The sequence below is a fragment of the Mesoplodon densirostris genome, chromosome 4 (genome assembly GCF_025265405.1).
Source record: "Mesoplodon densirostris isolate mMesDen1 chromosome 4, mMesDen1 primary haplotype, whole genome shotgun sequence".
Classification (NCBI taxonomy): domain Eukaryota; kingdom Metazoa; phylum Chordata; class Mammalia; order Artiodactyla; family Ziphiidae; genus Mesoplodon; species Mesoplodon densirostris.
In genome coordinates, this window is record NC_082664.1 from 85,962,800 (window position 1) to 86,087,143 (window position 124,344).

At 39.9% G+C, this 124,344-nt stretch overlaps 3 protein-coding genes, 3 non-coding genes and 1 pseudogene across 7 annotated transcripts; 3 read left to right on the top strand and 4 right to left on the bottom strand.

The window, feature by feature from the left end:
- Window positions 1-25,820: 25,820 nt before the first annotated feature.
- Window positions 25,821-34,591, bottom strand: CCDC32 (coiled-coil domain containing 32). Of its 2 annotated transcripts, none has more exons than XM_060096614.1 (4): window positions 34,485-34,591; window positions 32,398-32,656; window positions 29,543-29,699; window positions 25,821-26,475 (listed from the first exon to the last, which is right to left on the bottom strand). In XM_060096614.1, the coding sequence occupies exons 2-4, from the start codon at window positions 32,642-32,644 to the stop codon at window positions 26,337-26,339; spliced, it is 543 nt and encodes a 180-aa protein (XP_059952597.1). In that variant the 5' UTR covers window positions 32,645-32,656; window positions 34,485-34,591; the 3' UTR covers window positions 25,821-26,336. The 2 variants fall into 2 exon arrangements, with proteins under 2 accessions (XP_059952597.1, XP_059952598.1); XM_060096615.1 differs by having other exon boundaries at window positions 32,398-32,651; window positions 34,485-34,579.
- Window positions 34,592-38,393: 3,802 nt separating this feature from the next.
- Window positions 38,394-42,231, top strand: RPUSD2 (RNA pseudouridine synthase domain containing 2). Its single transcript, XM_060098300.1, has 3 exons — window positions 38,394-39,026; window positions 40,301-40,597; window positions 41,289-42,231. Exons 1-3 carry the CDS (start codon window positions 38,400-38,402, stop codon window positions 42,021-42,023), a joined length of 1,659 nt encoding a protein of 552 aa, XP_059954283.1. The 5' UTR covers window positions 38,394-38,399; the 3' UTR covers window positions 42,024-42,231.
- Window positions 42,232-46,937: 4,706 nt separating this feature from the next.
- LOC132489676 (small nucleolar RNA SNORA26) lies at window positions 46,938-47,057 on the bottom strand. The gene has a single exon (XR_009532067.1). It is a non-coding gene; the product is annotated as a small nucleolar RNA SNORA26 (small nucleolar RNA).
- Window positions 47,058-49,314: 2,257 nt separating this feature from the next.
- On the bottom strand, window positions 49,315-49,396 carry TRNAS-GCU (transfer RNA serine (anticodon GCU)). Its single transcript has one exon. It is a non-coding gene; the product is annotated as a tRNA-Ser (tRNA).
- A 358-nt stretch (window positions 49,397-49,754) lies between these two features.
- KNL1 (kinetochore scaffold 1) lies at window positions 49,755-114,002 on the top strand. The gene is given in 27 exon segments (XM_060096617.1): window positions 49,755-49,989; window positions 56,716-56,769; window positions 57,883-57,922; window positions 59,904-59,969; window positions 63,871-63,932; window positions 71,711-71,763; window positions 72,008-72,041; window positions 74,051-74,088; window positions 80,149-80,201; window positions 81,036-86,123; window positions 89,419-89,557; window positions 89,952-90,019; window positions 90,421-90,519; window positions 96,923-97,038; window positions 99,417-99,507; window positions 100,097-100,213; window positions 101,063-101,150; window positions 104,773-104,850; window positions 105,016-105,055; window positions 106,030-106,131; window positions 106,590-106,690; window positions 109,419-109,487; window positions 110,395-110,504; window positions 110,706-110,824; window positions 111,513-111,635; window positions 112,345-112,438; window positions 112,440-114,002. Coding segments are annotated over 26 exon segments (7,047 nt in total). The 5' UTR covers window positions 49,755-49,989; window positions 56,716-56,734; the 3' UTR covers window positions 112,464-114,002.
- Window positions 74,424-74,496, bottom strand: TRNAG-ACC (transfer RNA glycine (anticodon ACC)). The gene has a single exon. It is a non-coding gene; the product is annotated as a tRNA-Gly (tRNA).
- Window positions 114,003-116,475: 2,473 nt separating the features above from the next.
- Window positions 116,476-116,795, top strand: LOC132489382 (DNA-directed RNA polymerase II subunit RPB9-like; annotated as a pseudogene).
- The last annotated feature ends 7,549 nt before the right edge of the window (window positions 116,796-124,344 follow it).

Consider the following 124,344-nt stretch of genomic DNA (forward strand, 5'->3'; position numbering starts at 1 on the left):
TACCCACCAGAATGGCTAAAATTTAAAAGACTGACAAAGCCTTTTACTGGTGAGAATACAGAACAATTGGGACTCTCATTTACTGCTGGTGGGAGTGTTAAATGGTACAACCACTTTGGAAAAGATTGGCTGTTTTTTGTAAAGTTAACATACATAACAGTATGTGGTATTTACCCAAGAGATATGAAAATATACATCTATAGAAAGATTTGTACATGAATATTAAGAGCAGTTTTATTCACAATAACCAAAAATCAGAAACAACCCAAGATCCATTGACAGGAGAATGGATAAATAAATTGTGGTATATCCAATACAATTAATGACAAGTCAGTAATTTAAGAGAACAAATTACTGATACACACAACACGCATGAATCTTAAAAATATTATGCTGAATGTAAGAAGCCAAACACGATGATTTCATTTGTATGAAATTCTAGAGCAGACTAAACTAAGCTATAGTAACAGCAGATGAGTTGTTTCCTGGTGACAATGCGTGTTGGAGGAATGACTGCAAAGAGGCTTAAGGAAACTTTCTAAGGTGATGGAAGTGCTCTGTCTTCATTGGAAGCGTGGTTATATGAGTTTATAGCTTTGGAAAAACTCGATTGAGCTGCTTTTAGTGTACTTGATGTACGTTAGAATTAGTATACTTAAAAGGATACATTTGTGATAAAATAAAATTAATATACTTAAAATGGGTATACTTTATTATATGTTGAGTTGAAAATAAGTCCACACTCCAGAGTTGGCTATTACAAGTGCTCCAGCTCTTTCTATCTTATCTGTATCAGGCGCTTCGCTAATTATCAGAATGAATGTTAGAAACGGTGAAAATACTTATTGATCAATAAATTAATAAATGCCTCCCTCAGTATTGTTGCAAGGATCAAATGTGATAACATGTGCAAGTACCGCTTTGATGGACTTTACAAGCAAGTCTTGGCTTACGAGTCAGAAATCCCCCAAGTTTCCAGCGTCCTCACAACCCTGAACTAAATGCCTGAGAGGTCCCTCTGGCTGTCCCCTCCCAGGGTCTTGGCTTGCTTACAGTCACCTCCAGGTCCGCCGCCCACAATGTCTGGCCCCAACCAGTGCCCAGGCCCCTGGGGGTTCATACTCTGGTGTCCCTCCTTAGGTATAAATAAAACAGTGTCCTGAATAATTGCACATCTCGTCCTTGGCTATTTTCTCCCTGACCCTGCAAGTTACTTTGAGTAGTGGTTGGAAGTGGTTGGGCTTTACTGTTCTTTCCCACTGAGAGAGCAGGAGTAAAGACCCTTCCAACAACGACTCCTCTGAGCAGCCTGGTGTATGCGTGGGCTGCCCACTGCAGCCTCACCTCCCACGATGTGGGCTCTGTAGACCAGATCCTGGGAAAGTTGAAGCTGCTCACACCCCAGGGGTAAACACAGTTGACAGTGCTCACTGTCCTTCCAGAACTTTTTTTAGGCATGTGAAAATATATGGGCTTGTTTATAAGTGTGTGTTCATTAAAAAAAAAAAAAAAAAACAGACTGGTATCATATTCTTTCAATTCAACAAGTATTTGTTGATTACCTTCTATATGCTAGGCACTTTTGAATCATTACAAATAATTCTGCAGCTTGCAGTTTTTGCTTAAAAAATCTTTCCATGTCAATACATAATGATCTGTCATTATTTTTTCATTATTGTAAAACATTAGTGCACTTATCACTTTGATGTATTTTATGCTGTGGTAAATGTGGAGTTGATAGAGGTATGCATAGCTATTTCTATCACCAGCATTGGGTGGGATACAATGAGCAGATTACCTAAGATTAAGAAATTGGGGCTTCCCTGGTGGCACAGTGGTTGAGAGTCCGCCTGCCGATGCAGGGGACACGGGTTCGTGCCCCGATCCCGGAGGATCCCACATGCCGCGGAGCGGCTGGGCCCGCGAGCCATGGCCGCGGAGACTGTGTGTCCGGAGCCTGTGCTCCGCAACGGGAGAGGCCACAGCAGTGAGAGGCCCGCGTACAGCAAAAAAAAAAAAAAAAAAAAAAAGAAATTGGGCAGTAGTATGGGTTATGGACTTAAGTTATAGGATCTTTCTCCCTAATGAGCTAAAGCATGTTTTTCAGTTTTGCTTTCTACTGTGGGTCTGTTAGATCAGTACAACCACTTATGATCTGCATCATTGTGATAGCTGATACTGAGGGAGTTTGTTGGGATTGGAGGATGGCAAGTGGAGGCCAAGGTAGGACTAGAGAAGTAAGATGGGCCCTGAGCACTTGGGATATTGGAGGTCATGTAAAGAGCCATGAGACAATATTAGAATTTTATATTATTTTTTTCTGGTTTTAATGAGATTGACATATAACATGGTATTAGTTTAAGTGTACAACATAATGACTTGACATTATATATATATGTGTATATATATATATATATAAATGATCACCACAATAAGTTTAGTTAACATCCATCACCTCAAAGAGTTATAATTTTTTTCTTGTGATGAGAATTATTAAGATCTACTCTCTCAGCAACTTCCAAATATGCAATTCATATTTATGTTAATATAGTCACCATGTTGTATATAACATCCCCAGAACTTATTTATCTTATAACTGGAGATTTGTACCTTTTGACAACCTTCACCCATTTTCCCCAACCCCATCCTCTACCCCCTAGCCCTGGCAGCCACCAATCTGTTCTCTGTTTCCAATAGTTGGGGTTTTTTTAGATTCATCATGTAAGTGAAAGGATACAGTATCTGTCTTTGTCTGACTTATTCCACTTGGCATAATGCCCTCAAGGCCCATCCATGTTGTTGCAAATGGCAGGATTTCCTTCTTTTTTGTGGCTGAATAATATTCCAGTATATATGTGTGTGTGTGTATACATGCCATATTTTCTTTATATATACCATATTTTCTTTGTCCATTCATCCATCGATGGACACTAAGGTTGTTTCCATGTCTTGGCTGCTGTAAATAATGCTGCAATGAACATGGGAGTATAGATATCTTTTTGAGATAGTGATTTCATTTCCTTCGGATGCATACCCAGAAGTAGAATTACTGGATCATATGGTAGCTCTATTTTTAATTTTTTTTTTTTGGAAGCCCTATTTTCAATTTTTTGAGGGACTGTTTTCCATAGTGGCTGCATCCATTTATATTCCAACCAACAGTGTACAAGTGTTCCCTTTTCTCCACATCCTCTCCAACACTTATTTCTTGTCTTTTTCTTTTTTTTCTTTTCTTTTTTTTTTTTTTTTTTTTTTGCGGTACGCGGGCCTCTCACTGTTGTGGCCTCTCCCATTGCAGGCTCAGTGGCCATGGCTCACGGGCCCAGCCGCTCTGCGGCATGTGGGATCCTCCCGGACCGGGGCATGAACCCATGTCCCCTACCTCGGCAGGCGGACTCTCAACCACTGCGCCACCAGGGAAGCCCTTTTTTTTCTTTTAAGAGTGTATTTTGGGACTTCCCTGGTAGTCCAGCGGGTAAAACTCCGTGCTCCCAATGCCTGGGTTCGATCTCTGGTCAGGGAACTAGATTCTGCATGCTGCAGCTAAAGATCCTGCACTTAGCAAAGAAGATCTGCATGCAGCAAATAAGACCCAGCGCAGCCAAATCTAAAAAAAAAAAAAAAAAAAAGAATGTATTTTGTTGTTGTTGTTTTATTTTTTTGGCCGCACTGCAGCTTGCGGGATCTTAGTTCCCAGACCAGGGATTGAACCCGTGCCCCCTTCAGTGGAAGTGCGGAGTCTTAACCTGTAGACCACCAGGGAAGTGCCTCTTGACTTTTTAATAATACCCACTCTGACAAGTGTGAGGAGATATCTCACCATGGTTTTTTAATTATTATTATTATTTTTTTAATCTCATTGTAGTTTTGATTTGCATTTCCCTGATGATTAGTGATATCAAACATTTTTTCATGTGCCTGTTGGCCCTCTGTATGTCTTCTTTGGAAAAATGTCTATTCAGACCCTCTACCCATTTTTAAAATCAGATTTTTCTTTTTTTGCTATTGAATTGTATGAGTTCTTTATATATTTTGGATATTAACTCCTTATTAGACATATGATTTGCAAATATTTTCTCCCATTCTATAGGTTGCCATTTCATTTTGTGGATGATTTTCTTTGGCTTTACAGAAGTTTTCTTTGTTTTTGTTTTTGTTTTTAACATCTTTATTGGAATATAATTGCTTTTACAATGATGTGTTAGTTCCTGCTTTATAACAAAGTGAATCAGCTATACATATACATATATCCCCATATCTCTTCCCTCTTGCGTCTCCCTCTCACCCTCCCTATCCCACCCCTCTAGGTGGTCACAAAGAACCGAGATGATCTCCCTGTGCTATGTGGCTGCTTCCCACTAGCTATCTATTTTACATTTGGTAGTGTATATATGTCCATGCCACTCTCTCACTTCGCCCCAGCTTACCCTTCCCCCTCCCCGTGTCCTCAAGTCCATTCTCTACGTCTGTGTCTTTATTCCTGTCCTGCCCCTAGGTTCTTCACAACCAGTTTTTTTTTTAGATTCCATATATATGTGTTAGCATACAGTATTTGTTTTTCTCTTTGTGCAGAAGTTTTTGATGTAGTCCCACTTGTTTATTTCTGCTTTTGTTGCCTTTGCTTTTGGTGTCGAATCCAAAAAAGTCATCCCCACGTTCAGTGTCAGGAGCTTACCACCTGTTTTCTTCTATGAGTTTTATGGTTCCAGGTCTTATGTTCAAGTTTTAGTCCACTTTGAGTTGATTTTGTGTATGGTATAACTTAGTGGTCCAGTTTCATTCATTTGCCTGTGGCTGTTCAGTTTTCCCAACACCATCTATTGAAGAGGTTATCTTTTCCCCATTTTATATTCTTGGCTCTTTTGTCATAAATTAAGTGACTGTATATGCATGGGTTTATCTCTGGGCTCTCTATTCTGTTCCATTGATGTATATGTCTGTTTTATGCCAATACCATACTATTTTGATTATTATAGCTTTCTAATAAAGTATGAAGTCAAGGGCTTCCCTGGTGGCGCAGTGGTTGAGAGTCCACCTGCCAATGTAGGGGACACAGGTTCGTGCCCCGGTCCGGGAAGATCCCGCATGCCGCAGAGCGGCTGGGCTCATGAGCCATGGCCGCTGAGCCTGCGCGTCCAGAGCCTGTGCTCTGCAACGGGAGAGACCACAACAGTGAGAGGCCTGCGTACCGCAAAAAAAAAAAAAAAAAAAAAAAAAAAAAAAAGTATGAAGTCAAGAAGTGTGATGCCTCCAGCTTCGTTCTTTTTTTTTTTTTTTTCCTATTTTTTGGCTGTGCCTCACAGCATGCAGGATCTTTGTTCCCTGACCAGGGATCGAACTCATGACGCCTGCAGTGGAAGAACAGTGTCTTAACCACTGGACTATCAGGGAAGTACCCAGCTTTGTTCTTTCTCAAGATTGCTTTGGCTATTTGGGTCTTTTGTGGTGCCACACAAATTTTAGGAATGTTTTTTCTATTTTTGTGAAAAACGCCATTTGAATTTTGATAGGGATTGCTTTGAATCTGTAGATGGCCTTAGGATCTGTCACTTTTTTAGATAGCTGCATAGTACCCCACAGCATGGCAGCATCATGACACCACAATGTCTTTAACTGTTTCTCTAATTTTAGACATTCAGATTGCCTCTGTATACTTTCTATTTCAAACAATGCTGCAGTGATTGCCTATATATGATCTTGAGCACATTTGTGAATATTTCTGATAGACTCCTATGAGGGGAATTGCTTAAGTAAAGAGAGTATGCAGAATATTCCTAATTGTTGTTCCCAGGTATCGAGATTGTACCCATTTCTCTTACCACTAGTGTATGAGAGGACCCTGCTCCCTGTGGTCTGTAAGTAATTCTGTCAATCTGCAAGGCGAAAATGGGCAAAACCTTTTCAGTAGGAATCAACCTCAGCCATGGATTTTTTTTTTTTTTTTTTTTTTTTTGCGGTACGCAGGCCTCTCACTGTTGTGGCCTCTCCCATTGCGGAGCACAGGCTCCGGACGCACAGGCTCAGCGGCCATGGCTCATGGACCCAGCCGCTCCACGGCATGTGGGATCTTCGCAGACCGGGGCACGAACCCGCGTCCCCTGCATCGGCAGGCGGACTCTCAACCACTGCGCCACCAGGGAAGCCCATGGATGTTAACAGAGTAGTTTATGACCTTCAGCACAGGGCACTTCTAGACTATAAATTAAGAGAGGTCAAGCTCTGGCCACTCCTATGGGTGAGCTTCAGATTTGACTAACACTGGATCAGGTTAGTTGTGCACTTTCACAAGTGGGGATTCTTTTCTCCCTTCCCATCACCCTCTAAGGTAAATGTCATTATCTCATTTATAGATGAAGAAACAGGTCCAGAGAGGCTGATGCCTCCAAATCACAAAGTTAATAAGTAACAGAGTCAGGGAGGAAGGGTAAAGGGAAGAATAGCAAGGGCAAGGCCAATAATAACCCTGGGGCTTGTGTGGGACTAAGCCTAGGTCTCAAGGCCAGACCAGAGGAGTGGGGTTGGGGGCCGGGAATGATGCTAAATTCCTTCCCAGACTAGAGCAGGTGGGATCTGTTCTGCCTGCGTTTGTCCTGGTTGGGCAGGAGGCAGAGGCTGCAAATATGGAGAGAGGAATGCCTTGGGTCTCGTAACTCACAAGGACCGAGGGAGGAGTGGAGAGGACTGTTACCCTAGTGATGGCGGAGGTGTCTACAAGTTGATTATATGTGTACAGGCCTCGTCTACAAGCTACTGGGAAACCTCATCCTTCCTCCCAGCTGGCTGCTGCTCAGTCACTGCCTAGTGCCCTCTGTATAGACCTCATTCCTCCAAATAAAAGCAGCCCCTTAAGCGATCCTTGTAGAGCGGGGGCTCTAAGCCCGGGATTTCAAGGACAGACTCTTGTTTAACCACTTTGTTCCAGCACTTGTAGATCGGTCTTCAGAGCTCAGTGCTCTGAAGAAACATTTTCAGCAGATTCTGGGTGGGGCGCTAGCAGACAGCCCAGTGCCTTTCCCTTGAGAATCCATTCATTCCCCAGGGAAGCTCAGCTCCAGTGGACAAGCTTCCAGAATCACAGAAACTTCTGTGGCCCTACACATGCAGAGTTTCAGTCCTCAAATAGGCACCACCCCAGGGGTGGTGCCAACGCAGGCTCTGCCCCCCACAACCTAAGGGAAGGCACAATATACCTCTCCCTCTGCCAGGTGTGTTAAGGGGGCCCTGCCCACTGGCAGCGTGACTGACCTGGTAGTTTGCTGGTGCTTTCAGATCTGGGAGGCCTGTGGACCACAGAGAGGAGCCTTGCATCCTGAGCCTAGCAAGACTGTGGTCGAGGATCTCAGGAAGGTATAGTCTCTCAACTTTCTTATTTGTAAAAATAGTAGTAAATCATCCATCCTGTGCTGATGTAAGAGAATGTTTTTTATTCTTAGGAAATTCTATATATGCATGGGGAGGGAGTGGCACGGAGATAGCAAAGATGCAAATCATTGGTGAATCTGAGTAAAACGTATTTGGAAATTCCTTATATTGCGCAACTTTTCTGTAAGTTTGAAATTGTATCGAAATTAAGTGGTGACACGGGGCTTCCCTGGTGGCGAAGTGGTTAGGAATCCGCCTGCCAATGCAGGGGACAAGGGTTCGAGCCCTGGTCCAGGAGGATCCCACATGCCACGGAGCAAATAAGCCCGTGCACCACAACTACTGAGCCTGCACTCTAGAGCCCGCGAGACACAACCACTGAGCCCACGTGCCACAACTACTGAAGCCCACGTGCCTAGAGCCTGTGCTCTGCAACAAGAGAAGCCACTGCAATGAGAAGCCTGTGCACCGCAATAAAGAGTAGCCCTCGTTCTGCAACTAGACAAAGCCCACACGCAGCAACGAAGACCCAACACAGCCATAAATAAATAAACAAAAATTAAATAGTGACAAAGAAGTAGTAGAATTACAAAAATCAAAGGAGTATATTTAGGTAAATTAATTCTCATTCCCACCCGACTAGCCCAAGAATAGATTTAATTTTTGTGTAAATTTTGAATTATTTTTACCCAGTTGTAATCATGGCAAATTTTATAGTCTTTTTTTTTTTTTTTTTTTTTTGCGGTACATGCGCCTCTCACTGTTGTGGCCTCTCCCGTTGCGGAGCACAGGCTCCGGACGCACAGGCTCAGCGGCCATGGCTCACGGGCTCAGCCGCTCCACAGCACGTGGGATCCTCCCAGACCGGGGCATGAACCCGTGTACCCTGCATCGGCAGGCGGACTCTCAACCACTGCGCCACCAGGGAAACCCTATAGTCTTTTTTTACTGAACGTTGGTCATAAACTGTTTTACATGGTACACATTCCTTGTAACTACCACTTATGATATTCCATTATATATGTCATAATTTCTACTCTCCTGTTGATGGACACTCACGAGGAAGAAGTGGATTGATATTAGTTCATTGTGAACTTGGTACCAGGTGCTATCCACCACAGGCTATGCATTATCTTTTTTTTAAAAATTTTATTGAAGTATAGTTGATTTACAATGTTGTGTTAATTTGCTGTACAGCAAAGTGACATGTATATGTTATACATATATTCTTTTTAATATTTTTTTCCATTATGGTTTATCACAGGATATTGAATATAGTTCCCTGTGCTATACAGTAGGACCTTGTTGTTTATCCATCCTGTGTATATGCATTATCTTATTTGACCCTCACGATCCTACTAAGATAAATAGTTTTTACCCGCAATGTGTGGATGAGGAGCTTATAACAAGCCAACCTCATTCCACTATGACAGATTCAGGATTCTGCTGCAGTCTCCCTGACTCCTCAACCCATCCTGTGCCTCTGCTCATGCGGTCCTTCTGTTTTTTCATGACTGAAAGCTTTCTTTTCCTCCTCCTCTAACTTCACAGATCTTTTTCTGTTCTGCAGTTTATACCTTGTATTGTTATTAATTCCATGTCTCACCTCTAAGGCTAGACTATGGGCTCTTTGAGGGTAGACTCACAGCAGAGTCATCTTTGGAGCAGACTCACCTCAACAGGCTTAGCCCAGCACCTTACACACAACAGGAGCTCACATCACTTATTCTCTCAACAAATCCTGTATTTCTGGAGGGCTTACTATGCCCCCAGGCAGTGTTCTAGATTCTTGGGACACATCAGCAATTCAATACACAATGGAGCTTACATTCTGGGAGAGGCAAATGTACAATAAAGAATATACATAACAAATAAGAAAAGTATATATTATGTTAGAAGGTGCCAAGTAATATAGAAAAATAGAACAGGGTAAGGAGAATAAAGAAGGAAGGGATGGACTTCCCTGGTGGTGCAGTGGTTGAGAGTCTGCCTGCCGATGCAGGGGACACGGGTTCGTGCCCCGGTCCAGGAAGATCCCACATGCCGTGGAGCGGCTGGGCCCATGAGCCACGGCCGCTGAGCCTGCGAGTCCGGAGCTTGTGCTCCGCAACGGGAGAGGCCACAACAGTGAGAGGCCTGCGTACCACAAAAAAAAAAAAAAAAAAAGAAGGAAGGAATGTTTCAATTTTAAATAGAATAATCGGGACTTCTCTGGTGGTCCAGTGGGTAAAGAATCTGCCGTCCAATGCAGGGGACTCAGGTTCGATCCCTGGTCAGGGAACTAAGATCCCACATGCTGCGGGGCAACAAGGCCCACCTGCCACTACTGAGCTTGAGTGCCTCAACTACAGAGTCTGCGTGCGGCAAACTACAGAGCCCACGCATTCTAGAGCCCACGGGCCATAACTAGAGAAGAAAAAACCCTCACACCACAACTAGAGAGAAGAGACCCGTGTGCCACAACTAGAGAGAAGCCCAAGTGCCTCATCGAAGAGTCCACGTGCCACAACAAAAAGATCCCGCATGCCTCAGTGAAGATCCTGTGTGCCTGCAACTAAGACCTGACACAACCAAAATAAATTAATTAATTTAAAAATATTTTTAATAAATAAATAGAATAATCAGGGTAGGCCACATTGAGGAGGTAACATTTGAGCAAAGACTTGAGGAGATAAGAGTGACTCATGTATACCACGTGAATGAACAAATGAACAAATAAAATGGCTTTTATGATACATTCTAACTATGCAATTAGAAAGCAGACATTAGAAGGGCTAAGACCCTGAGTTGGGAAAGATAAATTCCAAGGATAGATAAGATCAAAGTTTAAAGATCATACCCAACACAGTAGGGTGACAATGACTCATTCCACAAATAGTGCCAATTTGCTGCTTCAAAATAATTTTGGAGCAGAGAAAGCTGCTTTCTGTAGCAGGCAGTAAACACATGAGACTTACCCCCTAAAGATGGTACAGGCTGAAAGCATAGGACAGTTTTCAGTAAACCCATATTGCCCTGGGGTCAGTGATTGAAAGAAGCTGGGGATATTTGCAGGGTATGCCCTAACCCTTTGCTGGGATCCCAGGTAAGAGTCTAGTCTTGTGCCATGTTAGAACATAGGATCTTGGTAGATTGAGCCCTGAACTGCATATCCTACGTCAACGAACATTGAAAGTCCTTTCTTTTACACTTCACACCATTGATGTGTGTTAAACAAATTGCAAACTAGACAGACAGAATTATTACATTTGTGGCTTTTTAAAAAATACAGGAATTACATTGGATCAACTTTTTCAAACATAAGATCACACTTTCTGACCAGATCAGGATATGTCATTTTGACCGAAGTATAATTCTTAACAATTGATTTGCTTAATAAATAATTTCCAAATTAAATGGACTTTGCTCTTCACAGAACGTTTCTATATAAATATATAAACATAATTTTGATGAATCATAACTGAAATGTATGAAGTTGGCTTAATATTTAGAAAATTTCTATACAAATAGAGGCTCAGCTTGTGAAGTACTTCCTGTAAATTTGCTTTATGTATGTAGATTTTTGTTTATTGAGTTTTCTTAGAGTAGAGTACACGCATTTGACATTACAGTTTTTTTTAAAGTATTTAAACTTTTTATATACTGATATGAAATGTTCCCAAAACTGTAAAGTACAGACTGGCACATATTTTATGCTATCATTTCTATTAAAAATATACACATATAGGCTCATGTATGTATAGAATATCCCTAGAAGGATACACAAGGAATTGGGAATAGCACCTGTCTCCAGGGAGGGAAACGGGGTGATTAGAAGACAGGGGAAAGTGGCAGAGGTCTTTTTTACTTTATATCCTTTTATATCTTTTGACCTTTGTACCATGTGTATGCATTATTTAGTCAAAAAATAAAATAGATTTAAACACAACATAAAAAAATAAATCATTGCTGTTTTAGGATAATTATATAGTCTCCAAAATGACTCAGAAATTAAATAACGAATGTTAGTGTTAATGACACATTGACAAGGTCAGGGAAAGTATTGTCTGAGTCCAGGAAATACCTTCCCCTATCTCTCCCTTTAAAGGTAGACTAGTACTGATACTTTAAGTTAATGGAACTCAACTTTGTTTTAAAGATTTACTCGAAATACAGCTTATTTACATGCCTTCATCAGATAGGGACCTCTGCTCTGACTTCACAGAGTCCACCATATCTGCTCTTCAAGATTGCCTTTTCTTTTTTTTTTTAACTGCAGCTTCTGAAACATGAAGATTTTAGTAATTATATGAGCAACAGATATGAACACATATTTTACACAAGATAAAATACAAATAGTAAACCTAAGCATGGAAAATATTCCATCTCAACAGTCAAAGGAATTCAAACTAAAACAAAGAAATATCGTATTCAATAAGCAATTTATTCAAAGGTTACCCCCAGTGGAAAGGTGGGTCTGGTGAAATCTGTATACATTGATATCACTGGCTAAAATATAAATCAGCTGAGCCCTTTTACAAAATGTGTGTCAATTCCTGCAGCCATAGAAATATTAATATCTTTTGACCTGGTAATCCCGCTCCTTGGAATTTGTCCTGAGGAAATTTTTCCAAGGAAGACAAAAATCTCAGTGTAGAAAGATCTTCATTTCAACTCTATTCATCAAAGTGAAAAAGTGATGGGCTAGAAAGAGCATTGGCTTGGACATCAGGTGTCTGGGGTTTGAGGGCTGATTTGGGGATGGGCCACTTGGTATCTGTGTGGTCTTGGATAAATGACCTGAGTCTGCATCTACCAGGGTGGAAGGAGGGAAATCAGGCTGGGAAAGTTGGGTGGAACCAGATTATGGAGGATCTTGACTGCTAAGCCAAGGTCTCCAGGCTCTATGCAGTCAGCAAGAGAAAACATTGCAAGTATTTGATCAGAGCTCTGAATCAGAAAAATTACCCCAACAATGGCATATAAGGTGAACGGAAAGAGCAAGAAGGTGGAGGCGGGGAAGCCACTTAGAAGTCTTCTGCAGTAGTCTCTTTGAGAGGTAACAACTAATTAAATGAAACAGCCTAAATTGTGTGATTACCTTGTGAGTGATGAGCCATTATCATAAATCTCCAGCCTCCCCGTAGAACCTGGTTAACAGTCTGCACTGAGCAGAAATATTTCATAATAACACCATATACTTCTAAAAACCTTTACAGTTAAAAAAAAGTGCTTCCATGTGTATTATCTCATTTGATCTTCTAGGGTGTTTACAAGTTAATATTTGTAAAGTTTTCCCATGTATTGGACCCAGGTCTATGGGTTTATAACTTCCAGGGTCCACCCCTCCTCTCCACCTTCCCTCAGCTTCCTTTTTTTTTTTTTTTTTTTTTTTTTTTTTTTTGTGGTACGCGGGCCTCTCACTGTTGTGGCCTCTCCCGTTGTGGAGCACAGGCTCCGGATGCACAGCATCAGTGGCCATGGCTCATGGGCCCAGCCGCTCCACGGCATGTGGGATCCTCCTGGATCGGGGCACGAACCCGTGTCCCCCGCATCAGCAGGTGGACCCTCAACCACTGCGCCACCAGAGATAGCCCAGCTTCCTTTTTTTTTTGGTTCAGTATTCAGGCACTCCATAGTTCTTTATTTCATTTTACTGCAAAAAAAAAAAAAGTGCTGAACAATGCAGCAGCCTCCTCACTTAAGTTCCTCCGAAGGCAGGTAAGTCATCAGTGTGCTGGATTTGAGTGCATTTGGTTTATTTAATCATTTGTTGTCTTTCTCTGATTGCATTGGCATATCACATGTTCCACCATATGCTGTCCCCCGATGCTCTGCACACACAAGTGACAGCCCATGAGGGGGCCTAACCTTCCCTCCTCTCCTTCCAGTTCCAACCCTTCCCCCATCCCAGGGAGGGGTATCTCCCACTGGAGGCCCCAAAAGGGAGCCTAAGTCAGACAGACCCAGTCCACGAGAAGTGGGTCTAGCAATCACCCAGGAAATCTGGGGCCCGGGCCTGCACTGTGACGGAGACTTCCTAACTCCGCGCTTCTCTGGCTTGCAGAGGCGCTAATGAGCAGGGCTGAGCGGTAATTAAGTCTGTGCTCAGCTCCACATCACGCAGCACAGCTGCAGCCAGCCAGGAGGAGGGAGAGGGAGGAAGATGGGAAGGAGGCCCCCAACCCTCTCTTCCCACTCCGAGCCCGAGCCCGCTCTCCAGGGCTCTATTTAGAGTGCAGCAAGAGGAATCCATAAAGCCACAGGATGAGGGAACACCTATAGGAGACAGCTGCTCAGGGCTGGGGGAAAGCACCCAGATGCCAGCCAGGTGTTGCTGCTCCAGCCCATGGGCCGCCAATGGGCCAAGCTGTAGTTTTGTCAGAGGTGAAGATTACCCTGTCTTGCAACCAGCCTGGCACTACAGGACCTGCAGCAGGATGGGGCTGAGGTCTGGCAGGAAAGGAGAGGCATGACACCTACTACCCACTACTCATTGCCATGCAGGTATGCCATTGTCTCTGGGGAGTCTGGGACGTTCTTCAGCTCACACCCCAGACCAAGGGTCCGCTCTGGGTGAGGACCAACATCAATATGAATTACCCAGTGAGCAATCCTCTGGAAATCCACAAATCTATAGGACCCAGTCCATGCCCTTCAGTGGGAAGGCAGACGTGAAAACAGAGACATGCCTTTTATTTTGAGTGTCTTTGGACTTTTGCATTTTCTATTTCTATTTTTGAAAGGATCATTTGGCATTTTTTAATGTTAGCATATTTTCCTTGGAGCAATAAAGGCGTTTGCAGTATGGAAAAAGTGACATTTGATCTGAAGGAGTCTGGAGGGGATCTTTGAGTGTGGGGAACTGACCTTTTGTAACCACCCACCCAGCACACAGGCTGCAAAGTGTGAACTGAGCCTCCAGAAATGATGTCTGGTGCCCTCCACAGGTCAAGTCACAATAGGAGCCTTGGTGACAGCCGTGGGAGCGTGTGTGTGCCTGTGCTCCCGTGCCTCTCTCCTGCGGTTTCTCTAGATGGCTGTGGCTACCCTTCTGTCCTTCCTCTCACTTTGTCGTCAGCTGTCCCAGTTCTCCGTGTCTCTCTCTCTCTCCTTTCAGCCCAGCCCAGAAGCCCAAGAGCTGGGCCAGAGGGAAGCAGTTGTTGCTGTTTTTCCCCAGCTCCCGCTCAAACCTGACACCCACAGAAAGGTCAGGCCCACGTGGTTCAGCACATCTCGGCCTGGCCCGCCCTGGCTGTTACCATGACGACTGCTGGTCTGGAAATGTCCTTAGCCACCTCTACTCAGCATGTTGGGTGGCTGTCCCAGGCTCCATTCTCAGAAAAGCCATTCCTGCCTGGCATTCCAGAGTTATAGGGCTTCTGAGAACATGGACGGACAGACAGAGACACAGAAAAACAGACCAAGTCAGAGGCACACACACAGACTGAGACAAAGAGAAACAAGCAGACTTAGGGACCCAGAGACTATGAAGATGCTAGAGAGATGGTGACAGAGCCTTGGCAACGCAGGACAGAGGGATAAATAAAGCAAAACAGAGTCGGAGATGGAAATAAGAAAAAGAGACAAAGAGAGGCACAGAGGACCATGATGACCTAAGGAGAGAGAACCCCAGACTAAAAGGATAAAGGAGAGGGCCCGAGGGAGGGAGGGAAGAGGAAGAGGGCAGAGGTGTGAGAGAAATCGGCTTTCACACCCCCTCACTCCCATCCCAGTAAATTACCTTGTTATGGACAGGGCTTGGATCCAATATTTCTCTTTGTCTCGTCCTCTCTGAGGTCTCAGGTGGGGTCTGAGATGATTTGCTGGCCAGGCTTTTCCTCTGGCTGGATAACATTCGCTGTCTTAGAAGAGGGATCTTGTCCTAAGCTAATAATGGTAAACTTGAACTCCACTCCACTCCACCCCAGCACACACACACACACACACACACACAAACACACACACCCCTCTCCTTACCCTAGGGAGGCCCTTGGTTCCATCTCACCCCAAATTCATCATAAATACCTATTCTCAGCCTTAACTTATCCCAAGTAGTAAAATGGGTATCAGAACAACTGAATAGGGATGATAAGAAATGAGGCAAAATTAGGGAGTAATGAATGTGAACATCAGAGATGATGAAGCCCCAGGAGGTAACTAACATGAAAGAGGAGAGAAGAGATGGGCTGGAAAGAGTTAGTACCAGACAGGAGTAGGGGGGTAAGAGGGTGAGAGGAACCAGGGGAGGAGGAGAGAGACAGGTTCAGAGCTCTGATCAAGGCAGCCCAGAGAAGTTACAGGAGTGGTGGGCCAGCTTGGATCGGTCCTCCAGGTCTGGCCGGGAACCCTGCCTCCACCATTAGTGCTATGATCTCCCATCTTCGAAGTGTCTCCGAGGCTTTGAGCGAGGTCTCTTGGGGTCTTTGGGTTCTTGGTCGTTCTTAGCCTTTTCCTTTTAAGAAATAGTGAGGAGGTTTCCCTGGTGGCGCAGTGGTTTAGAACCTGCCTGCCAGGGTTTCCCTGGTGGTGCGGTGGTTGAGAGTCTGTCTGCCGATGCAGGGGACACGGGTTCGTGCCCCGGTCCGGGAAGATCCCACATGCTGCGGAGCGGCTAGGCCCGTGAGCCATGGCCGCTGAGCTTGCACGTCTGGAGCCTGTGCTCCACAACGGGAAAGGCCACAACAGTGAGAGGCCCGTGTACGGCAAAAAAAAAAAAAAAAAAAAAAGAATCTGCCTGCCAGTACAGGGCACACAGGTTCGATACCTGGTGTGGGAAGATCCCAAATGCCGCGGGGCAACTAAGCCTGTGAGCCACAGCTACTGAGCTTGCGCTCTAGAGCCCACGAGCCACAACTACGGAGCTTGCGTGCTGCAAGTACTGAAGCCCGTGTGCCTAGAGCCCATGCTCCACAACAAAGAGTAGCCCCCGCTCGCCACAACTAGAGAAAGTCCTCACACAGCAACGATGACCCAACACAGCCAAAAATAAACAAATAAAATAAATAGTGAGACCATTAGCACCATTATCAGAGAGGAAACCTGGAGCCTATCCAGCCTTCGACCTGTCCTGACCTGGAGCACAGTGTAGAAGGGACAATGGAGCCAGTGTCCCTAATGTCACCAAGTTCCCAGCTCATGTGTGGATGGAGAACAGGTGCCAGCTTAGAGGTCCCAGCCCGGTGCCCTCAGCCCAGAGAGCCCAGTGAGGGAGCGGGGCCCAGAAGGGAGGCCTGAGTCCAAGAGAGGTGTGTGTGGACGTTCAGATAAGGCTGTGCTGAATTAGCCAACCTGGAGGGCACGCTGCACCACAGTGGCTGGAATGTGCAAATCAAAGGTACCACACTGCACCACACTGCCCTGGAAGGTGGGTCCGGGACTGGGCGGGAAAGGGGCTGTGGCCGATGTTGTTGGTGCCCCACATCCCTTCAGCCCCCTTTTGTGTCCAGCTGCAGCTGTGGTGGATGGTCCTGACACATCCTCTTCTCTGCCAGAGGCTCTTGTCAGTCCCTGCCGGGCAGCCTGGAAGTCACAGGAGCTTAGCTCTCCCAAAGGGCAAACCTTAACCAATGAGGGATAGCACTGGTGGAATTACTTCATCACTCAATGGGGAATTCTGATCTGCGATCGTTATGGCTCCTCAGAATGATCCCAGGAAGACTGAGCTATAAGTACCCACAGTGGACCCCTCAATGCAACTTCCCTGTCTCATTGCTCCCTTGTTCCTGTTCAGCCCCTAAAATGCCTGCATCCAAGTCCTTGTCTCATGATATGTATTCAGAGAGCATAAATAGCACAAGGGCTGTCTTTCTGTGACCTTCAGAGCCAGAGTGTGTCCCACAGAGCTGAGCTAAGATAAGCAGTGTTGGAGGGCTCTGCCCCTGACTGCTTTTTGGTAGGTGATCGGGTGTTTGTTGGAAGGGGTCATTATCATCTAGGGAAGGAAAAGAGCTCACCAGCTCTACCTCCCAGATGTTGGGGAGGCCAGGGCTGACCTATTAGCAGCAAGCCTACATAGGTCTCCAGCAGACAGCCATGGAGTGTCATAACTGGAGTGGACCTCAGGGGTTACCTGATCCAACTTTCTATGCAATTTGGGAATCCCCTTTACAACCTCTCTGACACCTGCTTAAACACCTCTAGTGACAGGGAACTCACTACCCTTTACAAGACAGTCCTGTCCATTCTTGGACAGCTAGTAGAAAGTTCTCCTTATACCAAATGGTAATTGGTCTCCTTGAGACTTCCCTGCCCTAGACCTAGTTTGTCCTTTGTACTTCAATGTCTCATCTGTCTATCCAAGACTGCTCCAAATATTCTAAAGTCAACCGTGTCTACTACATCTTCTCTTCTCTAGGCCAAAAAATCTTATTGCCTTGACGATTCTTCAAATGACTGAATCTTCTGAACCTCCTCACCCTGGACCCCTCCTCCAGGGAGCACTATGGTTTATCAACATTACCCTTTCAATGTGGTGCCCAGATGATGCCTCAGAGTAGTATGACCAGTGCAGAATGTATTTTTCACTACTATGGCCCTAAGTACATTTCCACTATTAATTTCTAGAATTGTAACTTTTTTGGCAGGTTCACAACACTGAACTGTACTCAGCTGAACTGTGAAGACAATCAATGTCTGTGCTTTTGGCTTCTCAGCATCCCTTTTGCTTTTTTTCAGGTAACAGTAACTCTCCCCCATTTCCCATTCTCAAATGGGTCTGGTGGGATTGCCAACCCCAAAGCCCTGTACCCCTTGGCCTAGGTTTGGACCCATGACCTAGGCTCAGCCACTAACAGAGTATCCTTAACCCCGGTCACAGTAATTGTCTCAATGAGGAGCATGTGACCCAAGCCAGGCCAGTCAGATTCCTTCCCTGGGGTTTATTATATGGAGCTGGAAGGGAGACCTCTACCTTTGGATGTGCTCAACTGGGATGATGTGCAGAACTCTCTGTGCTATACCAACACACAAATCAGAGTTAATAGTGAAAGAGGGCTTCCCTGGTGGCGCAGTGGTTGAGAGTCCACCTGCCGATGCAGAGGACACGGGTTTGTGCCCCGGTCCGGGAGGATCCCACATGCCGCGGAGTGGCTGGGCCCATGAGCCACGGCCGCTGAGCCTGCACGTCCGGAGCCTGTGTGCTCCGCAATGGGAGAGGGCACAACAGTGAGAGGCCCACGTACCACAAAAAAAAAAAAAAAAAAAATAGTGAAAGAAAGATGAGACTGAAGATACTGTTTGAGTCCTTGGATCTAGCCGGTCTTGAGGCCAGCTCCACTTCTGTCCTTCCCAGTCAGTGTCCCTTTATGGCTTGATCTAGGTTGAGTCTACTTTCTGTCACTAGAACAAAGTAGCTAATTCGCAGTTCTTTGTCTTCTAATGTGTAGTTAATTTTTTTGATCCTAGATAAAGATCATCACATTTATTCCTAGTAGGTTTCATATTTTGTCTCATCATTCCAGTCTATAGAAAAATTTTAGAGTTCTGATTCTGTGATTCAATTACCTATCCCTCTCACTTTTGATAAGGATGCCTCCTATGCACTCATGCAAATCATTGATAAAAATGTTGAGCTAGGCAGAGTAAAAAGAAAAAACCAACATCATGTCCATTTATCAAACAACTGAGTGTAATTTTCAGATGGTTGTTCAAACAACCATGAATCTACTCAACTGTACTCTTATCCAGCCCTGACCGTCCATCCTGTCTCCGAGATCTCGTTACTTGATCAGGCACCACGCCAAAGACCATGCTGCACCTCGGCATTCTGCCGAGCTACCACTTGATGATGTCATCCAAAAAGGACATAAGATTAAAAAAACAAAACTGGTCCTAGGCTTTAAAATGCTCAGAAACTCTCAGTAACCCATCTCCCTTATGTGCACACATGCACACACATAGACACAATCCCTCCCCCACCTCTGCCTCTGCCTCCTCCTGCCTTGTCTGCAAAAGAACCAATTTCTTTTTTTTAAGTGGATTAGGTCAGCATGAAGCGAAAAGAGAGTCAGTCCGTTTGGGAAGAGGCAACCTTTACTTCAGAACGATCTGTGACAGGTAGCATGTGGGAAATGGAGGTGGGGGGAAGGGAAGCAGATGAGTATCTCTTAGCCACTCTTAGACTCCTGGGGGCAGCACAGGGACAACTTTAGTAAAGCCTGGCTCTGGAGGGTGGGGAAATCAAGGAGCAGAGGCCTACTGTTGCTCCAAGTCTGGCCTGTTCGAGGCAGTACAATGCAGCGACAGAGAGCACAGGCTCTGAAGAGAGCTAGGCCCCGGTTCTCAGTCCTGGGACTATCACTTGCTAACCACCCACCACTACCTTGTGCCATACCCGGGTGCCATGCTTCACTCTTCCCACTCTCTCACGCTTCGTTCCACTCGGTTACCAAGTTCCCCTGGTTCTTCCCCCTAAATGCTTCTCACATCCACTTCTCTCTCGCCTCATTGCCGCATCCTGGTTCATGAAACCGTCATCTCTTCAAATATTTCTTCTGCCACTTTCTCTCTCTCTTCTTCTTCTGGGACTCAACTTATATGTATATTAGACTGTTTGATGTTGTCTCACAGCTCTTGGAAGCTTGGCTTTGTTCTTTCTTCCCCCACCCCACTCTTTTCTCTCCTTGTGTTTCAGTTTGGATAATTCCTATTAACCTTTCTTAGGTTCACGGATTCTTTCCTCAGCTGTGCCTACCTCTTGAAAAGCCCATTGAAGGAATTCATCTTTGATATCATGTGTTTTTTATTTCTAGCGTTTCCATTTGGCTTTCAGTTTCCATGTTTCTGCCAAAATCCCCCATTCGTTCATGCAAGTTGCCCACCTCTTTCCAGTAGACCCTTTAACATACTAAGTCATTTTTATTTTAAAGTCCCTGTCCGATGGTTCCAACATCTGTGTCATCTGTGAGTCTGGTTCTGTTGACTTCTTTACCTTTTGACAATGGATTGGGTTTTTTTCTTTGTGGGCTTTTTGTATGTTTTGTAAATTTTTATTGAGTGCCTATCATGTGTAGAACAGCAGAGACTGAGGTAAATGGTATTTATGCCTGGAAATGAGCATGCACCTTCTGTCAGCCTGTTGGCGTAGGGGGAGGGGGAGGGCGGGAGTCCATCTATTGATAATTAGGAGTCAGGCAGGGTTTGAATTTTGTTGTTGCTGTCATTATCTCAGTGCATCACAGATTTAAATTCATCTAGTTGTGGGCTGCTGAGCGTGGAGGCTGGGTGTCAGAGGGTTTTTCTGTGTTCCTGCTCCACGCTCCCCTTTTCAGCCATCCCAGCACGCCTGCCCCTCCACCCAGAGGAGACTGCCTTCCCTTGCTATTTGGTGCTAGTTTGGGGGCGGGGTCTCTGACATCCTGGTTCGGCTTCAGTCTTAGGCAGGTCCTCTGTGAGTTTCAGGAATGGGGCTTTCTCGTATTTCTGCTTCTGCTCCCAATAACAGCCAAACTCTGTCTCCTACCTGCGGTTGGTTTTGGGTGGCCAAATTTTCTTGTCCTCTCCCCCAGCAGAGCAGACCTTTGCTTGAATTTTCAGCCCAAGACAGTTTCCCGCTTCTCCCCTTGGGGTAGAGGGCTTTTGCTTGTTCTCCCCCTCAGAAGCAATGGGTTTTCAAGTGTTCAAGAATGACAAGAAAGCTTTTACCCCTCACCCAGAAGCAGATGAGTTTTTTTTTTTTTCCTTGTGGTACGCAGGCCTCTCCCATCGTGGAGCGCAGGCTCCCGACGCGCAGGCTCAGCGGCTATGGCTCACGGGCCCAGCCGCTCCGCAGCATGTGGGATCTTCCCGGACCGGGGCACGAACCCGTGTCCCCTGCAACGGCAGGCGGACTCCCAACCACCGCGCCACCAGGGAAACCTGCAGCTGAGTTTTGCTTTTATTCCTCCCCCTGAAGTAAGACTCTGTTGCCCCTCCCTCGGTGGCTTAAGGCTGTTGCTTATTGGAGAAAAGGATTGTGGAAGCAGCCGAGGCGTTTTGCCTTCCCCCAGCAGCTGCCTTAATCAACTACTTGCTTGTACCACCAAGGAGGGACGCTCTCTCCCATTTCCTGCCCTGCTCCCACTTTTTCTCATGAACTTCAGGGGATACCTGTGGAAGAAAGTTTGCCTGTGAGTAGAAACCCCCTGTGTCTGGAATGGTCTCTAGCTACTCTAACCTGACACGCTAGCCCATGTGTAGCCTTTAAACGTTTGTTAAAATTTTTGTCGGTTTTGTCTTACCTGCTTGTATGACAGCTCCCCCGTTTCCCGTGCTCTGCTAAACTTGAAACTGTTCATGTGTATCTCTCTCACCTTGAAGAGGCTTTACTTGGTTGCCTTGTGACCTCAGCTTTCTGAGGGCTCAGGAAACGCTATGATTTTGTAGATTATCTGGCTATTTCTCATGGTTAAGTTGGGAGTGATGTTTTCTTGCAGCGTTTTTCATCCTCAGTAGAAATACAAGTCCTCGAGTCACTGTCACCTCTTTCTTAGGCAACTGCAAAGACCTCACAGCTGGTGCCTGCGCCCAACTTTGCTCCTCTCCATACTGCAACCAGCATAAGTATTAAAAATTCTGTGACCATCAGAAACTATAAGGGCCCGCAAATAAAATACTTCAAACTAGCTACATAAAAACTGAAACCTAGGTTATGGTGTACCAGTTATCTATTGCTGAGTGACAAACCAACCCAAAACGTAGTGGCTTAAACCATGACATTTTTTCTGTTTATGAATCTACAGAGCTTGCAGGGACAGCTTGTCTCTGTTCCACTTGGTGTCAGCTGGGGTGGTTTGAAGGCTGGGGCCTGAAATCATTTGAATCACTTATATGTCTGATGCCTGGGGTGGGAAAGACTCAAACAGCTGGGGACTAAACTGCGGGAGCCCCTCTAGCTCTCGGTGGGGTCTCTCTAGTATGGAGGCTTCAAGGTAGCCAGACTTCCTACATGTTGGCTCAGAACTACTAAAGAACATATTGAGAAAGAGAGAGATCCCAGGTGGAATGTTTTTATGACCTAGCCTCTGAAGTCATATTATTCATGCTGTACTCTATTAGCAAGGCAGTTACGTAGGTCTACCCAGGTTCCAGGGGAGGGAATATTGACCCAACATCTCAGTGGAAGAGTGTCCACACCACACTGTAAGTTGAAAGTGTGGGATGTGATATATTGATATGGCCATCTTTGGAAAATACAATCTGCCATACATGATTCTATTTGTTCTGTAATAGTGAAAAAATAACTTCAAAGAAATCAAGCCAGAAAATAAAAACAAAGGAAAACCACGAGCCATCTGATTGCATTATTTCATGTAGACAGATCATTGCCAAGTGTGAATTTGTGCTCCCCTCATCAATTTAAACATGTCAAACCCATGGCAGCCATAACCATCTTTCTAGATGCAGTTCTGGTCCTGTCACTGCCCCTCTTAAAATGACCCTTTAGCTCCCTGTTGCTCCCCAAATAAATTCCAAGCTCCTTAACATGGCTTATAAAGCCCTTCACACCTGGCCTTGTTTATTGATTTCTAACCTCACCTTCTGATGCTTCCTCCTTTGTCCTTTATGCTCCAGCTACACTGAACTATTTTCCAGTATCCAAACTTTATTTTGCCTTCAGGCTGTTGTACTTGCTCTTTTCCTCTTCTGGGACTTTTCTCTGCCCCCATGCTCTTATCCCTCTCTTCTCTCCAACTGCTACTCATTTTTCTGGACTTAGCTTCCCTAACTCGGTCTCTCTCCTACCTCCCACCCAGCTAGCCTAGGGCTCTCATATCTCCTTCCCATATGCTCTCAAAGCACTGTGTGCCTGTGCTAGGGCTCTACAGAATCAGAGACTACAGCACCAGTTTACTAGGCCATATCTGCCCCTCCATCAACCCACGTGGGAAGATACGGTTTTATTTTATTCACCACCATGCACAGTGCCTGAAGCATGGCAGGGGCTCAACAAACATTGGTTAGATGAATGAACCTGTGCCTTAAATAGACCACTGGGTTCAAGTAGACAGCCCTCCCACAAGCCTAAGATTGAGATGACAGTGCCCTGTCTTGAATCTTATAACTGAAGTAGGGCCAAAGCTGATTGGGATAGTTTGGAATTTTCAGTAAAATATCAGCTGTCTTATGTGGCTGGAGCTGTTCCCAGCATTGGGGGACTCATTCCAAGGCAGGGCCAGGGAGTGGCTCCAGGGCATCTTCCCTCTTCCAGCAATAGTCCTGGTGGGCAGGCCTGCCTGAGAGGGACACACCTCGGCAACGGCTGGTAGGACGCTTGTTTACTTGCTATGCCTACATCCAGAGCCTATTTCTGGAGCAGGTACTGGATGCAAGCCTGTGCCATTGCAGCACTGATCTTGCCAAGCCCTGTGCCAGGAGAGAACAGCGGCAGTCACTTACCTTATCTCCCTCGCTCCAACCAGCCTTCTCTGGATATACCTAGTTATTACTGTTTTGCCCTGTTGGGAATTGCCCTTCTCTGGCTCTAAGGTTTAGCAGTAAATATTGCTCCATGTGCTCTTTCTGTCTGTTTCATTAAGGACATGAGGAAGGAAGAAAGTTAGGGGTGATAAGAAAGGCTCTCTCGGTGGGAGGGAGGGAGACGCAAGAGGGAAGAGATATGGGAACATATGTATATGTATAACTGATTCACTTTGTTATAAAGCAGAAACTAACACACTATTGTAAAGCAATTATACTCCAATAAAGATGTAAAAAAAAAAAAAAAGAAAGGCTCTCTCAACTCATAAATTTTACTGATTTGAGGAAGTCTTAACTGGAGCTCCTTGGGAGTTTCCAGGATCAAAGGAAACAGATCAGCATTTTTGGCCAATACAATTTTTCCTATGGTTAGTCCAATTTCTGAAAGGGAACTGGAATACAAAGAGGTCATTTGACTTATTTATGATCCCACAGTAAGCCACAGTACGGATAAAGATAGCACCCAAGACTCTTGGTTTCAAATTTAGTACTACATCAATCGCCTAAGTTAAATTTATATTAAAAAGTTAGTTTTGGGAACTAATATCAAATTTGTTTTTGGTAAATAGAGTTTCACCATTTTTTAGAGTCATCATTTAAGCTGTCACCTGTAAACCAATTAAGAAACCATAGTTACATCCCATTAGACTCCCTTCTGTGGAAGCCTGTCTCTGTAGAGGAGTGAAGTGAGAAGGCAGCGGAGATCTGGGGCCTTCCCCCCTGCCCCGCCCCACCCCACCCCGGGTTTTCACTCTGGGCTAAACATCTTTCAGTCCTACAATTCCTTTTCAGTTCCTCTGAATCAACTCCCCACCTTTTCATATTAAGATTTCTGTTTCTTAGGTCGAAAATGGGAGGTAGGGAAAAGGCAAAGTTGGAATCCTGCCTGAATGACAGAAACGCTGTTTTCTGGTACAGAAACATTCTCTAACCATCAATGATCAGCGGCTCTTTTGGAGAGTATTTTCAGACCTTACTGCTTTTTTTCTTAAATTGTTGTTACTGAGGAAGAATAATTTTGTTTATCATGCAGGGAGAAGGAAATTCTTAGGTGTTTTGTTTTGTTTTTGTTCTTTGTTTTTTTTTTCCTTTGTAAACCTATCCATCCATCTGAAAGCCATCAGATGGCTCTGTAGGAAGAGTGAGGTTTGGCACCTGAACCCCAGGCAGAATCCCTTGCAAGCTTAGTCCAGGGCTGGATGACTGTCAGTGTCTGGGGAACAGAGGGTCACTCTCTCTGTCAAAGGCATCCTACTAATAAAAAGCAGTAAGAACAAAGCTAACACCAGTAGTCAATGGCAAAACAGAAAGGAAAACCCATCTGGAAATTAGGACAAAAATATTTATATAATTAAGCAAGTATATAGAATCACCTGGTTGGTTCCCATCCTTTTGGACAAGGCAAAATTTCTCAATATCTACTTGATTTAGAAATGAGCAAATGTTCTCTGAAGGTTTTTATGGCCACCTGCTCACCATTAGGGATTTGGAACCCATTACCCAGAAAGACGCTCCACTGGAACCATGACCTCAGAATCCTACCCTCAGGGCACCGAGGTTTGGCTTGTCAGAGGGCACATGTTAAAAACAGGAATCTGGCAAAGGTTACCAGCTCTCCTGCGTTGACGTGCATTTGTCTTTACCTCCTCACTGCCTGGGAGTGCCTCTCTGGGAGGAATCAGGTTAATAGCACCACACACAGCTAGTCGGATGAGAAAAGTTTTATGTGGACAACACCAACTGAACAGGAACACCATAAACAAGGTAGGAAGCATAGGCTTAGCCAGGAAAGCTGCCACAAGGAGCAGGTGTGGAATTATTCAGGAGTGGTTTCAAATACCAAGACCATAAACACAAATCTAATTTGGAACCTGGCTCTTTTTAAGTGCCAGAGGAAGTCAGGGGAGAAACCATGCATGAAATTAAAAAGATACATGTATACACAGAAACACCTATATTTTCACACTTCCTTCGTTCATTTTCCCCACAAGAAACAAATCAGACGAAGGAAAAGCCCAGCATCTTTTTCCTAAAGTCCCTATATTTATTATGGACTTGTTAGAGAAGCCTCAGATGGGTCTTGGATTCAAGGAAGCAGACTTCACTCTCTTCCCTGACAATTTACCAAGGGAACGCTTGGAACACAGGCGGGAACATCCAGAAGAGGCGAGAAAAAATATGGCTCACTTAACTTATACATTATACACAAGGGTATCAGTTTCTCCAAATACTTTCACACTTGGTCCTTCACTAGGTTCTTAGCAGACTCCTCACCTGCAGCAACAGAGCTCGGACAAGCTGTCAGACAGAGAGGAAGGCGGTATTTTGATGCAGCACACACTGGGTCAGTCACTTTACCCAAGACAGTCACACGTGCCAGCCCCCAGCAAGTCCTCAGGGGCCCGCAGCTGCTTGCTTGGCGGAGTGGAAGGCTGGGCTTTTTCCCCTCCCTAGATTTCTCCTTGCTGCTGCCGCTGCCGAGCTCTCTGCTGCTCCCTCCGGACCCAAGACAGCTGCTGGGCCTGTGTGTGTGTAATTTATTGTTCCACTCCTGCTGGCTCGTCCCCGGGTGCTGGCTTCTCAACCTGCGACTCTGGAGGAATCAGATACTGGACCTCCTCCGAACTGATGGCTACTTTATCTGGCTGGAGCCACCTCTTGAAATGTTCCAAGGTGCTAGGAAAGAGCAGGAGAAAAGGGTGGCTGCATCAGACCTCACTGATTAATGACTTAATGATGATCTCAGTTACTCAAAGACTGCCTTCCCGCCCACCACCAATTTCTTCCTATAATTGTTTTTCACTGCTAACATGGGGAGCACAGATACTCCTCTGACAGCTGTGCATCCTGGCAGCCCGTGGCATAATTTACCCCCTAGTGGGCACTTGCGCGACAAGCAGCACCAGGCCGTCTTCAAATGCAGAGTCTCTGAAGGCTTGATGAGAGCAGCTAAAGAGCCTATGCCTAAGTCCCGTCTTTTTTTCCTCAAAACTGGAGAGAAGAGAAATTGTCAAGGGGAGGAAACATTCAAATAAATACCAAATTATTAGTGAGGCAGAAATCTGAGCATCTTGAAATCTCTTATACCTGAGGTAGTCTGAGGCTCAATTATACTTATAGCACTTAGTTGTACTAAGCACGATTTTTCGTGTGTTTTTGTTTGTTCTTTCTACAGCAAGATGCCAAGATGGAAACATCTGAGTAGCAATGTCCCCCACAAAGGAATGGCCACTATGCCAGGGGGCTCTTTTTTGTTTGGATCTGTGGGGAGGGGGAATGTCCCCCTCCCACCTTCCTTGAGTACCCAGGATCCTCCACTCTAAAGCTATTAGACATTCACGGTAAACTGCAAATGACTAGGAATAATATAAACCTCATTCTGTGCTCTTCAATAGCAAAAAATCATAAGCCAAGAAATAAGGCCATAACCAGCAGATTTTAGACACCTAAAATGAGAGAATGTTTTGGACAGTAGGATTTCCCAGCCCATTGCTCCCTTGCCAAAAGCATGCCATGAGGAGGGTCACATCTGTCCTTCACATACATGAAGAACCACACAATTCCACTACAAAATGGCCTGTGTTTAAAACATATACTTTGAAGTTTGAAACCAAATGCACATCTACTGTTTCCTGGCGCTTGTTCTGAACACTGACAGAAAGAAGCATTCCCACAGATGTAGGCGCAGGGCAACAGGTGCCCACAGCTCAACAGGTGCCCATAGCTCAGGGGACTAAGGTGCTATGTGGGTATTTAATCTTCATCTACCATACTTTTCATAAAATTGTTTCAATTATTTCTATAAGGAAGGGAAAACCACATTATCTTAGGTATTAATAAATACACAGAAACATGAACTTGAGTCTTGGTGCTGATCTGATTTCTGAGAAGAAGAATTCTTATTTGAGAATTATGCAGGAGAAAGTTGTCTTTTCTTCTCAGAACTGGAGAGGAAGGAAATATTGAAGAGGAGAGAATATAATACCAAATTATTAGTGGCTCAGAAATCTGTGCATCTTCATCTTTTGTATTTGGGGCCGTTTAAGGCTCAATTGGGAAAAGAAAAGAGTAAAATGTATATTATTTTCTGAACTCTCAGAGGGAAGTTGACCTGACCTTAGATGCCACACTGATTTCTGAAGGATCTGGGGGCACACTGATGCAATATTTGAGATAATGTAAGTGAAAATACTTTGCAACTTAAAAAATAAAATGTAACCATGAAGTTCTATTCACATACTGTCCATGATTTCAGCAGCAGTATCTTCATCTGATACCATGGGACTCTCAAAATCAGTGTTAACGCTATGATGTAAACTTAGGTTAAGTCATATTCTCCTAAGACCTTGTGTTAAAATTCAGGTTTTTATTTCCCTCACTGATTTTCATTCTGAATAATTTCTTACTGAATTTTAAAATTCTGTTAGGAAGAATAATATTAAGAATAGCTAACATACAGTACTGACCCTGCGCCAGGCACTGTTCTAAGTGCTTTATACATAGTAACTCATTTAATGCTCATAACAACCCTATAAGGTAAGAGGTGCTACTCCTGCTTTACAGAGCAGGAAGCTGAGGCACACACAGGTTACTCACCCAGAAACATACAACCAGGAAGTGGCAGAGCTCCTATCCCCGGTGTCAAGCACCATCCTGCTCTTTGTGGCAGAATGCCCTCTCCTCCTTTCTGCATCCAGCCCATCTGCAGATACTGTTCTCCTTTGGTGCAAAACCAGACCCCAGAGGGAGCTCAACGGTCTTTCAACTCCTAAAGCACGTTGTCACTTCCACTCACCTGGCTCTTTTCTTATGCTGCCTCGCTTTGTTAGGTATGTCTACATATATATTTGTCAGCTCTCCCCACCTAGTTCTGAGGACCAAAAAAAGGCTCTAAAACGTCTTTACATCTCCCCTCCATGCCTATGACATCAAGCACAGTGCCTTCATAGTAGATGCTTAAGAAATTCATTCATTTGGTCTACACAAATTTGAGTGTCTACTCAAATTTGACAGAAATATGACAGAAACTCTGTAAGGCAGTGGAGATTCATAGGTAAGAAGACTTGGTTCCAGTTGTTGATTGATTACTACTTTCTCAAGCACAGTGTGTACTTAAAAATGAAGACAATAGTTTATTCTCAACTCTGTTCAACCTGTGATCAAGATGTAGGTGGGGGCGCTTCCCTGGTGGCACAGTGGTTAAGAATCCACCTGCCAACGTAGGGGACACGGGTTCGAGCCCTGGTCTGGGAAGATCCCACATGCCGCGGAGCAACTAAGCCCATGAGCCATAACTACTGAGCCTGCGCTCTGGGGCATGCGAGCCACAACTACTGAGCCCGTGTGCCACAACTACCGAAGTCTGCATGCCTAGAGCCCATGCTCCGCAACAAGAGGAGCCACCGCAATGAGAAGTCCGTGCACGGCAACAAAGAGTAGCCCCTGCTCGCCACAACTAGAGAAAGCCCGCACGCAGCATCGAAGACCCAATGCAGCCAAAAAAAAAAAAGAAAAGATTTAGGTGGGGAATTTGCTTTTTAGCAAAAATACTCATTCCCAAAAATCTGCCACTGGACTAAGCAAATAAAGCAACCTTACAAAGGATGATTTTAGCTCAGAAAAGCTGATGTTGATATCAACTTATATCTGGACTCAGATGTCACTCTCCCTGACTTCTTTAGAGGAAGAGAAATGCTTTCAGTGAAATAGGCCATCACCTGGAGCTGGACCGAGAATCAATTACCTCTCATCAGAATCAAGTCCATCCACAAAGAATTCTGATGCTAACTTCTCCTGGAGGAACCGATCCCAGCACTCCTTCTTTGCTTGGGCCAGGGTTCGAAGCATGTCCTTGGAAGTCACTTCCTGATGTAAACCTTTGATTCTTCTCAGTTTCTTCTCTAAAGAGAGAGGAAGTTGAACTTAACAAGGAAAGTGAGTATGAAACAAAACTAATCTAAAATGCAAAATGCCGGAGTTCCCTGGAGGTCCAGTGGTTGAGACTCTGCGCTTCCACTGCAGGGGGCACGGGTTCAATCCCTGGTTGGGGAACCAGGATTCCGCATGCCACACAGTGCGGCCAAACAAAATAAAACAAAACAAAACTGTAAAATGTCAACTTAAAAATTCTCTCACTGATGAGTACAAGCACACTCCCTGAAAAAGAGCTCATTTTTTTAAGGAGGACAAACGTACATTTCTCTTTTTCCATCCCAATGCCTTCTCTCTGCATTGTATCAAATAACTGTTTAATTGTTTAACCCCAGAAAAGGGGTTTATAGGTTCTCATAGATAAATTGATGGCATGGTTTCTTTGAAATCACAGAAGCCCAGCAGGCATCTCTGTAAGAAATGCTTGTTTTCCCTGGCTTGACATGTGTATACTATTTTCTTCTTTCAACTCCTGAAAATAGTCTCTTGGAGGAGTAAATGGTTTTTTTTGTTACAGTGTCATAAAGTGGTTTCCAAACCTCATGAGAAAGAATTAGATAAAATGAAGAGAGATTCGATGGTTCATTAGACACAAAAATTGACTTGATGAGAACTCAATAATAAGAGACCTTTAAGATCTCTATGTGTGATTAAGTTCCTGATTAAAGAAAAGGAATCTCCCAACATTTTTTTTGAAGGTTGTTCTGCTTGTGGCCTGGATGTTGGAGCCTAACAAAAAAAACATCTTGTAATCCCTGTGAGAGTGGTCCATTTTGACTTCCTGGTGATACATGTTTACTCTTCTTTGCATTTTAAGTATAATTGATGAACAGATAGCCCCTTTAAAAGACTACAAGTAAGGGTACCACCATTTGCCTTCTGCCTTAATTTAGTCTTGCCTCCAACTATAATAAATAGGTAAATGATGACTTTTTGGAGGGGAGGGGTGGACATCAAGCCCACCAATAGAAACTGTATGATTTGCAATCTTGTTTTCATTTCTAAACAAGCCGCATCAGCTGGAACCCACTGATCAAAACAAACACCTTTTGTTGCTACAAGTTACCACCAAAACCTCACACCCATGTAAAAAAAAAAAAAACTACAGTTGATAAATGTTAAATATTTGAGGAGTTTTTTTCTCCTGGAGAATGGGTAAAGGATTATGTATATCTAAGGTTGAACTGGCTAAAAGTTTTTAATTGTTACTCTTAGTGGATTCCCTGATATAAGTTTATTTGGCAATAAAAGCAATCTTTATGTTGTCAGGCCTTGATTGTCAAGGTGGGAGGTAGTCTTTTGGGCTGGAAAAGGTCTTCCCCTTTCTGAGAGTGCTGAGTCCCTGATCAGATGTGATCAGGCAGAAATATGTGCCTTGCATCCTCCAAACCCGCTTGCCATTATCTTCCAGACTCTGCCATAGGCAACAGGAATCCCTCTTATTTTCTTCAGGGGAGGACATTTTAATCAACATCTTAACTGATTTTAGAAAAGATCCGTGGAGTTTTAACTTTCTGAACCAGTCTTCACCAATCAAAAACATCACTGAATCCATGAAAGTTTCTTATATGCCCTGGGCACAGAGCACCAACAAGCCGAAGGATCTGGTTCTTCAGCTTCCTCAGACTGTGGCTTCTTCTCCTTATCATCATTAAACAGATATTCTGACTATTACAACAGAATTGGTAACCTCCTCGGCCATTGCTGCAAGTATTACTATACTATCTCTGGTGGCTTCCCAATAAATTTCATTTTACACCCTCATGTTTCTCATTAGCCATCATTCCACCTGTGTTTTTCTCATATTTTTTTTCTTCCAGTACATCATTAACCAAATTCCTTCTATTTTTCCAAGAAATTTCTTAGCAATCATGTAAACTCTATTCTGACTCTTCTTTCTGTCCTTCCTCAAATGCTTCTTCTTCCTGAATTGCCTTTCCTTCCTCAAATAATTATTCTCAAGTTTGGTTTTGTGACACATTGATGTGTCTCATGGATGTCTAATAATAAAGGTTAACACAATTCTGAAGATTGGCGATCACTGCCCAAGACTGATATTTGTCTTTCCCCTAGCACAGGATGATCTGAATCTCTTTCCTGTGTTAGGAGTCTCTCTAAATACTTAAGGCCACAGGACAGGGCAGTGAAGATGTGTTCAGGAAATATTTAAAAATGAAAATGGCTAACAAGAGGCAGAATGAATTTTATGTCAATATACTCCCATCCCAACCATCAGTCTATTAAATGTAACAGTTTCTCAAACTGTAGCGTCATAACTCCACAAGTAGCCCTGGGACCATGACCTTCTTCTTTCAGGACGCATAAGGTATGACACTTTGGGGTTATCTGAATACATGGGCCACCAAGAGTGAACAAGAGTGTCCTACAGAATGCCAATAAATAAAGCAGAATTTAGATGAAACAGTCAGAGGCAGGAGATGACAAAGACTGTTAAGGGATGTACAAGGAAAAGGGGGCTCCTTCCCAACAACCAACCTGAAACACCCCCTAGAATTACATCTGACAGATACATGTGGTAAGGCCAGAAAACAAACAAAAAAAACAAACTGAGAATAGAAAACCAGGTTTGATGTAACAGAACTTCAACATGCTTCCTTAAAACCACCAGTTTCTGATTGAAAAAAAAAAAAAAGCCATCTAACTTACCTAGAGATGCTAAATACACTTCTGAATCCTGCAGGGGAGCCCAAGGCTTTACAGCTGGCTGTACAGCAAAGTCTGGGGCGGCCTCCCTCTGGCTTGTGCCTGCAGGGTAAGAATCCATAAAGGAGTCTGAGAAAGCATTGCTGGCACTATCCTCTTGGTCAGGATGTGGCAGACAGGAACAGATTTCGGCCCAAAGATCCGGGCCAGATCTTGTAGTTGTAGAGTCAATGTTCCCAAACATTTTCATTTGGAATCTGAGCTGAAAAAACAGAAGCTCAAGTGAATAAGGACTGACTTAGGAAGAAAGGTAATAGCATTTTATGAAGTTTCTCTTAACAAAATTTAAAATGTCTCCTATTACATTCCTATGTTATAGAGAAAAAGATGACAAAAGGGTAATTTGGTTCCTCTTCTGGCTCTGCACTCAGGTTGTTTTCATAATGAAGTTTGTCTTTTAAAATGGAATTTCTTTTTTAATTAATTAATTAATTAATTAATTTTTGGCTGTGTTGGGTCTTTGTTGCTGCACACGGGCTTTCTCTAGTTGCGACAAGTGGGGGCTATGCTTCATTGCAGTGCACGGGCTTCTCATTGCGGTGGCTTCTCTTGTTGCAGAGCACGGGCTCTGGGCACGTGGGCTTCAGTAGTTGTGACACGTGGGCTCAGTAGTTGTGGCTAGTGGGCTCTAGAGCACAGGCTCAGTAGTTATGGAGAACAGACTTAGTTGCTCCACAGCATGTGGGATCTTCCCGGACCTGGGCTCGAACCTGTGTCCCCTGCATTGGCAGGCAGATTCTTAACCTCTGCGCCACCAGGGAAGTCCCTTAAAATGGAATTTCTATAAGCCAGACACAAAAGGACAAATATTGAATGATTCCACTTATATGAGGTCTATGCAGTCAAACTCATAGAGACAGAAAATAGAATGGTGGTTGGAGGCAAGGATGGTAATGGGAGTTACTGTTTAATGAGTACAGAGTTTCAGTTTGGGAAGTTCTAGAAATAGATGGTCGTGATGGTTGTACAATAATGTGAATGCCACTTAACAGTACATCTAAAAATGGTTAAAATGGTAAAATTTATGTTATGGATGTTTTAACACATATACGCACACACACACAGAGGAATTTCTAGGACATTTCCAGTGAGGACAACCATTCTGCACTTTTCTCCAAAGATCTCCAAAATGCAACCACCCTGTCCTCAGCCAATTAAATTCCATTTTCAATAGGATACAGACTAAAGGCCCTGCACAGTTCCATATACAGTACACCAGGATAATAAAAATGCTGCTTGGTGAAAACTGTCAGAGAGTACTGTCATATGCAAGACTCATGTGCTCATTACATGGTGACGCTGGGCTATACGGGTCATGTTCTTATTTTAATAGAAAAATGGAAAGATAGACATTGTCATCATATTACAGATGAAAAAACTGAGGATCATAAGGGTAACTTGTCAAAGGCACATTACTGATACAGAGTGAATCCCTGATTGGAAACCAGACCTGTGCCGCTCCAAAAGCCATGTTTTTACCCAATATCACTCTGCCTGTTTGGGACTCTATACTGAAAGTAGCCTGAGCAGAGCTAAGTGGGAAGGGCTACCCACAAAGCCTGGGGGCTTTCGTAACTATCTAGTCTAATAGGATGAATTGACACCTTCTTACAGGAGGGACCTTTGAGATTAGGAAGGCTGCCTGGGAAAAGGTCTGAATAATTCCAGGAGAGAGCGCCCAGCCAGCGCAATGGCCCGGAAGTAAAAGGGCCAGATACTTGACGGAGTCCCTGTATGAACTGATGCCAAGGGTCACAATGAGGCTCCACCCCATCCCGAAGTCGTTTGAACCCACCCACACCAAAACTTTGCTAGCATCAGAGCCCTGGTCCCCCGGTCCCCCGGTCCCCCGCAGGAAGTCCAGACCAGCGCGGAAAACCCTGGTGTCCAGATCCCGGGCCTCAGTCACTCCGGCCTCAAGGACTTGCTAGGCGGGACGACTCAGGCCCCAAGGCACCTCTGTGGTATCTGGGAATGCGGCCGGAGCCGGGGATACAAAACGCTGGGCACCCAAGCGCCTCTCCACCTACCGCAACCGCCTGCCCAGCAGCCCGCAAACGCTCAGGTCAGTTCAGTCGCTGGCAGCCGGGGAGAAATAGGGAGGCGGAGTCTCCAGGTGACGGATCCCTGGAGTCCTCCAACCACCGCCCAAACTGGCGATGTTCTGTGCGTCAATTGGTCGAGTGGAGCTCAGCTGGGTAAGGAAGCGAGAAGCAGAGTGCTAGGAAACGATGGGCGGGACTGTTGTTGCCCGGAAACGGTGGAGAACACGCCCTGGGCCCCAGACTTCCCAAGGGCCAGGTAGATTCGGCTTATATCAGTGCGTTACAGCCGTTCAAGGCGCGCGGACGGCGCTTTCCACGTGTTTCCTGCTCAGATAGGGAAGCCCAGTTTCCAAGGCCTTGACTTTTCTTGGTTCCCTGAGCAAGTTAACCTCCTCGGCAGTTCTCTGGGCTGGTGTTTGTCCCCGAAAATTTCAGCCCTTCGATAAGCAAGTTAGAGGACTTTTGCTCCTCGAATGGGGGATGGAAGCGATTACTTTCCTTACTCTCACAGGAGATCCAGGTCCTGTTCACCAAGTTATGTAGCTTTCCCACATTCATTTAGTCAATAGACATCAAGCTCATGCTGTGTTCGAGGTATTGTGTTAAGCGGGAATTCAAGACAGGTAAGACTTGGTATGGGTCCCAGCCTTAAAGCTTAGGAGGAAGCGCCATGGAGACAGACAAGTTTACAAATAACATCAAAGAGTTATAGAGGATATGACGGAAGTGTGGCCAGAGTACATAAAGGAGAGAGTGGTCATGGGAAATGTGTGTCAGAAACGCTTTTTTTTTTTTTTTTTAAAGGAGATGATCTTTGATATCCTTCAGGGGTTATCCGTTCGCTGAGATGCAACCCTCCCAACCTGATCCCCAATTTCCAGGGCAGGTTACTGTCTCCCAAAAGACACATGTGAAGAAAGACATCAGCCAACCATCTGTAGAAGTAGCTTGGCTGAGGGTATAATCTCCAGATGTGTCCAAAGCCAATCAATGTGGCTATGGTGGTAATAACTACCACCATGTGAAAAGGAACTACAAGGTACTCTGTTACATTTATAACCATTCTTAGAATATGCAAACAGAAGGAAGTGGAAAGCAAGAAGTTTAGAAAACAAAGGAGCAAATAATAGGCAAGATTTTGGCAGTGCTGATTCACAGGGAATATATGAGAATGGGCGAATCCACAGAGTCCTCCAACTGCCACCCGACCTGGTGACACGAATCTGGTAGCATCTGATTCATAGAAAGGATCACTGTCATAGATTTATGGGTGCTTCATTGAGCTGCTCCATGGCCTTTCAACTCACTTATGATGTTTTCTCTAATTTCCTGCTCACCAAAAAAAACTCTTGATTTCATATTTGGCCTCTTACATATCTTGATACCAGGATGAGGGTGCCTTTAATAGTAGGCACAAACAGTGGCTGGTATAAAATTGAATACACCTTTTAACTTAAAGTTACAGTTGTAAATTAACAAATGGTCCCCCTTAGCGATTCATCTGTGTCCTCTGAGTTTAATTAGTGTGTGTACTGAATAAATCCAAACCAGATCCTGGACTTGCAAAGCTGAAACCATAAGCCCTGGTGATCTCCCCCTCCCCAAGGACTGTTCACACTGGGAAGCCACATGAGGGCAGTCAGCATCCCTCTATCTTAGTCTCTGCTTTAACCACAATGTGTTTAGCACAAATATGTTTTATATGTTTCCTCAACCAGCCTAGGCCTTCACTGAGGTCAGGAACCATGTCTTTCTTACCTCTGTATCTCTAGAGCCAAGTGATGCTTAGCAAATGTTCAAAATTTGTTTGGTGTCTGAATGTTTAAATTAGAACCCTCATGGTCAAAGACCACACTGAATTGGAGCTAGACCTTGTGATTCACTCTTCAGTCCCTTCTCCAAGTTGCAACCAGGGTAATCTTTCGAAATGGAGATTAGATCATGTCACACACACACACTCACACACACACACACACACACCCCAGAAACTCTTTGACAGTTTCCCATTGCTCTTAAATTAAAGACTTAAATCCTTATCACAGTAAGTTAGGTGGAGTTCTTAGTTCAAACTATAGAGCTCATTCTAGCCAGTTTAAACAGTAAAAGGAATTAATTAAAGCTGCTCTGTACAATAAAATTTCTGTGATGATAGAAATGTTCTGTATTTGAGCTGTCCAATAAGGTATCCACTAGCTTCATGTGATTATCGAGCACTTGAGATGCAGTTTCTGTAACTGAAGAACTGAATTAAAAAATTTTTTTCATTTTAATTAATTTAAATTTAAATAGCCACAGGTGGCTAATGGCTATTCTATTGTACACCACAGGATTAAAAGATATTAAATAGTTCACAGAATCTCAAGATGGACCAAAGAGTCAGACTTGGGGTCTACACCCACTGAGTAAACCTCAGTGTCTAAACCTCACTGAGGGACTTCTCAGGGAGCACCCCAATGCCATTGAACATAGACACTGCAGCTGGGCACTGGACACAAGAACTTCCCCCACTCTTAGTCCCCCAAATCAGATACCTCCAATGCTATCTTGTCAGACATGTATTCCACACTGTGCCTGCTTCCTCTGCTATATGCCTCTGAACCAAAGGTTCTGCCTGATCAAAGGAGCCCAGGTGATGGATGCCCACATTGCAAGGGAGGCTGGGAAGGCCAGTTTCTGGATTCCACCTCTTGGAGGCAGTACTTAATGTGGGAAATTCCCCACACAAAGAAGAGTGTTGAGAAGATGCTGGATGTCCAAAGGGTACGACAAAAATCTACTTTGCGTGGTCTATAAAAGTCCTTTTCAAAAAAAAAAAGTCCTTTTCAAACTTTAATATGCAGACAGATCATCTGAGGATCTTGTTAAAATGCAGATTCTCACTCAGCTGATCTAGAGGGAAGGAGGAAGAAGATTCTGCGGTTCTAGCAGATGTTGCCCATGTTGCTAATCCACGGACCACATTTTGAGTATTTAAAAAAAAATAACAACGTTATTGAAATATAATTCACATTCCATACAATTCACCTTTTTGTCATGTGGCTGGTTCTCAGAGGCCTTGGCTTCTCTTGATTTGGATGTTTCTGAGCCTGTTCTCTGGCTCTCTTGTGAATCCTATGAGGCAGTAATATCCTTTCAATAATTCCATCTCTTATGAAGTTAACATAAGTTGGTTTCAGTATTTTGCATTTAAGAACTCTGACAAGTACATCTTCTGATCCACTTGGAGTTTTAATCTCAGGACACGAGCATATGGGAGGCAAATGGGAGATCTCTAGTCCTTCTCATGCTGTTAGGAAGAAGGACAAGTGTAAAAACATTGCTTCTGAGATGTGTGTGCTTAATTACATATATAACAGCTTTATTGAGTTATATAAGTCACAAAATATAATACCCTTTAAAGTATACAACACTGCTTCTTGGATATTCAGAGTTTAGCAATCCTCATTTTGTTTTGTTTTGAAATAACTTTCAAGAGTCTTTCCAGACTCAAGGGACGTCGAGCATATCTACATGGAATCTACACTTAATGAATCATTCTCACAGCCTCTCAACTCAACTCATTCTGCTCACTCCACTCCTATTCTTTTTTTTTTTTTTTTTTTGGTATGCGGGCCTCTCACTGTTGTGGCCTCTCCCGTTGTGGAGCACAGGCTCCAGACGCGCAGGTTCAGCGGCCATGGCTCACGGGCCTAGCCGCTCCGCGGCATGTGGGATCTTCCCGGACCGGGGCATGAACGCGTGTCCCCTGCATCGGCAGGCGGACTCTCAACCACTGCGCCACCAGGGAAGCCCCTCCACTCCTATTCTTAACGCAGTCCCGCCTCGGCACTAGGCCTCACTGATTGGTTGGTGTCTAGTGACGTCATCAGAGCGCGACCTGACCGCCGCGGCTTGGTGGTCATGTGGCTGGGCGGCCGCATGTGGCTCCAGGTTTCTGGGCAAGTGTTCTTCGACCTCCGGCGCCTCACCTTTGACAGGACTTGGGGTGGCTGTAGGGGCCCCATGGCGGAAACACTCTCGACCAGGGCCGAGACAGCGAGCGGGCTGGGAGCTCCGGCTCAGCAAAATGGAGATGCGGGTGGCGACGCGAGGGGTAAGCAGCCCCCAGGGCACCCGGAGCCAGCGGGCCCAGGAGTGGAGCCGGCCCCGGGGGACGCGACGCAGGCCGCAGGGAGCGGGGAGCAGGCCGCGACTGCAGCCCCGGGCCCCGGCAAGCGGAAGAAGCGGCGGGGCGCAACCGGGGAGCGCGTCGTGCCGCCCCCGAAGAAGCGGCGGGCAGGCGTTAGCTTCGGCGATGAACACTTTGCCGAGACCAGCTACTACTTTGAGGGCGGCCTGCGCAAAGTGCGGCCCTATTACTTTGACTTCCGAACTTACTGCAAAGGCCGCTGGGTGGGCCACAGCTTGCTGCACGTCTTCAGCACCGAGTTCCGAGCCCAGCCTCTTGCCTACTACGAGGCCGCGGTCAGGGCGGGGCGCCTGCACCTCAACGAGGAGCCAGTACAGGACCTCAGCGTTGTGCTCAAGGTGGAGTCCTCATGGGGCCTGCCCAAAAGGGGGCAGGGTTTTATTTCACAGTTACTAGGGCATAGGTACTGGAGTAAAATCGGGGTAATTCTGAAGCTTTCTCATTTTCACTTGGAACACTCTTTTAGCGCCCCATCTCTGCAGGTAGACAGCCTGTATGCTTCAGAACTCAGCCCACTTATCCCCTCCATCAGGGCGTCTTCGGTGTTTCCAAGGGACAGAAGTTGTAATTCTCACAGCTCCTTTTATGCTCTGTCTTGTGGCACTGGTGCTTATGACTTTCTACCTTGCATTGTAGATCTCTGTACAAATAGTAATAACCGAGACTATCATTTATATCTCCTGACTGTGTGCTGGGCACAGAGTTAAGCATTAGGTACTTTAACATTTAATTCTAAGGACAAACTTGTGGAGTAGATACTGCCACCTCATTTTACCTGTGAGGAAGCTGAGAAAACTAAGGTAAACCTCACAGAGGTAAGGTAACAATGCCACCTCCAACGCCTGTGTCCTTATAACTTCGGCTTAAATTATTTATCGTAGAGCCTGATAAGATAGAATTGTGAAATGACAGAGATTGAGGCTAGAATTATCTAGCCCAGTGCTTTGACTCTTCTTGAAAATTCCATCACAGCTGAGGTACCAGACACCCTTGTTATTAACACTGCCTCGCCATAGTTGTGAGGGGATGTAAGGCATTTGGAGAGTGAGTGATTTGAATCCCCTCTCCCATCCCAATTTTGAGAAGCACAGGTCTGGAGTGACCCTCACATTTTACAGATGAAGAAACTGAGGCCTGGAGAAGTTAAATGACTTCCCTAAGAGCATACAGTATGCCTGTAGCAAATCCAGGTGTAGAGCCCAAATCTCTGGACGTAGAGCTTGGTGTTTGTTCAAAGTCACAGTAAGTGATGATTTATGGAGGTTTTTTCCCTTTATTTTAGAAAAATTTACTTTTTGAATATAACTTTGTGGTAGAGAAAATACGAATACGCAGAATAACAACAACAAAAATCCATACTCTTACCACCCAGGGATATCACCTTTAACATTTCGTGTATATCCTTCTTTGAGTTTTTCAATGTCTGCTATCTACCTGTATGTCTGTGGTTTTGTAAAGTGAGACTACAATATGCACACTGCTTTTTTTGCTTAAGTATGTACTGTGACCATTCTTCCATATCAGTAAGGAAGAGGGAAGGAAACTGTGTGTGCTGCTGACTGATTATAGGTGGCTGGACCCTGGGCTGACTGGTTGCCTATGTCATCGGCAGGACAATGACTTCTTACGGAACACAGTGCACAGGCATGAGCCACCAGTTACAGCAGAACCCGTCCGCCTGCTAGCAGAGAATGAAGACGTGGTGGTTGTAGACAAGCCTTCTTCCATTCCTGTCCACCCCTGTGGCCGCTTCCGACACAACACGGTCATCTTCATCCTGGGCAAGGAGCACCAACTCAAGGAGCTACACCCATTGCATCGGCTTGACCGCCTTACCTCTGGGGTCCTTATGTTTGCCAAGACAGCAGCCGTCTCGGAGAGAATTCATGAACAGGTTCGGGACCGGCAGGTGAGCCAAGCTTTTGCCTCCTGCCTGCTACCTTCTGACCTCATGACTGCTCTTTGTTGAAAGGGTGTCACTGAGTTCTAGATCTGAAGTGAGGCTTCATGTTTATCTGGTCATGCCTCCTATCTTCAGGAAGGTCAACACCGAAAGTGCCAGAGACAGGTTATTATCTCTCATGTTTCAAAAGATCTTTAGAGATGACATATACTGCCTCTCAGTAATATGCTGTTTTGAAGATTTAAAGTGCTGACAGGCTGAGCAAGGTTTTTAAGACTGTGGGGAGAATCTGCTTGGTGGGAAGAATTCTGGATGGCGTTGGAAGGTGCTTGGGTAGAAGAGTTAAATGGTGGTGATTGTGGTCTTGAGACTTGTAATTCAGGATCTGATTGTAATATATTTATTGTTTACTGTATACCAAGCTCCAGTACCAAGTACGTTAGAGCCCAGCTGACTGAATCCATATAACAGCCCTGTTGGGGTAAATGCTTTTCTAATCAAACATTTTCCAGACAAGTTAATGGGATTTAAAGAGACTAAGTAAGTAATGTGCCTAGGATTGCGCAACTGGCAAATGGTGGAGCTGGGGTTTGAATCCTCTTCTGTCTGACACAGGTCCATTGTCATCACTGCAGAGGGTTTGGGCTTCATGCGTTTAGGCTTTGTGCTGACTTTCTCCCTCTTCCCTCCTGTGTAGCTGGAGAAGGAGTACATGTGCCGGGTGGAGGGGGAGTTCCCTGCCGAGGAAGTAACCTGCAAGGAACCCATCTTGGTGGTGTCCTACAAGGTAGGGGTATGCCGTGTAGATCCTCGGGGCAAGCCCTGTGAGACAGTGTTCCAGAGACTGAGCTACAATGGCCACTCCAGTGTGGTACGGTGCCGGCCGCTCACAGGCCGCACCCACCAGATCCGAGTCCACCTCCAGTTCCTGGGTCACCCCATCCTCAATGACCCCATCTACAACTCAGTCGCCTGGGGCCCCTCCCGAGGCCGAGGCGGCCACATTCCAAAGACAGATGAGGAGCTACTACGGGACCTCGTGGCAGAGCACCAGGCCAAACAGAGTCTGGATGTGCTCGATGTCTGTGAGGGTGACCTGTCTCCAGGACTCCCAGACTCCACAGCCCCTTCCTCAGAGCTGGGCAAAAACTGCCTAGGAGAGTTGGCTGCATCTGCCCAGAAGATGGATGGAGCCGTTGAGGCAGGCCCTCAGGATCTGGCCACAGCGCCCTTGGCATCAGGGAAGGCAACGGAAATCGATGTCGTGGATCAAGAGACAGACCCACTCTGTGCAGAGTGCCGGCTAGTGCGACAGGACCCCTTGCCCCAGGATCTTGTGATGTTCCTGCATGCCCTGCGCTATAAAGGGCCAGGCTTTGAGTACTTTTCACCAATGCCTGCCTGGGCACAGGATGACTGGCAAGAGGACTGAGGGCTGTGGCCAATGGAGGGATTACTTCTCAGACTGGAACAGGGATGGGCCATGAAGTAGGAGTTGACCACATGGGGTGGTACTCAGACTTTCTCAGGGGTGAGGTTGGGCTCTTAAAGGACCTGCTCATACTTGCTACCTCCTTCCTTCTCCCTCCAGCTAGAGTTTGGGGACTTTTTGGTTTGTAAATAGATACCTTTTTCTAATACCTTGTGTGTCTGGTTTTCTTACTACTTGTCTTTTTGGTTTTTTAATTGAGGTAAAGTTCACGTAACACAATTACCATTCTAAGATATACAGTTTAGTGGTGTTTCATACATTCACAATGATGTGCAGCCATCACCTCTTAATTAGTTCCAAAACGTTTTCATCACCCAAAAGGAAACCCATACTCTTTAAATAAGTAATCCCCATTTCCTCTTCCTCCTAGCCCCTGATTCCATTAGTCAACCTTCTGTCTCTATGGATTTGCCTATTCTGGACATTTTTTACAAATGGAATCACATAATATGTGACCTTTTGTGTCTGTCATCTTTTGTTTAGCATAGTGTTTTCAGGGTTCATCCAGTTTTGTTTTTTTGGCCACGCTGTGTGACATGTGGGATCCTAGTTTCCTGACCAGGGATCAAACCTGCACCCCTGGCATTTGAAGCGCGGAGTCAACCATTGGACCGCCAGGGAAGTTCCCTGAGTTCATCCAATTTATAGCATGCATCAGTACTTCATTCCTGTCTATGGCTGAATAATATTCCATAGCATGGTTATACCACATTTTGTATATCCATTCATTGGTTGATGGGCATTGGGTTGTTTCCACCTTTTGGCGGTTGTGAATAGTGCTGCTATGAACATTTGTATACAAATTTTTGTTTGAATACATGTTTTCTGTTCTTTCAAGTATATACCAAGGAGTGGAATTGCTGGGTCATATGGTAATTCTGTGTTTAATTTGGGGGGAAATCACCAAACTTTTCCACAGCAGCTGAACCATTTTACATTCCCACGGGCAATGCACAAGTGTTCCAGTTTCTCTCCATTCTCACCAACACTTGTTATTTTCCATTGTTTTGATTGTACTCATCCTAGTGGGATTGAAGTATTATCTCATTGTGGTTTTGATTTGCATTTCCCTTGTAACTAATAATGTTAAACATCTTTTCATGTGCTTGTTGGACATTTGTGTATCTTCTTTGCAGAAATGTCTATTCAAATCTTTTGCCCATTTTTAATTCAGATTGGCTTGTTTTTGAGTTATAAGAGTTTTTATATATTCTGGATACAAGACCCTTAAAAGATACATGATTTGCAAATATTTTCTCCCATTTCGTAGGTTGTCTTTTCACTTTATTGGCAGTGTCCCGTGATTCACAAAACTTTTATATGTTTATTATTTATTATGGTAAGAACACTTAACATGAGATCTACCCCTAACAAATTTCAACGTCTACAATATGATATTGTTAACTGTAGGCACGGTGTGGTCCAGCATCTCTGGAACTTAAGAATCTTGTGTAACTGAAACTTTATACTTGTTGAATAGCAGTTCCCCATGTACCCCTGCCCCCAATCCCTGGCATCATCATTCTACTCTCTGCTTCTATGTGTTTAACTATTTTAGGTACCAGGAAAGAAAAACTCATTTTCCTTTACTCACAGAATACTCTGTACTTCAAATATGTGGTGGTTTCCCCACATCAAGCAATTCTCTGACACAAGCTGGGTGTCCAACACTGTAACTCATCTCTGACACCATCTACCTGGAGATAGGGTCAGATGCCACAAGTTAAGGACTTGGTCCCACAAGACTTGCCCCAACTCCAAATGCCAATGGCAAGTCCAGATTGTTACCTGTGCTTCTGACCAGCTGTGACTCAAAGGTTCCCACAACCGCATCCTCAGGTTCAACCATTTATTAGAATGGCTCACAGAATTCAGGAAAGCAGTTTCCTTACTCGATTACTGGTTTGTTACAAGGGATTTTAAAGGACAGGAAAAACAAGCAAGATGAAGAGAGACACGGGGCGAGGTCTGGAAGGGTTCTGAGCACAGAAAAGTAAAAGGATGAATAACACAAAATTCAGTGAAGTAGTTTTCTCTTTGGTGGGAGGATGCGAGCAGGGAGGGGCACACAGGAAGCTTCAAAGGTCCTAGTAATATTCCATTTCTTTAGCTGGGTTGTATATACATTGTACTGGTTTTATGCTTTTAAACTATACATACACAATATATTACATGTATCTATTATATTATTGTATGTATAATATCTTTCAAGGTAAAAAAAATTTTTTTTAAGTGTTAAAAGATCTCTCTCTCTCTCTTTTTTTAACCTTTGGTTATCTCTGAAATAGTGACTCTCCTGGTCACCCACTGCACAACTCCCAAGGTCTATTTGACCTCCATGCAGCTGGTGGGTACCACTCCCAAGTGCCTTGGCCATGGGTCGCTTTCACCAGGGATGGAAAAAGAGCACCATATGTCTGGAATTTTGGAGACAGTAATGATGAGCAATACATAATAATTTGCAAAAGTGACTGACCCCTTTAATATGCCTTAGCAGATTCAAATAATGCTTCTTTATCATAACAGAGCTGAGAGATCTAAAAGCAGTTTAGAGTTTTGATATTCTAGATTTGGCATACTTTCAGACACAAAGAGAGCCCTGTGCATTGCATTCCCTAACACTTTATTAATGTGGCATCTAGGCACAAAATTCTTGAAAATACTTCATTAATTCAAGTAAACAATAAATGATACAATTTTTCTGGTTCTTTTTTCTTGTAAACTTTCCAACATTTGAAATGGAGTAAGAATAGCTTTATATTTCATCCTAAATGCTAAATTGTCCAGAATCAGAATTGAGGCAAAATTATAAGGATTAAGAATTTTACAAGCAAAGGAATGTTAAAGATTGCCAGAAAATCACCAGAAGCTAGAAAAGAGATGTGGAACAGATTCACTCTCACAGCCCTCGGATGGAACCAACCCTATTGTCACCTTGATCTTAGACTTCCAGTCCTCAGAGCTATGAGATAATTTCTGTTGTTTAAGCCAAAAGAAAAAAAAATTAAGTCCTACATCATGGGCTAAAATAAAGGTTGCCTCTGTTACTTGCTGGGTTATACCAAAAAATGATTACTGACAGTCATTGAAAGGAGAGTTGATTTTAAGTGATCCTTTTAGTGAGTACATAGAAACTAGTGTCAAGGAGCTATTTCAGTTTTCTGAAAGCAAAATTTTATTTTAGGTGTCAAGTTTCTATATTATTCAAGTATTTAAAAATCAGAATTTAAAATCTATATCTGTATTAGCTATCAACAGAAAGTTGATCATTGAGATGACTTGGAATTGTTTCTGGTCTCTTGTTATCACTCAGTATGCTGTCATAGTTCAGAACAAATATAGCCTTCATTTGTCCTTTGTAACATTTCTAAGCATTTACTGAAGGCATCTGATCTAGAATTGATAAATGTAAATCAAAAGATTCAGATAAAAATACTTAAGAAAGTCAGAATCTTTGAGAAAGCCAGAGGAGAAAAAAGTGCTTAGAGTCAATGACCTTTTATTTAGCCCAAAGAGAAATATGAAAAACTTACTTCTCCATAGTACCAAAATCAGAAAAGGAATTATTGCTTCTAACTCCATGGAATCATCAGCCATGTCCTCAGGTCCTTCATCCATTAATTTCACCTACTGAAGTTGGGTTTGACCCAGTTTTACTTCATTCTGGAGATTTCAAATGAATATTTGAAATTTGAAATCTGGGGCATTGCTCATCCTCACTGTGATGAGAAGGAAAGGTGTAACTGGTTCTTGCTATCTATCCATAGCTATCTTTGCAGAAGATACAAAGCATGGGATATAAGCAAGTGTTATTCCCCCTTTCCCCTAGTCTATTGGCATTTATTCACTTTGTCTTCCTGAACAAGTTTACTATAAACTAGATTTCAATTTTTGCTCTATCGATCTTCAATATGAAAATATTGTTTAGTTTTCAGCTTAGTAGGCATTCCCAGAAGTTGTTATGGCAAGGTGGACATTTTCATATGATAGCATGCAGCTGAGGGAATAATTTGAGGAAAAAAAAAGTTCTGAGTTGATGTTGCAGACTCAGAGGAGAATGCTTGGGTTCATTCTTGAACTTCTCCAGGTCTTGTCACAACTGTCTTCCCAGAGATGATTCTCAGTGGGACCATACTTCCTAATGGTAAGAAACAGAATGAATTCACTTCTGATATTGCCTGCCTCTCAAAACCAATCTTTGTTAAGTCTTGCAGCCCTGGGTCTGAGTTTCTCTTGTAAGAGTTAAGAAACAAACTGGAGGCACACCCAAAAAAAAAATTCCTGTATTTCACTTCTTCCTTCAGAGCTTTGTCCATGAGGGCTGCTGACACGTAAGGATCTGCTCAGGCAGCAGACCGTCACCAACTAAACACTGGACAGTTCTTCCAAGAGCACCTCATTCTCCAGAGAGAATGGGTCTTCTTGAAGCTGGACTCAGAGCATGAAGGTCCATTCCCTGGTACTGAAGTAACAGGAGCGCTGGAATATCTTGGTAATGCATCTGGCTGCGCAATGGTTCTTTCTCTCCTAGTCTTCCAGAGGTGAGAGGTCCTGCAATAGTTCAGGATAGGACTTGTGAAGAACCCTGGTGTTGATGGAGAATGATTTCCTTGAGCTGTGGTTTGTTGACAAATTTGGGGGAGTAATGGGGATATTTCAAAACGTATGGGCCATTCAGGCAGAACTATATTGTCCAAGTCTTCAGTTGCAGCTTCTCCAGTAGATGGCGCCTCTAACGCTTTACTGCCTGCCTTCATTACATTGATAAATTTTTCTCCATTACTACTAATCCACACCCCTGCCCTCAGGCTTTTAAATAATCTGGCATGTTGTTAATCCTTTTTTTTTTTCCCCAGCTGTGACTCCAGACGGGATTCAAGAGGAGTTTTACAATCTTTTCTCTGGGTTTTAAAGAGACTTACTTTACCCTTCTGTGTTAGCCTGAATCCTTTTGATTCTCTCAGAAACAGGTAAAATAAGCACAGTTCTTATACATCAAGAGATCAAAGAAGTGCAAAAAACTGGGACTGTCATAGCAAGACTTACTGTAAGCATGAGCTTTGTCCAGAGAGAGCAAGGCCTAGTTCAGAGGAAGGTTAAGATCAATGTCTTGAGGGCACTTCAGAAAAATCTCTCAGGGGCTCTTAACCTTTTTTGTGACATAGATCTTTGGTAGTCTGGTGAAGCCTATGGGTCCCTTCTCAGAATATTGTTTTTAAATGCATAACATTAAGTTTGTTGTAATATACAGTCAACCAGTTAAGTTGGAATACAGTTATCAAAATAGTTCAGAAATCTGTGATATAATACCAAGTGAAGCAGAAGCAGAAAGACAAATACCATATGATATCACTTACATGTGGAATCTAATCTAACATATATGTGGAATCTATGACATGAATGAACTTATCTACGAAACAGAAACAGACTCACAGACATAGAGAATAGAGTTGCGGTTGCTAAGGGGGAAGAGGGGTGGGGAGGGATGGATTGGGAGGTTGGGATTAGCAGATGCAAACTATTATATATAGAATGGATAAACAACAAGGTCCTACTGTATAGCACAGGGAACTATATTCAATATCCTCTGATAAACCATGATGGAAAAGAATATGAAAAAGAATGTATATATACGTATAACTGAATTACTTTACAGCAGAAATTAACACAATTTCTGTTATATATATATATATAGTTGATTGTAAATGAACTACACTTTAATAAAATAAATTTTAAAATTAAAAAAAATCTGTGATCTAATAGTATAATGCATGTACTTTCTTATGAATGCATAAATTTACAAGATCTAATGGCAGGTCCAACAACTACCATTATCTTGAAGTAGTAGTAATGAGCATAAAGCAATAACAGTAATGTGATATAACAATATCTGTTATTTCTATTGGTGACAAAAATCACGGGTAAGGTTAATATTACTGTAGTTTGCTGTTTATCTTTATTGAAGGAAGTGCTTTCAATTAGAGATGAATGAAAATAAAGCTGCAGTTTTTTCCCCAATGAAGTAACCAATTGAATTCTATCCATGGACCCCTTGGGAGTGTGTAGCATCCGGGTAGAAACACCTCCTAGCAGCAGAGTGGTGAATGGATTACAGAGCAAGGCTGAAGGCAGGTGCTGGGGTGACCCTCAGTCCTCAGCCCAGGCAGGTATCAACATTCCCAAGGGATTTGGATTGACAAGGAGGAGACACTGGAGCCTGAATTCCACACTCAGGGCTGAGAACTTTGCTGAAGACACCTGCCCGGTGCCAGGTTCTGGGGTACTGTACACTGCAGAGAGAATGTGTAAACCATTACCGCAAGGGATTGATGAGCACTTTTTACTAATTTCCAGCACCACATAGGATGATGTTAAGAGCCACCAGAGTTCGACAGACTTGGGTTACAATGCCTTTTCTGCAATTACAGAAGCTGTATAACCTTGGGCAAGTTTATCTTTCAATGTCCTCATTTATAAAATGGAGTAATAAAAATGTCTATCGTGATCACAGGGTTATGGTTAATTAAAGTGCTGTAATTCATTGTTGCCTGTAGATAAATACTGGATAAATGAAGGTTGTTAAATGTGAGTTGAATGAATCTGCCCGATGACCTTTCAAGAGGGGAATCTATTCTTTTTCTACTCCCTGTTTTTCCCCCTTTGCTTAAATCCAAGAGAGGAATTAAGACCTTCTCCTTTGGGAAGGTAGATGTTCAGTCTCTGGCTTCTAGATACTACCAGGTTTCCACGTGTGGTCAACATCTTTTTAATGTTGAATACTTTTCTTGAACACCTGCAGCCTGCTGGGGGCTGGAAGAGAATCCTCAACACTGTCTCACGGTAGCTTTTGAAGTGAAAACCCTGGGTAAGAATCCACAGTAATTGAAGTTCCTCAATCAGGAGCTGGGTTAATTAATATTGACTAGACCACAATTGGAACATATGGGAACAGTAATAATCGTGGAATTCTATGCACTGTTTACTTCATTAAAAAGACATTAAATCCATTTTTTAATTAAACTCCGAATCCCAGGAAATGCATCTTTCCCAACTTTTTCTTTATCTGCGAGGTCACAACGCTCCCGAACCTGTCTTTCAAAGATTCAAACAGTAGGTTGATTGTGCTAGAGTAAATTGACTAGTAGATCATACCTGGAACAAATATTCAACTGTTTCCATTCCGCAAGCAAATTTACGTTTATCTGTTCAAATCAGACGCAAAAACAATTTTCGACGAGGATGGGATTCGAACCCACGCGTGCAGAGCACAATGGATTAGCAGTCCATCGCCTTAACCACTCGGCCACCTCGTCCCCGAAACCTACTGTTTCCTGCTAGCTATAGGGAGTAAAACTAGGGGGATGTGACGCAACGTGATAGAAGCCGCCATTTTGTACGGAAGCAAAGCTCCTATCCTTTTGATAGCAAGAAATCAAAAGAAGATGGCCGCTCCCATACTGTGGGGGATCTGCAATGGGAAGGGACAAAGGAAAATTCGGTAGAAAATGAGATAACCTTGAAAGAAATAAAATCGGCATACAGGCTGCAAAGGAAGTTTGATTAAAGGAGTCTTAGGAAGGCTCTGGAGTCTAAGGGGCGGGGCCGACGCGTTGAGCGGCTTTGCGCATGCGCTCCAACTAGGCGGTTAGATTTGAATGCTTCACTGAGGCCGTCTGGGTGTTGTGAGGTGACGTCGAGGGGTGGTGGTGAGGTGCCTCTCTGAGAAGCGTGCGGACCCCAAACAAGTCTGAGGAGAATTTCTCAAGCAGTTGGGCCGCGGCGGGTAACTTTCGGCCTGGTCTTCGCGCGGGGGGATTTAGGTTTTGTCTGAGCGGTCTGAAGGCCCCGCGGAGGGAGGTGGGGGACGCTCCTACAGCCAAGCTGCCTTGGAACTCGCTGGGCTCAGGTACTGACGCTTCTCCGCGGGTGCGGGGCTCCTTTTTTCCTCACCTCGGCCTGTACATGTGCCGCCTTCCTCCTCCCTAGCAGTCTCCGTCCACACCTGGGCCCCACGGCGAGGGGGACCCGGCTCGCTGGCCCGCGGCGTCCCGGCCCGCGGCGCTCCGCCCCGCCATCTTCTGTCAGGGTTCCGGTACTCTTCCTCGCACCCCAGTTTCTTTTCCTTGGGGAACTCGCGTCTCTTCGCACTTCTTACTCAATCTTTTCTTAGCTATAAATGAAGTGACAGCAATAAGTGATTTTAAACTCTCGGCTTATGGTTTATTTACAATGTCTGATCGAGTGCTAGCAGCACTGAGCAGATTTTGGGTTTCCGGCGGATGTAATAACATAAACAAATAAAGCCAATATTAGTACACCACAAATAAGTTTAAAAAAAAATCTTCCTCTGTCCATTATTAGGCCAGAGTTAAGGAGTCTTTTCTTGCTGTTTATCTCAATACTAGAGTTTAAGAAAAAGTTCTAAAAAAAAATACATTGCCGATTGGAATTTTGAAGATAGCTTTATAGAGAGATGACAGAGAAGACCAAAACAGAACTTACGCTAGGTATTAAGATTGAAGTTTTCGGTTGAATAAGTCGAATTCCTCAGATTTGTATTGGGTTCTTTGTTGTCTTGTGCTAGGGCTGGGAGCGGTTGATTGAGTCCCTCATCTAGAGTTTACAGTCCAGAACGGGAAAGAATTAATATACACAGATAACTATAAAACAGGACAATGTAAAGGATTATAGGACATTCTAAAGGAATATGGGAGCACAGAAAAGCTTATTTGATGCTTTTTGGCAATGGAGACTAAAGGAGGCTTCTTGGAGAAAGTGGTATTTGAGGTGGAACTTGAAGGGAAGAATGATTTATAGAGATGAGGAGTTAATGTAAGATTTTGCTAATTAAAGTTTGGGTTCAAAGCAGTATAATTCTTCTTGAAAGTTTGGGAATGTTTCCAAGATGACAAATAGATGTAAACTGCGTAAAAATATTTGGAGTGGTAGTATTAATGATGTGTTTGATGCTAAGTAAGAGATGGTAGAAGACACTCTAGATATTGTTAGTAGGACAGTGCTGTCCAATAAAACTTTCAGTGTTAATGGTAATGTTTTATTTCTGCACTAACACGGTACTCATTAGTCCCATGTGACGAACACCTGCAGTGTGGCTATTGTAACAAGAACTATATTGTAAATTTTATTTCATTTTAATTAATTTAAATTAAAATTTAAATGATATAGACTCTAGACCTGTTCTGTATTGGACAGCACAGATCTAGAATCTATATCATTGGACACTATGAAATATATTAACTCTAGATAGTGGTGAAGTAAATGTAGGAGTGGACAAATAGCTAGATAGCAGATTTTCAGGTTTTGCAAGCTCGATGGTCTACATGATCTCTGTCACATTTCTTCTTTCTATGCTTTTTTTTGTTGTTGTTCTCTGTAACTGATGTAAAATGTAAAAAACTACTGTTAAAGACCCATTTGGCCCAGCAGCTGTAGTTTGTGGACCTCTGGATTATTTAGACTAGTAGTTCCCAAATTTTCTTGGCTCATGGTGCCCCTAGGACAAAAGAAATACCTAACAGTTCTATCAATATTTATTAAGTGCTTAGGTCCAAACAATTTTAGAAGTTGTTGTCAAGTGATTGTAGCTGCTTAGTAGCCATTTGAAAAAAATAATATACATAAATTGAAGTAAAAGATAATATTTTAATTTTATTCATAAATACTTACAATTATTTACTAATTGGATATGTGTGCCTGTTGAATATTGCACACCTTTTAGATTTTGGAATCAGATTGGATACTGCCACCCTCATTTCCAGTACCACATTGATCAAAAGTACTTGCTTTATATCACAGCAACTGCCAAAAATCCAGCTTTGCGATAATATGTTATCAAAACTAATGTAATGTGAATGGGTACTATTTTGAGCTAGCAGTGATGGATAGATGTTGAGAATTGTTGTTTCTCTCAAAAGTTCAAAATATCCCAGAACACCTTTGTGAGTAAGCTGTAGCACCCCTACCTGTGTGCCAAGTGCACAGTTTTGGAACCAATCAATAATCAATTAATGTGACAATGATCAAAAGTTCAACCATAATAGCATTTTACACATGAAGCTTAATGTGAGAACCTGGAGTCTCCTATTTCTGTTGGAGGTGTAACTTACAGATATGTACTGAATAGAATATTTTTAAAAGAGGACATCAATAAGCTTTGAATCTTATTACTTAATCAACTGCCAGCTGGTCTGCAGGTTAAACAAGAATGATGCACAATGACTGATTCAAACAATGAAGATGTTTAGGTGATCCTGATTTGATAGTATTTACTTTTTTTTTTTTTTTTTTTTTTTTTTTTTTTTGCGGTACGCGGGCCTCTCCCGTTGTGGGGCACAGGCTCCGGATGCGCAGGCTCAGCGGCCACGGCTTACGGGCCCAGCCGCTCCGCGGCATGTGGGATCTTCCCGGACCGGGGCACGAACCCGCGTCCCCTGCATCGGCAGGCGGACTCTCAGCCACTGCGCCACCAGGGAAGCCCGTATTTACTATTTTTAATCTGTGAATTTTTAATATATCACTGAATTTGAAAATATTTCCAAAGGAAGAAAAAAATGCAAGACATAGATCATGAAGGCAACTTTAAAGAATTGTTTCTTAATTAGTCATTCAGCAATATTTATAGCTCGTATTATTTACAAAGCGCTGTGCTAGATTCTCAGAATGTAACAGTGAACATAAGAGACACCAGCCCTGTTCTCATGGAGTTTACTGTTGGGGCAAGGGTATGTTGATGCAAATAATCAATAATCAATCTATAATAAGAATAGAAGAGAGTTTTATTTTAGCCAAACTGAGGACTATACCCTGGGAGACAACCTCTCAGATAGCTCTGAGGAACTGTTCTGGAGAAGCATGATTTTCAGCACAGTTTTATATTTTGTCAGAACAAAGAACATCAAACATGACAAGGGTACATTCCTTCAGAGTTTCCAAAAAAGATTAATGCATACACAGCAAGTCAGTATGGCCTGGGAGCCTGGGTAGTGAGCCTTATCATCAAAGGAGTACTAGCACTGAGGTCCCGGAAAAGGAGGCATTTATCTCTATATTCAAAACAGACATTCTTTACTTCTGTACAATATACCCTTTTCTTTAATGGTTAAAGCAGATGTACAGTGTATGTTTGATAAGCCATAACACTGGCTGTTTTAATTAGAATAAAGTTCAAGCCAAATCATGTATAATCCAGAATGGCTTCCCCATACTTCAGTATGTGAAAATTTCTTCCATCAGGTAGTTTGGGAAGATAAAAGGAATAATTAATTTACATAATGGACTTTTAAATTACGGTTGTGGTAATGCCACAAAGGAGACATACACAGTGCTACAAAGAGTACTTTTCTTGGCTTCTTGCCAAGAGAGAATAGCAAATATAAATTTAATGCCGGGAAAGAGCTTTGTGTGTGCAGCAATAAAATGCCAGTGTGGTTAGCGTAGAGTGAGGAAGACAGTGGTATGAGATGAAGTCTGAAGTCTGAGAGTCAAGTAGGACCCAAATCTTGTAGAGCTTTGTACGTCCTGATAAAGAGTTTATTCTCAGTACAGTGGGAAGCTTTTAAAGGGTTTTACGTAAGGGAATGTCTTAAATGTGATTTATGTTTAAGAAGATAACTGCCTACTATGTGGAGAAAGTATTTTAGGGGGATAAGAGTGAAAGTAGGGAGACCACTGAGGTAGACATTGCAATATTCTACTTGAGAGATGGCAGCTTGAATTATGGTGGTGGCACTGAAGATAGAAGTGAATGAATTTGTGATATATATTGGAAATAGAACCACTGAGACTTGGTGATAGATTGCATAGAAGTGGAAATAGCTGTCATACTTGTTTGATCTCAGGAAACGTTTTCAGTTTCACCATTAAGTTGATGTTTGCTGTTAGTTTTTTAAATAGATACTGTTTGTTAGATTAAGGAATTTACCTTGTATTCCTGGTTTGCTAAATTTTTTTTTAACATGAAAGGGTGTTAAAAGTCAGCACACTCTTTTTTTTTTTTTTTTTTTTTTTTTGCAGTACGCAGGCCTCTCACTGCTGTGGCCTCTCCCGTTGCGGAGCACAGGCTCCAGATGCGCAGGCTCAGCGACCATGGCTCACGGGCCTAGCCGCTCTGCGGCATGTGGGATCCTCCCAGACCGGGGCATGAACCCGTGTCCCCTGCATCGTCAGGCGGACTCTCAACCACTGCGCCACCAGGGAAGCCCAGTCAGCAAACTTTTTTTTTATCTGTTGAAATGATCTTAGGATTTTCCCCCTTTTAATCTGTTAGTATAGTAAATTGTAAAATTGATTTTCTAATGTTAAACCAGTATTGCATTTCTGGAATATAACCAACATGACCATAATATATTGTCCTTTTCACAACCTTTTCACAAATTGCTGGCTCTTTTTTTGCTGTTCTTTTTAGGATTTTTATATTTATTGTAGTGAAATTAGCATGTAATCTTTCTTTGTTGTACTGTATTTTTCTGGGTATGGGGTGTCTGTGTGTGTATATGAGATGGAGGTGGTTGTGGGTAAGAGAGCTTTTTTTTTTGGTTGCGTTGGGTCTTCATTGCTGCTCATGGGCTTTCTCTAGTTGTGGCGAACGGGAGCTACTCTTCATTGCGGTGTGTGGACTTCTCATTGCAGTGGCTTCTCTTGTTGCGGAGCACAGGCTCTAGGTGCGCAGGCTTCAGTAGTTGTAGCATGCAGGCTCTAGGGCGCACGGGCTTTAGTAGTTGTGGTGCTCGGGCTCAGTAGTTGTGGCTCGAGGGTTCTAGAGTGCAGGCTCAGAAATTGTGGCACACGGGCTTAGTTGCTCCGCAGCATATGGAATCTTCCCGGACCAGGGTTTGAACCCGTGTCTGCTGCATTGGCAGGCAGATTCTTAACCACTGTGCCACCAGGGAAGTCCCAAGAGAGCTTTCTTTAGATACAAAATAATTAACTTAAAGTAGTGAAGGTGGTTGCTTTTGGGAAAGAGGATAGTATGTAATAGCTTATATTTTTAAATTAAAAATATTATTTTAAGTAGATATAGGTGTTATCTGTGAACAGGAGGTAAGTGAAACCAGAAGAATGGATAAGCAGACTGAGAAAGTGATGGAGGACAAAAGGAGAGGGTCAGAGATCAAATCCTAGAAGATACCCATCACCTTATATCTATATTAACAGCTAATTAAATAAATCAATACTGAAAAATAAGCAGACTTTTACTTCAGGTTCAAGTTCATTATGAAGTACTGTTCTTTAATTTGACTTTTGTTATATATGATGAAAGCATGTAAAATAAGATATCTTTTAAGTACCTTTTTTTTGTTGTTTTGGTTTTTTACTTATTGCTAGAAGTGTAAGAACATTGATTCTGACAGTTTGTGTATGGGTATTTTTTTTTCTAAGTAAGTATTTTAGTCTTTTTATCTATCTATCTGTCTATTTATTTATTTTTGGCTGCCTTGGGTCTTTGTTGCGGTGCGCTGGCTTCACATTGCAGTGGCTTCTCTTGTTGCGGAGCACAGGCTCTAGGCGCGTGGGCTCCAGTAGTTGTGGCACGTGGGCTCAGTAGTTGTGGCTCGCGGGCTCTAGAGTGCAGGCTCAGTAGTTGTGGTGCAGGCTTAGTTGCTCCGTGGCATGTGGGATCTTCCCGGACCAGGGCTCAAACCCACGTCTCCTGCCTTGGCAGGCGCCACCAGGGAAATCCATATGTATGTGGTATTAATTTAGTATTGTAGTAGAAATGCTAATATTGTTGAGTCAGAATCTCTAGCTATTCTGTTTTTTGAAATCTGCAATGGAATTTTTTCTTACCCAGGGATAAAGTTTAAGGTTAAAATGCATGAAGTGGAAATATAGGTATGGATAGGTAGGAGATAAGACCAGTTAAAGAAACTTCAGGTTATGCTTCTTATTGCACACTCTTTCCAAGACAAATACTCATTGAGTGAGATTGTAAACATAATCAACTACACTGTTTAAAATGGTTTTCCCCCATTTATTTATTTATTTATTTATTTATTTATTTAGGCTGCCCCAGGTCTTTGTTGCAGCATGCAGACTTAGTTGCAGAAGGATGAGGCATCTAGTTCCCCAACCAGAGATCGAACCTGGGCCCCCTGCATTGGGAGTGCAGAGTCTTACCCACTGGACCACCAGGGAAGCCCCTAAAATGTTATTTTTATGTCTTAAATTTTTTTTTGCTGGAGTACTTAAAGTTAAATTTTCATAAGATAAATATGCATTTATGCAAATCTACTTTATGCAAATATCAGTATTTTGATAGCTGATTGACTATATTTTGAGATTGAATTATTATATAATCCATAAACTCATATAAACTAGGACAAATTTTTATTTGAACCGTTAAAGTCCATATCATTCCAATCAGAGTTAGTCACTGATTTCTTCTTGAGTATGAGAATTTTCCAGGATTGGTAATTATAAGAGAGTAGTTTAAAATCCTCAAAATTTCTCGTGTTTCATAGCCCCATAGTGAAGTTTTCCCTTTTTTTGCGGGGGGGCCCTCCCACAGAAAGTAATCCTGAAATTACAACTCTGCTCTGCTCTTAATCTCTTCACAGATTACAACTTCTCTTCCTTTTTTCTCACCTTTTCTCATATTGTGTATTTGTTACAGAAACAGTTTTTCTTTGAAAATGGATGGGATGTCTTCAGAGGCTAATGAAGAAAAGTAAGTTTGGGAAATGCAGCTAAAAACGTTAAACTCTTTATCAGGGAAAGATACTTTTCCAATTAGTAAGACATGTTTATAACTTTTGAAATGTTTTCCCAGTCTGTTCCAGGGAAAAGAGTTAAATGTTACAGAGTCACAGCACTCCCTGCCATATCTTTATATAAACTTATCTAAAGTCAAAACTGAGAGGGACTTTAGAGACCAATTCCTATCTCTTCAATTTAAGGATGAGAAAATTGAGGCCCAAAGAAATGAAATGATTTGTCTAAAGTTGGCATCACAAACTAGTGGCAGTTTACAGCCTACAGGCATATATATATATGACAAAGAAAAAATTGTCTAAACAATAAACAATGTTTTTTAATTTTTGAATTAGTTGCCAAAATTTCAAGATTTCATACAATTAGATTTTCAGCTTTTCCTGAAAAATCAAGTGGTGCAACACTGGGCTCATATTCTTGCTTGGCAACAACTAACCTGAGCAGAGTACATAATAGCTGTGATGATCAAACCAGGCAGGAAGGAATTCCCCTTTATAGTCTCAATACCACCTATTTTTCTTGCATCTGCTAAGTTGTTTGTTTGGCTGCCATAGCCAGTTGAATATTCAAAACCTGGTCTAAAAATCACACTGTAGTGAAACCAGAACTAGAGTCTCTTGATTTATGGTCCATTTATCTCTTTTTTTGGGGGGGGGGGGCTGCACTGCAGCTTGCAGGATCTTAGTTCCCTGACCAGGGATTGAACCACAGCTATGGCAGTGAAATCACTGAGTCCTAAACACTGGACTGCCAGAGAATTCCCTTTCTTTTTTTCTTTTTTTCTTTTGGTCCATTTATCTTATAATTATGCTTATATAAATCAATTTGGTAAATTATGTTTTACTGATTGTTTTTCAAGAGATAGTCTTATGGTATACCATACGTATTTTAAAACACTGACTTTCTAAATACTGAATTTAAGTCTTGTAATATAAATTTTATTAAGTGAAAGTGATGCCAAGTGTTAAGTGATGACCAATTTAAAAGCATGTAAGGGATGTTGTAATGATGGGTTTTAGAAATTCAGTCTTGTACCACTGTGTATGTAAATTTTTTTTTCCTCTTTCAGTGACAATGTAGAGAGACCTGTTAGAAGACGACATTCCTCAGTAAGAAATACCTATTTGAGCTAATAATTGTTACCTTTTATTGAATGATGACTACATACCACAGTAATTTTGAATGACATCACCATCCCAACCCCGCTGGCTTCTATTGCTCTCTGGATAAAGACTCAAATATTTAACCTGGGCTTCCCTGGTGGTGCAGTGGTTGAGAGTCCGCCCGCTGATGCAGGGGACACGGGTTCGTGCCCTGGTACGGGAAGATCCCACATGCCATGGAGCGGCTGGGCCCGTAAACCATGGCTGCTGAGCCTGCGCGTCGGGAGCCTGTGCTCCACAACGGGAGAGGCCACAACAATGAGAGGCCCACGTACCGCAGGAAAAAAAAAAAAAAAAAAAAAAATTTAACCTGATTACACAATTCTGTAAATATACTAAAATTCCTATTTTATGGGTTTTATGGTAATATAATACATTCTATGCTATGTAAATTATACTTTAATAAGTCTGTTTAAAAAATATATTTAAATGTGTACAAAGCTGTAGCAAGACACACAATAATCCAACTCAAACCGATTTAAGCACAAAATTTATTGGGTTATGAAATTGAAAAAATCCAAAGATAGGGATGATGTTAGGCACAGTTTAACCAATCAGGTTTTCCAACAGTAGCACCAGATGTTGTAGGGTACTTTCACTGTAAGCATCTTTGCCACAAACACTTTTGCCACATAACTAATTGGCAGCAGTGCAATTTAGCTGTAAAGGTTAAATAACTAATTGATAGTTTGGTTTCATTTCTTCATTGATTCAGTACTCTCATTTTTATATTACATAAATCTGAGATACGCCAAGGTCTCCAAGGCAGAGTTGAACCCATTTCTCCCACAGAATTTTGGAACATCTGTCAACAGACATATGACATTATGCCAAGAACAAACAACAGTGTGGAAGGGTTTTATAATGCAATACAAAGCTCAGTTACAAATATGTATCCTAGTATTTGGAAACTGATAACTTGTCTTAATGAAGAAAGAAATTTTAATGAAAAAGAAAAAACGCGATGCCAAATGAAGAGAACGAATCAATAAACAAAAAAATGTATAAAATACTCTGAGCAAAAGACAGAAGGCAAGTGCTTAGGTACAACCCACAAAATAAAATCAGTTATTTGTTCAGTATTGCCATGAATCTACACACATTTTCAAAGTATTCAAGTATTTCATATGTTGCAATAAAGTCTTTAACTTTCTTATTCATTTTTCATGTTTCATTATGTCCTCTTTAATGTCCCTCTTTTATCTTTTACAGCAAAATTGCCTTACGGCCAGTTAGTTATGCAGCAAAAATGTTTGCAGCAAAGATGTCTGTGGCAAATATGCTTATGGTGAAAGTACTGGACATGATCACCAGTACTAGGATTTCATTTTTTATACTCTGATCACTTTCTCTGGGTAATCTCCATTATCAGAACAGCTCTCCCTCTGTGATTACTACAGTACATCTAGCTCTCCCAACTTCCAGGTTTAAGTCCTACATGAAAAATCGTGTCTATTTCCTCAGGATAAAAAAAAAAAAAAAAGGAAACAGAATACTCAGGATTGAATCATGTTGGCTTGATTATCTTGACCATATCTTGATATGGGTCAAGTCCTCATTACCAAACCAGTCACTGTTGACAAAAGAATATCATGTGTGGATTGTTCTCAGCCAGGGCTACCTGTTGAACCCTAGAGTTGGAGTAGAGCTTTACCAAGACCACATGGGATGAGAGTAGGCAAAATAATTGGGGAATGTGGGCAAGGAGAAGGGAATAGATGCCGAATATTTAAAGCAGCCACAAAGTATACCACTGAGCAATATGAATTAGGAGTTTTAGAGGTTTTTACAGGAATTTTAGCATCTCTACCTTTCTGCTCATGGTATAACTTGAAATGAAGTGATTATTAATAGACATTGCAGATTTTCTTGAATAATTCTGTTCTAGATTTTGAAATGCAGATTTTCTTGAATAATTCTGTTCTAGATTTTGAAACCCCCAAGGAGTCCTCTTCAGGACCTCAGAGGTGGGAATGGGAATGAAACTGTTCAGGTAAGTCTCTGGTACAAATGCTTTATAGATGACTATTTTCAGTGATATTTTTAATAGTTAGAAACTTTATTAGCTATATGAAGGGAGAATGTCATAAATAATTCTCAATTGAATATGTACAAGTAAGCATCCCATGGCCTTAAGGTTAAAATCCAAACACTTGAGCAAGCTGGCACTCTTGATTTTTAACCCCTATTTGCTTTTCCAGACTTCTTTCTTGCCACTCTCATACATGTATCTCACCATTCAGAACTGTTTACCATTCCCCAAAAAGACATGAACTGTCAAGCCTGCAGGTATTTACATGTGATGTTACCTCTGTCTAGATGGCTAGCCCCTCATTCTTTGTTTATCTGCCAATATTTTATTAAAAATTTTTTTTCAAACACACCGAAACGTAGAAAGAATTTTAGGGTTAATGTTCATATAGTCATTACCTAGATTCTATAATTAATATTTTATCATACTTGGTTTATCATATATTTGTAGTCCTCTATTTTTAAAATTAATTAATTAATTTACTAATTTTGGCTGCGTTGGGTCTTCGTTGCTGCACACGGGCTTTCTCTAGTTGTGGCGAGTGGGGGCTACTTTTCATTGCGGTGTGCAGACTTCTCATTGCAGTGGCTTCTTTTGTTATGGAGCATGGGTTCTAGGCACATGGGCTTCAGTAGTTGTGGCTCATGGGCTTAGTTGCTCCTTGGCATGTGGAATATTCCCGGACCAGGGCTCGAACCTGTGTCCTCTGCATTGGCAGGTGGATTCTTAACCACTGCGCCACCAGGGAAGCTGTAGTCGTTTCTCTGGTAATTCCTATTTGTTTTCAAGACTCAATTTTGGTATCATTTCTCTCAGAAAATCATCCCTTAACATCTTCTATTGTAATTGTTTACTAATGTCCATTCTAAATTGAGAACTCTCTGAGGTCGGGACTTCGTTATGTGTTTTTTACTATATTATGCCTGGTATATAGTTCACTTTCAGTACATTTTGTTGATTGATGAAATGCGTATAGTTTTGGAGACCATATAATTCTGAGTGCTAACACTACTTCTGTCTCTCTTATCTTTCTATTTCTCAAATACATCAAGCCTTTCCCTGCCTCAGGGCCTTTGCACATGCTCTGCCTAGAATGTTTTCCCTCTGCCCAACTCTTCATCTGACTACTAACTAATCCTTCAGGCCTCAACTTAAATGTACTTCCTCAAAGAAATCTTCCATGATTATCAGGCTAAATTATTTTTTATATACAGTTTTTATTCACATTTGAATTTTATATTTGTGTGGATTTTTTGTTTTAATCTGTTTCACTATTGATCTGCATTAGAGTAAGGACTGTATTGTTTCCTTTACCAGTCTTTTTCCATCACTCAGCACGGGATTTGGTATGTGTGGGTTTTTTTTAATTTAATGAATGTTTGAATGAGTAAATGACAGATTCATAGACTCATAGAGCTTTAAAACCAACAGGACCTCAATACTAATCTTGAATCTAGTTCCTTCATTATATAGATGAGAAATATGAGGTCCAGAGAGGTTAAATGTTTTGTCTAAGCGCACACAGTTAGTGGCAAAGTTCAAATTGGAGCTCTAATCTCCTAATTTCTAACTCAGTGCTCTTTCCAATATACCACACAAATTTCAGGGTTTTTTAGTAAGAAATATGGTAGTATTTACTATGTCCATAATATTGTCATTATTAAGCTCAAAGCTGCCTGTAGTGTCTGCCAAAGATCTTAACAGAGAGGATGATTCTTTGTTATAACAAAACTTGTCCTCAGTTATCCAGAATTAGCACAGTTAAAATTCTCTATGTATTTCATTTGTTTTTGTCTTTTGGTTTTTGTGTTCGGTATCTACGTGAGTAAAAATGTTTGCCATTGTTAAGGAAGATGAGGGAAAATAAAAGTAGTATATTATAATGAAAAGATGCTCAGCATCACTAATCATTAGGGAAATGCAAATCAAAACCACAGTAAGATATCAACTCATACCCATTAGGATGACTACTATTAAAAAAAATAAACAGAAAATAGCAAGTGTTGGGTAGGATGTGGAGTAATTGGAACCCTTGTACAACTGTTGGTGGGAATATAAATGGTGCAGCTGCTGTAAAAAACAGTGGTTCCTCCAAAAATTAAAATAGAATTACCATATGATCCAACAATTCCACTTCTGGGTGTATACCCAAAAGAATTGAAAGCAGAGTCTTGAAGATATGTATACCACTGTTCATAGCAGTGATATTCACAGTAGCCAAAAGGTGGAAGCAACCCAGAGTCCATTGATAGATGAATGGATAAACAAAATGTGGTGTCTATGGAATATTATTCAGCCTTAAAAAAAGAAGGAAGATGCAAGAGGGAGGAGATATGGGGATAGATGTATATGTATAGCTGATTCACTTTGTTATAAAGCAGAAACTAACACACCATTGTAAAGCAATTATACTCCAATAAAGATGTTAAAAAAAAAAAAGAAGGAAATTCTGATACCTACTACAACGTTGATGAACCTTGAGGACATTATGTTAAGTGAAATAAACCAGTCACAAAAAGACAAATACTTTATAAATTACACTTATGAAGTACCTACAATGGTCATATTCATAGAGACAGAACGTAAAATTGTGGTTGTGGGGAGGTTGGCGGGGAAAAGGAGGAGTTGTTTAATGGATATACAATTTCAGTTTTGCAAGATGGAAAGATTTCTGGAGATTGGTTGCACGACCATATAGAGGTACTTAACACTACTGAAGTGTACACTTAAAAACAGTTAAGGACTTCCCTGGTGGCACAGTGGTTGGGAATCCGCCTGCCAATGCAGGGGGCACCAGTTCGAGCGCTGGTCCGGGAAGATCCCACGTGCCGCAGAGCAGCTAAGCCCGTGAGCCACAGCTACTGAAGCCCGCACGTCTAGAGCCCATGTTCTGCAACAAGAGAAGCCACCGCAATGAGAAGCCCGTGCACCACAATGAAATAAATAAATTAATTTTTTAAAAGTTAAGATGCTTCAGTGTGTTATGCTAAGTAAAATAGTCACAGAAGGAAAAATACTACATGATTCCACTTATATGAGGTGTCTAAAATAGTCAAACTCGTGGAAGCAGAGAAGAGAACAGTGGTTGCCAGGGACAGAGAGGAGGGGGAAATGGGGAGTTGCTAATCAACAGGTATAAAGTTTCAGTTATGCAAAATGAATGAATTCTAGAGATCCGCTGTACAACATTGTCGCTATAGTTAACAGTATTGTATCGTACACTTAAAAATCTGTTAAGAGGGTAGATTAAGTGTTCTTACCACAATAAAATTTAAAAAAAATTTTTTTTTAATTTTTTAATTTTATTTTTTTGTACAGCAGGTTCTTATTAGTTATCCATTTTATACATATTAATGTATATATGTCAATCCTAATCTCCCAATTCATCACACCACCACCCCCCAAATTAAAATTCTTAAAAGTTGTTAAGATGGTAAATTTTATGTGAATTGTATTTTACTGCAATTAAAAAAAATTTTTAATCTTAAAAATAGTATAGTAAGGTTACCATAATAAGCAACATATCACTTGTTTTGTTCCCAGTCTTTCTTCTACTTAATTGCAAAATAACCATTCATTTAAAGGAGAGAGAAAAGGTAAGGGATAGTAATCACCTTCCTTAAATATGTTGTTTGTGTCACTGTGCTTATTTTTCACAATGAAAATCATATTCATGTTAAGTGCTTCTATATTGGAATTTTTTGGAGAATCAGATTAATTATCAAAATTAATGATATCACATTAATTCAGAATAAGAACTGGTCTCTGACTATCATAATCTTGGAGACCTAATTCACAGTGGTTTCATTAAAAATCATACCATATTAAAAAAAAAATCATACCATATATTCTCTGCCCTTAGGAATCCAATGCTTTGAGAAATAAGAAAAACTCTCGTCGAGTCAGCTTTGCAGATACTATAAAGTAAGTTGAAAATAAAAATAATTAAAACGTTACAGGTAATACTTTTTGTGTGTCACACCAAATATGTTGGTACTAACTGATTCGGTTAATTTGTGTTTCAATTAGAGAAGCTTTAGAAAATTGTTATTTAAAAGGCTGTTATGCTTAAAAGAGAAACATTGAAAGCATCCCCTCTACAGTCCAGAACAAAACAACTGTCTTACGGCTGCTATTTAACATTGTATTGGAGGTGCTAACCAACAAAAAAAAACTAGAGAAAGAAAATGGAGTTACAAAAGTTGGAAAGATGGGGATAAATCTGTCACCTAGCAGATTAAATGATTGAATATTAGGAAAATCCAAGAATATCAATTGAAATACCTCTATAAACAGTAAGTAGCAGGATACAAAATTAATATTTAGAAATTAACATATTTCCTATATAAAAATAATAACCAGATAGAATGTAAATGTCCTTTTTTCCATTATATTATATTTAGTTGCTGTAAATTTAATAATAAAAGAATATAAATTGTACAGGGATTTCCCTGGTGGTCCAGTGGTTAGGACTCTGCACTTCCACTGCAGGGGACACAAGTTTGATCCCTGGTCGGGGAACTAAGATCCCAGATGCCCTGCGGCATGGCCAAAAAAAGAAAAAAAAAAAAAGAATTGTGCAAATGAAGACAATTTCCTGAATAAAAAGATTTAACATCATAAAGACATCACTTTTCCCTAAGTTATTAATTTAATGTAATTCTTATATGTAATGTTTTTATGATTTTTTTTTTTTTTTTTTTTTTGAGGTACATGGGCCTCTCATTGTTGTGGCCTCTCCCGTTGCAGAGCACAGGCTCTGGACGCGCAGGCTCAGCGGCCATGGCTCACGGGCCTAGCTGCTTTGCAGCATGTGGGATCTTCCCGGACCGGGGCACGAACCCGTGTCCCCTGCATTGGCAGGCGGACTCTCAACCACTGGGCCACCAGGGAAGCCCTGATTATTTTCTTGATGCTGAGCAGTATATTTGTATTTCCTCATTGATTGAAGAGTTGTTTAATTGAGAATTTTAACATTCATATCTAGGTGGTAAAGACGTCTTGTGGTCATTAATTTTCAGTTATATTGTAGTGAGATAATGCTAATTTGTATTATTTTGATTTTTATTGAAATTTTCTGTGTGGTCTTGTATATGATCAGTTTCTGTGAATGATCCATCCACTTGAACAGAAGATACATTTTGTATTTTAAGGTGTAGAATTTGATATATATCAAATATATCCATTTTATACATGTTATTTGGGTCTTCTGTAATTTTATATAATTTTAGTCACTTTAATCTGCATGAATTATGAGAGAGGTAAATTAGTCTCTAACTGACAGTGCATCCTACTCTTTCCAGTAGTTCTTCTTTATGAATGTTTATTCTATGTTTATTGGTACATAGTCACCACTGTTATATCTTCATTCGGGATTGCACTTTCTAGCATTATGAAATATTCATCTTTGCTTTGTTTATTGCTTTTTGACCCAAATTCTACCTAGACTGATGTTAAAATTTCTGTCTTTGTTATATTTTTGTTTTCATTTTTGTGGTATATCTTTGTGTAATGTTTGACCATGTATGAGCAATGGTAAAGTTAGTCTATTTCCTCTCTCCCAACCCAATTTTACTTAATAATATACTTTTATACTATTAAATATGCTTAAACTTCAATTAAAATGTCATTGTATTATATGATATCCTTTGGCATTTATAATGGATGAGGTTATTGGCCTACTTCTTCCTCTCATTTTCTCCCCCTCATTCCCTACCCATCTTTTTAAAAATTTTTATTTATTTATTTATTATTTATTTTGGCCACACTGGGTCTTCGTTGCAACACGTGGGCTTCTCTTGTTGCGGTGTGCGGGCTCTAGAGCGCGTGGGCTCAGTAGTTGCGACGTGTGGCTCTCGTTGGGGCATGCGGGCTTAGTTGCAGTATGTGGGATCTTAGTTCCTTGACCAGGAATCGAACGTGGTCCCCCTGCATTGGGAGCATGGAGTCTTCACCACTGGACTACCAGGGAAGTTTTTCCCCCACCACCTTTTTTTTAAGTTGTATTATATCTCTTTCTCCCTTTCTCGCACTCTCTTATCTCTCTATCTCTCTCTCTGGGTATTTGACATTAGGTCATCTGTCACATTGTGTCTTAGTTGTACTCTATATAGTTAAATGTTCACATCAGTTCTATTACTGTAGTTGCCCTAATTATCTCTTGGTTGGCCAAAGTTTTTTCTCTTATGTTTTCCCAAGAAGGGCTCATTGAAGCAATACTCCCTGAGTTCTTGGGTGCTCAGACTGTTAGTCATAGCCTTTATATTTGAAGATTTAGCTGGATATAAAATCTTCCGTTCACATTTTCTTTTTTTGACTTTGAATATGTTTTGTTTTGTTTTTGTTTTTTATCAAACACCAAAGTCACTGAGGGTTTTTTTTGTTTTCTTTGTTTTTTATACAGCAGGTTCTTATTAGTTATCTATTTTATACATATTAGTGTTTGTATGTCAATCCCAGTCTCGCAATTCATCCCACCACCACCCCACATTTTCTTTAAGTAACTTGTTAATTTGATTCTGTTATCTTCTGACATTGAATGTTTCTATGAACAAGTCAGAGGAGAGCATGATTTTTCCCCCTCATAAACAACTAGATCTTTTTGACAGGCTACCTAACAGATTTTTTTTTCCTTTATCTTTGAAGTTTATTGACTTAAATACATCTTTATTTTGACTGTTTTGGGTCTTGAATCTTGAATTAACCTTTAAATATCATTTTCTATTTCATTATTTAAATTTCGATAGGGACTCAATAATTTAGAAACACAAATTATGTTTAAATTCTTTGCTTTTCTTCTGTATTATATTCTCTCTTAAGTCCTTTTATTTTCTTTTACTTTGTTCAGTTAAAATTTTTTTCTATGTCCTTTACCATATTTTCCAAGATACTTACTTACCCTTATGTCTCTTCCAGTTTTGCCTTCATTCTGTGATGATTATATTTTTTCTTCTGCTTCTTTCATGAGTTTCATCTATTTGTGTGTCATTTCCTGTTTTCTTACCATCTTTTCCTTGAGTTCTTGTATTTCTGCTTTCATTTCTGTCTTTGATAGAGATGATTGCTTTGTTATGTTTTTTAAGTCCATAGCGAACTGTATGCATACAATTTTCATTTTCTCTGGGACAACATTTTTCTGAGTGTTTTTCTTATGCTAATAAGTTATGTTATACTTTGCTTTCTTTTAATCTTACGGTGTCCTTATGGATTGTATACTTTTTACTCATCATTGAATGGGTTGGGTTTTCCTGAACCACCTATTTTCAAGACATTTCTGTGGAGGGAGAGGGGATGTAATGGTGTTCCAGGGTACCTGTCTTTTTGTAAACAGGCTCTCCTTTTAGTTATCATAAAGATAGCTTGTCTACTTAATATCACCTTCTTCAAATTTTATTTTCTGTATAATTCAGACTTCTTTAACTTGGCCTATTGTGAGGTGAGCTCCTAGATCAATTTAACCTTGAATTTAAACATTTTAGGATGAGGCTTGATTGTTTCTTGTCCAGAAGTCTTCCTAGGAAAGTCCTAGGCTTTGATCTGCATTGTTTCGCATTCCTCATTTGTTCCTCTCTCTCCTCTGAATTCTTTATCTTAACAAACCTTTACGATCAGACAGATTAAAGAAATTCAATTCTGTATTTGCCATATAAAACATGATTTTGCATTAGGATAAGTTTATAGTTGCCCAGGATTTCAGTTGTGGGGCTATTGGGAACATATTTTCTTCTTTTCCTTAGAGGAGTAGTAAGTAGATGTTGGTAAGGGGTGAAGAAGGGGGTTCCCACTTAGCGGCAGACTATGTAACATCTTTCTGTTACTGAGTAGTTCCAAACAGTAGGTACCTTCTGAAATATATATTCATTGTTGTCGATTGATAGTAATTTTAATTGTTTTATACTTCTTTTCTATCCATCTTTTATCCATAAATCAATTAATGTCTTCCTGGATAAGCATGAGTTGTCAGTATTTCATATGTATTCTGGGAGTGGGGGGTGGGAAAGACATAGTAAGATTTGGTATTATCAGGGAAGACTAGCTATTGCCTGCCATAGACTTCCCTAGGTGGTATATTCCTTGGTGACGTTGCTACTGTCTTCCTAGATCTTGCCCTTGGCTTTGCAGTCTCCGTATTGTTTTTTTCTGTACCAAAAATGGGCCTATCTCTTAGAGATGGACTTCTACTAAACAGATTCACTAGAGATTTGTGTATAAATAAGAATGCTACTACTAAATATATCATGAGAACCAAATCAAATGAATCAGAACCCTTATTTGAGTAGATCAATACATTCCTTATAGGCATTCTACCTAAGAAAGTAAATTATAATGTAAATATGGCTTGCTGATCATGGAATCGGAACTATTAGTTATTTGAATGGTTCAGAATGTTTAATGGCACCAGGCTAATGAATCCATTCCACAGTAGGTACATACACACCTATTGCAAGCCTTGAATGATTCTGTCTGTATACTCCCAGTATACTCCTTGAATAGGTGTGGCCAAGGTTTGATTTAATAACTCATTTTCTCCCCTTTGTTTCAGACTGACTTTTCCTTCACATGCTATTTTTTTGGGTGGTTTTTTTTTTTTGGCTGTGCCACTTGGCTTGTGGATCTTAGCTCCCTGACCAGGGATTGAACCCAGGCTACTTGGTGAAAGCGCTGGGTCCTAACCACTGGACTACCAGGGAATTTCCTTACATGTTTTCTCTAGGAATATTAATGTTAATGTAAAAATAACTGTTTTAAATTTTCTGTTAAGCATTTGATTGTTCCTTGTGCTGTGTTAGATATTTTTGTGTAAATTACCTTTTTTCTTTTGAGTTACTTCCTTGGGATTATAGTCCCCAAAGTAGAATTGCCAGACTTAAAAGAAGAAATGGTTACATAGTCATTATAACATTTTTGTTATTGGTTTTAGTATCTCTAGTAATGTACCTTCTTTTTCCTAAGGCACTGTAAAGATTAGATTTTAACACTTAATTTTAGCTGATTTTATTGTTATCTTAGTTATTTTAATTTGGACTTTATTTTTCATTACTATTTTTTCTATATTTTGTTCACTTATGCTTTTTTTTCCTTCTCATTTTAAAATGTTTCATTTTTTATTTCCTTGTCTACCCAGACGATATTGAAGAAAATATTTTAAAGTTTTTGTGTGGTTAAAACCTTTAAATTTTGTGTTATTAAAGCATGTGTCTTTCTTGGTTCATAAATAATTTTTGCAACAGATTGTACCTTTGAAAGCTTTCCTTGTATCACAGACACTATATAGGTTGAAAAAAAAATGAGAGAGCAAGGAACAACCATAATTAAGATAAATATACAGAAAGATAAATATGGAGGAAAGAATTATTTTGCCCTTTCAGTTAGGTGTCTCCATATGTTTGCTAAATATGTTTTATTAATTATATACATTTACAACTTACTCTTTGTCTACCTAATATGTAGTGTTCTAAAATTTGGATCTTAAGGCATCTAAATATATTTCTGCATTTTCTTCTTTGTATTTCTTTCATTTTTTTCCTCTGACTTCTTTTTTTTACATGTAATTTGGCTTATTCATCGTTAGTTTTCATTGATAACTTTCCTCCTACTGTATGATAGCAACATTGTTTAGTTCTAATACTTTTTTGCTATGAAACTTAATGTGTTGGATGACTTCATAATTATTTTTTCTGTTGTTTGTCCACAGATAATTTTTAGCTGTGAAAATTTTTAATTTGTAACTTACAGGTTGTAGATTGAGTTTAAAATTTTAAAAAATTTAGTCAGTAGCCATTTTTTAATAGGGTAGCTCAGCCAATTTACATTTGTTAAAATCAGTACACCTATTCTCCCTGTATTATTGTTGGTTAAATTTAACTTTATTGTTGCAGATTTTTGTTTTGTATTTAAACAAGAATGGATATTGGATTTTATAAATGCTTTTGACCATCTATTAAAATAACTAGGGCTTCCCTGGTGGCGCAGTGGTTGAGAGTCCGCCTGCCGATGCAGGGGACACGGGTTCATGCCCCGGTCCGGGAAGATCCCACATGCCACGGAGCGGCTAGGCCCGTGAGCCACGGCCACTGAGCCTGCGCGTCTGGAGCCTGTGCTTCGCAACGGGAGAGGCCACAACAGTGAGAGGCCCATGCACCGCAAAAAAAAATTAATTAATTAATTAAGTGGTTTGCAAAGTTTCGTGCTGGAGATTTCTCACTGGACGATGCTCCATGGTCAGGTAGACCAGTTGAAGTTGATAGCAATCAAACTGAAACAGTAATTGAGAGCAGTCAGCGTTATACCATGTGGGAGATAGCCGACATACTCAAAATATCCAAATCAAGCGTTGAGAATCATTTGCACTAGCTTGGTTATGTGAATAGCTTTGATGTTTGGGTTCCACATAAGTTAAGCAAAAAAACCCTTCTTGACCATATTTCTGCATGCGATTCTCTACTGAAACATAATGAAAATGTTCCATTTTTAAAACAAATTGTGATGGGCAATGAAAAGTGGATACTGTACAATAATGTGGCATGGAAGAGATCTTGGGCAAGTGAAATGAACCACCACCAACCACACCAAAGATGTTGATGTTCTGTATATGGTGGAATTGGAAGGGAGTCCTCTATTATGAGCTTCTTCCAGAAAACCAAATGATTCATTCCAACAAGTACTGCTCCCAATTAGACCAATTGAAAGCAGCACTCGATGAAAAGAGTCCAGAATTAGTCAACAGAAAACGCATAATCTTCCATCAGGATAACACAAGACTGCATGTTTCTTTCATGATTGGGCAAAAACTGTTAAAACTTGTATGGGAAGTTGTGATTCATCCGCTGTATTCACCAGACATGGCACCTTTGGATTTCCATTCATTTTGGTCTTTACAACATTCTCTTAATGGAAAAAATGTCAATCCCCTGGAAGACTGTAAAAGGAACCTGGAATAGTACTTTGCTCAAAAAGATCCATCTTTTGGAAAGATGGAATTATGAAGTTGCCTGAAAAATGGCAGAAGGTAGTGGAACAAAAAAGGCTGAATACGTTGTTCAATAAAGTCCTTGGTGAAAATGAAAAATGTACCTTTTATTTTTACTTAAAAAACCAAAGGCACTTTTTGGCCTACCCAATAAAACATTGCTAGGGAATTCCGTGACAGTCCAGTGGTTAGGACTCTGTGCTTCCACTGGAGGGGGCACAGGCTCTATCCTTGGTCAGGGAACTAAGATCCTGCAAGCCACACTATTTAAAAAAAAAAAAACAACCTTGCAGATTTTCAGTAATCTTTATTTTGTTTTCTAGGGTATTCCAGACAGAGCCTCATATGTGTGCGGTGCAGCCAAACAAAAACAAAAACATTGCTAGATGCAGTTTGCTTATATTTTGGGATTTCTGCACTAATATTCATATGTGAGATTGGCCTATGGATTTTGTTGTGTGCTATTCTTACTTGGTTTTACTATAAAATCAATCAGAAAGCTTTATTTTACCTATCTCAAAACAGACTATAAATTAATATCTTAGTGTTCTAATTAAAACTTCCAGATTTTCGGGAGTTCCCTGGTGTCCTGCTGGTTAGGATTCTGGGCTTTTACTGCCATGGCCTGAGTTCAATCCCCGGTCAGGGAACTGAGATCCTGTAAGCCACACGATTAAAAAAAAAAAACAAAAAAACCTTGCAGATTTTCAGTAATCTTTATTTTGTTTTCTAGAGTATTCCAGACAGACCCTCATATGAAAATAGTGAAAAAGTCAGAAATTTCAGGTAAATTTGTTACTGCAATCCCTGCTAAATCTGTTGTCTATATAATTATGCTGTGGTTATCTAACCAGATAATTGGTATAACTTAGTATCCATCTTATTGCTTAAAAAGTGTAACTTGAGCCATGGGAGGCAGAACGTAAGGTACATCATTAGTATTTTTTTTTTATTGTTGTTAATGTCCTTATGCAATTTTTCTAATGCTTAATCAGTGTATTATTGAAAAACTTTAATCTTTTCTCTATAGAAACTGAAGCAGGAGGAAATGTCCTATTTATGCAGTAAGTAAAAAAATGTGATGTAAATTATACTTTAAAATGTGTTTATTCCTATTAAATGAACTATTTTTAAAGTTAAAATTCTTTTTGTTTTTTATTTCCATTCCCTTTTGTGTAATACTTAGGATTAATTCAGAAAACAAATTCTTTGCATAATTTAATATACTGCTATAGTTGATAAGTATGTGCATTGTACACCTTATCCTATTAAGAGGGATGAAACATTCTACTTTCATATATAAATCCTCAAATACATGAGCTAGTACAAAACAATAAATACCAAGTCCTCAGATTTTTTTCATTAAACTAGTTTTTCTTATTATAACATTAATACAAAAATTAAATAGCAGTAGGCTTGAACAAATGAAAACATGCTTATCTTAATCATAAGAGAAATACAAACTTAGACTATATTGAGACATAATTTTTCATCTAATCAGTTAAGAATATAGGTAAAAAGTCCCATTGCTAGTGGGTATATATTGTAGAAGGCAATTGGCAATATCATTCAGAATTTTAAATGCACATGCTCTTTGGCTCCGAGATTTCATGTCTGGGAATTTATCTTACCAATACACTTGTAAATGTGTGAAATGATGATATAAAGTTATTCACTGTAACATTTATTTTAATAGTAAAAAATGTAAAAGATCCTAAAGGTCCATCAGTAAGGGACTGGTTAAATAAATTCCAATTTTTTCATGTAATTGAGTAGTGTTGAGCTGGAAATAAAAAAAGATTATCTTTATATATTGATACAGAAAAATCTCTAGGCCATATTACTTAGGCTCCTTACAGATAACCACTGTTGATAATTTTGGATGTCCTTGCAGAAATTTTATATGTATATCCAAGTGCATGGTTTATCTTTATCTTTTTTTTTTTTAAACAAGACAAAAATGGGATCACTCAGTGTCTTTGGCACTTTCCATGTTGTTACATGTACATCTACCTCAGTCTATTATAATCTGTTGTATGTCTGCACCAACATTTAGTCAGCTCCCCATTGATGGACATTTGGGTTAACTTTTTTTTGGCCACGCCATGCCCTGGGATCTTAGTTCCCCAGTCAGGGATTGAACCCGGGTCCCCTGCAGTGGAAGCGCAGAGTCCTAACTGCTGGACTGCCAGGAAATTCCCTGGGTTGTTTCCTTTGACTTACCTTTTTTTTTTTTAAAGCTACATTTCTAGAAAATGAGTTGCTTTACAGGTCATTCGTTTTTTCGTTGTTGTTTTTTTTTAATTTATTTTAATTTTGGCTGCGTTGGGTCTCCGTTGCTGCGCTCAGGCTTCCTCTATTTGTGGGGAGTGGGGGCTACTCTTCATTGTAGTGCGGGCTTCTCACTGCAGTGGCTTCTCTTGTTGCGGAGCACTGGCTCTAGGCGTGCAGGCTTCAGTAGTTGTGGCATGTGGGCTCAGTAGTTGTGGCTCCCAGGCTCTAGAGCACAGGCTCAGCAGTTGTGGCTCACAGGCTTAGCTGCTGTGAGGAATGTGGGATCTTCCTGGACCAGGGCTCAAACGCGTGTCCCCTGCATTGGGCAGGTGGATTCTTAACCACTGCACCACCAGGGAAGCCCCTACAGGTCATTCTTAAAAAAAAAAAAAATAGGGAATTCCCTGGCTGTCCAGCGGTTAGGACTCCATGCTTCCACTGCAGGGGACCCGGGTTCGATCCCTGGTCAGGGAATTAAGATCCCGCAAGCCTCGTGACACAGCCAAAAAAAAAAAATTATTTTTAATAAAAAATTAAAAAGAAAAAACAAGCAGCATGTATTAAGCATATTTTTATAGTGTTCTTGAAATTTAGATATCTGAAAAAATTTAATGGTAAGGTCCTTTAATTGCCTTGTAATTTTTTCTGCCAGTATTAGATGAGTCTTTTTTTAAAGATGTCTTTGGAGTTTTCTGCCAGTCACCATGCGAAAACCTATTGCCTACCCTACTCTTTCAACTGTTGTGATTCTTGGTAATTGTCCAGAGTATAGATTTTTAAATTACTTTATAATTTTTAGGAATAAGAATCCAGAAGATAACTACTGTGAGATAACTGGTGAGTATGATCAGAGTACTTTTCTTATCATACGTTTTTCTTTTTATCTAGATTCCTTGAACAGTAATATGTAAGAGAACCATGAACAAAAAATGTAGAGAAAGTGTTCATCTTTACACAAAATCTTTAGTTTAAAATTTCACAAACTTACTAATATTTCTCTCAAACCTGCTGTTCCTCTTGTTCTCTGTCTTGAACTCCCACTCACTGTCATTCACTCAAGTCAGGAATTGAGTCATGTTTTACCTTTTCCTCCTTTCCCCATATCCATTTGGCCCTATTCTCTTTGATTTTTTTTTTCTTTTTTTCTGGCTCTGCGGCTTGCGGGATCCTAGTTCCCAGACCAGGGATCGAACCTGGGCCCCCTGCAGTGGTAGTGAGGAGTCCCAACCACTGGACCACCAGGGAATTCCCCAGGCCCTATTCTCTTTCAATTCTGTCTCCAAAATATCTGGCCCATCTGTTAGTTATTCTCTGTTCCTTCTGCCCGTATTTGAATTCAAGTCCTCACTGTTCTTTCTTGAGCTATTGTATTTAGTTTCTTATCCTTCTAGTCCATTCTACATATTTCTAAATCTTATCATATTATCTCCCAGGTTACAATTGTTCAGTGACACTATTTTCCTTACAGGATAAAACCCACACTCTTTAGCATAAACTTGGAAAACCTTTTATAATTTGGCTTGTTTTTTTCTCCAACTTTATCTCCAGCCCTTTATAGGCATCCTGTGCTCTAGCCCATGTATAACTACTTGCATTTTCCCATGTGGACTTTTTTCCTGCCTGTATCCATTTGTAAATGCTATTTCCTCTGCCTAAAGTGATCTTCCTAATACAGTTTGTCTAACAGTCTTCTCATCTTTCACTTAACTTAGCTTTTCACTTAGCTTAACTTTAGTGCTTTCAAAGTAGCCAGTCCACAAACTGTTATAGTCCTTGACAGAAAAGGAACTTGCAATAGAACGTAAACCAACTATGGTAGTAAGCTACTGTTTAGTTAGCGGCATATTTGTCTTAGCAAAGCTCTACTGATGAAAGGAATTTTACATCAGCTGCAAGCTCCTTATCTCAAAATGAATGAATTAATTAATAATAACCAGTTCACCATCCGGCAACATACGTTAAGTAATACTGGCTTAAATCGAGCCTTCGCTGACAAAACCAAGGAGTTAGTCACTCTGTTTTGTGCTCTTACAACACCCCTTTTATTTCTTAGTCTATTGTAGATTTTTTTTAATATAAATTTATTTATTTATTTTTATATTTGGCTGTGTTGGGCCTTTGTTGCTGCGCACAGGCTTTCTCTAGTTGCCGCGAGTGGGGGCTACTCTTCGTTGTGGTGCACAGGCTTCTTATTGAGGTGGCTTCTCTTGTTGCGGAGCACGGGCTCCAGGGCGCGTGGGCTCAGTAGTTGTGACTCACAGGCTCTAGAGTGCAGGCTCAGTAGTTGTGGCGCATGGGCTTAGTTGCTCCAGGGCCTGTGGGACCTTCCCGGACCAGGGCTCAAACCCCTGTCCCCTGCATTGGCAGGCGGATTCTTAACCACTGTGCCACCAGGAAAGTCCCTATTGTAGAATTTATCATGCTGTATTTTAGGTATTTACTTTTGGCTCTTTTATTAAACTAGGAACTCTTGAGTCCAGAAATTTTGTCTTGTTCTTTGTGCTTTAGTATATGGTTGAGTTCTGGGGCACATAATAGGTTCTGAAACAATATTTGTTAAGTAAATGACAAGAATGGAAGCTGGATATGTAAATAAGCCTTTAATAAAAAGCCCATAATTACTTCATCATATTCAGTCGAGGTTACCATAAACTCTCTGAAATATTCTAAATATTTACCTTTAAACTTAAGAATTTTAAAATGTATTTCCTGTTTCATTATAGCATCTTCAGTCCCTTCCTTATTTCCAACATCCAGTTTGTTACCTGAACCTTTATATTTCAGTTCTAGAATATCTTTTTTTTCTTTTTTTTTTTTGCAACTTCTATTCTTTTTATTTATTTTTTTATACAGCAGGTTCTTATTAGTCATCCATTTTATACATATTAGTGTATATATGTCAATCCCAATCTCCCAATTTATCACACCACCACCCCCACCACCACCACTTTCCCTCCTTGGTGTCCATACCTTTGTTCTCTACATCTGTGTCTCTATTTCTGCCCTGCAAACCGGTTCATCTGTACCATTTTTATAGGTTCCACATAGATGCGTTAATATACGATATTTGTTTTTCTCTTTCTGACTTATTTCACTCTGTATGAGAGTCTCTAGATCCATCCACGTCTCTACAAATGACCCAATTTCATTCCTTTTTATGGCTGAGTAATATTCCATTGTATATATGTACCATATCTTCTTGAGGTGGGCTTGTATTGCTATAAACTTCCCTCTTAGAACAGCTTTTGCTGCATCCCATAGGTTTTGGATCATCATGTTTTCATTGTCATTTGTCTCTAGGTATTTTTTGATTTCCTCTTTGATTTCTTCAGTGATCTCTTGGTTATTTAGTAACATATTGTTTAGCCTTCGTGTGTTTATGTTTTTTACGTTTTTTTCCCCTGTAATCAATTTCTAATCTCATAGCGTTGTGGTCAGAAAAGATGCTTGATAGGATTTCAATTTTCTTAAATTTACTGAGGCTTGATTTGTGACCTATCCTGGAGAATGTTCCATGTGCACTTGAGAAGAAAGTGTAATCTGCTGTTTTTGGATGGAATGTCCTAAAAATATCAATTAAATCTATCTGGTCTGTTGTGTCATTTAAAGCTTGTGTTTCCTTATTAATTTTCATTTTGGATGATCTGTCCATTGGTGTAAGTGAGGTGTTAAAGTCCCCCACTATTATTGTGTTACTGTTGATTTCCTCATTTATAGCTGTTAGCAGTTGCCTTATGTATTGAGGTGCTCCTATGTTGGGTGCATATATATTTATAATTGTAATATCTTTTTCTTGGATTGATCCCTTGATCATTATGTAGTGTCCTTCCTTGTCTCTTGTAACATTCTTTATTTTAAAGTCTATTTTATCTGATATGAGTATTTCTACTCCAGCTTTCTTTTGATTTCCATTTGCATGGAATATCTTTTTCCATCCCCTCACTTGCAGTCTGTATGTGTCCCTAGGTCTGAAGTGGGTCTCTTGTAGACAGCATATATATGGGTGTTGTTTTTGTATCCATTCAGCAAGCCTGTGGTTTTTGGTTGGAGCATTTAATCCATTCACGTTTAAGGTAATTATCAATGTGTATGTTCCTGTTACCATTTTCTTAATTGTTATGGGTTTGTTTTTGCAGGTCCTTTTCTTCTCTTGTGTTTCCCACTTAGAGAAGTTCCTTTAGCATTTGCTGTAGTGCTGGTTTGGTGGTGCTGAATTCTCTTAGCTTTTGCTTGTCTGTAAAACTTTTGATTTCTCCATCGAATCTGAATGAGATCCTTGCCGGGTAGAGTAATCTTGGTTGTAGGTTCTTCCCTTTCATCACTTTAAATATACCATGCCACTCCCTTCTGGCTTGTAGAGTTTCTTCTGAGAAATCAGCTGTTAACCTTATGGGAGTTCCCTTGTATGTTATTTGTTGTTTTTCCCTTGCTGCTTTCAATAATTTTTCTTTGTCTTTAATTTTTGCCAATTTGGTTACTATGTGTCTCAGCATGTTTCTCCTTAGGTTTATCCTAGATGGGACTTGTTGCGCTTCCTGGTCTTGGGTGGCTCTTTCCTTTCCCATGTTAGGGAAGTTTTCGACTATAATCTCTTCAAATATTTTCTCTGGTCCTTTCTCTCCTTCTTCTCCTTCTGGGACCCCTATAATGTGAATGTTGTTGCGTTTAATGTTGTCCCAGTGGTCTCTTCGGCTGTCTTCATTTCTTTTCATTCTTTTTTCTTTAGTCTGTTCCGCAGCAGTGAATTCCACCATTCTGTCTTCCAGGTCACTTATCCGTTCTTCTGCCTCAGTTATTCTGCTATTGATTCCTTCTAGTGTATTTTTCATTTCAGTTATTGTATTGTTCATCTCTGTTTGTTCTTTAATTCTTCTAAATCTTTGTTAAACATTTCTTGCATCTTCTCGATCTTTGCCTCCATTCTTTTCCCGAGGTCCTGGATCATCTTCACTATCACTATTCTGAATTCTTTTTCTGGAAGGTTGCCTATCTCTACTTCATTTAGTTGTTTTTCTGGGGTTTTATCGTGCTCTTTCATCTGGTACATAGCCCTCTGCCTTTTCATCTTGTCTGTCTTTCTGTAAATGTGGTTTTTGTTCCACAGGCTGCAGGATTGTAGTTCTTCTTGCTTCTGCTGTCTGCCCTCTGGTGGATGAGGCTATCTAAAAGGCTTGTGGAAGTTTCCTGATGGGAGGGACTGGTGGTGGGTAGAGCTGGGTGTTGCTCTGGTGGGCAGAGCCCAGTAAAACTTTAATCTGCTTGTCTGCTGATGAGTGGGGCTGGGTTCCCTCCCTGTTAGTTGTTTGGCCTGAAGCAACCCAACACTGGAGCCTACCCGGCTCTTTGGTGGAGCTAATGGTGGACTCTGGGAGGCATCATGCCAAGGAGTACTTCCCAGAACTTCTGCTGCCAGTGTCCTTGTCCTCATGGTGAGCCACAGCCACCCCCTGCCTCTGCAGGAGACCCTCCAACACTAGCAGGTAGGTCTGGTTCAGTCTCCTATGGGGTCACTGCTCCTTCCCCTGGGTCCCGATGCTATACTACTTTGTGTGTGCCCTCCAAGAGTGGAGTCTCTGTTTCCCCCAGTCCTGTCAAAGTCCTGCAATCAAATCCCGCTAGCCTTCAAAGTCTGATTCTCTAGGAATTCCTCTTCCCGTTTGCCAGAGCCCCAGGTTGGGAAGCTTGACATGGGGCTCAGAACCTTCACTCCAGTGGGTGAACTTCTGTGGTTTAAGTGTTCTCCAGTTTGTGTGTCACCCACCCAGAAGTTATGGGATTTGATTTTATTGTGATTGCAGCCCTCCTACTATCACATTATGGCTTCTCCTTTGTCTTTGGATGTGGGGTATCTTTTTTGGTGAATTCCACTGTCTTCCTGTCAATGATTGTTCAGCAGTTAGTTGTGATTCTGGTGCTTGCAAGAGGGAGTGAGTGCACATTCTTCTACTCCACCATCTTGAACCAATCTCTAGTTCTAGAATGTCTTGAGTCTAATCCCTTATTTCCATTCTTATTGTCTCTTGCCCTAACACAAACTCTCAACATGTTGTATCTGAACTTTTAGAGTAGCTTCCTCATTGGTTTATCTTCTCTTGAATCTTTCTTCTCCTTCTCTTGAATTATTTTTATAAAATGCACGTCTCATCCTGGAAACATTTAGATTCCTTAACATAGAATAAAAGATGCTTCAGAATCTTACCCTGACATCTTGGTCTTTTTTTTTTTTATTGGAGTATAGTTGTTTTACAATGTTGTCTTAGTTTCTGCTGTACAGCAAAGTGAATCAGCCACACGTATGTATATATCCCCTCTTCCTTGGATTTCCTTCCCATTTAAGTCACCACAGAGCATTGAGTAGAGTTCCCTGTGCTATACAGTCTATTCTCATTAGTTATCTGTTTTATACATAGTAGTGTTTGTATGTCAATCCCCATCTCCGAATCCATCCCACCCTTCCTTCCCCCCTTGGTATCCATACATTTGTTCTCTATGTCTATGTCTGTCTGCTTTGCAAATAAGTTCATCTATTCTATTAACATTTTGGTCTTATCAGTTGGTACTCTTTACTATGTAACTTCTACTATCCAGGAAATAAAAATGGAGAAGTGAAGGAGGAAAAAAAGTAGTCCACACTTAGCACTTTTAGAATCCCACCTTTTAAAAACCTCTACCACATTCGAAAAATATTTTAATCACACAGAGAATGCAGTAATCACTGAACTCTCTGTCTCTAAAATGGGAAAATTTAAAAGTCTCAGTGAAATTTAGGAAGGACTTAGTAACTGAAGAAACTTTAGTAAATACTTGTAGCTGATGAAATTCCTAAGAAAAGGGAAGTCAGGCTCTTGGTCATATATATTTTTGTCATTGACTATAGTTTTTCTTTTTACTTAATAGGGATGAATACATTGCTTTGTGCTCCCATTCAGACCCAGATGCCCCAGAGAGAGGTATGAGTTCATGCAAGTGCCTTCATATTTTAATCTTCTTTGATAGTTAAAACTTTTAAAACACAAAAATTTTCATGTTAGTGACGTGATTTAGGGATTACTTACCAAAATGGACCAACATAGACTGGAAAAACTATGTACCTTTCCAGTTAACTAAGTATAGTTAAATCACTGCCAGTTTAAATAATAGGGAAATATGTTAATTATATAAGGACTTCTCAACTTTAATGGGCATATGAATCATCTCAGGATTTTATTAAAATATAGATTCTTATCCAGCAGATCTGTGGTAGGTCCTGAAATTCTATACTTCTAACAGTCTCCTAGGTGATACTAATGCACTGGTCCACAGACCATACTTTGAGCAATAAAGAGTTAGACCATGTCCTTAAAAGTAAAACCACTGCATTCAAGGACAACTCAACCACCCAAGAGTATAGAGTGTACTATAAATTAGCCATCATGCACTTATTCCTTCCAAGTCTTTTTTACTTAGAATGAGAATGACCTATCTAATATAACAATTCGAATTTACATTATAGTTACATTTGGTATTGTCAGTCTTTTCATTTTTTAGTCAGTCTAGTGGGTGAGTAATTAACCTTAACTTTTAATTTGTTCAGAAACACTAAAAGTATTCACAGACTTCAGAAAAATATTTAAATAACAAATTACGTGCTGCACACCACACCATTGATTCAAACAAACCAATGTAACATGCAACCATCATCTAGGATTGTTTATATAATACTCTTTCTATATAGTACATGTTATAAAATACCTTTTTAGAAGTTTGCATTTGATTTGGTCTCTTATATTTTGCTTTCTTTGTAGATTTCAATTACAGAATACAACCGTGAAAGGAAACATGCAAATGACCAGACAGTCATCTTTTCAGATGAAAACCAGATGGACCTGACAGCAAGTCATACTGTGATGATTACCAAAGGCCTTTTAGATTGTACCAAAAGTGAAAAATCCACCAAGATAGATACCACATCATTTCTGGCTAACTTAAAGCTCCACATTGAGGATGCAAGAATGAAGAAAGAATTAAATTTTTCCGGGGATCAAAACACTTCTTCAGAAAAGAAAATAAATTTCAATGACTTCGTAAAAAGATTGAAAACAGGAAAATCGAATGCTTCTCCTTTTACAGGACCTGATAAAGAAAATTCTGAGATGCCTGTTCATTACAAAGAATCAAATAGGGCCTCTTCTATGCATCAAATGCATGTATCTCTTAGTGTAGATGAAAATAGCAGTAATATGACTAGACTCTTTAGAGAACAAGACGATGGGATGAATTTTACCCAATGTCATACAGCCAATATTCAGACTTTGGTTCCCACATCCAGTGAGCCCAGCTTAAGGGAATTTAAAGGTGATGATAATACAATTTATGGCAATGACTTTATGGACCTGACAATTAACCACACTATACAGAAGTTACCTTCAGCAGATAATCTGTCTGAAATAGAAAATCAAACTCAGAATGTCATGATGGATGTTTCAACAGGTTGTGGAGCTAAAGCACTAGGACAGAAGACAGTCTTTAAGGATAAACCGAACGATGCTTTTCAAGACCCTTCCTTAAATCCTGAAGGTGACATACATATTACCAGCAGTCATATTACAGGGAGAGAAATTCAGACAGTCACACAGACTTCCAACCAGGACGTCAGAACATTGGCCATGATCCCAGAATCTAAACGTTCCAGTCCAGCTATTCGAGATTATAAGACATTTTTCTATTCTAGTTGTAATGATGCCATGGAACTGACCAAGTGTTTCTCAAGTATGAGAGAGGAGAAGAATTTGCTAAAGCATGACAGGAGTTATTCTAAAATGTATCCCAATCCAGATGCCATCTCTCTTCTCAGAGAGAATACGATTTATTTGGGAGAAGAAAGCATGGACATTACCAAGAGTCACACAGTTGCAATAGATAATCAAATTTTTAAACAAGTTCAGACAAATGTACAAATAGCAGCTGCACCAGTATCTGAAAAAGAAATGATGATCCAAAATCACATAATCGTGTCAGAGGATGGGGAAATGAATATAAATTATAGCTCAGTTCCTCATGTATCTAAGGAAAGATTACAGCAGAGCCTGGAAAATCCTTTATTTATTTCATTGACTGACAAAAGGACTGAAATCTTTACAGATGAAAATATGGATTTGACTAAAAGTCACATAGCTAATGTAGGAAGTCAGTTTCCTCTTGTATCTTACAGTCTGGCATCTGAGAATACCAGTAAATCTCACTCTCACAGCATAAGCCCTTCAGATGAATGGGAAGAAATGACCAAAGGTCATATTGAACCACCCCAACAACCAAACATAATATCTAAAAACATCCCAACTGACACATGGGACAAAGGAAAAGATCAAGTTTTGAATATTTCACCCTATCTTGATAAAGATTCTCCTCAGTCACCTGATATTAACCAGAACATAGCAACAAGCCATAATATAGTATACTCTGGTGGAGATCTTGATAAACAAGTACCACTGAGAAATAATAGAAATACAGTTTCTTGTGAGCAATCTTTGTTTCCTACTACAAAGCCATTGTTTTCATCAGAAGGACAGTCTGCCATGAGAAATCATAATACTGCTGTTAACAGTCAAACAGTGAAATCTGTACCAGACCAGAATTCTAAACCGCCTGAGCCACTAAGGAAAAGTTTAGGCAGTCCCACGCCTGACTGTTTTCATGACAAGATAATTATTTGTTCAGAGAAGGAGCAAAATATGGACCTAAACAAGAGTCACACTGTTGTCATTGGATTTGGTCCTTCTGAAGTACTAGAACTAGGTAAGACTAATTTAGAAAACACTAACAACCAGCTAACAACAGTAAACAGACAGAAAGCCGTAAAAGTTGAAAAATGTAATGAAAGTCCGATAGAAAAAACTGGAGTATTTATTTCTAATGATATCATGGGTGTGTTGAAAGACAAAACTGGAATTCTGAATGAAAAGCAAGATGTCAAAATTTGTGAAAGGAAAAGTCTTGGCAGACTAAAAATTGATAAGACTGTTGTATTTTCAGAGGGAGATGAGAATGATATGGATATCACCAAGAGTTACACAGTGGAAATAAATCATAGACCTTTACTAGATGAACATGATTCCCATTTGGTGCCTTTGGCAGGAACTTCTAAAACTGTTTTGTATACATGTGGGCAGGATGACATGGAGGTCACCAGAAGTCACACAACTGCTATAGAATGTAAAACTATCTCACCAGATAAAATAACTGCTAGGCCTGTGGACAAAACTCTAATGTTTATAGATAATCACGATGAACTAGAGATGACAAAGTCCCATACTGTTTTCATTGACTACCAAGCAAAGGAAAAAACTGTGCTTCCAGGCAGCCCTAACTTTGAACTATCCAAAAGAAAAAGCCTAGAAAAATCAAAAGTGACACCTAATCCTGCTAAGGAGGGTGTTTTCTTTCCGGACAATGGTGCAAGTGATCATTCAGTAGCAAAAGTCAGCCAGCTAACATTACCGGGGGAATGGTCTAACAGAGATCCTTTAGAGAAAGCTGAAGCATTTATAGCTGATGATAACATGGAAGTGTCTAAATCAACCATTTGGAAAAATGACAAAGATGTACAAAAGCCTGGATTTCTGAATGAATCTCTATCAGGCAAAAGTCAGAGAAGGAAGAGCCTTAGACTCAAAAATGACAAGACCATTGCATTTTCAAAGAATGACAGAAATGGTATGGATGTCATCCAGAGTCATACAGTGAAAATAAATGACAAAGGTGTCCTGGAAGATAGAGAGGACTCCCATTGGGTGCCTTTGGAAGGAACTTCTAATACTGTTTTCTATACATGTGGGCAGGATGATATGGAGATTACCAGAAGTCATACAACTGCCTTAGAATGTAAACCTCTCTCACCAGATAAAAGAACCACTGGGCCTATGGACAAAACTGTTATGTTTGTAGATAAGCACAGTGATCTGGAAGTTACTAAGTCCCACACTGTTTTCATTGATTGTCAAGCCATGGAGAAAATACTTCAAGAGTACCCTAAATTTGGAATAGCAAAAGGAAAAACCTTGGGTGTTTCTTTTCCTAGGGATCATAGCTCTGTTCAAGAAATCACTAAAGAACAAGCACTGGCTGTAGAAAACAAAATTGTTCTTCACACTGAGCAAAAGCATCATGTGATACCCTTTGTTCCTACTAATACATTGTCTGGGGGTCAAGATGAGACAGAAATCAAGTTCCATAGCACTGCCGTGGATGAAGAGGTCATGAAAGTTGTAGTCCAGGCCTATGTACTGGAAAAAGCCAAAACTGAAAGCTGTCACTTAAATAGTACAGATAGAAGAAATGTGGGTTTTACAGGCAGTTCTGCAGCTGCTCTTTGTGGATCCAGTGATGATTATTCCTGTTTACCTAATGTTTCCTTTCTTAATAATTTGGAGGAGAATGGCATGCCCTTATGTGATAAAGATGATGTAAAAGCCAGTCATTGCCCAGTTCAAAATGATCTTCCTTATGCAAACAATTTAGCTAGTGAATATTATTTGAAATCTGAGGGACTGCCTCTTTCTGCTCCTTGTTCTTTGTTAGAGAAGGAAAAAGTTGTTCAAACCAGTACCCAAGGACAGTTAGATTGTGTCCTAACAGTACTCAGAGATCAAGATCTGATTAAGGAGCCCCCAAATCTATTAGCTAATGAAACTTTAGTATATGGTGAAGATTTGGGGGAGATGACTAAACTTAACTCAAAGCGAGTATCTTGTAAGCTTCCAAAGGATCAAATGGAGGCCTTTGTTGATAATGCAGATCATAGTTTAAAGAAGACCTTTGTTGATGATGTTTGTATTGCTCCTCAGCATCATCTGTCAGCCCAGCAACATCCATTACCTCAACAAGGACAGAGTATTGTCAGTAAAGATGAAACAATATTGTCCAAAGCGGGAAATAAGAATTTAAATATTGTTAGAGGAAATTCCTCTGAACCCATATGTGAAAACGATTCCACAATGCTCAATAATGAGAAACAGTTTACTATGGCCTGTAAAAAAGAACTAAATAATATTCAAACAGCTAAATGTAATATAGCTATAGATTTCCACAGTACCTCAGACTTGACTAAGCAAGTTATTCAAACTCATATCGATCCTAGAGAGGCATCAGATCCTGTAATTGCATCTAATGCTACTTTTAGTAGTATCAAACCACATCTGAATAATTTGAATGAAAAAACTGAAGAATTTTTAGATTTCCAACCAGTCCATATACCACCTTCTCCAGAGCAATTACTTGAATTAGTAAATAAGGCACACAGTAATATGAGTATAGTGCAAGCTACAGAAATACATAATGTTAACATAGTGTCCAGCAGTGTTAAAGAGGATAGGGATGAAGAAAATAAAATTTCTCATAATGGAGCGGAAACCATCTCTGTACCATTAATGACGACTATAAAAGATAAAGTGAGGAGATGTTCTTTGGGAATATTTTTGCCCAGATTGCCAAACAAGAGAAATTGTAGTGTCACTGGTATTGATGAACTGAAGCCGATTCCAGGAGACACAACTGATTTAAATAACTTAGAAACTCAGCCAGTCTCCAGTAAACATTCAGACACTGGATTTGTTGCAGCTAAACTGAACTTAAGTCCATCTCAATATATAAATGAGGAAAATCTTCCTATATATCCGGGTGAGATTAATTCCTCAGACTCTATTAGCATAGATACTGAGGAAAAGGCTTTGACTGAGACATACCAAAAAGAGATTTCACCATCTGAAAATAAACTGGAAGAAACCTGCAATAGCCAAAAAAGAACCTGGGTACAAGAAGAAGAAGATGATATTCAGGATGAGAAAAAAATCAGAAAAAGTGAAATTAGGTTTAGTGATACCGCACAAGATCAGGAGGTGAGCTCTGTCTTGAATTAAGAAATGTTGATTTTTTATGAGTATTCTTGAATTTTAATTTTAGTCTCGGGTAACCAGGAATTGATTATTTCCAATTATAGGCCTGGAGAAATATTCCTATGTAGAATCTTAAGAAATTAATTGACTAGCAGTTAGACTTAAACACAATTTGAAGTGACAAATGGTCACAAAAAATGAAATAGAAAGTAGTACAAAAATTAATGTCAAAATTGTGTAATTAATTCTAAATATTATGTCACTTCTAGTGATTTGTCATTTTGGCTTTGCATATTAGAATCTCTAGCCAGGGTATATGTAGTTTGACAAGTCATCTTCAGTGTGAAAATATTTGGAGGGTAAAAAGCTTTTTTATTATGCAAACTGCTTAAAGAAAAGCTGGACTGAATTTTCTTGGCTAATGAGGATATATAGAAGCTGAAAGTCCATTTCTTTCAAGGATGGGAGAATGCCTAGATCAAGCCCAGTATCTCAAAGTGAAGTAAGTGAGATTTTGTGTTTATTTAAAAAGTCATAGAAGGTTCTTTATTTTGCAACATCCAGGCTTTTTAGATGTCCTGAAGTGACAATGTATGATAAAAAGTAGAGCTAGTGAATTAACCAATTTGTAAATATCTTTGTTATAATTGATAAAAAAGCAACATCTTGGACATAGAATTGTTAAACCCTCAGCTGAGAAATGTAAGTCAGGACTTGTTCATTAGGTTGGCAGCAGAGGGGCAGAAGGAAGTATAAAGATAGGGCTAAATGTGGATGTGTTCATATTTAAATGTTGATGATAACCATTGATGTGTGTGTGTATCTCTTGGCTATACTATAGGAATACGTTAAGTAATTCAATGGAAACATACCTCCTTGCTAATACTTTAATAGTTTAGATCAGACAATAAATCCTCTTAGAAGCATTATACTTTACATACTCTGTTGCATTATATCTCATTTTTAATTGAACATTAAGGGAATGTAGTATTTTAATCATAACTCTGCCAATATCTTTATCTAGAGGCCTGTTGCCATTTTTGTCTTTTATGAAATTTTTGTTGCCAAGAAGGGCAGGATTACATTTTTTCCTTCCAGATTGAATTGGTTTAATGTATTCTTGGTTATCAGAATACTCGTAGCTTTGGGACTTTGAAATGGTAAATATTCATGATGTGTGAAAAAGCATGATATGTAACTGTATGATCTTAATTACATAAAAATGGATGCTAAGTTTTGTAGGTACACAAACAAGACCTAGGACGACACATCAAACGGTAAACTGCTTGTGATTGTGGATGACTTTGTTTTTTCTTCTTGTGTTTTTTGGTCTCCTGTTTTGCACATGTTAACTTTTAAGAAATAAGTGTTATTTTAAAAACCTTAAAAAAAAGGTATAGATTTTAAAAGTTGAGGGAACACTGATTTGGATAACTTGTCACTGAAACTGAGTTTTACAGGTGGAGAAATAAAGATTAGAAAGTATCATAGGTTCATAGGTTCATAGGTTCATAGGGGGCTTCCCTGGTGGTGCAGTGGTTAAGAATCCGCCTGCCAATGCAGGAGACACAGGTTCAATCCCTGGCCCAGGAAGATCCCACATGCCACAGAGCAGCTAAGCCCGTGTGCCACAACTACTGAGCCTGCACTCTAGAGCCCGTGTGCCACAGCTACTGAAGCCCACGTGCCTAGAGCCCATGCTCCGCAACAAGAGAAGCCACGACAATGAGAGGCCCGCGCACCACAATGAAGAGTAGCCCCAGCTCGCCGCAACTAGAGAAAGCCCGTGCACAGCAAAGAACCAACACAGCCAAAAATAAAAAAACAAATAAATTTATTTTTAAAAAAAAGAAAGTATCATAAGTTCATAGAAACAAAGTTTAATCTCTGTTAAGAAATATGTAAGTAAGCTTAGAAGATGATTTCAGTGGTTCTTTAAGGTGAGGTCCTGAGGAAATTGTTCATCTATGAAGCTTTGAGAAAGTTGTAACAGTAATATAAAATGTATAACTGAATAGATTCTATGAAAATTAGTATTATTTTGTTTAATAAATATTTATTGGGTATCTGCTATGTCCTAGGTACTGTTTAAGTCCTGGGAATGCTTCAGTGGGAATTTACAGACAAAAATCTGTACTCATAGAGGTCACATCCTAGCACTTAGACAAGGAATATATTGCCCTTAAAAACATAAGCACGGCTTCCCTGGTGGTGCAGTGGTTGAGAATCCTCCTGCCAATGCAGGGGATGCGGGTTCAATCCCTTGTCTGGGAAGATCCCACATGCCACGGAGCAGCTAAGCCCATGTGCCACAACTAGTGAGCCTGCATGCTGCAACTACTGAAGGCTGCATGCCTAGAGCCCATGCTCCGCAACAAGAGAAGCCACTGCAGTGAGAAGCCTGCACACCACAACGAAGAGTAGCCCCCACTCACCGCAACTAGAGAAAGCCCGCGCACAGCAATGAAGACCCAACTCAGCCAAAAGTCAGTAAATAAAATAAATAAATTTTTTTTTTTTTTTTTTTTCTTTTTGCGGTATGCGGGCCTCTCACTGTTGTGGCCTCTCCCGTTGCGGAGCACAGGCTCCGGATGCGCAGGCTCCGGATGCGCAGGCCCAGCGGCCATGGCTCACGGGCCCAGCCGCTCTGCGGCATATGGGATCCTCCCAGACCGGGGCACGAACCCGTATCCCCTGCATCGGCAGGCGGACTCTCAACCACTGCGCCACCAGGGAGGCCCATAAATTTATTTTTTTAAAAAACATAAGCAAGTAGGTAGATGAAAATGGCATTTAAGGTTGTAAAGTCAAATAGTTAAAATGGTAAAAGCAGGACCATTTGACTTATTTGACTTCAGCCAAAGGAGTCTTGGTCACCTGGGGAAGGAAGTACTAAAGCCTGGAAATAAATGCCTTCTCTGTACTCTAGACAGAGCCATTGTGTACAGCCAGTATTCTCTTCTGGTTTTCTGCAGTGTGGTAGCCCTGACCGTGGTGACTAATAGTTGAAAAATTGGATAGGTCAACATTTGGTAGCTCATAGGATATGGCTGTAACCTAGATACCTCTGGGAAACATTTGCTTATATAGTATAATGCACAAAGTTATTTCTATATATTTTTAAGTAAAATTACTTTGAACTCTAAAAGCCTTATTCTAATTCTTTACTAAGGTATTTAATATGATTATAGATAAATTTTATGTTAGAAATATTTCTCTTAACATTGAACATTTAGTCATTATAAGTATACACTGTCATAACATTATTCTTATGATGTTTCTTTATTGATCATTTCAGACTTTTGATCACCGTGCTGAAGGAGCTATAGATAAAAATGCTAACAGTGTGTTGATAAAAAGCCTGAGCAGGACCCCATCTAGTTGCAGCAGTTCTCTGGATTCAGTCAAGGCTGATGGGACCTCTCTGGACTTCAGCAGTAAGACCTTCATGAAGGCTAAATAATAGAAGTCATCTGCTTACTTGACTAATAATAAATGTATTTCAGTTCAGGAGATATTTGAAAGTTGTATAAGCTTTTTGGTAGTTGATAAGTAAAGTCATACTTAGTTTATTTTTAATTCTTAGTTATTTTAATAAATTGAGAAGTATATATTATGAAAGTGATTTTCTTAAGAGGCTTATAATTAGTAGAGAAACATATATGGAGCCTTAAAACTAATACACTTTGCCCTACAAATGAGTGTCTTCCCAGAAAAATCCTAGCGGATAGCTTCAAGAGCATGAACCACACATAAACCTGAACAATAACTAAAATTAAGTTTACAATTTAATTTTGACTTATTCATCACTTGAATTTGCTTTACTTGTAGCACACCCCAGTAGTCAAATAGAATCACAGTTCCTCAGAGATACCGTTTGTGAAGAGAGCTTGAAGGAGGTATGTTAAAGTAGTTCTCATTTCTAATGCAACTAATTTCCTTATTTTGTTTTCTCTTGTTTAATTTTTTTTAAATTATGAAATGTTTCAAATATACAGGAAACTAGTTTTCTTTTTTCTTTTTTCTTTTTTTCTTAAGGATCCAACATGGCAATTAATTATGTGGAGTAGAATCACAATTGGAAGACCTACGTTTTGTTGGTTTTTTTCCCAAGTTTACTGTTACTGAATAAACAAGAAATAATATTAGATAAAATCTGCTCATGTATAGCCTACAAATATCTGGATAGTGTTTCCACAAATATATGCAGAGTACTTTAAGCCATTTAGAAACAAAGGTGGTGGTTATAGTCAAAATGACTCACCTTGAATGGTCATGCAAACTTTTTTTTTTTCCTCAGAAACTCAAAGATGGGAGAATAACAATAAAGGAGTTCTTTATACTTCTTCAGGTCCACATTCTGATACAAAAACCTCGACAGAGCAATCTCCCAACCAAAGTAAGTTCAGTTTCTTGGTAAAATAGTTATCTCAGTTAAAATATACTGTACTTGTTTACTAAACTGCATCAAAGCAAGCATTTATTAAAAAACAAAAAAAGAATCTAAGGAAGCAAATTTTCCTATAGAAGGTTTTCCTGTAGAAGGTACATTTGGGGTTAGCATAAAAATTGATTTTTTAAAAAATAATCATGAATTCTGAAAATGTGAAATTTTTTTTTCATTTCTTGCCATCTATTTTGTTTTTTATACTTTTTCCTGAACATATGGTTTTTAAAAAACCAAAGTAGAGCAGAAGTTTGTTTTTTTGGGGGGGGGTTTTTGGGTTTTTTGTCTGCATTGGGTCTTCATTGCTACGCGCAGGCCTTCTCTAGTTGCGGCAAGTGGGGGTTACTCTTCGTTGCAGTGTGTGGGCTTCTCATTGTGGTGGCTTCTCTTGTTGTGGAGCACAGGCTCTAGGTGCGCAGGCTTCAGTAGTTGTGGCGCACAGGCTTAGTTGCTCTCCGGTATGTGGGATCTTCAGAGACCAGGGATTGAAACCGTGTCCCCTGCATTGGCAGGTGGATTCTTAACCACTGCACCACCAGGGAAGTCCCCAGCAGAAGTTTTTAATGAACACTTATCAAAATCAAAAATATATAAGGTCATAGAATACTTAAATAATACAGTCAACAAAATGAGTTTAAAAGATTAATAGACAAACATATCACTTACATACAGACTTACATAATATTTTTTTCACTTAAGTCTGTCAGACATTTACAAAAATTAAGTATGCACTTGGCCACAAAGAAAATGGAAAAAAAAATGGAGATTTTGTGGACATCATTTGATCTTAATCCAATAAAATTAGAACTAATAAAAGGACAAATAGCTTCTTGGAAATTAAGAAACACATTTCTAGATAATTCATATCAAAGAAGAAATCAAAACTATTTAGAAAGCAAAGTAAGGAGAACATTTAATGCCAAATATATGGGATATACAGCAGAAATTATACTTACCAGGGAATTAAAAGCCTGAGATATCATTGTTATAGAAAAGACTGTAAAAATAAAGGATTTTTTAACACTCACTTTAAGAAATTGGAAAATGAACAATAAAATAACATCCATAAAAAGGCAGGAAGACAGATTTAATGCAGGTAAATAGTAAAGTTATTGAAATAGAAAACAAAAATAAGTAGAAAAGATAACAGATCTAAAAACTGGTACTTTGAAAAGACAATAAAATAAGAAAACTCTTGGGCTTCCCTGGTGGCGCAGTGGTTGAGAGTCCGCCTGCCGATGCAGGGGACACGGGTTCGTGCCCCGGTCTGGGAAGATCCCACATGCCGCGGAGCGGCTGGGTCCATGAGCCATGGCCACTGAGCCTGCACATCCGGAGCCTGTGCTCCACAACAGGAGAGGCCACAACAGTAAGAGGCCCGCGTACCGCAAAAAATAATAATAATAATAATAAAAGAAAGGGAAAAGACAACCCACAGAATGGGAGAAAACATTTGCAAATCATACATCTTATAAGAGACTTGTATCCAGAGTATATAAAGAACTCTTGAAACTCAAAAAGACAACCCAATTAAAAAATCGTCTGGGACTTCCCTGGCATTCCAGTGGTCAGGACTTCGCACTTCCAATGCAGGGGGCATATCTGATCCCTGGCTGGGGAACTAAGATCCCACATGCCCCGTGGTGTGGCCAGAAAAAAAAGAAAAAAAAAACAACCAAAGGATCAGAATAGACACTTCTCCAAAGAAGCTATGCAAATGGCCAATAAACAAAATTGTGATTAAGGAAATACAAATTAAAATCAGTTACTACTTCACACCCACTAGGGTGGCTGTAGTCAAAAAGACAAAATAATAAGTATTGGCAAGGATGTGGAAAAATTGGAATTTTCATACATTGCTGATAGGCATGTAAATTGGTGTAGCCACTTTGGAAAACAGTTGGGTATTTCCTCAAAAAGTTAAACATAGAACTATTATATGATCCAGCAATTCCACTTCCAGGTATTTACCTAAGAGAATTGAATACATACATCTACACGAAAACTTGTACATGAGCATTATTCATAATAGCCAAAAAGTGAACTGATTATGAGTTACTTGAAGCTGGGATGGGGTGGAGGAGAATGGGGAATGACAGCTAATGGGTACAGGGTTTCTTTTAGGGGAATGAAAATGCTGTAAAATTAGCTGGGGCTTGATGTTGTACAACCCTGTGAATATATTTTAAAAATCATTTAATTGTATACTTAAATGGGTGAATTATATGGTGTGCAAATTAAATCTCAATAAAACTGTTTAGAAAGAAATCGATTATAGGAGGATTGTATATCTAACGTGAAAAGTAAATCAAAGATGGAAACTGGGAAGATACTCATGCATCTTTTGGGTTGCCAACCTCATTATTCTTATCACCATAGTGCCCCTTCCTAGTAGAATCTCCTTGCCTCAGCTGAAGATGGGGAGTAGAAAGGTGCCTAGGTATGCAGCCAGAGTCTTAGGAAAAGCAGAATGAGTACCAGGGGACCAGAGAAAGCAGAGGGGAAGGGTAGGAACAGAGAGGATGCTGGCAGGGTGGAAGAGGGAGAGGATATGTAGGAAGCTAATCTTTGAGGGTATGAATGCTCCCCTTTCCTCTCAGGCCTTACAGAGGTCAGGAGGGGCAGTGTTAGGGAAATAAATCTGGGAACAAACCCATCAAGATAGTAAGAGAAATCAACTATACTTCAATAAAATAAATTTTTTAAAAAGATGGTAAGAGAGTTCAGCCTATATCAGGAAAGAAATTTAAAAATCCCAAAGTAGAGGAAGGCCAAAGAAATGGAGTATGTATGGGCTGTGGAAAATGAGGTTCACAGCTATGGGCATCTGTTCCAGGACTTAGATGACTATGAGTCTCCTTTAGGGTAGAACTGGGAAGAGCATTTTTGAGGCAGGTGGGGAAATGTGTGGCAGCCCTCATAGACAGATGTACAGCATCCATATGTGTGTGTGCACTTGTAGGAGCTCAGCTGGCAGCACCGGCAAAAGGTACTATGTAGAAATATCAAATCACTATATTGTGTAACAAGAACTAATAACATAGTGTTGTAGGTCAGTTATATTTCAAAAACAAACAAACAGGGCTTCCCTGGTGGCGCAGTGGTTGAGAGTCCGCCTGCCGATGCAGGGGGCACGGGTTCGTGCCCCGGTCCGGGAGGATCCCACATGCCGCGGAGCGGCTGGGCCCGTGAGCCATGGCTGCTGAGTCTGCGCATCCAGGGCCTGTGCTCCGCAACGGGAGAGGCCACAGCAGTGAGAGGCCGCAAAAAACAAACAAACAAACATTAAAAATGAGATCAGATTTGTGGTTACCAGAGGCGGGCAGTAAGAGGTGGGAAAATAGGATCAAGGCAGTCAAAAGGTACAAACTTCCAATTATAAGATAAATAAGTGCTAGGGGTGCAAGGTACAACATGATAAATATAATTAACACTGCTGTATGTTATCTATGAAAGTTGTTAAGAGAGAAAATCCTGAGTTCTCATCACAAGGAAATTTTTTTTCTATTTCTTTAATTCTGTATCTGTATGAGACGATGGATGTTTATTAAACTTGTGATAATCATTTCATGATATATGTAAGTCAAATCACTAGCTGTAAACCTTAAACTTATTCAGTGCTATATGTCAATTATATCTCAATAAAACTGAAAGAAAAAAAAGTGCTATGGTAGTGCCCCAAGACCTCCTGCATGCCCAAGGAGTGGCTCAGGCCAAAACACTATAACTTACACCCTTTCAGTGCAGTTGAGGAACTACTGCAAGTACCCCTGCCAGGCCTGAAATACCCAAGAGCTGATTGTGCATAAATTGGGCACTTAATCCAAATAGATAAGTCAAGTGAGGAGGGTGACCTGTGCATATAGTCCTGGACTCAAGGTACAGCAAATTACCCATGTATTGCATACAGCATGGGCGGTTGCATCCAGTATGTACCCATAGTGTGTGAGCCTAATATCCGTTGGCACTTGGCATTCCTGGTGAATCTCTGAGAATGTGGTCCCATGTTTCACTTTGTGGTTATGAAGCTTCAAGGGGAAACCTACTCTTTTTTTAAAAAAAACTTTACTATTATAGGAATTTTCAAACATATACAAAAATAGATAATAGTTTAATGAACTCCCCATGTATCCATCACCAAACTTCAAAAATTATCAACTCTTTATTCTTTACATTTTCCTACCTCCCACCCCTGTTATTTTGAAGCAAATCCCAGGCATCATCAATTTATCTGTATTTCAGTATGTATCCCTAAAAAGATGGGGACTCTTATTTTTAAAATATCCAAATACCATAATCATATCTTAAAATGATTAATTATTAAGTCAGTATTTATATTTCCCTGATTGTCTGCATTATTTTCCAATTTGTTAAGTTGCAACCCAGGTGAGGTCCAAATATTATAAACACTTGATATCTCTCTCTCAATTATCTTTTAAAGTATAAGGTCCCCTTCCATAACCCTCCCTTCCCCCCCTTCTCTCTCTCTCTCTCCCTCTTTCCTCCTCTCTCCCCTAACCGCCCCCCTTTTTATGAGGAAGCCAGATTTTTCCATACTCTGCTAAGTATGGATTTTGCCCATTGTGTATACCCAAACTTTCATTTTAACGTGTTCCTCTGTCCTTTGTATTTTCTGTAAATTGGCAGAGGCCTTATCAGATGAAGGGTTTTTTTTTTTTCAAGTTTACTTTATAGTTGTACTTTCATCAGGAGATAGTATCTGGTGATGATGTGATGGTCAACCATTATTTAATGATCAACCATTATTACTAGATCATTATCTAGATCTAGTAATTCATTAGGAGTTTTAAAGTAGTGATATCCTAATTTTCTTCTTTTTTTTCATTTATTGTCTAAATACTTCTATAAAAAGAAATATTCCTTTATCAGGTATTTGGCTCCTATATGAAAGGCAGTCAGCCATTTTCCCAAGGAGGCCTGATTTCTTTGAGAAGTGTAGAGCTTTGATTTTTCTTTATAAATTTAGCCTTAAAAATATTTTTTAAGAAAGAGAGTCAACATCAGTTATAATTGCTTTTAGCACATTTTTACACTTTCTGAGCACATCTGTTAGAAAGCTTGTTACAGATAGAGAAGTGAGATTAAAATCTCATTTGTTATTTCCTTTTAATTTGTCAACTGAAAGGGGAGAATGAGAGGAAACTAACATTTGTTAGATTACTTCAGCAGGCCCTGAGCTTTGGTACCATTTTTTAAAAAATATTTATTTATTTTTAGTTTTGGATGCGTTGGGTCTTTGTTGCTGCATGCGGGCTTTCTCCAGTTGCGGCAAGCAGGGGCTACTCTTCGTTGCAGTGCACGGGCTTCTCATTGCGGTGGCTTGTTGTGGAGCACGGGCTCTAGGTGCACGGGCTTCAGTAGTTGTGGCATGTGAGCTCGGTAGTTGTGGCTCGAGGGCTCTAGAGCACAGGCTCAGTAGCTGTGGCACATGGGCTTAGTTGCTCCATGGCATGTGGGATATTCCCGGACCAGGGCTCGAACCCACGTCCCCTGCATTGGGAAGTGGATTCTTAACCACTGGACCACCAGGGAAGTCCTTTGGTACCTTTTTTAAAGACCTTTATTTTAATCTTAAGAGGTTGGTCAATATTGTGCCCATTTTATAGATGAGGAGACCAAAGCTTAGAGTGATAAAATGACTTATTCTGTGCCACACTGCCTATAAATAATGTACAGTTGTGGCATTTTGTTTGGTTTGGTTTTTATATGTAATGAGCCGACTTGGTTTTTCCAATACTGCATTATGGACATCGGAAAGTCATTGGATTAGAGCTGTAAGACATTTAAAAAATGTCCAAAAGACACTTAAGACATTTTAAAAATAACTAAATTTTTACTGCTTTATTTTATGTATATCAGAAAAGTTTGAGTTCAACCTGGGATACAAGTAAGGAGCAGGGCTAGAGAATAAAAATAGAAAAGCATAATCTTGGAAACTGGCATCTTTTTTCTTTCTTTTAAGGGAGAGGTTTTTGGTAAGTTTGAATTTTCAGGTATTGATAGTTTTTAAAACAATGCATAGCCATTTTCCTTTCTCCTCAATTTTATTGAGGTATAATTGACAAATAATGCATAATCATTTTCAAATCACTTTCAGTCCTATGAGTGGAACATCTACAGTTTCTCTAAACATCTGTTAGAAATTGACTTTGAGATCAGAGACTTTATTTCAGATTCCAACTAGTAGCTTACTAGGTATATGAATTTAACAGAGTTTTCAAATTTTTCTTTGTAGAACATTTTAAAATAGGCACTCTGAGACTTGAAACAGTTCTTGAACATGGTTTGGTTCTCAAAATACCAGTTTTGAGGGACTGATTTTTTTTTTTTCCAGTTTACTATAAACACATCACCTACTCCAGAAGACCTGATGTTAAGTCAATATGTTTACCGACCCAAGATACAGATTTATAAAGAAGATTGTGAAGCTCTTCGCCAGAAGATTGAAGAGTATGAAAGTTTTCATTTTGTGTGTGTGTTTTGTTGGATGGGTAAATAATCTGTGTGGCAAGGTTTTGATTAGAATAACACCGGCATTGGAAAAGTTGATAGCATTAATTGGCAGTGTGATATGGTATATGGGAAAGAGTTTCAGCTTTGTAGTCAGACAGATGGAAGTTCAATCCTGGCTACAACAGTAGCTGTGTAACCTTAGGTAAGTCATTTAACCTTCATTTCCACATCCATCAATTGAGGATAATAATACCTACTTAGTAGGTAGAAATGAGCAGTAGAAATAGTGTAAATAAAAAGGTTGCATGCCATTCTTAGCAAAGAGTAGGTCCTTAATAAGCAATCATTATTAGATTATGATATCATAAATTGCAAAAGAACATCTTTAAAAGAAGATAATACCCTTAAGAGATTTATATATAGTGCCTAAAATCAAGATTGACTTTGGGTTTATAATTCTATCACATTTGCCCTTGATTTGCATTTATAAAAGAACAAGGTTTTGGGCCTCCCTGGTGGCGCAAGTGGTTGAGAGTCCGCCTGCCGATGCAGGGGATACGGGTTCGTGCCCCGGTCTGGGAGGATCCCATATGCCGCGGAGCGGCTGGGCCCGTGAGCCATGGCCGCTGAGCCTGCGCGTCCGGAGCCTGTGCTCCGCAACGGGGGAGGCCACAACAGTGAGAGGCCCGCATAACGCAAAAAATAAAAAAAAAAAAAAAAAAAAAAAAAAAAAGAACAAGGTTTTACTCAGACTATAGTCAGTGGTTTGGTATAAGTAGATGCTGCAGACTAATTTACAAATTAGGTATATCTAGATTTTCACAGGTAAATCAAGACTTGCAACTCAAGACAATGTTTATATCATACTTATCTAGAACTGTCAAACTAAATTTGAACCAACCTAACAAATAGAAAAGAAATGAAATAATATTTTAAGAATCATGTAGTTTTTGGTGGTGAGCACACTGTAGTGTATATAGATGTCAAAATATAATTTACACATAAAATTTATATAATGTTATAAACCAGTTACCTCAATAAGTAAAAATAATTAAAGGGAATTATGTAGTTTTAAAACTAGGAGTTTAAGATGCTGTTAAATTATAGTACTGCAGGGCTTCCCTGGTGGCGCAGTGGTTGAGAGTCCGCCTGCCGATGCAGGGGACGTGGGTTCGTGCCCCGGTCCGGGAAGATCCCACATGCCACGGAGCGGTCGGGCCCGTGAGCCATGGCCGCTGAGCCTGCGCGTCCGGAGCCTGTGCTCTGCAACAGGAGAGGCCACAGCAGTGAGAGGCCCGTGTACCGCAAAAAAAAAAAAAAAAAAAAAAAGTTATAGTACTGCAGATTTGCCTGATTTTTGGCTTGTTCATTCAAGAAATATGTGTGTTGAGCACCTACTATGTGCCAGGCACTGTACTAAGTCCTGGGGTTCATCACTGAACAAGTTTCTTATTTTCATGTTGTTTAAAAGAGTTGGGTGTCTCAGGATTTGTCTGAGAATGCTTTGTTTTGAATGAAATAGGTAGATCTTGTATACAATGAAAAGTCTGTTTAGATGTGCTCTACTGTTTGATTTTGCACCTATGTGCCTGTATATATTATCTTCTAACTCTGATAAAAATGTATTTCCTCTACTTATTAACAAGAAACTAATATATAACTTTGCTGCTTTTATTAATGGTATTCTATAAAGGTGAGATAAGACCAAACTGAATTGGAAACCTTTACTTAAAATAATAGCTACGGGGCTTCCCTGGTGGCACGGTGGTTAAGAATCTGCCTGCCAATGCAAAGGACACGGGTTCGAGCCCAGGCCCGGGAAGATCCCACATGTTGCAGAGCAACTAAGCCTGTGTGGCACAACTATGGAAGCCCACGTGCCACAACTACTGAAGCCTGCGTACCTAGAGCCCGTGCTCCGCCACAAGAGAAGCCATGACAGTAAGAAGCCTGCGCACCGCAATGAAGAGTAGCCCCCGCTCACCGCAACTAGAGAAAGCCCGTGCACAGCAACAAAGACCCAACACAGCCAAAAATAAATAAATTTATTACAAAAAAAATAATAGCTACAACTTCACAACAATAATGCATTCACAAGCCTTAAGGATTCTCTATAAGCAACGTATTTTCATTTTGGAGCAAGTTGATGCATTGAGATGAGAATTCTATTTATTTGGGAGGGAAGTTTTTTTGAATCATTAATTCTTGAACTGTTCTCCAAGTGTTGAAATAATCAGGCTGGCCGGCTGTTCCTGAGTGAATTTCCCTCTTTATGTAGAAAAAAACTAGGAAAAATTAAGTATGCCTGTAGATCTGAGCTGATTCATTCTAGCTGACTTCTGAACTCCGTGCTAATTAACTTTTCTATATTTTAGATTAAAGCTTTCTGCACTGAACCAAGATAAATTGTTCACTGATGTAAATAGGAACCTATGGGAAAAAGTGAGACACTACTCTGATGAGGAGGTACTTTTGTCTCATTTTCTGAATGGGAATCAGTATAGACATTTTGAAAAATGTTTATTGTGAAATCAGTAACTGTTACTTGATAATTAGTGATGAGTTCTTTAAAATTTACTTCTCAGATATAATATGTAAACAAGATTTTATTATACATGAATGATTATTAATATATAATCTTTTCAAACCTTAAGTGATCAATTTAATATATGAAATATATTTGATATTTATTTAGAGTTCCCTCCTTGTTTGCTTTTCACTTAGATTAAGATGGGGAAGAGATTTACTTTAATTGATTAAATAATAAGCAACTTGTTTTATATTTGCTCTAATTAAAGAATTTTATTAACTAAGAGCCGGTCATTTTCTAATTTGTAATATAAGTGAATTAAAAGTAGGAATCAAAATTGAAATCTTTGGTTCTGGACTTAAACTATTAAATGGTATTAAATTTGCAAATGAGAAGAAGCCTTAGGAATCAGAGTCTAGGATGGGCAAAGCTTAGCAGGTAGCAGCTGAACCAGCCTTCCCAGACCATTTGCCTTCTCTAACTCATTTGTTTGAGTGCAGTGTAATCTTTGACTTTCCCTTACAGCTGAAGGCCTTTGGAATTTACCTGAACAAAATAAAATCGCGTTTTACCAAGATGACTAAAGTCTTCACTCACCAAGGAAAAGTGTCCCTGTACAGCAAGCTGGTACAGTCGGCTCAGGTAATTTGAGACAGTTAAGAGCTTAGAAAGATCTATTAAAATTACTTTATAGTGGTTATGGAATATGAAGCATGTTCCTTAGGAGACATGTGAATGAGAGCTGGGCAAAAACTTAAAATTGTTCATAAGAGGTGGGGTTCAATTTATTGAAAGTAGTAAATCCTGGCATCTTGAGTAATTCTAGAATATATTTACTAATATGTGCCTATGTGTCATCTCAAATTTGTTATTCATTATACATACTGAAATAAAACAGTACAGGATTCTGATCTTCCATTGCTAAGGACTGTGCTGTAGTATTATCTTCCTCATAGTCCGTACTCAGCTGTGTTTGTGTGTGCATGTGTTTAAAGTAGCATTTCCCAAAATGATCATCCTTTAAGAAAGGTCTTGCATAAAAAAACTTTCCATTGACAAATAAGTCTGGGAAATGTTACATGCAGTGTCCCTCTTTTGGAGAAATATAATAACTAGCATATTAAAGTCTAAGGTCAGAAATATATATATATATATATATTTTAGTCTAAAAAGAAAAAAATGCTATAATTCTATTTGACCAGTGTTTCCCAAATTTATTTGACCATAGAACATTTTTCATGAACTCCTTTTAAGTAATATATATTAACATCTTATATTACATGGAAATGCTAAAATAAAGTACAAAATATGAACTTATATTAATCTGTTATGTATGCTTTAAAAAAATTTTTTAAGACCAGACTTGAAGTTTTGATCTTTGTTTTAAGATTTGCCTATTCATGAATTAGACACAGCAGTTTGAACCATTTATAATGTTATAATGTTTTGTTTGGAGTTTTAACTTGACAGTCTATGATATTGTGTGTTTAGAAGGAGAGGGAGAAGCTTCAGACAAGGATAGATGAGATGGACAACATACTTCAGAAGATTGATAACTGTCTCACTGAGGTGGAAATAGGTAAAGTATCTTGAATACTTTTCCAAAAGAAAATTTAATTGTATCTAAATGCTTCCCTACAGTACATACTGCTGGTAGCACTATGCTGAAGCCTTGTATTAGCAGCTTGAGCCATTAAATTAGAGCAAATTAAAGCTCCTTTACTGTCATTCATAACACAATCAACAAGAAATGCCCAAGATAATAAGTCTCTTTGGGAAGCTCTTCATAACCTAGACCGTGATATTGTGGTGTTGTTGTTTTAATAAATGAACTTACCTCTGTTTGAAAATTATCTATCCTTTCAGTTGGATCTCTCATGATCCCAACTTGTTAGTATTATCTTGAAACTACTTTCTCAAAGATCACAAAATTTCCCATAATCATCAAACTTGGTAGCTCTCAGTCCTTAGCCATCTAGTTGTCTTTCATCATTTGACACTGCTGATTATTCTTTTCTTCCTGATTCTTTTCTTCCTGAAACTTTCTTCTCCCTGAACTCTATGATACTGCACTACCCTGACCCTATTCTTTTCTCCTAGCTGTTCCTTTTAGCTCCTCTGTTGTCCCTTCTCTAACCCCTTGTGTAAGCATTTAGATTTTATCATCTACTCATTTCTGTATTCTTTCCGCTAATGCTTTCATCTGCCTTAACAATTATGTTATATGAATAATTCCCAAATTCAGTGAAATTCATCAAGCATTTGTTGAGCACCTGCTACGTGCCAGATACTGTGCTTAGCATCAGAAAAAAGATATACACAGATTTTTGCCTTTAAGTGGCTTATAATCATTTTGGGTGAGGGCATCTTTAGCCTCTTGCTCTTGAGTTCCAGACTTAATGTTTCCAGCTTCTTGCTGAACCTCTTGGCAAAAGTGTCCTTAAGCACCTTAAACATGTGAAAAAATGGAATTTATTGTCTTCCCTTTCCAAGATAAAATCTGAAAACTTGTTATCTCTATAAACAAGTTCTCTTTCTCATCTCTTAATGGCATCACCATTCTCATAAATTGTAAAAGGCTCAAAATTTTATTGTCTTTTAGTCTCTCTTATCAAGTCCTGTCATATCTGCTTCTTCAGTATCCCCTGTGTTCTTTCCCATTCACATTAAGGCTGTCATTAATTCTGACATGTGCTATTTCAAGTCTTCTAACTAATCTTTCTACACTCTTAATTTCATTCTATCTCTTTCCTGTCCAACCTGCACATTGCTGCCAGATTAATGATTATGAAAGACAGTTTTCATTATGTTACTTCTCTGAAAACTTTTCTGCCTTTCCATTTATTACAAAATAAAGTCCAAACTCCTGAGCTTGACATTTAACAATCTCTACAATCATTTTCAGATATTCCTTTCTTATATGGTTTTACTATTATTCCCTTACACATCCTAAATTCCAACCAAATTTTGTCATTTCTGTGCAGTCCTGCCACTTTGTCTTTGCCTAATGCATTCTCCCTCTATTTTTACCAAAGGACATGTTCTCTGTCTTCCTTGAGCTACCATGGCTACTTTGTTAGTACCTCTTATATTACCTATCATATCTACTTGTAATTATGGTTACTTTTGTATAGTTTATTTTCCTAAGTAAATTGGAAGCTCCATAGGGGCAAAGATCAGCTTTTATTTTTCTTAATATCCTTCAAAGTTCTTAGCACTATGCTTTGCACAGAATAAGTGCCTAGTACATGTTTTCTGCATTGAATCGATAAGTATATGAATTTCCTAGTCTTAAACTGTACCACCCCTTTGTTCATTATCTTGCTTTTTTACTTCATGAAAAAAAAAAAAGAAGCCATTAGGGCCAGAACTTCTAAACTTTCTGCTACCAAACAAACCGAACTTTTATATATCTATATCAATTCTTTCATCCTTCCTTTTCCCTAAGATCAGTGTTTCCACCTAAACTTTGAATTGCAGCCCCTCTTGTCTTCTCAGGAATCTTATAGCACTGATTTTCCCTTATCTATTGTATATTCAACCTCTCTGCCTCCTCCACTGGATATGTTCACCTCTCTCTTATCTTTAAAAATACCAACAACCACACTCTTTCTAGGTACCACTGAATGGCTCCCTATTTCTTTCTTCATTATTCCTTGAGCAAATTACTGAGTACCTGTTACGTGCCTTGTATAGTGCTCGGTGCTAAGAATACTATGGTGATTAAAAACAAAACTTTATGCCCTCGTGGAGCTTTCTTTTTGTTTGTTTGTTTATCAATACTTCCGTTACTTTCTCTTTTTTTAATATTTATTTATTTATTTGGCTGTGTCGGGTCTTAGTTGCGGCACACAGGATCTTCGTTGCAGCATGCAGGGTCTTTCGTTGTGACGTGTGAGCTTCTCTCTAGTTGTGGCGTGCAGGCTTAGTTGCCCTGTGGCATGTGGGATCTTGGTTCCCTGACCAGGGATCAAACCCATGTCCTCTGCATTGGAAGGCAGATTCTTAACCACTGGACCACTGGGGAAGTCCCCCATTACTTTCTTTTAATTCAAACATTTATATACAAAGAAAGGTTTCCGTGCTTTAATTTTTTAACATAATATACAGAACCACAATACTATTTCAATTGCAAATCATGGGAGATCACATTCAAATATGCTTGGATTTGACAAGTTGCTATTACAATACTGAGAAAAAGTTATAAGAATTAAATAGTTTTATGGTAACTGCTATGGAAGAGTGGTTCCATGGTGCTATAAGTTCCTGAAACAGAAATCTGACCTAGTCAGGTCAGGAGAGGCTTCCCTCTGAGGAAGTGGCATTTAAGTCAAGATCTGAAGAATAAGCAGGAGTTAAAGTGAGAAGGGAGGGGAGAGCCGACTATTCAATATGAATAGCACAGGTAGAAGCCCTTCTATGGGAAAGAATATACCAAGTACAAGGGTCTGAAATAAGGCCAATGTGGCTAGAATAGAAAGAGCAAAAGGGAACACAGTCTGAGATGAAGCTGGAGATGTCAGTTTTAGGGGCCAGGCCAAGGAGGGCCTCTTAAGGAGTTTTGAGTTTTTCTAAGAACAGTGAATAGCCATTTGAAGGGTGTTAAGCACTGGCTGCAGTGTAGATACGGGATTTGAATAGATCAAGAGTAATTAATTATAAGAAGTTAAGTAGTTATTGGACTGATATGGTTAAGAAAGGACAATAGCTTATATTAAGGGAACCTGGTGGTGGCAAAGGATAAAAGTGGATTCAGAAAATATTTTTGAGGTAAAAATCTAAACTTGGGTTTGGATGTGGGGAGAGAGAAGGCTTTTAAGGATGTTTCCAAGGTTTCAGAAACAAATTAAATTTTAAAATGTAAATTTGTGTATGTGTATCTGTTCCTGATTAGTCCATGGGGTTTCCTAACAATAACTTTAATATATGCAAATTATATATAAACAGTTTCCATCTCAGAGTGTCCCCTAAGAAGCTGCTATTGGAGATCATTGCCATATGGCTCAAAGTTCACTTGTCTGCCACCAGAAGCAAGTCTTTGTATGAAATTATTATTATAGCTCAGTGCTTTTTTGGCAAGGAATGGTGGGGAAAGATGAATGTGAAATATTCTTAACACTTCATTTGGGGACCATCTATTCTTTTCATTTCTGGTTGTTTATTTTTGACTGAGTTATTCTAATGCATGTTGTCTACTTTAGAAACTAAGAATTTGGAGGATGAACAGAAAGACAATCCTGTGGAAGAGTGGGATTCTGAAATGAAGTCTGCAGAGAAAGGTAACTGAATTAATTAAGGAGATAAATGGGGGGAAAAAATCCTCTGTTCTGAGTTTATTTATTTATTTAGTAAGATTAGTGAGATGGACTTTTCAATAAAACAGATGATTTTTATACCAATATTTTAATGTATACATTCTGATAGATTTGTTTTTCTTTTCAAAGAACTGGAACAGCTGAAAACTGAAGAAGAAAAGCTTCAAAGGTTAGTCTTCTGTTTGAGTGTTAGAAAACATGCTAAACTTCACATGGCTAAGTGACTTCCTACCTCCAGAAACTGACAAGATTGAGGGCATGAGTATTGACTAAGGCTGAGTCAGAGCTTCTGCTGTACTTTGAACTTGACCTTGGAGGCCATCTTAGTCAATAGTATTTTCTAAGCATTTATTGTTTACAGAGCATTAATCCAAGGCAGTAGTTCTCAAGCTTGTAAAATATTAGGATCCTATTAAAGAAAATCTAGCCTCCGGACGCGCAGGCTCAGCAGCCATGGCCCACGGGCCTAGCCACTCTGCGGCATGTGGGATCCTCCTGGACCGGGGCATGAACCTGTGTCCCCTGCATTGGCAGGTGGACTCTCAACCACTGCACCACCAGGGAAGCCCATGTTTTTCTTATACTCTGGATCTTATTTAACTATAAGACTAAAAGAAATCAAATACAAGTCATGGCAAAACCAAAAAAATTCCAGTTGAAAATGTAAATTTGACAGGTGGTAATATCAATATTTGGCTAAAAAATTGATGCTAGCAAAATGACAAATTATAAGTTCTATTTAGCTCTAATAAATTAAACAAAACCAAACGCAGGCACTGAAATTATGTCATAAGAATGCCCCATTTTAAGGTGGGCATTCTTACGGTCTACATTATGCTTACATTTTTAACATCAAAATGAAAATGTAAATTTTAATAATAATCTTAAAGAACATGGGAACCCCTAAGAATATCTTCATGGATCCCAATTTGAGAGCCATTGATTTAGGCCTTTCCTAATTAGACCCAAACTTCTAGTTTAATGCTTATTAAAAAAAAAAAACAACTAAGAAATGCAAAATAGATGTCATACACCTCACTGGGGAGCCATTTAGCACATGACTTTTTGTCATAAACTTTTAATGAAGTCTGAATTCTCTAGCAGTGGCCTTATCTTTCTCTAAATACCTGGTTTGATTTGCAGAAATCTCTTAGAGCTGGAGGTACAGAAAAAGCAGACCCTTGCTCAAATAGACTTCGTGCTAAAACAAACAAATAGAACTGAAGAGCTACTGGATCATTTGAGGTAAGGAAAAGTAGGTGGCATTAATTTGTGTTTTATCCTGTACCTTCATGGTTGTCTAAATCCACTAGTGCAGTTGATATGTGTTTGTAATGTGTATCACTGTTTTTAACCTATAATACAATGCATTCTCAAAAAAAAGAGTTATATACTCAACACTAAGCTGAAAGTATACAAGGTGGAAGAGCTATGGAATTATAATTTTAAAATATTTAATATTTTATATTGCCTAGACTTGGTTTTTCTCTGATATACAACTCAAGATTGAGTCCATTCTTATTTCTTTCAAAAGCATAAGTTTGTATATTCACAATATTGGAATTAAAATAATGATTGTCTCCCAAGCCAGTAGAAAACTCCAGCAGCTGCTGATGGTACTTACTATTCAGGTGGTATAAGAAGTTAACTCTCTTCTTTTATCTCAAAAAGTGTTTTATTTGTCTTGTTTATTCTCTCTTCAGCTTGTCTGAATGGGATGTCATTGAGTGGAGTGATGATCAAGCTATATTCACCTTTCTTTATGACACAGTAGAACTCACCATCACCTTTGGAGAGCCAGTAGGTGAGTAGCAAGAATAAGATAATTCCCCTGCACATAAATGTATGGCTAAACTTACTAAAGATTCATATCTCTATTTTAATACAGTAATAACTATTGACATAATAAAAGCACTGCTGAAAATCTTAATTAAAAGAGGCAATCACTTTAATTAGTGATAATAGAATTTTATTTTATTAAATAAAAAATAAAATAAAAATTCAGCTAGTGAAAGTTGCCCTTTGTCGAATTACATTAGATAGAAATTTTGCCTATCCAAAATAATGGATCAACATGATATTCACATCTGTTTACTCTGACTTCCTTTTTTCCATCTGTCTTTTGTGATAGAGAATTTACTCTAATGGCTGATGATTCTTGACTGGTTGTTTTTTTGTATATAAGTTAACCTAAAAAGCTAATTGGAAATTCTGTGTGTATTGGTAGGTTTATCAAAGTAGGTAGACATCACTATATGGTAATTTGACAGAGTCCTAGCTATTTTGTTAACATCTCCTGTCAGTATCTTTAGGTCTTTTCTCTTGAAACAGATAGCTTCAGCATGGCCAACCCTGGGTGATCATGGCCAAATTGAAACTTAGGATCTTTATAATCTCCCAGCCTCCAAGCCCAATTCTCCTTAAAAGTTCCTGGGAATTCCCTGGCAGTCCAGTGGTTAGGACTCGGAGCTTTCACTGCTATGGCCCCGGGTTCAATCCCAGGTTGAGGAACTAAGATCCCGCAAGCCACATGGTGCGGCCCCCCCAAAAAAAGTTCTTTTTCTAAGTGAATACCATCAACTTCTGTTCAGGTTCAAAATTAAAACAGGAATCACTCTATACCTCTTTCTTTATTTTTATTTATTTATTTTTGGCTGCGTTGGGTCTTCGTTGCTGCACACGGGCTTTCTCCAGTTGCAGAGAGTGGGAGCTACTCTTCGTTGTGGTGCACGGGCTTCTTATCGCATGCGGTGGCTTCTCTTGTTGCGGAGCACGGGCTCTAGGCGCGTGGGCTTTAGTAGTTGTGGCACGCAGGCTCAGTAGCTGTGGCTTGCGGGCTTTAGAGCGCAGGCTCAGTAGTTGTGGCGCATGGGCTTAGTTGCTCTGCGGCATGCTCCGGGATCTTCCCAGACCAGGGCTCGAACCCTTGTCCCCTGCATTGGCAGGCGGATTCTTAACCACTGCACCACCAGGGAAGTCCCTATACCTCTTTCTTCTTCACCAGGCATATCTAAGTCATGAATAAGACTTATTGATTTTAATTTAATATTCATCTACTTTTTTGTGTCTCTTCTATCAATAGTCATTTCTAATCTAAATGACTACAATAACACTATAGCTGGTCTTTCTGGATCTTTTCCTTTTCCTCTCCAATTCTTTCTCCTTCCTGTAACAATAGTGATTGTTTAAAAGTTTATCATGCACCTCCTACTCTTAGACTAATGATCAAAATACTAATATAGCCTGTCAGGCCCTGCATGAATTGAATTTTTCCTCCTTTTCCTGCCTCATTTTACACCGTTCTCTGCACGTCGGCCACAATGGATTTCTTTCATTTCCTTAAAAGATCATGGTCTTTCATGCTCAGTCATATTCCATCCTACCTCAGGACATTCATACTGATGTTTCTTATGCCTAGACACTCTTTCCCCTGTCTTAGTCCTTCTGGGCTGCCATTTTAAAAATACCATAAACTGAGTAGCTTATAAACAACTACTGGAGGCTGCAAGTCCAAGATAAGGATGCCAGCAGAGTCAGGCAAGGGCCCTCTTCCAGGTTGCAGACTTTTCATTGTATCCTCACATGACTGAAGGCCTAGTTAGCTCTCCAGGGTCTCTGTTGTAAGAGCACTAATCCCATTCCTGAGGGCTCCACCCTCATGATCTAAGCAACTCCCAAAGGTCCCATCTCCTAATACTATCACACTGGGCCTTAGGATTTCAGCCTATGAATTTCAGGCCATAGCACCTCCTCATCACTAAATAAATGTCTACTAATAGTCCTTAAGAGCTCAGCTAAATTATCACTTTCTCAGGAAAGTTTTCCCTGACTCTCCTTTACTCATTCCCTCCACTACTTGCCCTCCTGGTATGTGTTCTCATTGCTTCCTGCAGTTTTCTTAATTGAGCTTATTATAGTTTGTAGTTCTTGGTATGTTTATTAGTACAATTATCTGTGTGTCCCCCTGACTTGTAAGCTTCTTTAGAGCATAGATTGATCACGTCTGTTTGTCTCACTATCATATCCACGGTGCCTAATACATAGAAAATAATCAACAAAGTGAAAAGAATCAGAATTTGAGATACAGGAGATAACTCTGGTGTCTGGAAGAGCAATCAGCTCTCCTGGCTACCTAAAATTCATTACTATAATGCTGAAAGCATACATGATTTTCACTGTATTAGTACAAAGATAGTAGGTCTGGGGAGGTCATAGTCATTTTCTTTATATGGTTCCTGAAAATAATATTATATTCACACAGAAGTTAGGGATCAAAGGAGGAGGCCCTGAAAAATTACAAAAATGTTCCACACCTTAAATGTCATTTAAAGGCCTGCCCAGTTAATATAGTTCAGCATTCTCAGGGGAAACTTTGCATACACAGAGAATAATATGATTCAAGGATAAACCTTCAGCTGCCTATGAAAAAAACCTTGCTACCCAGAAAGAGGAGGATTCTAAAGTACTGAGTTATATGTGGCTTTGAATCAGATAATAAAAAGAAATATTATCCTTCTGTTGGTTTTTCCTAGTTGGTCTCCATTTCCTGGACAAGGCTTGTAGGAAGATTGTTGACCTGAATTTTCAATCTCTGTTAGATGGTAAGTTCAAAACATTTAAACCAACAAGACTTTGTTGGAAATTTACAAGTGTATATTGCTCCTTGAGAACTCTTTTACATACTAAATTAAATATAAACAACAACAATAATAATAATTTGTTCTTAGAAATGTGTATTAGACCTAAAACTGCTTGGGTATTGTTCCAAATATTGGGTGGGTTTTAAAAGAAATTTTTTTTAAAAGTTATTACTAGATCTTGAACAATGGTTAATAATAGCTATTTCCATAATTTACAAATTACCATTATGAGTACTTACTCTGTATCAGGCATGTGTACTACTTACATCAACACTACTCCCCATTTTACAGTTACGGAACTACAGCTCAAAAGAAGTAAGTATTGTGTTTAGGATCACTCAGCTAGTAAGGAAAGCCAGAATGTAAACTCAGGGTTATGTTACATTTAAGCCTATACTTTTTTTTTTTTTTTTTTTTTTTTTTTTCGGTATGTGGGCCTCTCACGGCTGTGGCCTCTCCCGTTGCGGAGCACAGGCTCCGGACGCACAGGCCCAGCGGCCATGGCTCACGGGCCCAGCCGCTCCGCGGCATATGGGATCCTCCCAGACCGGGGCACGAACCCTCTTCCCCTGCATCGGCAGGCGGACTCTCAACCACTGCGCCACCAGGGAAGCCCTAAGCCTATACTTTTAACTAAGTTCTATTCTATGTGTGATAAAGTCTTGAGTTTATATCAGAATGTCTTATGTTCACTATATATGTTGATTTATGTGTTTGAAAATAAAATGGAGAAGATACTTAGACACCTAGTAGTTTGAAGGTATTTCTAGTTAATATTTCTAGCTTGTATTTATATATATATATATATATATAAAACATATGAATAATAAGTAATACCCTGCTTTTGATTTTTTTTCCCCTTCCTCAGAGGATAAAGCTCCTCCTTCCTCCCTTTTAGTTCATAACCTTATTTTCCAGTACATTGAGCAACAGCAGTCCTGGAAGAAGAAATGTACAACACAGCATCAGGTACCCAAGGTAAATTCCCATTGAAGTATTTAAAGGAAAATTATGTTAACTGTCCCAAACAGCAGAACTGAAATTTTATATATGTAATAGTGTATCCTGAAATGATAAATATATTAAATTGTTTAACTTTGGGGGGTTCTTTATAAAAGAGCCACTAAACACTGAAATGTTTTCATACTCTTCATTTTTTTTTTTTCCTATTTTTCCCAGATGCTTCAAGAAATCTCACTGGTAGTGAGCCATTGCAAACTTCTTGGAGAGGAGATTGAGTTTTTAAAGCGATGGGGACCAAATTATAACCTAATGAACATAGCTGTGAATAATACTGAGTAAGTGTGTTAGTTCCCTAGGGCTGCCATAACAAAGTACTACAAACAACAGAAATGTATTGTCTCACAGCTCTGGAGGCTGAAAGTCTAAGATTGAGGTGTCAGCAGGGTCAGTTCCTTCTGATGGCTGTGAAAGAGAATCTTTTCCATGCTTCCCTCCTAACTTCTGGTGATTTGCTGGCAGTCTTTTGGCATTCCTTGGTTGTAAATATATAATCCCAATAGCTCCTTTCATTTTCACATGACATTTTTCCTGTGTGTATGTCTGTGTCCAAATGTTCCCTCTTGATTAGGACACCAGTCATTTTGGATTAAGGGTCCCCACCCTACTCCAGGAGGACCTCATCTTAATTAATTAAATCTGCAATGACTATTTACAAATTAGTTCATATTCTGATATACTGGGGATTAGGGCTTCAACACATGAATTTTTAGGGGACAACAACTCAATCTACAACAGTAAGTAATTAGTTGAAAACTTATTAAGACAATTTATTTTATTGAGTTTCATGACTAATGAAAATACAGCCATAATCATACTTTGTTGCAGTTGTTTTACTCTGTTTGTTTGATAAGGACAAGAAATGATGTGTACCAAAGTTTCTCATGCCAGTATAAAAGGAAAATGTATTTGTGTTTCACTCTATTTTTGTTTTGTATTTTTAATTGAGGATCTTGTCTTTTACAGATTGAGGCTTTTATTCTGCAGCTCAGCAGCATTTGCAAAGTTTGAGATAACTTTGTCTCTCTCAGCCCATTACCCATCTGTCCCATTACCTTTCTCTATTCAAAATCACCTTGGAAACATTGGGTGAGTAAAAGGCCAGCAGGAAAGGGCCCCCACCTACTTTTTTACCTTTGTTATATCTTTTGAAAGATCTCTCAAAGTGGTCAGAAAATGGATAGACCATAGTGAAAGCCAAATGTCACCTCTATCTGACTTCATTTTGAAGAATTTGTTCTTTTAAAGTCAGCGACCTTCATTGCTATCTCCAGTGGATGCTGGAGACAGCTGGTCTATTTTTTTATACTTGCTCCACTTTTTGAATACCCCTACCTAAACAGGAATCAAGAAGGATAAAAATCCTGCATAAGCTTAGCCCAGATCATATTTGAACAACTTTTATGGTGCAGTCATAGTGGCTTTTCTCAATTAGTCTGTGGAAACAGACCTAAAAATATTTCATTTCTACTGTATATTTTGTGACTTTTTGGACACACTGCTGACAGATTATAAAGTGACAAGAGTTTAGAATATGCCCACCTCAAATCCATCAGCAAACACCAACAGATATTTATAGCCAGAGAAAGCAGCTAAGACAAGATACCTCACAATTATATAAAGAATTGGTCCTTAGGCCTTATTTTTGGAATCTCAGTTTAAACTGGGCAATCTAGTTATTTCCAGAAATACCTATTTGTGCTTCCTAGAAGGCTCAGAAACAGTACTCAAAAATATGAATTCCACTGAAATTAAGACAAGTTTCCAGAAAAATTAAGTAACCTTTTGTTCTTTCCAGCCAAAATGAAATTGCTGCCATCCTATCTAAAGTGCCACTGGAAGACAACTACCTAAAGAATGTAGTCAAGCAAATTTACCAAGATCTGCTTCAGGACTGACTGCCATTTCTACCAGTAGACCCATGGACTACAGTTGTAACAAATCAAGCACAGTACACTAAATAACAATATTATGTCAGAGTCTCCATTGCTGTTTAATCTTCATCTTTAGGTCATAGAAGCCTAAAATTTCTTCGGATGATGTTATAGTTAATTTGTATGGTTTTTAAATTTCTACAGTCAGGAATAATGAAAGGCCTCAAATAGCCTGCTGTCAACTTACTCACCTTTCTACCAAAGGTTTAAGTAGTAGAACACTTAAGGAAAATTTCTCCTAACTAAAGTTGTGCTCTCCGCTTTAGTACAAGCCCTAAGGAGTAACTTTTAAGTATAAGAAGAGGTGTCACCACCGACAAAAACATTAGCCATTTTCCATATATAGGGCTGTGATTTTTAGTTGCTGGCTTCTGCCTACCAGGTATTTCTGGGGTAGTCATGTCTATCTACCAACCACTCATCCTCCTTTTGCTCCATTCCAGAGATGTTATTAAGAGAAAGCAATAGCACTCAGCTATTGGAATGGTTGCCATCTTTTCTCGAAGACGTTGCCTTCTTTTAAATAGTGTCTATTAGTATTTTCCTAAAAAATATAATTTTGTAGGGAAAGTTAATTCATCTTTCGTCCAATACATATATGTAAATACATTAATATTGTTCTTGTGTTTGTGAGGTAGTAAGGAGATGTATATAGAAATACAAAAAGATGTATAGACACCCTTCTGCCTGGGCAGTTTCTATCTTTCTGAAGGATGCTTTACAGCAAGATTCTCAGTCTCCTTTTATTTAATAACCAGCTTCAAACAATATCACACCCAAAATACAGGTTTGTCAAGTTTTGGCAATAGTAATGAACTTAATATAAGTATTGGATTCTGAAGCCATACGTTTCTCATACACAAAAATAAGCACGTCATTGACATTGAATGATCAGTATTATCTGTAAGATAGACAAATATGAAAAAACTTCACCCAATCTTTAGTCAAATCCTAATCATGATAATTTTTGTTTCTCTTATATTGAAGCCTAAATTAAAATATATTTGAATTTTTAAACTAGTTTGTCTTAATATTTTGCTTTATACTTTAGGATGGGGTTAAAGACCTATGGGTCCCACAGACGTTATCTGCTCTTTTGATTGGCTTTTACTTCGGAGCTACTTTGTCAAAAGAGCAACTGGTCTTTTAAGCTTCAAAAGTCAACATAAAACTCATTTGCCATAGAAATCAAGATGTAGATGTTCCCTATTTCTGTGAATTCCTTGAAAAACTTTTAAAGTCACCAATATGGTCTATTTCTCATGAAACTTAATTTTCTAACTGGAGTTATTTCTTTTCTGTAAAGCTAAAAAATAGAAGTTTTGCTTGTGCATTTTGGTAACCTGGAATGACCAGTTCCCAGAATGATTTGGCTTGTAATGATGGTCTCTGCTTTCTTGGGCTTGGAGTACATAATTGTAATATTTACCTAGTTTTTTGCTTTTGTATTTGTTCAAAGTATTGGTTATTTTTATAAAATTCTTTGGAAGTTTTTCCTCTACTGATTGGAAGCAGATTAGTTTTTGTGCTATTAAAATAAACTTATTATATGAAATATTTTAAAAGCAGTGTCTCTTTATGAAGTTTTTTTTTTTTAACCATGTATCCAATACATCTTTGATAATATGCCAAAGAAAGCTCCATTTAGGAACACCCACCTATTTGAAAACTCAGATAAAAGTATGTCAGGACCTTAATGAAAGAACCAGGTACAAACCATAGTTATACTTATGTCTCTAAAGGACAGTAAAAGAAAGCTATTTTGAAGTTCCTTAGGAAACTATCACTTCTTATGAGTTAACGCAGTGGTTCTCAAAGTATAGTCCCTAGATCAGCAGCAGCAGCCTCACCCCAAAGCTGCTGAATTAGAAACGCTGAGGGAGGGGACCAGCAATCTGGGTTGTTGGAGTTTTTTTACTTTCCTTTTCTCAAAACAACTTTTTTGAAATATAATTTACATATGATTCATCATTTTTTTTAATTTATTTTTATTTTTGGCTACGTTGAGTCTTCGTTGCTGTGTGTGGGCTTTCTCTAGTGGCGGCGAGCAGGAGCTACTCTTCGTTGCAGTGTGCAGGCTTCTCGTTGCTGTGACTTATCTTGTTGCGGAGCACAGGCTCTAGGCACTCAGGCTTCAGTAGTTGTGGCACGCAGGTTCTAGAGCGCAGGCTCAGTAGTTGTGGTGCACAGGCTTAGTTGCTCTACAGCATGTGGGATCTTCCTGGACCAGGGCTCGAACCCATGTCCCCTGTATTGGCAGGCGGACTCTTAACCACTGCGCCACTGGTGAAGTCCCTGACTCATCATTTAAAGTGCCCAAATGAATGGTTTTTAGTATATTCACAGATACGTGCAACCATCACAATTTTAGAACATTTTCATCACCTCAAACCCCCCCACCCCACTTTTCAACAAATGGTACTGGGGAAAATTGGATATCTACATACAAAAGAATGAAGTTGGACTCTTACACCATATGCAAAAATTAACTCATAGTGGATCAAAGATATAAATGTAAGAGCTAAAACTAAAAGTTGGAAGAAAACAGGGGAAAAGCTTCAAAACATTGGATTTGGAAATGATTTCTTAGATACGACACCAAAAGCGCAGGCAACAAAAAAAAATAGATAAATAGAACTATCAAAATTTAAAACTTGTGCATCAAGGGACATAATCAACAGAGTGGAAAGGTAATGTATAGAATGGGAGAAAATATTTGCAAATAATGTATCTGATAAGGGCTTAATATCCAGAATACTCAAAGAACTTCAATAACAGAAACAAAAAAACCCGTATCACCCAATTTAAAAATAGGCAAAGGACTTGAATAGACATTTCTCCAAAGATGATACACAAATGGCCAACAAGCACATGAAAAGATGCGCATTATTTGTATTAGAGAAATGCAAATTGAAACCAAAATGAGATACCACTCATATCTACTACAATGACTGTAATCAAGACGAAGATGGGGACTTCCCTGGTGGTCCAGGGGTTAAGACTCCACTTAGTGGAGTCCCCACTGCAAGGGGCACCAGTTCGATCCCTGGTCGGGGAACTAAGATGCTGTACGCCCACGCAGTGCAGCCCCAAAAAGGGAAAAAGACAAGATAACAAGTGTTGGCAAGGATGCAGAAAAGTCGGAACCCTTGTGCACTGTTGAATTGATGGGAATGTAAAATGATGCAGCTGCTATGGAAAACAGCACGGTAGTTACTCAAAAATTAAAAGAATTAACCATGCGATGTAGCAATTCTACTTCTGGGTATATACCCAAAAGATGTGAAAGCAGGAACTATAACAGATATTTGTACACTAACGTTCATAGCATATTCACTGATAGGCAATTTCAGTGTCTATCATTTGATGAATGGATAAATTAAATGTTATATACATAAAATGGAATATTATTTAGCCTTAAGAAGGAAAAAAAATTCTGACACATGCTACAACATATATGAATCTTGAGGATATTATGCAAAGTGAAATGAGCCAGTCACAAAAAGATAATACTGCATGATTCCACTTACATGAGATGCTGAGTGTGGTCAAATTCATAGACACAGTGGAAGGGGGCGGGGAATGAGGAATTCTTGTTTAATATGTATAGAGTTTCACTTTTGTAGGATGAAAAGTAGTTCTAGAGATTGCACAACAATGTGGATGTACTTAACACTACTGAAATGTACACTTAAAATTGGTTAAGATGTCAATTTTTGTGTATTTTTTTTTTTTTTTTTTTTTTTTTTTTTTGCTGTACGCGGGCCTCTCACTGCTGTGGCCTCTCCCGTTGCGGAGCACAGGCTCCGGACACACAGGCCCCGCGGCCATGGCTCGCGGGCCCAGCCGCTCCGCGGCATGTGGGATCCTCCGGGATCGGGGCACGAACCCGTGTCCCCTGCATCGGCAGGCGGACTCTCAACCACTGCGCCACCAGGGAGGCCCAATTTTTGTGTATTTTACCACAATTTTTTTTTAAATCCATAGGTGTTGCTATGGAAACAGACAGGACCTAGGAACCAGGCTTCATGGTTATTATATTCTGCCAGGAGTGTAACATGTTTTACCCAAGGGGGACAAAGAGAACCGCATTCTTCTCTGCGCATGCTAGAATTGTGATTACCAGGCGAAGAAGAAAAACGGGGCATCATCTACGTAAGCAAAATAACTGCCGGGAACCGAGCACTACCGCTGCCAAAAGTGCGGCCACAAGGAGGCAGTGTTCTTCCAGTCGCACAGAGCCAGGGCTGAGGACGCCATGAATTGGCACTACCTGTGCAGGGCCCCACACTTTGGCCACCACTGGAGTGAGTGAACCCCTTCAGCCCCACATGTATAAATGCTGGGTTCCTGCGTGCAAAACAAAAAGCAAAACCCATAGCCTTTAGGTATTGCCCCCTATTTTCACATCACCCCGACCCACCTTACCCCTAAAGCAACTAGTAATCTACTTTTTTTAAAAAATAGCTCTTTATTGGAGTATAATTGCTTCACAATACTGTGTTAGTTTCTGTTGTACAACAAAGTGAATCAGCCATATGCATACACGTTTTCATATCCCCTCCCTCTTAAGCCTCCCTTTCATCCTCCCTATCCCACCCCTCTAGGTCATTGTAATAATCTACTTTTTATTACTATGACTTTGCCTATTCTAGACCTTTCATATTAATGGAAGCATATAATATGTGATTTTTTTTTTTTTTTGCGGTACGCGGGCCTCTCACTGTTGTGGCCTCTCCCGTTGTGGAGCACAGGCTCCGGACACGCAGGCTCAGCAGCCATGGCTCATGGGCCCAGCCGCTCCGCGGCATGTGGGATCTTCCCGGGCCGGGGCACGAACCCGTGTCCCCTGCATCGGCAGGCAGACTCTCAACCACTGCGCCACCAGGAAGGCCCAATATGTGATATTTTATGACTGGTTTCTTTAGCATAATGTTGGAAGGTGAAAAGACAATCTAAAGAATGAGAAAAGATAATTATGAATCATATATCTGAGAAGGATCAAGTATCCACAATATGTAAAGAATTCTTACAACCTAACAGTAAATAGATAACTCTATTTTTTAAATGGACAAAGGACTTGAATAGACATTTCTCTAAAGATCTACAAATGGCCAAAAAGTACATGAAAAAGATGCTTGACATCATTAGTCATTAGGGAAATGAAAATTCAAACCACATTGAGATACTACCTTAAACTTACTAGGATGGGTTATATAAGTTTTTAAAAATTGAAAATAAGTGTTGGATAGGATGTGGAGAATTTGGAACATTGTGACTGCTGTAAAATAATGCAGCCACTATGAATGTAAAATGATGCAGCCACTATGGAAAACAATTTATCAGTTTCTGAAAAGTTTAAACATAGAACTACCAAATAACTAAGCAATTCCAATCCTAGGTGTATATCCGAAGGAACCAAAAGTAGGAACTCAGAAAGATATTTGTACATTAATGTTCATAGCAGCAGAATTCGCATTAGCCAAAAGGTGGAAACAATTCAAGTGTATATCAACAGATGAATGGGTAAACAAAATGTGGTATATACATACAATGGAATATTATTCAGCCATAAAAAGGAATACAATTTTGATACAATAAGAATGGACCTTGAAAATATTATGCTTAGTGAAATAAGCTAGACACAAAAGGATAAATATTGTATGATTCCACTTATATGAGGTAAATACAGACCTTATTCAGTTCCACTAGTTTTTATATGCAACTCATTTGTGTGTGTGTGTATAGTTTTATGCAATTTTGTTCCATGTATAGATTTGTGTAACAACCACCACAATCAAGATACAGAACTGATTCATCACCACAGAGTTATGACTCCCTTTTGCTTCCACTTTATAGTCATAGCCACACCTGCATCCTTATCTCTGGCAACCACTAACCTGTTTTCCATCTCTATAATTTTATCAATTTTAGAATGTTATATAAATGGAATTATAAGGTATGTGACTTTTTTTTTTTTTTTTTTTTTTTTTCTTTTTGCGGTATGCGGGCCTCTCACTGTTGTGGCCTCTCCCGTTGCGGAGCACAGGCTCCGGATGCGCAGGCCCAGCGGCCATGGCTCACGGGCCCAGCCGCTCCGCGGCATATGGGATCCTCCCAGATCGGGGCACGAACCCGTATCCCCTGCATCGGCAGGCGGACTCTCAACCACTGCGCCACCAGGGAGGCCCAGGTATGTGACTTTTTGATACTGGCTTTTTTTCACTCAGCATAATGCCCTTGAGATCCACCCAAGTTGCCATGTGTATAAATAGTCTGTTCCTTGCTATTGTAGAGGGTTATTCCCACTGTAAGGATATATCATAGTTTTTCTAATCATTCCCCCATTGAAAAATACTGGGCTGTTTCCAGTTTTTGGCTATAATAAATGAAGCTGCTATGAATATTCATGAACATATTTTGTATCATCATACATTTTTATTGCCTTGGGATAAATGCCCAAGAGTTTGCTGGGTCATAAGACAAGTGTATATTTAGTTTTATAAGAAAGTACCATACTATTTTTCAGAGTGGGTACACCATTTTACATTCCCACCAACAATGCATGAGAGATCCAGTTTCTCTATAACTTCATCAGCATTTAGTATTATTAGCACAATTTTTACATTCGCCATTCCAACAGAGGTATAATAATATGATTGTGGTTTAAATTTGCATTTCCCTAATGGCTAACATCTTTTTGTGTGTTTATTTGACATCTGTATGTCTTCTTTGATTAAATGTCTGTTCATGTCTTCTGCCCGTTTTCTGACAGTCTAAACAAATTGGATTGTTTTTTTATTTGTTTTTTTTTTTACTGCTGAGTTTTGAAAATTCTTTATGTATTATAGATACAACTCCCTTGTCAGATATGGGGGTTGCAAATGTTTTTTTCCCAGTCTAGAGCTTGTCTTTTCAACCTCTTAACAGGGTCTTTTGCAGAACAAACTTAAAATTTTGGTGAAATCCAACTAACGATTTTTCTTTTATGGATTCTGTTTTTGGTGGCATATCTAAGAACTATTCACTTAGTCCTAGTGCCTGAAGATTTTCTCCTCCATGTACTTCTAAAAGTTTTATAGCTTTATGCTTTACATTTAAATCTTTTATCCATTTTGAATTAATTTTTGTAAAACGTTTAGATTGAGGTTCATTTTTTTCCTATGCCCGTAGAATTGCTTCAGCACATTTTTTAAAAGCCTATTTTTCAGGCTTCCCTGGTGGCGCAGTGGTTAAGAATACGCCTGCCAATGCAGGGGACACGGGTTTGAGCCCTGGTCCAGGAAGATCCCACATGCCACGGAGCAACTAAGCCCATGCACCACAACTACTGAGCCTGCGCTCTAGAGCCCGCGTGCCACAACTACTGAAGCCCGGGCACCCTAGAGCCCGTGCTCCGCAACAAGAGAAGCCACTGCAATGAGAAGCCTGTGCACCGCAACGAAAGTAGACCCCACTCGCCACAACTAGAGAAAGCCGCGCACTGCAGCGAAGAACCGAAGCAGCCAAAAATAAATAAATTTTTTTTAAAAAGCCTATCCTTCTATTGAATTACTTTTTTCAATTAACTTTTTTGGTGTGCAATAGTTTTTATTGTGGTAAAATACATATTATTGATCATTTTAACCATAAGTGTACAATTCAGTGATAGACATTCTAGTTGTTTCTGATGCAAATGTTTCTCTAGGCCCTAGAGTGTAGGGCACATTCTAAAGAGAGAAGTTTCTAAGTCAAAAGATATGTGAATCTTAAGCTTTACTAGATAAAGCCAAATTGTTTTCACAAGTATATCAATCTTTCCCAAACCCAGTCATGAAGATAGTCCTTTATTTTATCTTCTAAAACTCATAATTTTTCTATTCACAGTCAGATCTTTAATAAACCTGAAGCTGGTTCTACATATGATGTGAGGTAGAAATTTGTTTTTTTTTTCCATAAGTGCATACCCAATCGTCTGAGCATCACTTATTGAAAAGGCCATTCTTTCCCTACTGAGAAATGACATGTGATACCTCTGTCATAAATGAAGAATCCATATATGTATGGGTTCTTTATTTTGTTCCACTGACCTATTTGTTTATAGCCAAGCCAATAAAACACTGTCTTAATTACTATAGCTTCAAGATAAATTTTAATATCTGGAGAGGAAAGTCCTGTCATTTTATTTTTCTTCAGTATCACCTTGGCTGGTCTTAGCCTTTTGCATTTCCACATAAAATTTAGAATCAGATTGTAAAGATGCACAGGGGAAAGGAAGACTTGTTGGGATTTTTATTGATAACATTGAATCAATAGACCAATTTAAGAGAAATTGGCATATTTACAATTTTGAGTCTCCAATCCATAAATGTCTCTTCATTTATGTAGTCTTCAAGTCAAAGCCTTTTGATAAAGTTTTATATGTTTCCCAATTGAGATTGTGTATATATTTTGTTTCTTGTTACTTTTTGATATTATTATAAAAGATATCTTTTTCCAATGTCATTATTTTTGCTATTATATAAAATACAATTTTTGTATGTTGATTTTTGTAAAGGCACCTTTCTAAAACTCTTAATAATTCTAATAGTTTATGAAATTTCTTCTCAGTTTTTATATACATAATCATATCATCTGTGAAACTGAGTTTTATTTCTGCCTTTACAATAATTATCCTTTTTCTTTCTTTTTTGTGCCTTAATGCACGATTAAACCTCCAGTACAGTGTTTATTAGAGATGGTGATAGGCAGGCAACTTTGTCTTGTTATCTCAAAGTAAAGCTTTAAAGTTTCACGATTAAGTGTGATGTTTACTGAAGGTTTTGTGATGTCACTGTTGCTGTTGATATACCCTTTATCCAGTTAAGAAAAATTCCCTTTTACTCTTAGTTTCTAAGAAATTTGACATGAGTGGATACTAAAGTTTTATCACAGTTTATTTTATTTATCATGATGATCGTGTGATTTACACTTCTATCCGTTAGTGTGGTGAATTCTAGGAATTCATCCATTTAATCTAGGTTTTAAAATGTATTGGCATAAAATAGTTCATAATACTATTATATATGCTTATTTTTTCTACAATGTGAGGATATGTTCCTTTTATTGATCCTGACTTTGGCTATTTGAACTTATTCTTTTTTTTCCTTGATCAGTTTAGCCAGGAGATTATTAGCATTTTAAAATAAAACATCAAATTTTGGCTTTGCAGTTTTCCAGTTTACTAATCCTTGATTATATCTTTATTTTGTCTGTCCTACTATTTTTAGGTTTATTTTGCTGTTCTTTTTCCAACTTCTTGCGATGGTAGATATCTAGCTCAATTTTTAGTCTTCTTTTCTACTATGTACTTAAGGCTACATATTTCCTTTATTTATTTATTTGTTTGTTTGTTTGTTTGGCTGTACTGGGTCTTAGTTGCAGCACACAGGATCTTCGTTGCTGCTTGCGGGATCTTTGTTGTGGCATGCCGGATCTTTTAATTGCGGCATGCGAACTCTTAGTTGTGGCATGTGGGATCTAGTTCCCTGACCAGGGATCAAATCCAGGCCCCCTGCACTGGGAGCATGGAGTCTTAGCCACTGGACCGCCAGGGAAGTCCGTATATATTTATTTCTAAGTAATATTTTTGTTATCACTTAGCTCTTCTACATGATGTTTCAAATATATATTATGTTTATATCATATTAATATATACCATATATTTGTCTTTTTTCTTTTGTGGTCAATAAGAAAAAGAGATCATTATTGTACTTCATAACAGAACTCAGTCCCAAGGTTACCGATTGGACTTGGAAAACAGATGAAATTTTGAAGGTGAGTGTTTCCACAAATGAAGAATACCTGAGGGGCAAGAGATTGACTTGCAATACTGATATATTTGCTCTTAAAATGTTCATATCTTCAGTTTCAAAGTTTATGAAAATGAACAATGAATAACACATCAGACTGAGCCCAGGTAGGACCTATATAGCTGAGAGTAATTACACTCACAGCTGAAGAAAATCAAGATGTTTAGACTGAAAATGGTATAAATCCCAAGTGGCATATCTATCTATCTATCTATCTATCTATCTATCTATCTATATATATATATATATTCCAACCCTTTTAAAATATTTCACTAGAGGGAATTCCCTGGCGGTCCAGTGGTTAAGACTCTGCACTTCCAGTGCAGGGGGCATGAGTTGGATCCCTGGTCAGGGAACTGAGATCCCACATGCCGTGGTGCAGCCACCAAAAAAACAAAAAATAAAATTCACTAGAAATATTTAACAAGGGCAAAAAAGTAATGAGGTAGAAAATTTTAATCATCACGGTATCATTTCCTTGGAAAGAACATCACAATCCAGTCTGATGCTCAGATTTGCAAGTACACGAATTACCTTTACTGGAACTCAGCAAGATATTTAGACTCACACTAACCAAATTCACAAGAGATTTTTTTCATAGTAGCTATTATCCAGTGTAATATACACCATCCCAGAAGATCTTAATGGTTATCAACAAAATGTTAAGTTTATGTATCCATATACTTCAGTGTATACTGCTGAGGAGGAAAATTTTTTTCTCTACCCTGCTAGGTTTGTTAGCAAGACAGTAATAAGGAAGGGTTGGGGTTAAACCAGAGTATGTCATACCTTGCAGAAGTAGAATACCATACCAGGCAATAACAGAAATTGTAACATGTGCTGGACAAGCTTAAGTTAAGAACCAGAGTGTGAATTTCAGAAACCTCTTTGTGTTCTCTTTACTGATGATTGGGAGGAAGGAGAACTATGGCCTCCTAGGTGTTCATGTGGAACAAAGAACAGGTCTCACTAATTAATGATTTTAAAAGATCAAAGAGGGCTTCCATGGTGGCGCAGTGGTTAAGAAACCTGCAGGGGACACAGGTTTGAGCCCTGGTCCCGGAAGATCTCACATGCCACGGAGCAACTAAACCTGTGCGCCACAACTACTGAGCCTGTGCTCCAGAGCCCGCGAGCCACAACTACTGAGCCCACATGCCACAACTACTGAAGCCCATACACCTAGAGCCCATGCTCCGCAACAAGAGAAGCCACCGCAATGAGAAGCCTGCGCACCACAGTGAGGAGTGGCCCCGGCTCGCCGCAATTAGAGAAAGCCCGCGCACGGCAACAAAGACCCAATGGGGCCAAAAATAAATAATAAAATAAAATAAATAAATTTATTTTTAAAAAATCAAAGAATGCAGAAATTATTATTGGGCAAGAGAAGTAATCATAGCAGATACAATAAATCAGTCACAAAATCTCCCAGTTCCATATCAAAGGTAAATACCAGGGCTTCCCTGCTGGAGCAGTGGTTGAGAGTCCGCCTGCCGAGGCAGGGGACGCGGGTTCGTGCCCCGGTCCGGGAAGATCCCACATGCCGTGGAGCGGCTGGGCCCGTGAGCCATGGCCACTGGGCCTGCGCGTCCTGAGCCTGTGCTCCGCAATGGGAGAGGCCACAACAGTGAGAGGCCCACGTACCACAAAAAAAAAAAAAAAAAAAAGGTAAAGACCAGCCATAAGCACATCCTTGAGCTGTTTTTGCAGAATCTAAACCCTCTTGAACACTCAACCACTAAACTAACTGGAGCTTAAGGATTGATTACACTGACCTTTGCTGACCCTCTTGACTTCACTCAACTAGGTGCCTGGATTTTGTTAACCTAGAGTAAACTTTGCCTCATTTTAAGACTAAAATGTCCACCCCAAGGGCAGGGATTGCTACCATTTTTTAACATGCAAGTATGTTTGAACATGTTGTGCTGCTCAACTAGAACTCCACCTCTACGTGGAAGATCACACTCACCCTTTCATGAATATGCATGCACCCTTAGCTTAACACTTCCCTGATCTTGCTGTGCTGGGAGACAG

Bases quoted from the DNA above. Each gene is read 5' to 3' on its own strand.
- RPUSD2 (XM_060098300.1), top strand. From the start codon at position 38,400: ATGTGGCTGGGCGGCCGCATGTGGCTCCAGGTTTCTGGGCAAGTGTTC. The intron at 39,027-40,300 runs GTGGAGTCCTCA...TGTCATCGGCAG, and splicing joins ACCTCAGCGTTGTGCTCAAG to GACAATGACTTCTTACGGAA. The intron at 40,598-41,288 runs GTGAGCCAAGCT...CCTCCTGTGTAG, and splicing joins AACAGGTTCGGGACCGGCAG to CTGGAGAAGGAGTACATGTG.
- CCDC32 (XM_060096614.1), bottom strand. From the start codon at position 32,644: ATGAAAATGTTTGGGAACATTGACTCTACAACTACAAGATCTGGCCCG. The intron at 29,700-32,397 runs GTAAGTTAGATG...CTCTCTCTTTAG, and splicing joins AGTGTATTTAGCATCTCTAG to AGAAGAAACTGAGAAGAATC. The intron at 26,476-29,542 runs GTAATTGATTCT...GCTCTTTCCTAG, and splicing joins GGACTTGATTCTGATGAGAG to CACCTTGGAACATTTCAAGA.